At 43.6% G+C, this 139,398-nt stretch overlaps 2 protein-coding genes across 6 annotated transcripts in view; both read left to right on the top strand.

Moving 5' to 3' along the window:
* rab40b (RAB40B, member RAS oncogene family) overlaps positions 1–16,962 on the top strand; it is a 60,047-nt gene extending 43,085 nt beyond the window's left edge. Inside the window, exons 2-6 of the mRNA XM_055931311.1 lie at positions 354–414; positions 1,807–1,867; positions 12,571–12,648; positions 13,197–13,419; positions 13,584–16,962. Of these exons, the coding sequence (XP_055787286.1) occupies positions 354–414; positions 1,807–1,867; positions 12,571–12,648; positions 13,197–13,419; positions 13,584–13,891 (731 nt within the window). The 3' untranslated portion in view covers positions 13,892–16,962. The remainder of the gene's footprint in view (positions 1–353; positions 415–1,806; positions 1,868–12,570; positions 12,649–13,196; positions 13,420–13,583) is intronic.
* Positions 16,963–47,684: 30,722 nt separating this feature from the next.
* LOC129860638 (caskin-2-like) lies at positions 47,685–131,191 on the top strand. Of its 5 annotated transcripts, none has more exons than XM_055931238.1 (21): positions 47,685–48,041; positions 50,114–50,683; positions 99,644–99,695; positions 102,425–102,522; positions 102,902–103,047; positions 104,049–104,144; positions 108,134–108,267; positions 110,090–110,198; positions 113,009–113,117; positions 113,389–113,483; positions 114,695–114,812; positions 117,229–117,360; positions 118,769–118,858; positions 119,232–119,389; positions 119,539–119,620; positions 124,926–125,011; positions 125,575–125,685; positions 125,854–125,955; positions 126,305–126,443; positions 126,689–129,263; positions 129,342–131,191. In XM_055931238.1, exons 2-21 carry the CDS (start codon positions 50,590–50,592, stop codon positions 129,436–129,438), a joined length of 4,623 nt encoding a protein of 1,540 aa, XP_055787213.1. In that variant the 5' UTR covers positions 47,685–48,041; positions 50,114–50,589; the 3' UTR covers positions 129,439–131,191. The 5 variants fall into 5 exon arrangements, with proteins under 5 accessions (XP_055787213.1, XP_055787239.1, XP_055787229.1 ...); XM_055931274.1 differs by lacking the exons at positions 47,685–48,041; positions 50,114–50,683 and adding exons at positions 95,522–95,993; positions 99,252–99,314; XM_055931264.1 differs by lacking the exon at positions 118,769–118,858 and having other exon boundaries at positions 119,235–119,389.
* Positions 131,192–139,398: the final 8,207 nt, after the last annotated feature.

Below are 139,398 nucleotides of genomic sequence, written 5' to 3'. Positions count from 1 at the left end.
TGTATGTGCTGGATAGAGATTACAGCATTGCCCCAGTGCTTACTTTACACATCCACCCACCTCGTCTACTTCCCAAATGGCACCCTATTCCCTATTTAGTGCAGTATTTTTGACCAGGTCCCATATGGCTGCAGACATGTTAATTTACTCAGTTTAATCTCCATCCTGCTTCTTCCACATGTTACCTCCTGAAGCCTTATTAATACCCTGTTATTAATCTCTCTCCCCCCTCTCTGTCTGTCATGTAGAATAATCATGACAGCTCAGACATACTGTCAGGGCCTAGATACATCCAGAGTAGGCTAACAGAGATGGTATTAACATCTGTTTCTTTTGTTTTATGTTGTTGGCAGGAATCGACTACAAGACGACTACGATACTCCTAGACGGAAGAAGAGTCAAGCTGCAGCTCTGGTGAGTGAAGTCACAACACAGACTCGCACGCATGCACAAACACACCCACCCGGCCGTTACCATGCTAAACTCATCCAAATTACACTATTAGCACCCTGTTTCCTATGTAGTGCACTACTTTATTTTATTTTTTTACCCCCTTTTTCTCCCCAATTTCGTGGTATCCAATTGTTAGTAGTTACTGTCTTGTCTCATCGCTACAACTCCCATACGGGCTCGGGAGAGACGAAGGTCGAGAGCCATGCGTCCTCCGAAACACAACCCAACAAAGCCGCACTGCTTCTTAACACAGCGTGCATCCAACCAGGAAGCCAATGTGTCGGAGGAAACACCTGGTCAGTGCACGATGAGACAAGGATATCCCTACCGGCCAAACCCTCCCTAACACGGAACGACGCTAGGCCAATTGTGCGTCGCCCCATGGACCACCCAGTCGCGGCCGGCTGCGACAGAGCCTGGGCTCGAACCCAGAGTCTCTGCACCACTGCACCACCCGGGAGGCCCCGTAGTGCACTACTTTTAACCAGGTCCCATATGGCTCTATATAGGTGATAGAGTGCGATTTGACTGTATCATGTTGATCAGATTAGGAGAAGAATAGAGTATTGTCAGCGAGAGAGAGAGAGACATTCCTGAGAGTTGTTGTAAGGAGAAGAGCAACGGGGGAGAGAGCTCTGTATATAGGCTCAATAAGAAACATGTGAGTCTGATTACACTAAGAGGAATTGTAGCCAGATTTGTCAAAGCAGCAGAATAGGGATGAGGGAAAGACAGACAGACACACACACACACACAGTACATACAGATTATGAAATCATATCAAGAAACAACTGTTCAATGTTTTATATGTGCATGACTCTCATCGAATTAAAAACACAGCTCAAAGCCACAGCTGTGTCAGGGCCAGAGTGTGTGGGCGTGTGTGTGTGTGTGCGTGTGTGGGGGGGCGTGTGTGTGTGTGTGTGTGTGTGCGAACCCAAACACTGCTGTGCCATGCAGGTCTGGAGAATGCAATCTGGATACATGTTATTGTTCTAGCTCTGTACTCTCACTAATTTACCCAATTGCATTCTCTTAAATGCAGGCTTAATCTTAGTGTTTTGGTGTTTATTACACTACAGTAGGTTTTGAATATATGTAGTTAATCCTCTCTTTGTAAGGGATGTATGAATTGTCTGAATTTCACAGCCAAATATACTATACATTTGATAAGTTATTAGTGTAGCTAAACATAGATAATTGGTGATTGTCTGACAAATGATAGCAATAGATGCCTTGCCTTTATAAGGTCATTAGAATAGGGGTGGAATGTTGTTGGAATACTGTGCGTTTTGATTGACATATGGTTGACATTCTGACCCCTTAACCCCTGACCTCTGTGTGTTGTTTCAGGGACACCTCTGGCCAGGGGCGCTTCTGCACCATCTTCCGCTCTTACTCCAGAGGAGCGCAGGTATGTGTGTTCCTGTGTGGGATTGAGTTACATTCTTTTTTCAGTACACTGTTTGATAATGGGTCACACATTATTGTTTCACAATTCCAAAACAAATAACATGTTTACAGCAGGAGAATGTTTCTCTTGGCTGCTGCTGCACACTGCATAGTAAACCCTAATGTATAAAACCTTACATGGTTCTGTGGAAACCTCACTCAAAAAACAGATTTCATCTCTGAGGAAAGGAATAGCCTTGAGAATTTCAACATAAAGAACACAGTAGCCCATTTGAGAAAGTTTTAGAATCAGCACATACAACCTGTAAATAGTATTCTGTAGACCTACACATGCACAAGTATTACTGGCTGTGCTAATATTATAGAGTGGGTGCATGCAAGTTATTTGTACATGTTTTCACATCCATCTATATATCAGCACCATCACTACTGACCCCAGCACCCTTTCCTGTGGAAACAGTACAGTATGGGTGGATGGGGGTGCACCTATCTAAACAGAGACAGTGGATGGGCTTGTGCACTGTTCAAAGCAAAACTTTAATGGTTGATCAATGTTAGTGGATCCAGTATGTAGAAAATCTATTTAGTTCAACCACAATGGCGCCGGAAGAAACGGCAGGAGTTTAACGGGCACCCAACCAATTGTGCTATTAGCGTTTTTTTCGCGACATTTGTAAATTATTTTGTACATAATGTTTCTGCAATCATATCTAATGGCAGAAAAGAGCTTCTGGATATCAGGACAGCGATCACTCACCTCGGATTAGACAAAGATTTCTTAGACAACAAGCAAGACTCACATGATATTCTCCAAACACCCGGCAGGGCCGACATCCCAGTTATTCGCAAGAGGAAGCGACGCAGGTACAGAGGACGAAGAGCCGGATGCCTAGTAAGGACCCGCAGAAGGCGAGTAGGAAAGCTGCCGTTACCGTCAATATTACTCGCCAACGTGCAATCATTGGACAATAAATTAGACGAGGTACGATCACGAATATTCTACCAACGGGACATCAAAAACTGTAATATCCTATGCTTCACGGAATCGTGGCTGAATGACGACATGGATATTCAGCTAGAGAGATATACGCTGCACCGGCAGGATAGAACAGCACACTCCGGTAAGACGAGGGGGGACGGTCTGTGCATATTTGTAAACAACAGCTGGTGCACGAAATCTAAGGAAGTCTCTAGATTTTGCTCGCCTGAAGTAGAGTATATTGTGATAAATTGCAGGCCACACTACTTGCCTAGAGAGTTCTCAGCTATACTTTTCGTGGCTGTTTATTTACCACCACAAACAGATGCTGGCACTAAGACCACACTCAGTCAGCTGTATAAGGAAATAAGCAAACAGGAAACCACTCACCCAGAGACGGCGCTCCTAGTGGCCGGAGACTTTAATGCAGGGAAACTTAAATCAGTTCTACCAAATCTCTATCAACATGTTAAAGGTGCAACCAGAGGGATTTTTTTTTTTAGATCACCTGTACTCCACACACAGAGACGCGTACATAGCTCACCCTCGCCCTCCATTTGGTAAATCCGACCACAACTCTATCTTCCTGATTCCTGCTTACAAGCAAAAATGAAAGCAGGAAGCACCAGTGACTCGGTCCATAAAAAAAGTGGTCAGATGAAGCAGATGCTAAACTACAGGACTGTTTTGCTATCACAGACTGGAACATGTTCCGGGATTCTTCTGATGGCATTGAGTACACCACATCAATCACTGGCTTTATCAATAAGTGCATCGAGGACGTCGTCCACACAGTGACTATACGTACATACCCCAAACAGAAGCCATGGATTACAGGCAACATTCGCACTGAGCTAAAGGGTAGAGCTGCCGCTTTCAAGGTGCGGGACTCAAACCCGGAAGCTTACAAGAAATTCCACTATGCCCTGCCATGAACCATCAAACAGGCAAAACGTCAATGCAGGGCTAAGATTGAATCATACTACACCGGCTCTGACGCTCATCGGATGTGGCAGGGCTTGCAAACTATTACAGACTACAAAGGGAAGCACAGCCGCGAGCAGCCCAGTGACACGAGCCTAGCAGACGAGCTAAATCACTTCTATGCTCGCTTCGAGGCAAGCAATACTGAGGCATGCATGAGAGCATCAGCTGTTCCGGACGACTGTGTGATCACGCTCTCTGTAGCCGACGTGAGTAAGACCTTTAAACAGGTCCACGTACACAAGGCTACGGGGCCAGACGGATTACCAGGACGTGTGCTCCGGGCATGTGCTGACCAACTGGCAGGTGTCTTCACTGACATTTTCAACATGTCCCTGATTGAGTCTGTAATACCAACATGTTTCAAGCAGACCACCATAGTACCTGTACCCAAGAACACGAAGGCAAACCTGCCTAAATGACTACCAACCCGTAGCACTCACATCCGTAGCCATGAAGTGCTTTAAAAGGCTGGTAATGGCTCACATCAACACCATTATCCCAGAAACTCTAGACCCACTCCAATTCGCATACCGCCCAAACAGATCCACAGATGATGCAATCACTATTGCATTCCACACTGCCCTTTCCCATCTAGACAAAAGGAACACCTATGTGAGAATGCTATTCATTGACTACAGCTCAGCGTTCAACACCATAGTACCTTCAAAGCTCATCACTAAGCTAAGGAACCTGGGACTAAACACCTCACTCTGCAACTGGATCCTGGACTTCTTGACGGGCCGCCCCCAGGTGGTGAGGGTAGGCAGCAACACATCTGCCACGCTGATCCTCAACACTGGAGCCCCCCAGGGGTGCGTGCTCAGTCCCCTCCTGTACTCCCTGTTCACCCACGACTGCATGGCCAGGCACGACTCCAACACCATCATTAAGTTTGCAGACGACACAACAGTGGTAGGCCTGATCACCGACAACGATGAGACAGCCTATAGGGAGGAGGTCAGAGACCTGGTCGGGTGTTGCCAGAATAACAACCTATCCCTCAACGTAACCAAGACTAAGGAGATGATTGTGGACAACAGGAAAAGGAGCACCGAGCACGCCCTCATTCTCATCGACGGGGCTGTAGTGGAGCAAGTTGAGAGCGTCAAGTTCCTTGGTGTCCGCATCAACAACAGACTAGAATGGTCCAAACACACCAAGACAGTCGTGAAGAGGGCACTACAAAGCCTATTCCCCCTCAGGAAAGTACAAAAATTTGGCATGGGAGCTCAGATCCTCAAAAGGTTCTACAGCTGCAACATTGATAGCATCCTGACCGGTTGCATCACTGCCTGGTACGGCAATTGCTCGGCCTCCGACCGCAAGGCACTTCAGAGGGTAGTGCATACGGCCCAGTACATCACTGGGGCAAAGCTGCCTGCCATCCAGGACCTCTACACCAGGCAGTGTCAGAGGAAGGCCCTAAAAATTGTCAAAGACCCCAGCCACCCCAGTCATAGACTGTTCTCTCTACTACCGCATGGCAAGCGGTACCGGAGTGCCAAGTCTAGGACAAAAAGGCTTCTCAACAGTTTTTACCCCCAAGCCATTAGACTCCTGAACAGATAACCAAATGGTTACCCGGACTATTTTCATTGTGTGAACTGTGTGTGTGTGTGTGTGCACCGTGTGTATGTATGTGTGGTCAGGTCAGGATAAAACATCTCCTCATTGGTTTTTAGCAGCATATACCCACGTGGTTGATTGAAAGATGAACTGAGGAGCACACTCCACTCCAGTTGGTTGTGGTAATGCACCTTAAAGTTGGTTGCCAACCGCCATATAAAGTCCAAAGAAGAAGAAAAAGCCTGAAAGAGGAGAGATTACTAGAAACAAAAACTATGTTGACCGTTTTATCTGTGGATTAATTGTCGGAGTAGATGACCTTGTGCATTTCAGGTAAAATAACAACCCAATGTTTATATCCCAGGACAAATTAGCTAGCAACAACAAGCTAGCTAAATTGCCATAAATGTTTAATGCTTTTCGACCTGTCCCCAAATTAAAACTTCTTATGGCTGCAATCCCGGTAATGGGATCGATATGACAACAGCCAGTTGTGCAGGGCGCCATTTTCAAAACATCAAAAATCTCATAATTAAAATTCCTCAAACATACATGTATCTCATACCATTTTAAAGCTATTCTTGTTGTTAATCCCACCACAGTGTCCGATTTCAAATATGCTTTACAGCAAAAGCACCACAAACGATTATGTTAGGTCACCACATATAGCCATAGAAAAACACAGCCATTTTCTTTTTCCAGTGAAAGAGAGGAGTTTCCAAAAGCACAAATAGAGATAAAATGAATCACTAACCTTTGATGATCTTCATCAGATGACACTAATAAGACTTCATGTTACACAATACATGTATGTTTTGTTTGATAAAGTTCATATTTATCAAAATATGAGTTTACATTGGCGCGTTACATTCACTAGTTCCAAAAACATCCAGTGATTTTGCATAGCCACATCATTCAACAGAAATACTCATCATAAATGTAGATGATAATACAAGTTATACACATGGAATTATAGATATACCTCTCCTTAATGCAACCGCTGTGTCTGATTTCAAAAAAACTTTACAGAATAAGCCAGCCATGCAATAATCTGAGACGGCGCTCAGAAAAATTTGTCACAATTAGCCGCCATGTTGACGTCAACATAAACAAGAAATTACATGATAAATATTCCCTTACCTTTGATGATCTACATCAGAAAGCACTCCAGGAATCCCAGGTCCACAATAAATGTTTGTTTTGTTCGATAATGTCCGTTATTTATGTCCAAATACCTTCTTTTGTTAGCGCGTTTGGTATACATATCCAAACGCTCATTCTGGTCAGCGTTACATCGGACAAAAACTTCAAAAGGTTATATTACAGGTCGAAGAAACATTTCAAACTAAGTACAGAATCAATCATTAGGATGTTTTTAACATAGCTTCAATAAAGTTCCAACCAGAGTATTCCTTCTTGTCTTCATGAGCAATGGAACGCAAGTGGGTACCATGAGGAATAAGCGTGAGCAGAAAATGGCTGACTGCCAGACACCTGAAAGATTCTGCTATCATTCACTCCCACAACACCATAGAAGTCTCATTATAATTTCTATTGGTGGTTGACATCTAGTGGACCCCTAGGCAGTGCAACATCATTAATATCTCAAGGGGATTTCATTGGGGACTCTGGTGAATACATACAAAGCTCAGATTTCTCACTTCCTGTTTTGATTTCTCCTCAGGATTTTGCTTGCCATATGAGTTCTGTTATACTCACAGACATCATTCAAACAGTTTTAGAAACGTTAGAGTGTTTTCTATCCAATACTAATAATAATATGCATATATTAGCAACTGAGACTGAGGAGCAGGCCGTTTACTTTGGGCAATTTATTAATCCAAGCTACTCAATACTGCCCCCCAGCCATAAGAAGTTAATATAATTGGTTCAGAGATTGTTTTGATATTTCAACTTGGGTGTGCTGATCGTGTCTGGTCTGGGTGGACAAAATCAACTTGCGGGCAATGGCGTACGCGAACGCATGCACGGTCTGGTCAACATGTAACAGTTCTATGGAATGCAAACTGATGGAGAGTTAGCTTGAATCCTCAGTGTTAGCAACTGGCGCCACCAGTGACAGTAAAACTTAATAGTAGTTGGCAGTTGGACAGACTACTCCAGCTAATTGCATTTATACAGGAATGTGCTATTCCCATGAGACTTTCTATAGTTTACACTGTACCCAATTAACTGAACAGTCTGCTTCATTGTCTCTGTTCTCAATTCATTTTGAGTAGACTACTGTACACAATATCACATATTTTACTGTGCATCTCCACTTAGAGAGTGTGTGTGTTTGTGTTTAAAGGCCCACTTTTTTTCAACTGAAAGATGATGCCCAGAGCTTACCCATGATGTTGCACAATTCAAGTCAATAAGTCATACTTTTAGGCAAAGTATGATATATTTGTGGGAAATCCAAAATGGGGACTTTTTTTCTGTGGCAATGCCGTGTGTTTCCCATATGATATGACATGCTAATACTTTTCAGTCTACGTTCATTTTCAGGGCTGGGTTTTATTTAATTGTTACCACCCACCAGCATGGCATTGTTAATAATCAGAAACACCTGCAAAGTAATTTATGTCTGTAATAAAGCCCTTTTGTGGGGAAAAACTCAATCTGATTTTCTGGGTCAGGCTCCCCAGTGGGTGGGCCTTGCACCCAAGTGGGTGGGCTATGCCACCCCTGGCTGCGCCCCTGCCCAGTCATGTGAAATCCATAGATTAGAGCCTAATGTATTTATCTCAGTTGACTGATTTCCTCCTATGAACTGTAATTCAGTAAAATCGTAAATTGCTGCATGTTGCTTTTATATTTTTGTTCAGTATGAATAGTATACTTGTGTGATATGATTGCATTTTGTAACCCTGCTACCCCCGTCGTCCCAAGAAGAATGGTTTTGACCACTAAAGTCTTGTTTCACTGCTTTGGTTGGTGCTAAACCACAAGTATCTATCCTATAATGAAGAAAATGTAAGGAACTTGTTTATCTATTTTGTTGTTCTGTTGTTACATTTGTATTGTTGTTTCGTGTCCGTAGCGCTCAGGGTGTTGTTACATGTAATTTGCGACATGAGTCATTGTAGCTTATCATTTCACTTCCCTTGTGAGAACCATGAGCACGGGTTGACTTGGCTTTGCTGTACTGCAGCCAAAGCCTGCCACCAGCCTACCTACCAAAGGTTGCATCATGTCCATTACACAATGTAGAAAAACACATCTCTTATGGAAGATGCCAAAACATTGGAGATAACAAAAATGGAGAAGTCAAAAATACTGGTTTCCATCTGTGGTAAAGTTTTCCCTATTATGCTTATGACAAATCCAGCTCCAGAACCAGTTTAGCCAGCTGGCTAATCTTTGGAATACGGTGTAGTAAAAAAAAACGTACATATCCCAACTGGAAGCCATGCAACATCCGCACTGAGCTTAAAGACTAGAGCTGCCGCTTTCAAGGAGCGGAACACCGACCCGGACACTTATAAGAAATCCTGCTATGCCCTCCAACAAACCAACAAAACAAGCAAAGCGTCAATACAGGACTAAGATTGAATCCTACTACAAGGCAAGGCAAGCAACACTGAACCATGCGTAAGAACACTAGCTGTTCCGAACGGCTGTGTAATCACATTCTTTGTAGCCGATGTGAGTAAGACCTTTAAACAGGTTAACATTCACAAGGCCGCAGGGCCAGACGGATTGCCAGGACGCGTACTCAGAGAATGCACTGACCAGCTGGCAATCGTCTTCACTGACATTTTCAACCTCTACCTGACCCAATTTGTAATACCTACAAGCAGACCACCATAGTCTCTGTGCCCAAGAACGCCAAGGTAACCTGTCTAAATGACTATCACCCCGTAGTACTCACATCTGTAGCCATGAAATGCTTTGAAAGGCTGGTCATGGCTCACATCAACACCGTCATCCCAGACAACCTGGACCCACTCCAATTCGCATACTGTCCCAACAGATACACAGATTACACAATCTTTATTGCACTCCACACTGCCTTTTCCCACTTCGAAAAAGGAACACCTATGTGAAAATGCTGTTCATTGACTACAGCTCAGCGTTCAACACCATAATGTCCTCCAAGCTCAACACCAAGCTAAGGACCCTGGGACAAAATACCTCCCTCTGCAACTGGATCTTGGACTTCCTGATGGGACGCCTCCAGGTGGTGAGGGTAGGCAACAACACAATCACAATGGTGACCCTCAACACAGGGGCCCCCCAGGGGTGCCTGCTTAGTCCCCTCCTGTACTCCCTGTTCACCCACGACTCTGTGGCTGCACAAGACGCCAACACCATCATTAAGTTTACCAACGACATGACAATGGTAGGCCTGATCACCGACAACGATGAGACAGCCTATAGGGAGGAGGTCAGAGACGCCAGGACAACAACCTCTCCCTCAACGTCAGCAAGACAAAGGAGCTGATCATGGACTACAGGAAATGGAGGGCCGAGCATGCCCACATTCACATCGACGGAGTTGTAGTAGAGCAGACCGAGAGCTTCAAGTTCCTCAGTTTTCCCACCCCTCGACTTTTTCCACATTTTGTTCTGTTACAAAGTGGGATTCAAATGGATTTAATTGTCTTTTTTAACAATCTACACAAAATACTGTCAAAAATGATTGAAAATAAAACACGAATATCTTGATTAGATAAGTATTATTCAACCCCCTGAGTCAATACATGTTAGAATCACCTTTGGCAGCGATTACAGCTGTGAGTCTTTCTGAGTTAGTCTCTAAGAGCTTTGCACACCTGAATTGTACAATATTTGCCCATTATTATTTTTAATTCTTCCAGCTCAGCCATTATCACGTTTTGCCACAGATTTTCAAGCTGATTTAAGCCAAAACTGTAACTAGGCCACTCAGGAATATTCAATGTTGTCTTGGTAAGCAACTCCAGTTTATATTTGACCTTGTGTTTTAGGTTATCGTCCTGCTGAAAGGTGAATTTGTCTCCCAGTGTCTGTTGGAAAGCAGACTGAACCAGTTATCCTCTAGGATTTTGCTTGTGCTTAGCTCTATTCCGTTTCTTTTTATCCTAACAAACTCCCTAGTCGATAGTTGAAAATATGAAGAGTGTGTTGTGTTGTATTTTCCCCCAAACATTGTATTCAGGACATAAAGTTAATTTCTTAGCAATTTTTTTGTAGTTTTACTTTAGTGCCTTATTGCAAACAGGATGTGTCTTTTGGAATATGTTCATTCTGTACAGGCTTTCTTATTTTCACTCTGTCATTTAGGTTAGTATTGTGGGTTAACTACAATGTTATTGATCCATCCTCAGCTTCCTCCTATCACAGCCATTAAACTCAGTGACTGTTTTAAAGTCACCATTGGCTTCATGGTGAAATCCCTGAGCAGTTTCCTTCCTCTACGCCAACTGAGTTAGGAAGGACACCTGTATATTTGTAGTGACTGGGTGTATTGATACACCATCCAAAGTGCAATTAGTAACTTCACAATGCTCAATGGGATAGTCAATGTCTGTTTTTTTTGTTTTTTTTTACACATCTACCAATAGGTGCCCTTCTTTACAAGGCATTGGAAAACCTCCCTGGTCTTTGTGGTTGAATCTGTGTTTGATATTTACTGCTCGACCGAGGGGCCTTACAGATAATTGAATGTGTGGGGTACAGAGATGATGTAGACATTCAAAAATCATGTTAAACACTATTATTGCAACGTATTATTTGACTTGTTAAGCACATTTTTAGTTGTGCACTTATTTAGGTTTGCCATAACAAAGGGGTTGAATACTTTTTAATTTTTAATTAATTTGCCGGCATTTCTAAAAAATATAATTCCACCTTTTACATTATGGGGTATTGTGTATAGGCCAGTGACGCACAATCTCAATGTAATCCATTATAATTTCAGGCTGTAAAACAACAAAATGTGGAAAAAGTCAAGAGGTATGAATACTTTCTGAAGGCACTGTATCATGGTCCAAACACACCAACACTGTTGTGAAAAGGGCACAATAACACCTCTTCCCCTCAGGAGCCTGAAATTGGCATGTGCCCTCACATCCTCAAAAGGTTCTACAGCTGCATCATTGAGAGTATCTTTTTTTTTTTTTATTTTTTTATCCCATTTTCTCCCCAATTTTTTCGTGGTATCCAATCGCTAGTAATTACTGCCTTGTCTCATCGCTACAACTCCCGTACGGGCTCGGGAGAGACGAAGGTCGAAAGCCATGCGTCCTCCGAAGCACAACCCAACCAGCCGTACTGCTTCTTAACACAGCGCGCCTCCAACCCGGAAGCCAGCCGCACCAATGTGTCGGAGGAAACACCGTTTACCTGGCCCCCTTGGCTGGCGCGCACTGCGCCCGGCCCGCCACAGGAGTCGCTGGAGCGCGATGAGACAAGGATATCCCTACCGGCCAAACCCTCCCTACCCCGGACGACGCTATGCCAATTGTGCGTCGCCCCACGGACCTCCCGGTCGCGGCCGGCTGCGACAGAGCCTGGGCGCGAACCCAGAGACTCTGGTGACGCAGTTAGCACTGCGATGCAGTGCCCTAGACCACTGCGCCACCCGGGAGGCCCCCGAGAGTATCTTGACTGGCTGCATCACTGCTTGGTATGGCAACTGCCTGACATCCGACCGCAAGGCACTACAGAGGGTAATGCGCTCCAGCCACCCAATTCATTGACGTTCTCTCTGCTACCGCACGGCAAGTGGTACCGAGGTACCAAGTCTGGAACCAACAGGATCCTGAACAGCTTCTACCCCCAAGCCATAAGAATGATAAATAGTTAGTAAAATAATTAACCAAATAGCTACCCAGACTATCTGCATTGACCATTTTGCACTAACTTTGACTCATCACATACACTGCTGCTACTGTTCACTATCTGTCACTTTATTCCTAGTTATATGTACATATCTTCCTCAAATACCTTGTACCCCTGCACATCGACTCGGTATTGGTACCCCTTGTATATAGCCAAGTTATCGTTACTCATTGTGTATCTATTGTTATTTTTATTATTAGGTGTTTTACTTTTCTATTATTTCTCAATTTTCTTTATCTCTGCATTTTTGGGGAGGACCAATAAGTAAGTATTTCACTCTTAGTCTACACCTGTTGTTTATGAAGCATGTGATGAATACCATTTTTGATTTGATCTCTCAGGGTGTGATCTTGGTCTATGACATCACCAACCGATGGTCGTTTGATGGTATTGACAGATGGATTAAGGAGATAGATGAGGTAAGAGACATCGATCAATCGCTCTCTCTCAGAAACAGTGAACCTCTGTTGTGTCCCAAATGGCACCCTATTCCCCAAAGGGCTCTGGTCAAAAGTAGTGCACTATAAAGAGAATAGGGTGCCATTTGGGATGGCGCCACATGGTAAATTGCAGTCTACATCACTGAATCGCTCCTATTGCTCTATGATGTAAGACACGTTGCTCAATTTCTGCTTGTGATAATGACTAAACCTTCTCCAACCCACATCTCTGGCCTTTGCTCCAAATCAACTCACACACTCATTAACTAGCCACACACAGTTAGACTTTCAAGATAGCCCATGTTATGTGAATAATATTATTCACCTTCAATTGAAAAAAAAATATGCTCAACAATTGATTCTTGACATCCTTTTTGCCACCTTGGGACCTTCTATTACCACTCCATTATTTGACTTGGGAAGAACAGGGAAGAACACTATGTAACACATATGCATACACACACCCTTATTATGTACTAACAGAATCTGTACCTCACTACTTTCTGTTCCCCTTCCTGTCAACCCAGCATGCACCGGGAGTGCCTAAGATCCTGGTGGGGAACCGGTTACACCTGGCCTACAAACGCCAGGTGACCACAGAGCAGGCCCAGGTGTATGCCGAGAGGTTAGGGGTCACCTTCTTTGAGGTCAGCCCGCTGTGCAACTTTAATATCACAGAGTCCTTCACAGAGCTGGCCAGGATAGTCTTGATGAGGCATGGCATGGAGAGACTCTGGAGGCCTAACAAAGGTGAGGCAGCGTAAACTGAGCCTTGAGCAGCTTGTTCTTACTCTCTTTCTCTCACTGTTTTACACAATGGTGCCCTCTCGTGGTGTAATATTTCTATTTGTGAAATATTAAATATTCTGTCTCTCTCACACTCCCCCCCCCCCCACCTTCTCTCTCTCTCTTAGTTTTGAGTCTTCAGGACCTGTGCTGTCGTTCCATCGTGTCCTGCACCCCTGTCCACCTTGTTGACAAGCTTCCTCTCCCCCTGGCTCTCAAGTCCCACCTCAAATCTTTCTCCATGGCCAACGGCCTCAATGCCCGCATGATGCACGGACGGTCCTACTCCGTCACCGCCACTGCTGCCAACACCACCCACATCCCCACCAAGAGGACCGGATGCCAGCTGCTGAAAAAGAAAAAACTCTTCCGTCCTCCGCCGCTCAGCCCGGCGGCCGAACAGAGCTGCACTGGCAACAGCTGCAAGATCTCCTAGCAACCAGTTGAAACAGGAAGAGGAAGTCCTTTGGGAAGGATGTTGTCATCACATGAACAGGAAGTTGGTGTTGATCACTAGTGCAGCCAAAGATGGTGGATAAATTAAGATCTCCCACTGAGGCTGTTTACCATTGAAAAGAATGGTCACAGTTCCGGTCTGCTTAATTCACAATGTGAATTGGAAATATGTTTTTTTTTGCATATCCCAATGCTCCCGAGACACCCCCAGAGAGTAGGGTCATGGCCAGGGTCTGCCATTATCAACAAGAACCCTGGAGCTTAGGGTTAAGTGCTTTACTCAAGGGCACATTGACAGATTTTTCACCTTGTCGTTCTATGGATTAGAACTAGCAACCTTTCAGTTACTGGCCCAATGCACTAACCGCTAAGCCACCTGCCCATTATAGTATCTGTGAGAGCACGGGCAGTGCCATTTAGGCCATCTCCATTATAAAGTAGTCCATTTTCTTCTTCTACTACTTCTATGAGTTTGCAAACAACTGAAAGGGTGCATACTGCCACTCGAAGTGTGTGGTTTAAACAGGTATAAAGCCAAGGTTAGTGATTTACTGCCACCTGCAGTTATGAAATGTTTGCTCACGAGTATAATTCATTGGCTGATACCTCCTGGATGAAATGTGATCCTTCCTTAACCTATAGGAAGTCCCACCCAGTTGAATACTTCCAAGTACTGAAAGTCCTCAATAGCGCTGCCCATGCTAAAACAAGCTTTTGGGCACGAGAGTCTTCTATCTATTTCTATGGGTGCAGCTCGTCTAGGGTCACCAAGAGCCAGCCAGATGAGCTTCAAGGGAGTGTTCAACGAGAGGTGACCCCTCACAGCCCCCCCCCAAACCAGGAAGTTTTCACAGGGACTGGATGTTCTAGGCCTCCAGACGCACAACAGTCCCCCACAGGTACTCACAGGAGGTCCATGGTGTGACAAAGATGGGGAAGGAACATGTCATGCTCAGAGATTTTGGATTAGCGCTATGGGTCACTGCCCTTGGACCCAGAAGGAAGTTTTGATGCTAGATCATATGTGAGCCATATGACTATATTGTGCACAGACTATATTTCAATTACTTTTTAAATTCATTTGGTAATTTGTATTTCACCGGCCTGAACTACAATATAATGTATTTTGTAACGAGACACTTTCGAGACCTGTAATTTGTATTTTCAAAATACAAAATACATTTCTATACCATTTTGTTTTTATAGTGGTTCACAATTTCGTGGCCTCCTTTCACCCTGCATTGGTATCAGAAGTCTGATGCCAGTATGGTGTTAAGAATGACGACGAAATGTAAATGTTAAAATTTGTATTATTGGGTATTATTCTAATAAGCTCCGTCCCGAAACAAGGCCAATAATAACAATAATAATAATACTCGGTGTGCTTTGCAATTGTTTATATTTACATTTTGGTCATTTAGCAATCAGTGCATTCAACTAAGGTAGATAAATAACCACATTGCACATCAATGGTAAAAGTAAATTTTTTGTTACAGTTACTGAGAATGTTGTTGTAGTGAAGGCGTATACTTGCAAATGTATTTTGTATTTTAGTTTGATACATTGGTCTTTATAGTATCTTGTATTTAGAACAAGAAACATTTTGATGTATCTTTTTCCCATATCTGATTGTGCATAATATGTTTCCAGAAAAACGATGAACATATGCACTGTGTAAAAATATAGTACTAAATAGTACTATTGTGTACAATATTTGTGGATGATCTGTGGTCCTTTTTGCACTGTTTTCTCACCCACTGCAATCAATGACACAAAGCATTCAAATTAGTTTTAATCCTATGGTCTAATTTCACAATGAAAGAAACATTACTGGACTGGTCTTATAAATGGTATACTACACACCTCTGCCTTTAAAAAAAATACTAGACAAAGCCTTTTTAAGATCTAGCTACTTGTTTTACACATACTTTTTACAGCAAAATACTATTTCTGCCAAAGTCATCTGGAACTTCAAGTCTGGAATTCTTTGGAGAAACCATTTGTGTAATGAATTTGTATGATATGTACAGTTATGACAATGTTGTTTGATACAATGTATTTTTTCTGTTATTTGGGTTTGTATTCATTTCCAAGTGTACAGTGACAGAGATTATACTATTTCAGATAGTGACACCAACACCAAAGACTTAGTAGACTGAGGACGTTACTGAACGAACAAGCGGTTTTGTACAGTAAATATCACCACACGGATTTACAATAAACTTCACAAACAGGAACTGTCTTCTCTGCTCAGATAATAATAATAAAAATACAAGTAATTGATAGCATTTATATTACACTTTTCCACATGCTGAACGCTCTGTAAGGAGGGAAACTCACCTCATCTCACTTGATCATGTTTTTACCCACATGTCCCTCGTGAGAACCTGAAAACAATGGGTGCATTCCATGTCACCCACTAGCTTTACTAGAGAGCACTTTACAAAGGAGGAGGTATGAGTATTTTTACATACTGTATCTAATGAAGACCTTTATGGTCTCATGGCTGTTTGCAAATGAGGTGTGACAGGCTCAGCCATATAGCAAGAACAGGTTCTGTAAATACATTGCTTTTAAAATCTATCAGAAATGCTGAGAAATTGACCCATGGAAAGCTTTCCTGATTATTTTGGTCTGGTCTGTACTCTGGTCTCTTTGGTTATGTGTTGTTCTTCAATGAGAGTGTCAACAAGAGGATCAGCATTCGGTAAGTCCTCATCATAGCAAAGACTCCATAGATCCAGAGTTTCAGAAGACCTTTATTACCGACATACAGCTCTACCTGGACAGAGACCAGCTCAGTAGTGTTAGTGAATGGAACCGATTGGCCCATTTCAACAACCCCTTTAGTTTCATGGGTTACAACTACATAGGTAATCTCGCTCGCTCTCTCTTGGATTGAGTGTGGGTACACATAATAAATGTTATGAGAATTTGCTTCGGAAAAAAATACGATTTCTAAGTAGCCAATGTCAGCAATTAGACTTTTTCTTTACGCACCTCAAACTTGGCAATAGTGGTTACCTTGAATAAATGCATGTTTATCCATAATGTTGACTAGCAATCTTTTGTATCTTGTTTGATGTTTATTTCGTTTTCTTGCATTTGTTTGCAATAGTTTGATTGCGGTTGTCACGATCGTGTGGAGGATTGACGGACCAAAACGCAGCATTTGGAAAATAAGCCATCTTCCTTTTATTGATGACGAAGGCAAAACGAAACAAACACACACTAAACAAAACAATAAAACGACCGTGAAGCTATGAACGTAGTGCACACACAGGCTACAAACGTATAACATAGACAATTACCCACAAACAAACTAAAGCCTATGGCTACCTTAAATATGGCTACCAATCAGAGACAACAGAAATCAGCTGTCTCTAATTGGGAACCCATTCAGGCAACCATAGACTTTCCTAGACAACTACACCCAACATAGACACAGCTAGACACATACACTCAACACAAACCCATACACTACACCCAACACCCCCTTTACCATATAACCACCCAAAACCGACAAAACACAAACATTCCCCATGTCACACCCTGACCTAACTAAAATAATAAAGAAAACAAATAATACTAAGGCCAGGGCGTGACATAACCCCCCCCTTAAGGTGCGAACTCCGGGCGCACCAGCGCACAGTCTAGGGGAGGGTCTGGGTGGGCTTCCTTCCACGGTGGCGGCTCCGGCACTGGTCGTGGTCCCCACCCCACCACAGTCACTAACCGCCTCCGTAGCTTCCTCCAAATGACCCCCCTCCACATTAACCCCACTGAATTAAGGGGCAGCTCCGGACTAAGGGGCAGCTCCGGACTAAGGGGCAGCTCCGGACTAAGGGGCAGCTCCGGGATAAGGGGCAGTACCAGGATAAGGGAGAGCACCAGGATAAGGGAGAGCACCAGGATAAGGGGCAGCTCCGGACTGAGGAACGACAGCTCCGGACTGAGGAACGGCAGCTCCGGACTGAGGGACTGCAGCTCCGGACTGAGGGACGGCAGCTCCGGACTGAGGGACGGCAGCTCCGGACTGAGGGACGGCAGCTCCGGACTGAGGGACGGCAGCTCCGGACTGAGGGACGGCCCATGGCTGGCTGACGGATCTGGCTGCTCATGGCTAGCTGACGGATCTGGCTGCTCATGGCTGGCTGACGGATCTGGCTGCTCATGGCTGGCTGACGGATCTGGCTGCTCATGGCTGGCTGACGGATCTGGCTGCTCATGGCTGGCTGACGAATCTGGCTGCTCATGGCTGGCTGACGGATCTGGCTGCTCATGGCTGGCTGACGGATCTGGCTGCTCATGGCTAGCTGACGGATCTGGCTGCTCATGGCTGGCTGACGGATCTGGCTGCTCATGGCTGGCTGACGGATCTGGCTGCTCATGGCTGGCTGACGGATCTGGCTGCTCATGGCTGGCTGACGGATCTGGCTGCTCATGGCTGGCTGGCGGATCTGGCTGCACATGGCTGGCTGGCGGATCTGGCAGATCCTGTCTGGTTTGCGGCTCTGGCAGATCCTGTCTGGTTGGCGGCTCTGGCAGATCCTGTCTGGTTGGCGGCTCTGGCAGATCCTGTCTGACGAATGGCTCTAGCGGCTCCTGACTGACGAACGGCTCTGACGGCTCGGGACAGACGGGCGGCTCTAATGGCTCGGGGCAGACGGATGGCTCAGATGGCGCTGGGTAGACGGATGGCTCAGATGGCGCTGGGTAGACGGATGGCTCAGATGGCGCTGGGTAGACGGATGGCTCAGATGGCGCTGGGTAGACGGATGGCTCAGATGGCGCTTGGCAGACGGGCATTTCAGGCATCGCTGTGCAGACGGCAGACTCTGGCCGGCTGAGGCGCACTGTAGGCCTGGTGCGTGGTGCCGGAACTGGTGGTACCGGGCTGGGGACACGCATCTCAGGGCTAGTGCGGGGAGAAGGAACAGGGCATACTGGACCCTGGGAGCGCACATTAGGCCTAGTGCGTGGTGCCGGAACTGGTGGTACCGGGCTGGGGACACGCATCTCAGGTCTAGTGCGGGGAGAAGGAACAGGGCATACTGGACCCTGGGAGCGCACATTAGGCCTAGTGCGTGGTGCCGGAACTGGTGGTACCGGACTGGGGACACGCATCTCAGGGCTAGTGCGGGGAGCAGCAACAGGACGCACAGGACTCTGGGGACACACAGGAGGCTTGGTGCGTGGTTTAGGCACTGGTGGTAAAAGGCTGGAGACACGCACCATAGGGCTAGTGCGTGGAGGAGGCACTGGTGGTACTGGGCTGGGGACTGTCACAGGAGAGTTAGTACTTGGGGCTAATACAGGAGGTGCAGGACTAGGGAGGCGTACAGGAGGCCTGGTTCGTGGGACTGTCATTCCCAGACGGTTAGCACGCACATCAGGACGAGCATGGAGAGCTGACTCAGGTAACATCACATCCCGCACACGCTCTGTCGGGTGGATCTTGTGCCTCACGCACCAACACAGCAGCTCCCTCATTTCACTCTCTTCCAACCTCCCCAATAAATCCTTAACAGTCTCTGTATAATTCCCATTGCTCACCTCCAATATCAGCCCGACTGGCTCAGGTTCCCTCTTAGAGTCCTCACGGGTAGCACGGGAAGTTGACGCAGATCTCCCATCTGGACTCGCCACACTCCCCATGAGCCCCTCCCCAAGAAATTTTTGGGTATTACTCACGGGTCTCCAGCCTTGCTTCCGTGCTGCCTCCTCATATCGCCTCCTCTCGGCTTTCGCTGCCTCCAGCTCTTCACGAGGGAGGCGATATTCTCCCGGTTGTGCCCAAGGTCCCTTACCATCCAGTATCTCCTCCCATGTCCAAGAATCCTGTGTAGGTGGGTCCTGTTGCCGCTTTACATGCCGCTTGGTCCTGTATTGGTGGGTAATTCTGTCACGATCGTGTGGAGGATTGACGGACCAAAACGCAGCATTTGGAAAATAAGCCATCTTCCTTTTATTGATGACGAAGGCAAAACGAAACAAAACACTTACACACTAAACAAAACAATAAAACGACCGTGAAGCTATGAACGTAGTGCACACACAGGCTACAAACGTATAACATAGACAATTACCCACAAACAAACTAAAGCCTATGGCTACCTTAAATATGGCTCCCAATCAGAGACAACAGAAATCACTTGTCTCTAATTGGGAACCCATTCAGGCAACCATAGACTTTCCTAGACAACTACACCCAACATAGACACAGCTAGACACATACACTCAACACAAACCCATACACTACACCCATCACCCCCTTTACCATATAACCACCCAAAACCGACAAAACACAAACATTCCCCATGTCACACCCTGACCTAACTAAAATAATAAAGAAAACAAATAATACTAAGGCCAGGGCGTGACAGCGGTAAGAACCAAGAGCTCTCCCACCATCCACACCCACACCATACGTTCAAACATCTGCATGTTTATAGATCACATGATGTGTATTTACCACCATTTGTCTGCCCCTAGTGGTCTGGAGTGTAATGCTCGAATATTACCATAATATAACATCAACCCAAATTGGCTCCAACACTATATGGGTTTCTGTGAATATATCCAGTACTGTGTGTTATACTGTGTTTATAATGTATACCTCTCTGTATTTATGTGTCGTTTTAAAGGCAGCAGTGGATTTGATCCCTATGCCAGCGAGTCGCCTGACCCTGTACCCATGGCAGCAGGAGGTGGACAGGGTGTGCATACAGTTCCTTCAGAAAGTATTCACATCCCTTGACGTTTTCCATATTTTGTTGTGTTACAGCCTGAATTTAACATGTATTTTATTTAGATTTTGTGTCACTGGCCTACACACAATACTCCATAATTATGTTTTTAGAAACTTTTACAAATGAATTAAAAATGAAAAGATTAAATGTCTTGAGTTAATAAGTATTCAACCCTTTTGTTATGGCAAGCCTAAATAAGTTCAGGAGTAAATAAATAAGTAACTGCCATACAGCAGTTCTACAACATACTGCCAAAATAAAGGAAACACTTGAGTAAATGAGGGATACAAAGAATATTGAAAGTAGATGCTTCTACACAGGTGTGTTTCCTGAGTTAATTAAGCAATTAACATACCATCATGCTTAGGGTCATGTATAAAAATGCTGGGCAGGTCATTATTTTGTCTACCATGGCTATGCCCCAATAGAATGACAATGCTCCCATCCACAGGAGAAGCGAGTGGTCACTGAATGGTTTGATGAGCAGGAAAACGATGTAAACCATATGCCATGGCCGTCTCAGTCACCAGATCTCAACCCAATTGAAATCTTATGGAAGATTCTGGAGCGGCGCCTGAGACAGTGTTTTCAACCACCATCAACAAAACAACAAATTATGGAATTTCTCGTGGAAGAATGGTGTCACATCCCTCTAATAAAGTTCCAGACACTTGTAGAATCTATGCCAAGCTGCATTAACACACTTTATGTCGGTGTTTCCTTTATTTTGGCAGTTATCTGTATCATATTTAGTGGTGGACAAAGTATAAAATTGTCATACTTGAGTAAAAGTATAAAGTAAAAGTAAATGCTATACATCAAATTCCTTTTATTAAGCAAACTAGACGGCACATTATTTTTGGGGGGACAGAGACAGGGGCACAGAGAGACAGGGGCACACTCCTACACTCAGGCATTATTTATAAATGACGTTTTTGTGAGTCTGACAGATCCAGCAGAGATGCCAAAGCGTTATATTGACAGGTTTATGAATAATTCTGTCTTGCCTGAGCATTAGAAATGTAACAAGTACTTTTTGGTGTCATGGAAAATGTACGGGAGTAAAAAGTACATATTTTATTTAGGAATGTAGTAGAGTAAAAGTAAAAGTTGTCAAAAATATAAATAGTAAAGTACAGATACCACCCCAAAATAATTAAGTGGTACTTAAAAGTATTTCTTACTTAAGTACTTTACATCACTGATCATACTATTCTCTGTATATGAGAATATATTATTACCTGAGAATACATTATCATATTTTGTTGTTCTCTCGAGCTAAGATTGGATCCTATAATACTAAAGGATATTCCTGTCTTTTCGCTCAACCAGGTGCAGCACCTTGGACTACAAGAAGTACCCAAACTTCTACAACTACAACAAACACCACTCACCAATGGTATTCTTCACCATCCACGATTATGTACAGGAGATGAAAATATGGACGAATTTTCATGACAACAAATTAATCAAACTGTACCCGGGGATCCTTATTGGAAAAATGACATGAATTTCACATCTGAAGACGTGATCTCATTTGATCACGTGATTTAATGTGAAGTTAATGTGATAACATTTGACAACATGTGAAGCAACATGTGACATGTGATTACAACATATGACACGTGACATGTGAGCACATATGATAACATGATCTCATGTGAAATAAATGTAATTTAGAATATTTTACTTTGAAAAGCACAATTGAAATTAATTCAATTCAAACAGTCGTGGTTCCCTGCAGGTTTTATTTAGTTCCCGGTTTGTTCCATCGATTTCCCCCAGTACGTTTTAGGACATTCTTAGAACATTGTGTCAAGGTCCCCTGGAGTTTTTTTTCTTGATGTGAAAATACAGTAAATGTACAACTAGTTATCATACAGCTAAATTCAGGTGGTAATGTTGAAGGAGAATATGCTGATTATTGGGACAGAACTTCACTTGGGGTTTGAACTCACAACATTTTGGTTGCTAGCTACCTTACGTTCCTGTTGCAGCACCAGGTCTGTGGACATAATGGAGATTGACAAGAATACATTTCTGCAGTTTGCCTAAAGGTGCAGTACAAATAAAGTAAATCACTTTAAGGTGTTATTTCTATAAAATATGAGTATGCTGCTGTATTCTTATTTCAATTACTGTAAAATCTTGTACTGTGACCACAGTTGGGACTTCTGGATTTCGGCAATGAGGCCCTTTACTTACTTCGCCAGAGTCAGGTGAACTTGTGGATACAATTTTTATATCTCTGTGTCCAGTATAAAGGAAGTTTGAGGTAGTTTCTTGAGCCAATGCTAACTAGCATTAGTACAATGAATTGAAGTCTATGGGTATCTGCTAGGATGCTAGCAGATTCCCATAGACTTCCAGTCATTGCACTTACACTAGTTAGCAATTGCGCTAATGCTAGTTAGAAGCTTCCTTCAAACTGCACACAGAGACATAACAATGGTTTCCACTAGTTCATCTGACTCTGGGGAAGCAGATAAAGGGCATCATTGCCAAAATACCAAAGTATCCCTTTAAATGATATTTGAACTCATAACCTCTTGGTTGCTAGCAAACTGAAATGTCCTGCTACAGTGCAGCTACACCACCATAGTGAGTGTGAAATAAATATGGCCACAGACTTATTGGCAATAATGAATTCCTGCACTTTGCTAAAAGCTGCCTAGAATCAAGTAAATAATTGTCAAATTATCACCACTAACATAACATCAACATAAAACTAGCAGTATTCAAGGACACAGAGTATTCCAACCAAGAGGTAGCTAGTTGAAATCTAGCTACCTCTTGGTTGAAAGTGTATTGATGTTTCTGCAGTGCCACCAGGTTAATACTACTTGCTTGGAACATATATTAACACACTCTTAAAAAAAGAAGGTTATGGTTAGGGTACACTACAGTGTTATTACCTGGGGTACACAAAGGTCAAAGGTACACTTCACAGCTACACATATGAACTCACATGATACAGTTCGGTACCTTATAGGTATAATAGGACATTGCTCTACCCAATATTTTGAATATAAGGTACGGTCATCACTGTGCTTTGATAGGTGGGGGCAAGGTAATAGTGGGTTGTTATGGGAATATAGGGGGTGTGGTCAAATATGTGTATTTGTGCCAGTCATCAGTGGAAGTGTTGTAGCAGTTTAAGTGGTCAATGGTTATGCCGATGTAAATCGAGCATCTCATTTGACACCGTCTGCTCTGCAAGTGAATGTGTCAGTAATTTTTTATTTTTTTATTTCACCTTTATTTAACCAGGTAGGCTAGTTGAGAACAAGTTCTCATTTGCAATTTGCAACTAATGAGCTGCACTGTGAAGCAGTTGTGCATTTTCCATTAACTTTTTGCTGTGAATTTGTCATTGCTTAACTGAAAACTACTTGTAAGTTATTGTAAAAGTCACAATAGCTTACTGGTAAAATGTTGTCAGTAACCTACAGGGAACTTGATGCCACTATCAATCTTGCCAGTAACCCACTATACCTTCACTGACTCTTCTGTTGACAACATGCACATCACTTGTTGATAGGCTGCCGCTGCTACAGTATGCTGCCTATCAGAAGATTGCAGTAGTGGCATATTCGAGGCGTGGCTTTCAGCTACCTCTTTTTGGTCTCCCATGAGAGCGAATGTCATCATAGTTTAATGCCATCTGTTCAAAGACATCAAGATTGTACACTGTCATCCAGATTGTACACTGTCAGTTCTACAGCCTTGTTAAAGGCTGACATAAGTCCATGTGATACTAAATAACCATATGGTATGAAATCTATAGCTAGTCTTCATGTAATTGTAGCACTCACTTTCCTATCACGTCAGTGAGTGTGATGGATTAACTGCAGTAAATTACTGTGAATTTTACAATAACCGACTTGTAACTAATTGACAGCAAGTTATTGAAAATTACACGTGAACTTTCTGTGAACCGGCTGCCAGTAAGCTACTGGAAATTGCACAGTAACCGCTTAACAGTACAGCTCTTGATTGTCACAAGTTCTTACAAAGATTACAAAACTGATCATGTCGAAATAACGATAAAACCACTTAAACTGGTACAACATTTCCACTGACAGTTGGCATAAATACAACATATTTTACACCGTGCCCCCAAATATGCTAATGAGCCCCCGAACAGCACATCGACACCCTTACTGTAACGGCTGTTATAATCCTCCTCCTCCTCGGTCGAGGAGAAGGAGTAGGGATCGGACCAAAATGCAGCGGTAGATGAATACATTAATGAATTTATTTAAAGACAAGACGAACACGAAAAAACACTTAGAAAAATTACAAAACAACGTAGACAGACCTGAACTTGAGAACTTACAATATAACACGAAGAACAGGAACAGACTAACCAAACGAACGAACACGAAACAGTCCCGTGTGGTGCCACAGACACAGACACAGGAACAATCACCCACAAACAAACAGTGAGAACAGCCTACCTTATTAATATGGTTCTCAATCAGAGGAAACGTCAAACACCTGCCTCTAATTGAGAACCATATCAGGCAACACATTTAACCCAACATAGAAACACATAACATAGAATGCCCACCCCAACTCACGCCCTGACCAACTAAACACATACAAAAACAAGGAAAACAGGTCAGGAACGTGACACTTACATTTCTAAGTGTAGTAATGATTGTACCTAATGCTGCGTCTGTAACCTAGTGGGAAGTGGGAATGTACGGCACTCCATTTGGTAATTACTAGTGAGAAACATGTCTATCATTCCTGAGCTCTGACATCTCCCACATGCTGACCTCTGACATCACCTACTAAGGAAATTACTTAGATAACAGTATTTTCGGCAGTTAAATGTAACAACAAAACATTATTTATAAAAAGCAATCTATTAATGTGTTTTTGAACTGTATAAATTGTTTACAAGCATGATAGCTGTACTTTTACTTTATCGTTGACTCAGCTTATTGGCCATTAGCCAAGTGGTGTCTCCAAACGATTTCAAAGCATGCGAATGCACCCAGCTGGTACAGACCAGTACCATGTGAGTTCCTATGTGTACCTCTAAAGGTACCTTATGTGTGCATTTCACCTTTTTGTACACCAGGGAACAACACTGTACTGTAACCGTACCCTTATTTGTGAGAGTGTGTGGATGTGTGGAGCAGGAAGAGGAGCAGGCACAAGTCTCTGCCCACCTGGTCTGGAGGAGGGAAGAGCAACACGTTTACCTTACTTTGCTTCCTGCCAACTACACGGTTTTAATTTTTTAATTACCATTTTGTATTTTTATTTTTCCTTTGCTCAACTTTTTTCATTCAACTCTTTCACCCCGGAGGCTTTATCTGGACGTGGTTCGTCAGCACCTCCACCAGCCAAAGCTAAGTAACGTTAGTAACATTAACATTATGCCTTCTAATTGCAGTCGCTGTACTCATAATATACAGGAGAACGATTGCCTTATGGCGAGGATAGCTTCCGAGGTAAAGATATTTTCAAGTTGGATATTCAACAGATATTTTGAGGTGCTGACCTGTTGCACCCTCGACAACTACTGTGATTATTATTATTTGACCATGCTGGTCATCTATGAACATTTTAACATCTTGGCCATGTTCTGTTATAATCTCCAACCGGCACAGCCAGAAGAGGACCACCCCTCATAGCCTGGTTCCTCTCTAGGTTTCTTCCTCGGTTTTGGCCTTTCTAGGGAGTTTTTCCTAGCCACCATGCTTCTACACCTGCATTGCTTGCTGTTTGGGGTTTTAGGCTGGGTTTCTGTACAGCACTTTGATATATCAGCTGATGTAAGAAGGGCTATATAAATACATTTGATTTGATTTGATATTCGCCTGTATTTTTCCTTCCGTCCACCAACAGCAGTTAGGGACTGTCAACATAGTGACAAATCAACATTTTCTAATTTCAATAGCTCTTTAACCATTACTCCTAAAATTTTCAAAACTGGTTGTAGCGAACCCGATGGCATAGACACACATTGCACACACTTTCTTTTGTCGATTTACATCTCGCACTAATTTAAATTATTTACATTTTTGAATCTCAATAGCTCTTTTGTCATGTGACCTACTGACTTCGAACAAGGTTCAGAATGTCCACTGACTACCCTTCTATATTGCACACCCTTTAGTTTGTCCATTTTCATCTCCCATGTTTTTACATGAATTTTTCAAACTTTCACATTTCAATAGCTCCTTGGTCATGTGACCTACTGGACTCAAACAAACTTTAGAATGTCCACAGACTAGCCTTATATATTGCACACTCTTATTTGTGTACTGTAAAATCAAGCGGTTTAACGTACATTTTTCATAGTTTTACATTTCAATAGCTCCTTGGTGATGTGACCTACTGACTTCAAACAAGGTGCAGAATGTCCACTCAGTGGGCCTACATATTGCACACCCTTTAGTTTGTCCATTTTAATCTCACAAGATTTTACATGAATTCTTCAAACTTTCAAATTTTAATAGCTCCTTGCTCAGAAATTCATACAGTATGAAGGATGAACATAGAAGTACATTAGATGTGCACCTAACCAAGTCTAAGGACATGTAATATCATTATGTAGTTAACTGGAATTGTAGTTGAATGTTTCTGATGACGTACACTTGAATATTTATGGTCCTTCTGTCACTTTAAAGTAAATAGTGAAGATGTGTCATCATGTAAACACAGTATTGTCAGCAGTAACACACTTTTGACTACTTAACACCTTATGTATGATACTTAATCTCCCTAACAAGGCATATATATGTGACAATGATCCATTAAATTGCATGTAGCCAGAATATATTAGACAAATAAAAACAAAGGCAAATGTAATTACATTTGTTTTAAATCTCCATAAACAATCATTCTAACTAACCAATATTCTCTGAAATGTCTATGTATTTTAGTTTATGCTTAATTATTTGTATAATGTTCTTCACATTCAAGGCATTTGTGGTTTTACTTTCTCTCCTTATACTGACAATCGAATGGTACTTTCAAGCAACCTGTCACGGCTGTCGTAAGAAGAGGACCAAGGTGCAGCGTGGTGGGCGTACATTTTCTCTTTATTTGGAAAAATACGCCCGAACAAAACAACAAACACTACAAAAATAAACCGTGAAGCTAAAGGCTATGTGCCCTAAACAAAAGTCAACTTCCCACAAAGACAGGTGGAAAAAAGGGCTACCTAAGTATGGTTCTCAATCAGAGACAACGATAGACAGCTGCCTCTGATTGAGAACCACACCCGGCCAAACACAAAGAAATAGAAAACATAGAAATAAAAAAACTAGAATGCCCACCCTAGTCACACCCTGGCCTAACCAAAATAGAGAATAAAAGCCTCTCTATGGCCAGGGCGTGACAGTACGCCCGCAAAACCTGACTCTAAAGGGGAGGGTTCGGGTGGGCTTCCTTTACGGCGGCGGCTCTGGTGCGGGACGTAGACCCCCCTTCGCCTCTGGCTCCCCCCACTTTGGTGGCACCTCTGGTGCGGGGATCCTCGCCGCCGACCCCGGACTGGGCACCCTTGTTGCGGGCCCCGGACTGGGCACCCTCGTTGCGGGCTCCGGACTGGGAACCCTCGCTGGAGGCTCCGGACTGGGGGCCGTCGCTGGAGGCTCCGGACTGGGGGCCGTCGCTGGAGGCTCCGGACTGGGGGCCGTCGCTGGAGGCTCCGGACTGGGGACCGTCGCTGGAGACTCCGGACTGGCCCGTGGAGCAGGCACCGGACTCACCAGGCTGGGGAGACCTACTGGAGGCCTGGGCATTGGAGGAGGCACAGGATGAACCAGGCTGTGGAGACCTACTGGAGGCCTGGTCCTTGGAGGAGGCACAGGATGAACCGGGCTGGGGAGACCTACTGGAGGCCTGGGCATTGGAGGAGGCACAGGATGAACCAGGCTGGGGAGACCTACTGGAGGCCTGGTCCTTGGAGGAGGCACAGGATGAACCGGGCTGTGGGGGAGCACTGGAGATCTGGTGCGTAGCCTTGGCACCACTCTTCCAGGCTGAATGCCCACTCTAGCCCGGCACCTCCAGAGCGCAGGCACAGGTCGAACCGGGCTGTAGGGGAGCACTGGAGCTCTGGTGCTTAGCACTTGCACCGCTCCTCTTGGCTGCATGCCCACTTTAGCCGGGCACGTGCGGGGAGCTGGAACAGGCCGCACTGGGTTCTCCTGGCGAACTGGGGAAGCCGTGCGTAGAGCCGGCGCAGGACTCACCGGGCTGTGGAGGCGCACTGGAGGTCTGGAGCGCCAAGCTGGCACAAGACGTGCAGGGCTGGGGAGGCGCACAGGAGGTTTAGTGTGTGGGGCTGGCACAGTCTTCACCAGACGGCTAGCACGCACCTCAGGATGAGTATGGAGAGCTGACTCAGGTGACATCAAACTGAGGACACGCTCCGTAGGGCGAATGTCGTGCCTCATGCACCAACACAGCAGCTCTCTCATAGCTCTCTCCTCCAATCTCTCCATCAACTCCTTCACTGTCTCTGCTTCACTACCTTCGCTCCCCTCCAAGTTCACCCCGACTGGCTCTGGGTCCATCCTCGGCTCCGCCGACTGTCCCGTGTTCCCCCCCAATTTTTTGGGAGGGGCTGCCTCTCCTGGCCACGCTGCTTGGTCCTTTGTTGGTGGGAAGTTCTGTCACGGCTGTCGTAAGAAGAGGACCAAGGTGCAGCGTGGTGGGCGTACATTTTCTCTTTATTTGGAAAAATACGCCCGAACAAAACAACAAACACTACAAAAATAAACCGTGAAGCTAAAGGCTATGTGCCCTAAACAAAAGTCAACTTCCCACAAAGACAGGTGGAAAAAAGGGCTACCTAAGTATGGTTCTCAATCAGAGACAACGATAGACAGCTGCCTCTGATTGAGAACCACACCCGGCCAAACACAAAGAAATAGAAAACATAGAAATAAAAAAACTAGAATGCCCACCCTAGTCACACCCTGGCCTAACCAAAATAGAGAATAAAAGCCTCTCTATGGCCAGGGCGTGACAGTACGCCCGCAAAACCTGACTCTAAAGGGGAGGGTTCGGGTGGGCTTCCTTTACGGCGGCGGCTCTGGTGCGGGACGTAGACCCCCCTTCGCCTCTGGCTCCCCCCACTTTGGTGGCACCTCTGGTGCGGGGATCCTCGCCGCCGACCCCGGACTGGGCACCCTTGTTGCGGGCCCCGGACTGGGCACCCTCGTTGCGGGCTCCGGACTGGGAACCCTCGCTGGAGGCTCCGGACTGGGGGCCGTCGCTGGAGGCTCCGGACTGGGGGCCGTCGCTGGAGGCTCCGGACTGGGGGCCGTCGCTGGAGGCTCCGGACTGGGGACCGTCGCTGGAGACTCCGGACTGGCCCGTGGAGCAGGCACCGGACTCACCAGGCTGGGGAGACCTACTGGAGGCCTGGGCATTGGAGGAGGCACAGGATGAACCAGGCTGTGGAGACCTACTGGAGGCCTGGTCCTTGGAGGAGGCACAGGATGAACCGGGCTGGGGAGACCTACTGGAGGCCTGGGCATTGGAGGAGGCACAGGATGAACCAGGCTGGGGAGACCTACTGGAGGCCTGGTCCTTGGAGGAGGCACAGGATGAACCGGGCTGTGGGGGAGCACTGGAGATCTGGTGCGTAGCCTTGGCACCACTCTTCCAGGCTGAATGCCCACTCTAGCCCGGCACCTCCAGAGCGCAGGCACAGGTCGAACCGGGCTGTAGGGGAGCACTGGAGCTCTGGTGCTTAGCACTTGCACCGCTCCTCTTGGCTGCATGCCCACTTTAGCCGGGCACGTGCGGGGAGCTGGAACAGGCCGCACTGGGTTCTCCTGGCGAACTGGGGAAGCCGTGCGTAGAGCCGGCGCAGGACTCACCGGGCTGTGGAGGCGCACTGGAGGTCTGGAGCGCCAAGCTGGCACAAGACGTGCAGGGCTGGGGAGGCGCACAGGAGGTTTAGTGTGTGGGGCTGGCACAGTCTTCACCAGACGGCTAGCACGCACCTCAGGATGAGTATGGAGAGCTGACTCAGGTGACATCAAACTGAGGACACGCTCCGTAGGGCGAATGTCGTGCCTCATGCACCAACACAGCAGCTCTCTCATAGCTCTCTCCTCCAATCTCTCCATCAACTCCTTCACTGTCTCTGCTTCACTACCTTCGCTCCCCTCCAAGTTCACCCCGACTGGCTCTGGGTCCATCCTCGGCTCCGCCGACTGTCCCGTGTTCCCCCCCAATTTTTTGGGAGGGGCTGCCTCTCCTGGCCACGCTGCTTGGTCCTTTGTTGGTGGGAAGTTCTGTCACGGCTGTCGTAAGAAGAGGACCAAGGTGCGGCGTGGTGAGCGTACATTTTCTCTTTATTTGGAAAAAGACGCCGAACAAAACAATAAACACTACAAAACAAACCGTGAAGCTAAAGGCTATGTGCCCTAAACAAAAGTCAACTTCCCACAAAGACAGGTGGAAAAAAGGGCTACCTAAGTATGGTTCTCAATCAGAGACAACGATAGACAGCTGCCTCTGATTGAGAACCACACCCGGCCAAACACAAAGAAATAGAAAACATAGAAATAAAAAAACTAGAATGCCCACCCTAGTCACACCCTGGCCTAACCAAAATAGAGAATAAAAGCCTCTCTATGGCCAGGGCGTGACAGTACGCCCGCAAAACCTGACTCTAAAGGGGAGGGTTCGGGTGGGCTTCCTTTACGGCGGCGGCTCTGGTGCGGGACGTAGACCCCCCTTCGCCTCTGGCTCCCCCCACTTTGGTGGCACCTCTGGTGCGGGGATCCTCGCCGCCGACCCCGGACTGGGCACCCTTGTTGCGGGCCCCGGACTGGGCACCCTCGTTGCGGGCTCCGGACTGGGAACCCTCGCTGGAGGCTCCGGACTGGGGGCCATCGCTGGAGGCTCCGGACTGGGGGCCGTCGCTGGAGGCTCCGGACTGGGGGCCGTCGCTGGAGGCTCCGGACTGGGGACCGTCGCTGGAGACTCCGGACTGGCCCGTGGAGCAGGCACCGGACTCACCAGGCTGGGGAGACCTACTGGAGGCCTGGGCATTGGAGGAGGCACAGGATGAACCAGGCTGTGGAGACCTACTGGAGGCCTGGTCCTTGGAGGAGGCACAGGATGAACCGGGCTGGGGAGACCTACTGGAGGCCTGGGCATTGGAGGAGGCACAGGATGAACCAGGCTGGGGAGACCTACTGGAGGCCTGGTCCTTGGAGGAGGCACAGGATGAACCGGGCTGTGGGGGAGCACTGGAGATCTGGTGCGTAGCCATGGCACCACTCTTCCAGGCTGAATGCCCACTCTAGCCCGGCACCTCCAGAGCGCAGGCACAGGTCGAACCGGGCTGTAGGGGAGCACTGGAGCTCTGGTGCTTAGCACTTGCACCGCTCCTCTTGGCTGCATGCCCACTTTAGCCGGGCACGTGCGGGGAGCTGGAACAGGCCGCACTGGGTTCTCCTGGCGAACTGGGGAAGCCGTGCGTAGAGCCGGCGCAGGACTCACCGGGCTGTGGAGGCGCACTGGAGGTCTGGAGCGCCAAGCTGGCACAAGACGTGCAGGGCTGGGGAGGCGCACAGGAGGTTTAGTGTGTGGGGCTGGCACAGTCTTCACCAGACGGCTAGCACGCACCTCAGGATGAGTATGGAGAGCTGACTCAGGTGACATCAAACTGAGGACACGCTCCGTAGGGCGAATGTCGTGCCTCATGCACCAACACAGCAGCTCTCTCATAGCTCTCTCCTCCAATCTCTCCATCAACTCCTTCACTGTCTCTGCTTCACTACCTTCGCTCCCCTCCAAGTTCACCCCGACTGGCTCTGGGTCCATCCTCGGCTCCGCCGACTGTCCCGTGTTCCCCCCCAATTTTTTGGGAGGGGCTGCCTCTCCTGGCCACGCTGCTTGGTCCTTTGTTGGTGGGAAGTTCTGTCACGGCTGTCGTAAGAAGAGGACCAAGGTGCGGCGTGGTGAGCGTACATTTTCTCTTTATTTGGAAAAAGACGCCGAACAAAACAATAAACACTACAAAACAAACCGTGAAGCTAAAGGCTATGTGCCCTAAACAAAAGTCAACTTCCCACAAAGACAGGTGGAAAAAAAGGGCTACCTAAGTATGGTTCTCAATCAGAGACAACGATAGACAGCTGCCTCTGAGAACCACACCCGGCCAAACACAAAGAAATAGAAAACAAAGAAATAAAGAAACTAGAATGCCCAGCCTAGACACAACCACAAAAAGCTGCAGTCACGGGACAAAGATTTACATCCTAAATCATTACTCAGCCCAAGTCATTCTAAAAATGGAGAAAGAAGTTTAGTGCGCAAGCAAAGTGGGTTCTACAGCAGAGTGAGTTCTACAGCAGTCTCACAACTCAATTGCTGGTTGAAAACTGTTTTCTGCTCCTCCCAAAAGATAGAATTTGTAGAAAATTGGCCCTCTTTCTGGGACTCACCCACAAATAGGACCAAGCCTGGCCTGCTGTGGAGTGACGGACTCCATCCTAGCTGGAGGGGTGCTCTCATCTTATCTACGAACATAAACAGGGCTCTAACTCCCCTAGCTCCACAATGAGATAGGGTGCAGGCAATGCAGCAGGCTGTTAGCCAGCCTGCCAGCTTAGTGAAGTCTGCCACGAGCACAGTGTAGTCAGCTCAGTTATCCCCATTGAGACCGCGTCAGTGCCTCGATCTAGGTTGGGCAAAACTAAACATAGCGGTGTTCGCTTTAGCAATCTCAATGGAATAAAGACCTCCTCCATTCCTGTCATTATTGAAAGAGATTGTGATATCTCAAAATAGGGCTACTTAATGTGAGATCCCTCAACTCCAAGGCAGTTATAGTCAATTAACTCATCACTGATCATAATCTTGATGTGATTGGCTTGACTGAAACATGGCTTAAGCCAGATGAATTTACTGTGTTACTAAATGAGGCCTCACCTCCTGGTTACACTAGCGACCATATCCCCCGCGCATCCCGCAAAGGCGGAGGAGTTGCTAACATTTACGATAGAACATTTCAATTCACAAAAAAAACGACTGTGTTTTCGTCTTTTGAGCTTCTAGTCATGAAATCTATGCAGCCTACTCAATCAAGTTTTATAGCTACTGTTTACAGGCCTCCTGGGCCATATATAGTGTTCCTCACTGAGTTCCCTGAATTCCTATCGGACCTTGTTGTTATGGCGGATAATATTCAAATTTTTGGTGACTTTAATATTCACCCGGAAAAGTCCACAGACCCACTCCAAAAGGCTTTCGGAGCCATCATCGACTCAGTGGGTTTGGTCCAACATGTCTCCGGACCTACTCACTGCCACAGTCATGCTCTGGACCTAGATTTGTCCCATGGAATAAATGTTGTGGATCTTAATGTTTTTCCTCATAATCTTAGACTATTGGACCACCATTTTATTTTGTTTGCAATTGCAACAAATAATCTGCTCAGACCCCAACCAAGGATCCAAAAGCTGTGCTATCTTTCGGACAACCCAAAGATTCCTAGATGCCCTTCCAGACTCCCTCCACCTACCCAAGAACGTCAGAGTACAAAAATCAGTTAACCACCTAACTGAGGAACTCAGTTTAACCTTGCGTAATACCCTAGATGCAGTCGCACCCCTAAAAACCAAAAACATTTGTCATAAGAAACTAGCTGCCTGGTATACTGAAAATACCCGAGCTCTGAAGCAAGCTTCCAGACAATTGTAACGGAAATGGCGTTACACCAAACTGGAAGTCTTCCGACTAGCTTGGAAAGACAGTACCGTGCAGTATCGAAGAACCCTTACTGCTGCTCTATCATCCTATGTTTCCAACTTAATTGAGGAAAATAAGAACAATCCAAAATGTATTTTTAATACTGTCGCAAAGCTAACTAAAAAGCAGCATTCCCCAAGAGAGGATGGGTTTCACTTCAGCAGTAATAAATTCATGAACTTCTTTGATGAAAAGATCATGATCATTAGAAAGCAAATTACGGACTCCTCTTAAAATCTGCGTATTCCTCCAAAGCTCAGTTGTCCTGAGTCAGCACAACTCTGACAGGAACTAGGATCAAGGGAGACACTCAAGTTTTTTAATACTATATCTCTTGACACATTGATGAAAATAATCATGGCCTCTAAACCTTCAAGCTGCATACTGGACCCTATTCTAACTAAACTACTGAAAGAGTTGCTTCCTGTGCTTGACCCTCCTATGTTGAACATAATAAACGTCTCTCTATCCACCGGATAAGTACCAAACTCACTAAAAGTGGCAGTAATAAAGCCTCTCTTGAAAAAGCCAAACCTTGACCCAGAAAATATAAAAAACTATCAACCTATATCGAATCTCCCATTCCTCTCAAAAATGTTAGAAAAAGCTTCAGGCAGGCAGCAACTCACTGCCTGCCTGAAGACAAACAATGTATATGAAACACTTAACAAGTCTGGTATTAGACCCCATCATAGCACTGAGACTGCACTTGTAAAAGTGGTAAAATACCTTTTCATGGCGTCAGACCGAGGCTCCGCATCTGTCTTCGTGCTCCTAGACCTTAGTGCTGCTTTTGATACCACCGATCATCACATTCTTTTGGAGAGATTGGAAACCCAAATTGGTCTACACGGACAAGTTCTGGCCTGGTTTAGATCTTATCTGTCGGAAAGATATCAGTTTGTCTCTGTAGATGGTTTCTCCTCTGACAAATCAACAGTAAGTTTCGGTGTTCCTCAAGGCTCCGTTTTAGGACCACTATTGTTTTCATTATATATTATACCTCTTGGTGATGTCATTCGGAAACATAATGTTAACTTTCACTGCTATACGGATGACACACAGCTGTACATTTCGATGAAACATGGTGAAGCCCCCAAATTGCCCTCCCTGGAAGCCTGTGTTTCAGACATAAGGAAGTGGATGGCGGCAAATGTTTTACTTTTACACTCGGACAAAACAGAGATGCTAGTTCTAGGTCCCAAGAAACAAAGAGATATTCTGTTGAATCTGACAATTCATCTTGATGATTGTACAGTCGTCTCAAATAAAACTGTGAAGGACCTAGGCGTTACTCTGGACCCTGATCTCTCTTTTGACGAACATATCAAGACTGTTTCAAGGACAGCTTTTTTCCATCTACGTAACATTGCAAAAATCAGACACTTTCTGTCCAAAAATGATGTAGAAAATTCATCCATGCTTTTGTCACTTCTAGGTTAGACTACCGCAATGCTCTACTTTCCGACTACCCGGATAAAGCACTAAATAAACTTCAGTTAGTGCTAAACACGGCTGCTCGAATCTTGACTAGAACCCCAAAATTTGATCATATTACTCCAGTGCTAGCCTCTCTACACTAGCTTCCTGTTAAGGCAAGGGCTGATTTCAAGGTTTTGCTAACCTACAAAGCATTACATGGGCTTGCTCCTACTTATCTTTCCGATTTGTTCCTGCCGTACATACCTACACTTACGCTATGGTCACAAGACGCAGGCCTCCTTACTGTCCCTAGAATTTCTAAGCAAACAGCTGGAGGCAGGGCTTCCTCCTATAAAGCAACATTTTTATGGAATGGTCTGCCTATCCATGTGAGAGATGCAGACTCGGTCTCGACCTCTAAGTCTTTATTGAAGACTAATCTCTTCAGTAGGTCCTATGATTGAGTGTAGTCTGGCCCAGGAGTGTGAAGGTGAACGGAAAGGCACTGGAGCAACGAACCCCCCTTGCTGTCTGCCTGGCCGGTTCCCCTCTCTCCACTGGGATTCTATGCCTCAAACCCTATTACAGGGGCTGAGTCACTGGCTTACTGGTACTCTTCCATTTTTATTTTTTAATTTTTTTAATTTCACCTTTATTTAACCAGGTGGGCTAGTTGAGAACAAGTTCTCATTTGCAACTGCGACCTGGCCAAGATAAAGCATAGCAGTGTGAACAGACAACAACACAGAGTTACACATGGAGTAAACAATAAACAAATCAATAACATGGTAGAAAAAAAGAGAATCTATATACAATGTGTGCAAAAGGCATGAGGAGGTAGGCAATAAATCGAATAATTACAATTTAGCAGATTAACACTGGAGTGATAAATCATCAGATGATCATGTGCAAGTAGAGATACTGGTGTGCAAAAGAGCAGAAAAGTAATAAATAAAAGCAGTATGGGGGATGAGGTAGGTAAATTGGGTGGGCTATATACCGATGGACTATGTACAGCTGCAGCGATCGGTTAGCTGCTCGGATAGCAGATGTTTAAAGTTGTTGAGGGAGATAAAAGTCTCCAACTCAGAGATTTTTGCAATTCGTTCCAGTCGCAGGCAGCAGAGACCCGGAAGGAAAGGCGTCCAAATGAGGTTTTGGCTTTAGGGATGATCAGTGAGATACACCTGCTGGAGCGCGTGCTACGGGTGGGTGTAGCCATCGTGACCAGTGAACTGAGATAAGGCGGCACTTTACCTAGCATAGCCTTGTAGATGACCTGGAGCCAGTGGGTCTGACGACGAACATGTAGCGAGGGACCGCCGACTAGGGCATACAGGTCGCAGTGCTGGGTCGTATAAGGTGCTTTAGTAACAAAACGGATGACACTGTGATAAACTGCATCCAGTTTGCTGAGTAGAGTATTGGAAGCTATTTTGTAGATGACATCGCCGAAGTCGAGGATCGGTAGGATAGTCAGTTTTACTAGGGTAAGTTTGGCGGCGTGAGTGAAGGAGGCTTTGTTGCGAAATAGAAAGCCGACTCTAGATTTGATTTTGGATTGGAGATGTTTGATATGAGCCTGGAAGGAGAGTTTGCAGTCTAGCCAGACACCTAGGTACTTATAGATGTCCACATATTCTAGGTTGGAACCGTCCAGGGTGGTGATGCTAGTCGGGCGTGCGGGTGCAGGCAGCGAACGGTTGAAAAGCATGCATTTGGTTTTACTAGAGTTTAAGAGCAGTTGGAGGCCACGGAAGGAGTGTTGTATGGCATTGAAGCTTGTTTGGAGGTTAGATAGCACAGTGTCCAAGGAAGGGCCAGAAGTATACAGAATGGTGTCGTCTGCGCAGAGGTGGATCAGGGAATCGCCCGCAGCAAGAGCAACATCATTGATATATACAGAGAAAAGAGTCGGCCCGAGAATTGAACCCTGTGGTACCCCCATAGAGACTGCCAGAGGACCGGACAACATGCCCTCCGATTTGACACACTGAACTCTGTCTGCAAAGTAGTTGGTGAACCAGGCAAGGCAGTCATTAGAAAAACCGAGGCTACTGAGTCTGCCGATAAGAATTTGGTGATTGACAGAGTCGAAAGCCTTGGCCAGGTCGATGAAGACGGCTGCACAGTACTGTCTTTTATCGATGGCGGTTATGATATCGTTTAGTACCTTGAGCGTGGCTGAGGTGCACCTGTGACCGGCTCGGAAACCGGATTGCACAGCGGAGAAGGTACGGTGGGATTCGAGATGGTCAGTGATCTGTTTGTTGACTTGGCTTTCGAAGACCTTAGATAGGCAGGGCAGGATGGATATAGGTCTGTAACAGTTTGGGTCCAGGGTGCCGTCGGTCCATGCCGTCCCTAGGAGGGGTGCGTCACTTGAGTGGGTTGAGTCACTGATGTGATCTTCCTGTCCGGGTTGGAGCCCCCCTTGGGTTTGAGCCGTGGGGGATATTTTCGTGGGCTATACTCTGCCTTTTCTCAGGATGGTAAATTGGTGGTTGAAGATATCCCTCTAGTGGTGTGGGGGCTGTGATTTGTCAAAGTGGGTGGGGTTATATCCTGCCTGTACTGCCTTGTCCGGGGGTATCGTCGGAAGGGTGTCTCCCGACCCCTCCTGTCTCAGCCTCCAGTATTTATGCTTCAATCGTTTGTGTCTGGGGTCTAGGGTCAGTCTGTTATTCTGGAGTATTTCTCCTGTCTTATCCGGTGTCCTGTGTGAATTTAAGTAGACTCTCTAATTTTCTCCCTCTTTCTTTCGCTCTCTCTCTTTCTTTCTTTCTTTCTTTCTTTCTCTCGGAGGACCTGAGCCCTAGGACCATGCCTCAGGACTACCTGGCCTGATGACTCCTTGCTGTCCCCAGTCCACCTGGTCGTGTTGCTGCTCTAGTTTCAACTGTTCTGCGGCTATGGAACCCTGACCTCTTCACCGGACGTGCTACCTGTCCCCGACCTGCTGTTTTCAACTCTCTAGAGACAGCAGGAGCAATAGAGATACTCTGAATGATGAAAAGCCAACTGACATTTACTCCTGAGGTGCTGATCTGTTGCACCCTCTACATCCACTGATGTAAGAAGGGCTTTATAAATACATTTGATTGATTGGATATACACTGAATATACAAACATTAAGAACACATGCTTTTTCAATGACATAGACTGACTATCTGGTAGCACTTCTGAGACATTAATGCACTCTGGCCCTAAAGGTTGCCAGTTCAAATCCTGAGAGCATTTACGCACATTTAGGGATAGATTCTATCAGATAAGTGCTATCGGACACACACAGTGGCTGTTTTGGCAGTGACAGAGGTGGAACTGCATTTGACCAATCAAATCCACAAGCGTCTCCCAGCATTAATACTGAAGCGGAAATTGTCATTGGCTGCACGGAGTTGCATTAAGAGAAATCCCATCCAGCCTTGTTTATAAATTGGAACACTGGAATGGGATATGTAATTGAATAAGATTTTCAATTTGAGTGTCATTATTTCTATATAGCCTACATTTCCTCGTTCTGAACTGCTAATGCGAGTGGGACGGGTGTGGCTTTGTGACACTGACCACTTGAGCAGCCGCTCACTGATTTGACAGGTCTAATGCAGTTACAGTGCATTCGGAAAGCATTCAGACCCCTTGACTTTTTCCACATTTTGTTACGTTACAGCCATATTCTAAAATTAATTTATTTTTAAATTTCCCTCATCAATCTACACACAATACCCCATAATGACAAAGCAAAAACAGGGTTTTAGAATTTTTTCAAACGTATTAGAAATAAAAAACAGAAATATCTTATTTACATAAGTATTCAGACCCTTTGCCATGAGACTCGAAATTGAGCTCAGGTGCATCCTGCTTCCATTGATCATCCTTGAGATGTTTCTACAACTTGATTGGAGTCCACCTGTGGTAATTTAAATTGATTGGACATGATTTGGAAACACACACCTGTCTATGTAAGGTCCCACAGTTGACAGTGCATGTCAGAGAAAAAAACAAGCCATGAGGTCGAAGGAATTGTCCATAGAGCTCCGAGACAGGATTGTGTCGAGGCACAGATCTGGGGAAGGGTACCAAAACATTCCTGCAGCATTGAAGGTCCCCAAGAACACTGGCCTCCATCATTCTTAAATGGAAGAAGTTTGGAACCATCTAGACTCTTCCTAGAGTTGGACGCCCGTCCAAACTGAGCAATCCAGGGAGAAGGGCCTTGGTCAGGGAGGTGACCAAGAACTAGATGGTCACGCTGACAGAGCTTTAGAGTTCTTCTGTGGAGATGGGAGAAACTTCCAGAAGGACAACCATCTCTGCAGCACTCCACCAATCAGGCCTTTATGGTAGAGTGGCCAGACAGAAGCCACTCATCAGTAAAAGGCACATAACAGCTCACTTGGAGTTTGCCAAAAGGCACCTAAAGGACTCTCAGACCATAAGAAACAAGATTGAACTCTTTGGTCTGAATGCCAAGCGTCATGTCTGGAGGAAACCTGGCACCGTCCCTGCGGTAAAGCATGGTGGTGGCAGCATCATGCTGTGGGTGTCACGTTCTGACCTTAGTTCCTTGGTTATGTCTTTATTTTAGTTTGGTCAGGGCGTAAGTTGGGGTGGGCATTCTATGTTGTTTTTCTATGTTTTGCTCTGTTGGTAGATTTCTATGTGTTTGGCCTAATCAGAGGCAGGTGTCAGTCGTTGTCTCTGATTGGGAGCCATATTTAGGTTGCCTGTTTTTCATTGTGTTTTGTGGGTGATTATTTTCTGTTCTGTGTTTTGTTTTCACCGTACAGGAGTGTTCGTTTGTCGTTTTATTGTTTTTGTTCTGTGTTCATTATTCGTGTTAAAACAATATGGACACTTACCACGCTGCGCATTGGTCCTCCTCTTCTTCCAACCACGACAAGCGTTACAGAATCACCCACCAACCAAGGACCAAGCAGCGTGGTAAATTGGAGCAGTGCAATCTGGACTATGAAACAACCTGGGAGGAAATAGAGAGGTGGTCGATCGATCCAGAGAGAGAGCCGGAGCCCGCCTGGGATTCTCTGGAACAGTGCGAGGAGGGATACAGGAGAATGGAGTTGGTGACAAGAACACGGCAGCGCAACAGGCACGAGAGGCAGGTTGGAGACCTGAGCCCACCCCTCGTGCTTATTGTAAGCAGCGCGTTACTGTTCAGGCAGCGTGTTATGCGGTTAAGCGCACGGTGTCGCCAGTACGCGTCCATAGCCCAGTGCGCTATAGGACAGCCCCCCGAAAGTGTCATGCGAGTGTGGGCATCCAGCCAGGGCGTATTGTGCCGCTCAGCGTGTCTGGTCTCCGGTACGCCGTTTTGGTCCAGGGTATCCTGCGCCGGCTCTGCGTGCTGTGTCTCCGGGGCGCTGGGAGGGTGCAGTGCGTCATATGCCTGCGCTCTGCTCGTGCCAGGCGAATGTGGGAGTTGAGCTTAAGTGAGAGGTGCGCGTAGTATGCACTAGATCTCCAGTGCTCACCCACAGCCCGGTTCAACCTGTGCCTGCACTCTGGAGGGCCCGGGCTAGAGTAGTCATCCAGCCTGGGGGAGTGGTGCCAAGGCTGCACACCAGAGCTCCAGTGCTCCCCCACAGCCCGGTCCTTCCGGTGCCTCCTTCAAGCACCAGGCCTTCTGTAGGTCTCCCCAGCCTGGTGGGTCCTGAGGCAGCCCCACGCACCAGGCTGTCTCTCCGTCTCCTCCCTACAGGTGCTCCCGGCTATCCTGAGCCGCCTGAGCCGCCAGTCTGTCCTGAGCCGACCGTCTGTCCTGAGCCGCCTGAGCCGCCCTTCAGTCAGGAGCCGCCTGAGCCGCCCTTCAGTCAGGAGCCGCCTGAGCCGCCCTTCAGTCAGGAGCCGCCATTCAGTCAGGAGCCACCTGAGCCGCCCTTCAGTCTGGAGCCGCCTGAGCCGCCCTTCAGTCAGGAGCCGCCCGTCAGTCCAGAGGCGCCCGTCAGTCCAGAGGCGCCCCTCAGTCCAGTGGTGCCCTTTACTAGGGTCTCCAATCCAGGGTCGGTGACGAGGGTCGCCGCTCCTAAGGTGTCACAGAAGTGGGCCGAGACTATGGTGGAGTGGGGTCCACCGTGGTAAATGCCCACCCAGACCCTCCCCTATAGGTTCAGGTTTTGCGGCCAGAGTCCGCACCTTTGGGGGGGGTACTGTCACTTTCTGACCTTAGTTCCTTTGTTATGTCTTTATTTTAGTTTGGTCAGGGCGTGAGTTGGGGTGGGCATTCTATGTTGTTTTTCTATGTTTTGTTCTGTTGGTAGATTTCTATGTGTTTGGCCTAGTATGGTTCTCAATCAGAGGCAGGTGTCAGTCGTTGTCTCTGATTGGGAGCCATATTTAAGTATGGCACAAAGTAACCCATATTTAGGTTACTTTGTGCTTCAACAAAGTACTGAGTAAAGGGTCTGAATACTTATGTCCATTTTATATTTCTTTAAAATATATATATATATATATATATATATATATATATATATATATTTGCAAACATTTCTAAAAACCTGTTTTTGCTTTGTCATTATGGGGTATTGTCTGTAGATTGATGAGAGGGAAAACATTATTTAATCAATTTTAGAATATGACTGTAACGTAACTGTCAGAGTTGTGTGTATAGTTGGCAGGGAAGTCAGGCGCAGGAGAGTCAAACGGAGTGTAAAATGGAGTCTTTTAATGAAAGTCCAAATATATGCTCCATAACACTAAATAAGAAACGAACAAAACAAATATGGGTACGAAGACCCGACGCGCACCTATACACATAAAAACAATACTAACAATAAACAATCTCTGACAAAGACATGAGGGGAAACAGAGGGTTAAATACACAAGAGGATAATGGATGGGATTGAAAACAGGTGTGTGGGAAGACAAGACAAAACCAATGGAAAATGAAAAATGGATCAATGATGGCTAGAAGACCGGTGACGTCGACCGCCGAACACCGCCCGAACAAGGAGAGGCAACGACTTCGGCAGAAGTCATGACAGTAACAAAATGTGGAAAAAGTCAAAGGGTCTGAATACTTTCCGAATGCACTGTACATCTCCGACACTGCCAAGACACCAGCTATGCAAGTGTCAGCTATCACGTGTTTATGCTTGATCTGATTGAATCTAGGCCTTAATGTCAAGTGTCCCTGAGCACTGTTACTTTTTAGTTGGTGTTATCAGATAATCACAGAATTAATGACTTGATTCCGGGCTACTTTTAACAAAGTGCAGAAATGTATTCTTGCCAATACATCTGTGGGCTATTTCTGTCATGGCCAAAAACCTGATGGCGAAGCAGGAAATTCAGATTTGCTGTCATCCAAGAGGTTGTGAGTTCAAATCCCAGATGGGGTTGCATCCCAAGTGTGCTAACCGATGTTGAGATTATTTCCATTTATGTTCCTATTCCTAATTTTACAGTATTTAGAATTTAATTTTTTTTCCTAATTTTACAGTATTTAGAATTTAATTAGAATTTGAATTGATGTGTACTTCCTGAATACAGTTTGTTGTTGTATATCTACTGACAAAATACAGTTCAGCTGTAGAAATACCTTAACAGTTGTTTCCACTATTTTCACCGCAACGCAGTAGCTGGAAAATTACTATAAAATTACAGGATTAAAAAAAAATGTTGTGCATCTACCTTTAAATACAATTGCAAGTCAGGCATACCAAGTTAATTTGCAGGAAGGGACAAAAAGTACCCAAGTGCATTGCAATTGACAGTAAATAAACTCAGCAAAAAAAGAAACGTCCTCTCACTGTCAACTGCGTTTATTTTCAGCAAACTGAACATGTGTAAATATTTGTATGAAAATAACAAGATTCAACAACTGAGACATAAACTGAACAAGTTCCACAGACATGTGACTAACAGAAATGGAATAATGTATCCCTGAACAAAGGGGGGGGTCAAAATCAAAAGTAACAGTCAGTATCTGGTGTGGCCACCAGCTGTACTGCAGTGCATCTCCTCCTCATGGACTGCACCAGATTTGCCAGTTCTTGCTGTGAGATGTTACCCCACTCTTCCACCAAGGCATCTGCAAGTTTCTGGGGGGAATGGACATAGCCCTCACCCTCCAATCCAACAAGTCCCAGACATGCTCAATGGGATTGCTGGCCATGACAGAACACTGACATTCCTGTCTTGCAGGAAATCAGGCACAGAACAAGCAGTATGGCTGGTGGCATTGTCATGCTGGAGGGTCATGTCAGGATGAGCCTGCAGGAAGGGTACCACATGAGGGAGGAGGATGTCTTCCCTGTAAAGCACAGCGTTGAGATTGCCTGCAATGACAACAAGCTCAGTCCGATGATGCTGTGACACACCGCCTCAGACCATGACGGACCCGCCACCTCCAAATCGATCCCGCTCTAGAGTACAGGCCTTGGTGTAATGCTCATTCCTTTGACGATAAACGCAAATTGCGCAAATTTATTGCCCTGGCCACATCTGCAGTCCTCATTCCTCCTTGCAGCATGCCTAAGGCACGTTCACGCAGATGAGCAGGGACCCTGGGCATCTTTCTTTTGGTGTTTTTCAGAGTCAGTAGGACGGCCTCTTTAGTGTCCTAAGTTTTCATAACTGTGACCTTAATTGCCTACCGTCTGTAAGCTGTTAGTGTCTTAACGACCGTTCCACAGGTGCATGTTCATTAATTGTTTATGGTTCATTGAACAAGCATGGGAAAAAGTGTTTAAACCCTTTACAATGAAGATCTGTGAAGTTATTTGGATTTTTACAAATTATCTTTGAACGACAGGGTCCTGAAAAAAGGATGTTTCTTTTTTTGCTGAATTTATATAGAAAAACTCTAATACATTATCCTATTACTGTAAAAATGTAACTTATAATGACCACAACATTTACCCCAAAGTTAATAGCAATGGCTAACAGTGTAGTTTCATGTTATCACATGTTGAACCACATGATTTCATATGTGGAAAATTGCATGATTTCACACGTGAAACATTAAATTTCACAAGGGAAATCATGTAAAAACTTGTTTTTGGAACACTTCACATGGAACATATCGAATCTAAAATCATGTGAAAACACGTTTTTGGAACACTTCACATGATATTTCACATGTGAAAAAGTGTTTTTGGAACACTTTACATGTGGTAAACGCGTGTGCTTTTGAAGCACTTTACATATTTTTAAATGTGCAATTCCATGTTATCGCTGTTTAGCTAAAATATTACCCCACCTGTGATTTGAACTCACTCACAACCGCTGGATTTGACGTATGCTGATCTTTCTGCAGCACCACAAAGCCTTTAGCAGTCCTTTAAACATCCATTATCTATAATACATCTCTGCACTTATCAGAAGCGTGCCATCTGCACTGCTATTTTAGTTATCAGTTATTCTGACTATTCTATCATCATTGATTTCATTGACTTATTTCAGAAATGTTAGGGTTTTCTGTATAGTTGTCTAATGTTGGTGTGGCATATTATTCTGTTTTAATGATACTTCTGAATCACTGTGATAAATATAATAGTTTTTCTTGAGTGTATTTTTAACAAAGCTGAGATTTACTTTGAAGTCTAAAGTGTAGGAATATAGGTGAAATCAGTAACTGACAGATATGGTGGCATAGCAAGAATATTGGCATGAGGTGAACCAAGAGGTTGGGAGTTCAAACCCAAAGTAAAGACATGTTGAATAATAATTACTGTATAAACATACACAATGTAAGTTGAAAGCAATGTGTATATAGCCTTGTTATGTATTGTGTTACATTGATTACATTTTTTTAAAACTTTAAGTTATTTAGTAAATATTTTATCAACTCTATTTCTCTAACTGCATTGTTGGTTAAGGGCTTGTAAGAAAGCATTTCACGGTAAGGTCTACATCTGCTGTATTTGGAGCATGTGACAAATAAAATCTGATTTGATCACAACTATTTTTTATTTGCAGTTCATCACATGTGAAATGTCATGTGAAAATGTTAATCCACATGTGAAAGGTTTTTGATCACATGTGAAAGTCCATCATATGTGAAGTGTTCCAAAAACACATGGTTTGACATGATTTCACACGTTAGAATCCACATCATCACATGTGAGGTTTTGTGTAAAACATGTGGAAATGTCACATGTGAAATGGTTTTCCATAAGGGGAGGGAACATGTGGAGAACTGATGATGACAGGGAGAATGAAGAGGAAATACCATTCTTCTGTGTGTCCGAAATGGCACCCTATTCCCTTTTGGTGCACTATTTTCAACCAGGGGCTAAAGGAAAAGAGCTGAACATACTGTAGTTCCGGACAGTTCTGGACATTTAAAGTTTCTCCTGTTTCTGTGTTGAATACACTGTGAATGGCACTGAAAGAGAAAACAATGAGTCAAGAATATAAGAGCCATTGTAACACTCATGTTTGAGTTCGGGACACAGAACATTATTTGAGTGATACAAGAACTATTGTTGTTTTAAATGTTAAAATGTTAAAATGGTTTAATGAATCTGCTTCTGACCGTTTATTCTCTCTGTAAGAGAAGCTATAAATTATTAATTGTTCAAACAAGATTATAATACATGTATTTTATTTTGTTACTTTTGTTTAAAAGCACACACTGCAGTATTGTCTGCAACATGTGCATTACTCATGATACCCCGTCATACCAGCAAGTGTCGCTAAAACCAAACACAACTTCAAACTGTGGCCTGGTCGATTCATGTTTTTTGGGTTACATACACATAAATTCCTTTCCAAATCCGTTCAGACTATTTTAATACCATTTGGAATATATTTTAATACCATTTGGAATATATGCTTTTGAAGATGTATATACACCGAGTATACAAAACATTAAGAACACCTGCTCTTTTCATTACATAAAATGACTAGGTAAATCCAGGTGAAAGCTATGATCCTTTATTGATGATACTTGTTAAATCGACATGGATTGTGTATGTGTGCCTTTCAGAGGGTGATTGGGCAAGACAAAATATTTAAGTGCCTTTGAACCGGGTATGGTAGTGGGTTCCAGGTGCATCGGTTTGTGTCGAGAACTGAAACGCTGAGTTTTTCACGCTCAACAGTTTCCCGCGTGTATCAAGAATGGTCCACCACCCAAAGGCCATCCAGCCACCTTGACACAACTGTGGAAAGCATTGGAGTCAACATAGGCCAGCATCCATGTGGAAGGTTTTTGACACCTTGTAGCGTCTATGCCCCGACGATTTGAGGCTGTTTTGAGGGTGTACGTATACTCCGTGTATATTGTAGCAAACGGAGGGAGTGGGAAGCGAACCCGCATCAGCGTGAAAGGCAAAAATCCTACACTTCGCACCAATAGGGTTAACACATTTGGTGGGAAACGTGGCTCATATAGCGAGGATCAGTACCCTGCCCCCTCCGAACCGGAAAGCATGTCCCAGTGTTTTGACTAATCTCAGATCCCTCACACATACCGGGCTGTGCGCTTCGAAGACCCCACGGCCACCATTCCACTTCTGACACCATTTTAGCGAACTGACGGAGCGGGAAGCGAACCCGTGTCTCAGGCATGAAAGGCAAACACCATAAGGTTAACAAACTTGGTATGAATTGTAAAGTGGCTCATAGCAAGGGTCGGTACAATATGGTAAACCGACCATGTCTTGTCTACTGGACAACTTCATTCTGTCTCCAATAAATTATCCATATAGCCTAACTACTGATACGGAGTCAGATACCTTTTCACTCCCCTGGTGATTAAGGATAGTATGGGAGTAAAGTAATCCTAACCTAGATCTGTGGTACAGTAGCATACGAGTCGTCTCCCTCCGAAATTCTTCCCCGGAGTTTTGATGCGTGCGGAGGCGGAGCCAAAATGTTGAGGAGTCTCTCGTTCCGCTCGAGGTCGCAGAGGGATTAGTCTAAATTGAAAAGGTGTCAGATCAGGTCTCCTAGCGCGCACGATTGTCGAACTGCCTGGCGAGGATCACATTATTTTCTTGACCTTCAGTAAAACAAGGATTATGAAAAGAGTCAGAGTTTGACTTTCAACCACTTATCAGAAAGTCGTCTGGATATTGTTTCGCTAGCAGCATAACTTCTTCATACACACATCTTCTGTGCGGTCTGCTCCTTGAGCCTCGGCTCCAAGCACCTGACAAACGCTAGCTGAGCACTACTCTACACTCTGCCAATCCTTCAACAGGGACCGGAAAACCTGTGAACACATTTACAATACTGGTAAGATGTTCTGTTTTTGACCTATTCGTTTGTTTATTATTGAGCGGTCTTGGAAGACCACAAATCAAAATCGGACTAACCAATTTGCAAATTTGATACAACTTGTCGAAAAAACTAGCCCAAATCTAGCTAGCAGCAACGTCCGACATTCTATTAATTTGTTATTTTCTATCTAGTTAGATCTGCCGTTATTATAATATAATAATAATTTATATCATGTTCTGTTCTATTCTATTGGGGTTCTAGTCTATTCCTTCGAAGTGTAGCAGGGTTTTGAAACCTCTCCTCGGGGACCCCCAGCCGTTCCATTTATTTGATCTAACTTTACTGTACCAGTTTGTTTTCCTAACTACAGGGAAGCTCTCTAGCTATAGCCGCTCTGTGTTTGTTTACAAATGGTCATGTGCCTCCCTCAATGGACAGCTGCTCAGTTTGTTATGATGTATGATGTTGTTATGACACCCTCTGAACTCTGTGTACTGGGCTTGATGGCAATCAAGAGGAGGGTCATATACTAGCTGGCAGGCAAGGTGACTGAGTCTGTGTCAGATTGACATGCGTGCTATTACTAGCCACTAGCTATCCAGAACAGCAATCGTATGGGGTAACTTCTGATTGGAATAAAAATGGATTCATGATTTCTGCCTTACATGATGCCTCCTCCCTTCACATACATGTAGCGCCTATCATTCCATATTGTCATAGCTAACATGATGCGATCTGTTATTGTACTTGACCGCGTCTACTGCCTATTATTGTGTAGCCTCTACAATGACAGCATATGTAATAACTTAGCCCCACAACCTGATGGTAAACAGAAGCCCTGCTGTAGACAGAGAGACACACCAATAACAGTCCCTCCCAGCACAACCTTTCAGAAGAATGGGAGGAATTTGAATAGAATTGAATAGAATGGGATAGAGTAGAATAGAAAACATTGCCCTTCAGAAGGACATTTCTTTGCAAAGTCTTGCACAGGTGACACAAAAAACCACATTCAGTTGGAGGTACAATGGCGGTACAATATTTTTGTGTTTTAGCCCAACACTTTGCCTCTCAGCTCCATTGGGTGTCTTAATTGCTGTTTTGCCCAGAAAAACTCCTATTTTAATTGGATCTGGGTGGCTGCAGCTCTGTGTGTGATCTCAGATATGCCTCATTCACTTGCAGCTGTACACAATCCAGAAACCAGACTAATGTATTTTTCTCCTAAAACATTTATCCTGGATATGTTTTGTCCCGTAAGTGCTGCTGGCTGTGTCCCCTGTGATGTAGAATTCGGGGGATGGTATTAAGATGCGGTCACTTCTGCCTTCTAGTGTGCGTCTCAAATGTCACCATATTCCCTATATAGTGTACTACTTTTGACCAGGGCCCATAGGGCTTTGGTCAAAAGTAGTAGGCTTACACATTTTTAGTAATTTAGCAGACGCTCTTATCCAGAGCGACTTACAAATTGGAGTTTTTTTTATCTAACATCTGATATTATCTTTATTTAACTAGGCAAGTCAGTTAAGAACAAATCCTTATTTTTCAATGACGGCCTAGGAACAGTGGGTTAACTGCCTTGTTCAGGGGCAGGACGACAGATCACCTTGTCAGCTCAGGGATTCAAACTTACAACCTTTCGGTTACAAGTCCAACGCTCTAACCACTAGGCTACCTGCCGCGCCAACACTATGTAGGGAATAGGGTGACATTTGGGACAGAGCCCCCAGTTTACTTCTGGCGGGAAAAGTTTGCAGCTTTTCCCCTGACAATTGGCAGAGTTCCAGACAGCTCCTAGTGAAAAAGACACTTCCTAGAAGTTGAAGGAGAGTGGAAGGAGTTAAGGAGTAGTATTCTGACATGGAATGATCCTAAGATAACATTCCATGGTGAATAGGCTTCCTGAGTGAAAGAAAAACAAACACATTAGATTGGTTTTTAGAGAGCCACCCATCCTTAATTATGTTGTAGTTACAACTTGTAATAACACTCAGTGCTTTGCTAATGCTTTTATTAAATAGTAGTGAATGCCCAGCTCATGATGACATGTCTGTGTGTTCTAATGGTAGGTTTTACTGTTTCAGGTTGGCGGAAACAGCTGAGAACCCGACACACACCTTGCCCTAAGGACAATTCCAGGCAGACTCCATTTGATTTACATCAGGACAGACAACCAGGCCCCATACACAAACACACACTCTGGAAACCAAGCAACCAACAGAAGGCAGAGGAACACAGCCTCTAACAACCAACTACCCCACCTATCTCACCATCTCACCCAGTTGATGCCTAGCCTAACCTAGGCCCGTAGATAAAAATGTTCTCTGCTGGCTGTTCTGGTTGATTCCTATCTGACTGACACAGGCAGACAGACTGGCTGGTTTGGGCGCTTTGTGACGCTCTTCTGTATGTTCATCATCATTGTGTATCCGAAGGAATCAACATGCACCTGACTGGGTAAGGTTGAGGCCTCGACTGCCAAGGACCACTTAGCGCGGTTGAGACAACTGACCTCGTAAGAACCGTGTGTGGTTACTGGTCACTGGTGTGGCGGTCAGTCATGGGTAAGGAACAGGACTTCCTGGTGGCAGTGAAGAGTGGAGACATCCTCCTGGCAAACAAACTTCTGGCCAAGGTTAAATGCAACAAAACCAGTGAGTACCTAGACACACACACACACACACATCTGCTTTCTCTTTCAATTCCTGATGCAGCCCGTCTGCCTGTGTTTGTGTTCAGAGCATGGGTATCTGTTGGCTTGATGCAATGTACAGCAGAGGCATTGATAGCCTGTCCCTTATCTGAGTGATATTGTTCTCTGTATCTATATCAAAAGAAAAACGTTGTATTTAAAATAGCAGTATCAGGTTCAACCATCCACCACAACCAATGATCCATCTAGGGGTCGGACAATTTGAATTTAAATGTAGTCAAACCCCCAACAATATGACCTAATCTCCAAAACACAGATGCTGGTACTGTACAATATGTCTCAGGGTGTGTCTGGTCAAAAGTAGTGTACTATATAGGGAATAGGGTGCCATTTGGGATGCACCCTCACAGTGTGGAGCTTCAGTGTTGCTTATCTCTATAGATTCCTGTCAAACTGCTCGCGAGGTTAGCCTACCATAGCATTGTTGCTAATCACAGTATTCTCCTTATCCAGGCCAGGAGAAAGTCAAACCTCTCTCTCTCGCTCTCGCTCTCTCTATGAAACCTCTTTCTTGCTGTTATGTGCCTGTGCTGTGCTTTCATCGTGTCTGCTGTTCTGCTCTGTTCGGTGGCAGGCTCAGAGGAACTGTCCGTAGCACATGGGGTTAGCGTTATCCCTACACATCATGACATGCTGCTAATGCCTTTCAACAGTCAAACACTCATGGGCTAAATGTTTCAATGCTCGGGAAAGGAAATTAGTGGCCTAGTTGTTGCATTCATTTCTTAATTTGTAGGGCTGGGAATTGCCAGGGACCTCACAATATTATATTTTCATGATACTTAGGTGCCGATACGATATGTATGGCAATTCTTACGATTGTTACAATTCTATACGATTCAATACTGGGATTTTATTGCAATTCGATGTTCCAAATATATTGTTTTTTTGACCTGACAAAGATCCGTTTCAGACCGAAACGTTGTCAATAAAGCAGTGAATTGGGAGCTTTAACAGTGTGCGGGCCTTCTTTTTCTATACTAGTATTCTTTATTAGCCCAGCACCTATGTTTTTAAGGATGTGTGTATGACCACAAACTTTTCCAAATATATTGCTCACCATATGTCTGCTGCACAGGGACAAGAGGGAGCCATGACATTTTTGTTGTTGTTGATCAGTCATGTTAATAAAATTGCTGAAAACAAATTGGCTACCTTTTTAAAAAGTAGATGATGAACAAGCCATGAAGAAAAAATACTGGCCTTTTGGTGCAGGCACAGCAAACTAACGCAAAAATAATATTGAGATATTGTCAAAACGATACGGTATATCATCCAAAATAATATCCCAATATGTAACTGTTTCGATTTTTTTTTCACTTTTAGTTTGCAGTGTGGTTTATTTTACTTTACCAAGTTTCCGGATGTAATGCATTCATCAAAGTGAAATTAGCTAGTTTCACTCTTGGAAGATGCTTGTGTAAGTACTCTACCCTGACTGAAAAAAATAGGCTACTTTCTGATGCTTTGCAATGGTCCGTCTGTAATATTTTCCATTTGTAAACGAGTAGTTTAGTATCTCAGGGTGATAAGACTTAACATTTGAAGGGCTCTATTTTAACAAACCTAATGCAATGGTAAATCTAAGCGCAGGCGTTAGCGCTATAGATTCAGGGGTGTGTCAGAAATATTTTTGCTATTTTCACAACTACAATTATCAGCGTGAAAGGGCTGGGTTTTCATGAACAAACACGTTGTGGGTGTGTTAAGGCTTGGCCCCTGACTGGCCAATCAGAACGTGCTCCATGGCTAAATATGTGGTTGCTTCAAGTTGTGTATTTCCAGTCTTTTATCTATTCCCTTGGAATCAACTCCAATTCCAATGTTAGTCCGTTTATAGTTTGTTAAATGGCTTACCGAAATGAAATAACCAAATGTAGTGCTATCGTATCTTTGCTAAATACATTAACTTGAACCCATTTTGCAGTCCACATTGTTCTAAGTAATTGCATGGCTTCAATAGCGTTCACACTGATATAGGGGCTCCTACTGTAAATTACATTATGGCTGATTATGGACATGCCAAACATTGTCAATAAGCAAGATTCTATTCATTATTGATAAGGCCTAAAAAGAGAACGAATAATTCTAATCAAATTCTAAACAAAAATAAACAACAACTTGTTTTAAATAGGCTATGTCTAAATACACTTACAGGCACCATAGTTTCTCCCTGTGTCACGTTCTGACCCTAGTTCTTTTGTATTTTCTTTGTTTTAGTTGGTCAGGGCGTGAGTTGGGTGGGTTCTATGTGTTGTGTTTCTATGTGGGGTTTTCGTTTGGCCTGTTATGGTTCTCAATCAGAGGCAGGTGTTTGTCATTGTCTCTGATTGGGAACCATATTTAGGTAGCCTGTTTTCTGTTGGGCTTTGTGGGTGTTTGTTTCCGTGTAAGTGTTTGTTGCCACACGGTACTGTTTCGGGTTTCGTTCATGTTCACATTTATTGTTTTTTATTTCATAGTGTTCAGTTTATGTTTTAAAATAAACGTTATGGACACTTACCACGCTGCGCATTGGTCCTCCGATCCTTCAAACTTCTCCTCAGATGAGGAGGAGGACAGCCGTTACACCCTGTGGGTATGTAACATTAAAACAGAGCAGACTATGGAGGGTTTTATGTACAGGACATCCAAACTTTTCACAGTAGCTGGATCCAATATAGATCCAATATAAAGAGAAAGTCTGTATACTGCTCCCAAATATATTTTATGAACATAATCGGATCTTACAGATCAGATCGTATTCACACATCTCCAGGAGTTGCATTGCATGTGCACCACAGAGTTGGCACCATAAAACCAGGAAGGTGAACCATTCTAATAAGTTTGGTTGTAATAAAATGTTTCTAAATACGAAGTATACAGGCATAAAAAGCTAATTAGAATGCTCTTGTTCCATGCACATATGGGCAGTGTGCGTCACAGCTGGATAGGCTGTGTTTCAGCTGTCAAAATTCATGCCATAACCAACTGCTGACGCTAAAACCAGCTTTTGGTTGGTCTTAAATATCCCTATCAGCGTATATAGCTCCACAGTGATCTGGTGCTGGTACTTCCTGTATATAGCGCCGCAGTGATCTCGTACTGGTACTTCCTGTATATAGCTCCACAGTGATCTGGTACTTCCTGTGTATAGCGCCGCAGTGATCTGGTACTGGTACTCCCTGTATATAGCTCCACAGTGATCTGGTACTGGTGCTTCCTGTATATAGCTCCACAGTGATCTGGTACTCCCTGTATATAGCTCCACAGTGATCTGGTACTGTTACTCCCTGTAAATAGCTCCACAGTGATCTGGTACTGGTACTCCCTGTATATAGCTCCACAGTGATCTGGTACTGGTACTCCCTGTATATAGCTCCACAGTGATCTGGTACGGTTACTCCCTGTAAGTAGCTCCACAGTGATCTGGTACTGGTACTCCCTGTATATAGCTCCACAGTGATCTGGTACTGTTACTCCCTGTAAATAGCTCCACAGTGATCTGGTAGGGTTACGCCCTGTAAGTAGCTCCACAGTGATCTGGTACTGGTACTCCCTGTAAGTAGCTCCACAGTGATCTGGTACTGGTACTCCCTGTATATAGCTCCACAGTGATCTGGTACTGTTACTCCCTGTAAATAGCTCCACAGTGATCTGGTACGGTTACTCCCTGTAAGTAGCTCCACAATGATCTGGTACTGGTACTCCCTGTATATAGCTCCACAGTGATCTGGTACGGTTACTCCCTGTAAGTAGCTCCACAGTGATCTGGTACTGGTACTCCCTGTATATAGCTCCACAGTGATCTGGTACTGTTACTCCCTGTATATAGCTCCACAGTGATCTGGTACTGTTACTCCCTGTATATAGCTCCACAGTGATCTGGTACTGTTACTCTCTGTAAATAGCTCCACAGTGATCTGATACTGGTACGCCTTGTATATAACTCCATTCTTGTGTATATTATTCCTCTTGTGTTACTAGTTATTTTATATATTTTTTAACTCTGCATTGTTGGGAAGGGCTCATAAGCAAGCATTTCACAGAAAAGTCTACACCCATTGTGTTTGGTGCATGTGACAAATAATATTTGATTTGATTTGATGCACACACACATACACCATGTCATCACCATTGACCCTAGTGGAGGGGTTAAGGATGTGGTCAATGCTACAGTCGTTCAAGAATGTAAGAATGTAAGAATGACAGAATCCCAGATGCTCTGGTCTACACTTGCTGGTATAGCCCTGGCTAGCTGTCAATGAAGTTGAATAGCATGCCTATTGATTATGTGGAGCTGTAAAAGCTCTCTCTCTCTGTGTGTGTGTGTGTGTGTGTGTGTGTGTGTGTGTGTGTGTGTGTGTGTGTGTGTGTGTGTGTGTGTGTGTCTGTCTCTGTCTGTCTCTGTCTGTCTCTGTCTGTCTCTGTCTGTCTCTGTCTGATGGATTGGGGTTCAAACTCATTTTTAACTGTTAGTCAAGGTGTGAGGGCCAATCAGACAGGTATGGAAAGAAAGGGAACAGGTAGTAGGTCACCATAGGGCCACAGAGCAGGACTGCGTCCCAAATTTCACCTTATTTCCTATATAGTGCACTACTTTTGATCCGTGTCCTATTGAGAGCGGCTCTAGTAAAAAGTTGTGCACTAAATAGGGAATAGGTTGCCATTTTGGATGCAGCCCAGTGGTCAGAGAGCTGATAGATGGGGAGCTGAGGTCTGGCTTTATCCTGAGTCTGACTGACCATCTGCTGACAGGTCCTGTCTCTCTGTCCTCTCCTAGACTAGCCCAGGCTACATCCCAAATGACACCCTATTCCCTACATAGGGCACAACTTTTGACCAGGGCCCATAGGATAGTGTACTATGTAGGGGATAGGGTGTCATTTGGTACGCTACTCTAGTCTGGCCGTCCACTAAGACCCGCTATTATTGACCTAAAGAAGGTCCAATAAATGCAGGCACAACATTTTTGTGGAGGTGGCCGATTCATCATGGCGATAGACATAATCACGGTGAACTATTTTATTCAGTAAGCTGATAGTGGACTATAGGAGAAAGAGTAGAGAGCACCCCCCCAACCACATTGACAGAGCTGTTGTGGAGCAGGACGAGCGCTTCAAGTTCCTTGGCGTCCACATCACTAAGTACTTAACATAAAATCAAATTGTATTTGTCACATGCGCTGAATAGGTGTAGACCTTACCGTGAAATTCTTACTTACAAGCCCTTAAGCCCTTAACCAACAATGCAGTTTTAAGAAAATAGCTATGAAAATATTCACTAAATACATGTTTTTTTTAATTAAAAATTATGAACACAATGAAATAACAATGAGGCTATATACAGGGGGTACTGGTACCGAGTCAATGTGCGGGGGTACAGGTTAGTCTAGGTCATTTGTACATGTAGGTAGGGGTAAAGTGTGCATAGATAATAAACAGTGAGTAGCAGCAGTGTAAAAACAAAGATGGTCCACACACGCCTACACAGTCGTGAAGAGGGCATGGCAGCGCCTATTCCCCATCAGGAGGCTGAAAAGATTTAGCATGGGCCCTCGGATTCTCAAAAAGTTATACAGCTGCACCACCGAGAGCTTCTTGACTTGCTGCATCACTACTTGGTATGGTAAATGCACCGCCCTTGACCGCAAAGCGCTACAGAGGGTGGCGCGGACAGCCCAGTACATCACTAGGGCCGAGCTCCCTGCCATCCAGGACCTCTATATCAGGCGGTGTTAGAGGAAGAACCGAAAAAAGCCACCCAAGCCATAAAATGTTTACTCTACTAGGGTCCGGCAAACTGTACTGGAGCATCGGCTCTCGGACCAACAGGCTCCAAGACAGCTTCTACCCCCAAGCCATAAGACTGCTAAATAGTCCATTTATGGAACCCAAACTATCTGCACTGACCCTACGCACACTCACTAGACTATACAGTATATACACACTCACTAGACTATACAGTATATACATACTCACTAGACTATACAGTATATACACACTCACTAGACTATACAGTATATACACACTCACTAGACTATACAGTATATACACACTCACTAGACTATACAGTATATACACACTCACTAGACTATACAGTATATACACACTCACTAGACTATACAGTATATACATACTCACTAGACTATACAGTATATACACACTCACTAGACTATACAGTATATACACACTCACTAGACTATACAGTATATACACACACACTCACTAGACTATACAGTATATACACACTCACTAGACTATACAGTATATACACACTCACTCGTATACACTACATTGACACTCCCACACAAAACCTACACAGATTCACACACATACCCACACACAAGCAGACTGACACAGCACAAACAGACATACATACACATTACACACACTATTACACGCATCATTTGCTGCTGCTACTGTTTTTAATTCTACTCTTATTATTATCTATCCTGTTGTCTATCTACCTCAAATACCTTGAACCTCTGCACATTGATCTGGTACTCCCTGTATATACACTACATGACCAAAAGTATGTGGACATCTGCTCGTCGAACGTCTCATTCCAAAATCATGGGCATTAATATGGTGTTGGACCCCCCTTTGCTACTATAACAGCCTCCACTTTTCTGGGAAGGCTTTCCACTAGAAGTTGGAACATTGCTGTGGGGACTTGCCTCCATTCAGCCATGAGTGTTATTGGCCTGACTCACTGTCGGTATTCCAATTCATCCCAAAGGTGTTCGATAGGGTTGAGGTCAGCACTCCTCGGCGGTCCCGTTCTGTGAGCTGGTGTGGCCTACCACTTCGCGGCTGAGCCGTTTTTTCTCCTAGACCAGGGTTCCCGAACTATTGGCCCATGGGTGGTTTTATTTGGCCCCCCAAGATTTCTGAGCAAATCTTTTTATAATAATATGTTTTAATACATTTTAACTGTTGCACATAAAAGATTGTAAAAACACCAGGAAATCAGCTCCAAGTAATTTTAATTTAAGAAATCTATTCCCAAGTGTTTCCACGCATAATAGAGAGACAAGTGGTCATAAACAAATGTAATCAAGGTTTGAAATGATAATGTTTTTGTCAAACATTATATCTGTTTGGGCTTCTTGCGGTCAATTTGCAGTCTACAAATTATTTGTAATTATCTTCCGGCCCCCCGAACATCTGCTCAACAAAAAATTGTCCCACGGATAAATCTAGTTGATCATCCCTGTCCTAGACGTTTTCACTTCACAATAACAGCACTTACAGTTGACCGGGGCAGCTCTAGCAGGGCAGACATTTTACAAACTGACTTGTTGGAAAGGTCTTATGATGATGCCACGTTGAAAGTCACTGAGCTCTTCAGTAAGGCCATTCTGCTGTTAATGTTTGTCTATGGAGATTGCATAGCTGTGTGCTCGATTTTATGTACCTTTCAACAATGTGTGACTGAAATAGCCGAAACCACTAATTTGAAGGGATGTCCACATACTTTTGTGTATATAGTGTAGCTCCATTCTTGTGCATTTTATTTTATCCTCTTGTGTTACTCTTTCATATGTTTTAACTCTGCATCGTTGGGAAAGGCTCGTAAGCAAGCATTTCACAGTAAAGTCTACACCAGTTGTATTCAGTGCATGGACAAATACAATTTAATTTGATTTGAATTTACATGACCCCAGTGACAGCTTGAATTATATGGCTGTGGGAGGTTCTTGCCCCTCATGGGTGCTGTTCGCCCATTGCCCTAAAACGCCTCCTTAAAGGAAGACTATTGTTATTATAGCTCCTCATTATTACCATTTCTATTGTCTTCTAGACACATGCTGGTGTCCGTGCTATATAACCCTAGTAGTCTGTCACTACATCTATACAAATGACTGAGGTTTCATGCAGAACAGAGGTGAATTTTAAATCTGAAAACAAAACTTCACAACACAGTCCTTCACCTGCACATTCTTATGCAACATAACCCCACATGTTAAAGCTCACACTCCTTTACAAACCATCCTGTTCTTTTTAACATCTGCTAGTTCTCTAGCTCCCTCTCTTCATCTTTACCTCCTCCCTCCTTCGCTCCCTCATTCCTCTGCTCAAATCAGGGATATCCCAGATGGCCCAGGGTGAGATTACTGGACAGAGGGGTGTGTGTGGTGTGTGTGTGTTCCACTAATACCACTGTTCCATTGATCCTACAGTATGAAGCTATGGGTCGCCAACTAGAGTACCCTATTAGCTAACAGTAGTTATCTTATTATTAGCGAACAGTAGTCAGGTTGTTATTAGCTGACAGAAGTTATCTTATTATTAGCGAACAGTAGTCAGCTTGTTATTAGCTGACAGTAGTTATCTTATTATTAGCTAACAGTAGTTATCTTATTATTAGCTAACAGTAGTTATCTTATTATTAGCGAACAGTAGTCAGGTTGTTATTAGCTAACAGTAGTTATCTTATTATTAGCGAACAGTAGTCAGCTTGTTATTAGCTGACAGTAGTTATCTTATTATTAGCTAACAGTAGTTATCTTATTATTAGCTAACAGTAGTTATCTTATTATTAGCTAACAGTAGTCAGGTTGTTATTAGCTAACAGTAGTTATCTTATTATTAGCTAACAGTAGTCAGCTTGTTATTAGCTGACAGTAGTTATCTTATTATTAGCTAACAGTAGTTATCTTATTATTAGCTAACAGTAGTTATCTTATTATTAGCTAACAGTAGTTATCTTATTATTAGCTAACAGTAGTCAGGTTGTTATTAGCTGACAGTAGTTATCTTATTATTAGCTAACAGTAGTCAGGTTGTTATTAGCTGACAGTAGTTATCTTATTATTAGCAAACAGTAGTTATCTTATTATTAGCTAACAGTAGTTATCTTATTATTAGCTAACAGTAGTTATCTTATTATTAGCTAACAGTAGTCAGCTTGTTATTAGCTGACAGTAGTTATCTTATTATTAGCTAACAGTAGTTATCTTATTATTAGCTAACAGTAGTCAGCTTGTTAGATAACTGGGATAAAGATATAATTGAGGTTGTCGACTCATTGTCTACATGTCAGCCAAACATGCTAGTACAGCAAATACACACACACACACACACACACACACACACACACACACACACACACACACACACACACACACACACACACACACACACACACACACACACATACACACACACACACTTTAATCCTGACCCCTTTCTTCCCGGGACAGATGGAGGAGCTTGTCTGGGATTGCCGAGGAATTTAACAGAAGGGGTTAAAATGAAGAGAGAGAGAGAAAAGAGAGACTAACCTAATGAAGAGAGAGAGAGAAAAGAGAGACTAACCTAATGAAGAGAGAGAGAGAGAGAGACTAACCTAATGAAGAGAGAGAGAGAGAAAAGAGAGACTAACCTAATGGAGAGAGAGAAAAGAGAGACTAACCTAATGAAGAGAGAAAATAGACTAGAAGGGTGAATACGCTGCCTGGAGGCAAGGTGCCCTGAGTTTCCCGACATATACTTTCTGAATGATACATCTCTACTGTCTGATTAATGGTAAGACTCTTAAAAATGAGAGAGAGAGAGAGAGAGAGAGAGACTAAAGAAGGTTAAGAGAAAATAGGGAAGACTGACTGGATGTATCCACTGCTTGCATGCTAGCTACTGTAGGTAATAAAATAACAGTTATGCTGGATTAAGTGACGTTATCACACACACATTCACACACACTTAGTCTCTCTTTTCATTAGGTTAGTCTCTCTCTTCTCTCTCTCTTCATTAGGTTAGTCTCTCGTTTCTCTCTCTCTCTCTTCATTAGGTTAGTCTCTCTTTTCTCTCTCTCTCTTCATTAGGTTAGTCTCTCTTTTCTCTCTCTCTCTTCATTAGGTTAGTCTCTCTTTTCTCTCTCTCTCTTCATTAGGTTAGTCTCTCTTTTCTCTCTCTCTCTTCATTAGGTTAGTCTCTCTTTTCTTTCTCTCTCTCTTCATTAGGTTAGTCTCTCTTTTCTCTCTCTCTCTTCATTAGGTTAGTCTCTCTTTTCTCTCTCGCTCTCTCTTCATTAGGTTAGTCTCTCTTTTCTCTCTCTCTTTATTAGGTTAGTCTCTCTTTTCTCTCTCTTCATTAGGTTAGTCTCTCTTTTCTCTCTCTTCATTAGGTTAGTCTCTCTTTTCTCTCTCTTCATTAGGTTAGTCTCTCTTTTCTTTCTCTCTCTCTCTCTTCATTAGGTTAGTCTATCTTTTTTCTCTCTCTCTCTTCATTAGGTTAGACTCTTTTTTCTCTCTCTCTCTTCATTAGGTTAGTCTCTCTTTTCTTTCTCACTCTCTTTTCATTAGGTTAGTCTCTCTTTTCTCTCTTTCTCTCTCTTCATTAGGTTAGTCTCTCTTTTCTCTCTCTCTCTTCATTAGGTTAGTCTCTCTTTTCTCTCTCTCTCTCTTCATTAGGTTAGTCTCTCTTTTCTTTCTCACTCTCTTTTCATTAGGTTAGTCTCTCTTTTCTTTCTCACTCTCTCTCTTCATTAGGTTAGTCCCTCTTTTCTCTCTCTCTCTTCATTAGGTTAGTCTCTCTTTTCTCTCTCTCTCTTCATTAGGTTAGTCTCTTTTCTCTCTCTCTCTTCATTAGGTTAGTCTCTCTTTTCTCTCTTTCTCTCTCTTCATTAGGTTAGTCTCTCTTTTCTCTCTCTCTCTTCATTAGGTTAGTCTCTCTTTTCTCTCTCTCTCTCTTCATTAGGTTAGTCTCTCTTTTCTCTCTCTCTTTCTTCATTAGGTTAGTCTCTCTTTTCTCTCTCTCTTCATTAGGTTAGTCTCTCTTTTCTCTCTCTCTCTCTTCATTAGGTTAGTCTCTCTTTTCTCTCTCTCTCTCTTCATTAGGTTCGTCTCTCTTTTCTCTCTCTCTCTCTCTCTTCATTAGATTAGTCTCTCTTTTCTCTCTCTCTCTCTCTTCATTAGGTTAGTCTCTCTTTTCTCTCTCTCTTCTTTAGGTTAGTCTCTCTTTTTTTTCTCTCTCTCTGCATTAGGTTAGTCTCTCTTTTCTCTCTCTCTCTTCATTAGGTTAGTCTCTCCTTTCTCTCTCTCTCTCTTCATTAGGTTAGTCTCTCTTTTCTCTCTCTCTCTCTTCATTAGGTTAGTCCCTCTTTTCTCTCTCTCTCTTCATTAGGTTAGTCTCTCTTTTCTCTCTCTCTCTGCATTAGGTTAGTCTCTCTTTTCTCTCTCTCTCTCTTCATTAGGTTAGTCTCTCTTTTCTCTCTCTCTCTCTTCATTAGGTTAGTCTCTCTTTTCTCTCTCTCTCTCTTCATTAGGTTAGTCCCTTTTTTCTCTCTCTCTCTTCATTAGGTTAGTCTCTCTTTTCTTTCTCACTCTCTCTTTTCATTAGGTTAGTCTCTCTTTTCTCTCTCTCTCTTCATTAGGTTAGTCTCTTTTCTCTCTCTCTCTTCATTAGGTTAGTCTCTCTTTTCTCTCTTTCTCTCTCTTCATTAGGTTAGTCTCTCTTTTCTCTCTCTCTCTTCATTAGGTTAGTCTCTCTTTTCTCTCTCTCTCTCTTCATTAGGTTAGTCTCTCTTTTCTCTCTCTCTTTCTTCATTAGGTTAGTCTCTCTTTTCTCTCTCTCTTCATTAGGTTAGTCTCTCTTTTCTCTCTCTCTCTCTTCATTAGGTTAGTCTCTCTTTTCTCTCTCTCTCTCTTCATTAGGTTCGTCTCTCTTTTCTCTCTCTCTCTCTCTTCATTAGATTAGTCTCTCTTTTCTCTCTCTCTCTCTCTTCATTAGGTTAGTCTCTCTTTTCTCTCTCTCTTCTTTAGGTTAGTCTCTCTTTTTTTTCTCTCTCTCTGCATTAGGTTAGTCTCTCTTTTCTCTCTCTCTCTTCATTAGGTTAGTCTCTCCTTTCTCTCTCTCTCTCTTCATTAGGTTAGTCTCTCTTTTCTCTCTCTCTCTCTTCATTAGGTTAGTCCCTCTTTTCTCTCTCTCTCTTCATTAGGTTAGTCTCTCTTTTCTCTCTCTCTGCATTAGGTTAGTCTCTCTTTTCTCTCTCTCTCTCTTCATTAGGTTAGTCTCTCTTTTCTCTCTCTCTCTCTTCATTAGGTTAGTCTCTCTTTTCTCTCTCTCTCTCTTCATTAGGTTAGTCCCTTTTTTCTCTCTCTCTCTTCATTAGGTTAGTCTCTCTTTTCTTTCTCTCTCTTCATTAGGTTAGTCTCTCTTTTCTCTCTCTCTCTTCATTAGGTTAGTCCCTCTTTCTCTCTCTCTCTTCATTAGGTTAGTCTCTCTTTTCTCTCTCTTCATTAGGTTAGTCTCTCTTTTCTCTCTCTCTCTTCATTAGGTTAGTCTCTCTTTTCTTTCTCTCTCTTCATTAGGTTAGTCTCTTTTCTCTCTCTCTCTTCATTAGGTTAGTCCCTCTTTTCTCTCTCTCTCTTCATTAGGTTAGTCTCTCTTTTCTCTCTCTCTCTCTTCATTAGGTTAGTCTCTCTTTTCTCTCTCTCTTTTCATTAGGTTAGTCTCTCTTTTCTCTCTCTCTCTCTTCATTAGGTTAGTCTCTCTTTTCTTTCTCTCTCTTCATTAGGTCAGCCTCTCTCTCTCTTTTTCTCTTTTTTCTCTCTCCAGTATCTGACTAGCACTCAGTCACATTGTATGCCAAAAACTAAGTCACCAATTTCTGTAGCCCCTATCTGTACTTGCCCTAGAACTGTTTACATGATTTGTCTGCCCGATACGGCTGGGGAAAGACAAAGCCAAAACCCTGTCTGTAAGCGTGGTATACCGTGATTTTGGTATTGTTTATACATGTATGGATGGACTAGGTTTATGTTATTGTCTGACAAAATAGCTTTGATAAGACTGATACGTGTGTGTGCGTACATCTGTGTGTGCATGTGTGCTCCTTAGGGAATAGGACTGTATCAGTCATTTTAATGAGAATCAGCAGGATGCTGCTTTTGTTGTTGTAGAAGAGCTGCTGCTTTGATCTGCTATGCCCTCTGATTCTTCTGTTACTCAGACTTGATGTTAGATATAGAGACGGAGGTTATTAAAGCGCCGTCATCTGTTCCCAGTTTTAGATGTTTTAAAAGGCTAAACCTCTAAAAGGCTAAACGTTTAAAAGGCAAAATCTCTTGTCTTGTTCTGATAAAGGATGAGAAACATTGAGAGTCTGAAACTAAATTTATACCCTTCACAAGTACGTAACTTGAGAGTGCAATTAGCTACACAAAATGGCGTTCTGCATAGTTGTGTTGAGTAACATATTGCGGGGGCGACACACTTTTGCTTATTCCCTCAGTCATTTCCAAAGGGGGTGATGGATGTTTTTATCTCTGTGGTAGGCCTAGTACAGTACACACATCATGTGTAAGGGGAGGGTACAGTGAAGTCAGGCATTGATGGGAATCCACTCAGGGCTCTTCTCAGCTTAGACATACTGTATAATTAGGCCACTTTACCTTAGTAAAGGAGGGGGGGGCTAAGATTCCGTTTCCTTCCCAAGTTCCGTTTTCTCCAGGGTTTTTTTCTCCAGGTTTCTGTTTTCCCCGTCTTCTTATTTTAAAAGTTTTCGTTCACATTTTTTAAAATAGAAAAACCAAGAAATTGGATGTCCTAAGTCCACAACAATGCTTAAACCACATCAAAATAAAATAAAATGGTCACATGTTAATGGTCACATGCGCCGAATACAACAGGTGTAGGAGACCTTACAGAGAAAAGCTTACTTACAAGCCCTTAACCAACAATGCAGTTTTAAGAAAAATAAGAGTTAAGAACATATTTACGACATAAACTAAAGTTGAAAAAAAAGTAACACAATAAAATAACAATAACGAGGTAATATACAGGGGGTACCGGTACCGAGTCAATGTGCGGTGGTACAGGTTAGTCAAAGTAATTTTAGGTAATATGTACATGTAGGTAGAGTTAAAGTGACTAAAAATAATAAATACAGTTGAAGTCGGAAGTTTACATACTGTCAGGTTTTGGCCAAGACTGTTCGGGTTTTGGTCACTAGATGTCCCCATTGCACCTTTTTTGTACCTTTTGTTTTTCTTGCTCTAATTATTGTTTGCACCTGTAGGTCATTCCCTTGTTAGTATTTAAACCCTGTGTGTTCCTCAGTTCCTTGCTCAGTGTTTGTAAGTTAGCACCCAGCCCCAGCCCAAGCCTTGTTTTATACAGATATTTCTCTTGTTGGATTTTCCAGAGGTTCTCTGGTTTAGTTCTTGTGTATTATTTGAGTAGTCTTTTGAGGTTTGTTTTTCCCTGCTGTTTTTTACCACTTTGTGGAGTTTCTTTTGTATTTTGGAGGATTTCCATTTTGTGCCTCTTGGCTTTATTTTTGGACATTGTGGATTTAGTTTCTTTGCCTGAAGATTTTGTTATTTTATTAAACCACCATCTCTAGTACTGCTGTGTCTGCCTCATCTTCTGGGTTCTGACGATTATTAGTGACTGTTTCTCGCACCGGGTCCTGACAGAAACACTGAGCCATTATAATGAACCCAGAGGCAGCCAGTACCCAGGATTTTTTTCCCATGCTGTCCCACCACGAGGGGACTGTCCAACGCCACGAAGCTGCTCTGGTTCAGCAAGAGGCCTTAATGGCTAGACATTCTCAACTTCTGTCAGAGATGCTGACTTCATAAAGCAGATTTCGGATCGACTTTCCCCGGCAACCGCTTCTGCTCCAGTTCATCCGATTCAAGTGCCCCTGGCAGTTAACCCCCTGGCTGAACCTCGTCTACCGCCTCCCCAACGGTTCTCAGGGGATCCGAGTGTTTGTAAGGGGTTTTTCACCCAATGTTCTCTCTCCTTTGAGCTGCAACCATCGTCGTTTCCCACCGACCGGTCCAAGATAGCATATATCATCGCCCTGCTGTCGGAAAAAGCCCTAGCCTGGGCTACTGCTGTGTGGGATGCCCAAAGTCCCTGCTGTGCCAGCTACTCTACCTTTGCTGAAGAATTCAAGCGAGTGTTTCAAGGTCCTACCAACGGCCCTGACTCAGCCAAACAGCTCCTGAATCTCCGCCAAGGTCGGCGCAGCGTGACGGACTATGCCATCCAGTTCCGCACTGTGGCAGCAGCAAGTGGCTGGAACGACGAGGCGCTCACAGTGTGTTTTTTGAAGGGTCTTTCTGACACCATCCAAGATGAACTGGCCACTCGGGAACCACCGGACAACCTCGAGTCCCTTATCAAGTTGGCTTCACGCATAGACCAGCGTCTGAGAGAGAGAGAACTAAACCATAGACCGCTCACCCTAGCTCCTATCGGTTCCAGCTCCGAGTTTCCACCTTTATCCTCGCTGGCTCCACCAGAACCCATGCAGGTTGGACGCATCTCCCAGGCTGAGAGAGACCGCCGGATGAGGGAGCGATGCTGTCTATATTGCGGCAAACCGGGCCATTTCCGCTCCACGTGTCCCGGGCTCCAGGGAAACGCACTCTCCCGTGCTGGCCTGGGAGGACTGTAACGGGAAACATAACCTCCTCCCATCCATCCAACTCCCGCCTGCTCATTCCAGTTACCCTTTCCTGGGATGACCACGAGTTTTCTCTTCAAGCTTTGGTAGACTCTGGAGCCGCAGGTAACTTCATGGATGGGGTCTGGGCGAAGGAGAATGGCGTTCCTTCTGAACCTCTAAGTGACCCCATAAGGGTTACTACATTGGATAGAAGCCCTTTGGGATCTGGACTTGTCACTCGTGCCACTACCCCCTTGCGACTTTCAGTTTCCCAACACCAGGAAGTGATGAACTTTCATCTGATCTACTGTTCCGAGTTCCCTCTCGTCCTTGGTTATCCCTGGCTTCACAGCCATAACCCTCACATCGACTGGTCTGTGGGCACTATCAAGCAGTGGGGTCCTACGTGCCAAGCCACTTGTATCTTCCCGAGTTCCCAGAGTTCCCCTTCCGAGTCTCTAGAATCCATCGACCTGTCCCGAGTTCCCGAGTGTTACCATGACCTCAAACTGGTATTTAGCAAACAGAGGGCCACCAAACTACCACCCCATAGACCCTACGATTGCACCATCGACCTGTTTCCGGGGACCTGCCCTCCCAGGGGTCGGATCTTTTCCCTTTCTCCTCCCGAACGAGCTGCTATGGATACCTACATCAAGGACGCTCTGGCAGCAGGCCTCATGCGTCTAGCTACCTCGCCGGCGGGAGCAGGGTTTTTCTTTGTGGCCAAGAAAGACGGTGGATTACGACCTTGCATTGACTACCGGGGACTCAATGCCATAACCATCCGTAACCGCTACCCGCTACCCCTTATGGCCACAGCCTTTGAGCTGCTCCAGGAAGCAGTTGTCTTCACTAAGCTTGACCTGCGGAACGCATACCATCTTGTGCGTATCAAACCCGGGGACGAGTGGAAGACCGCTTTCAACACGCCTACTGGTCACTACGAATACTCGGTGATGCCCTTCGGCCTGACCAACGCCCCGGCTGTGTTCCAAGCGCTCATAAACGATGTGCTTAGGGATATGCTTAACATCTTTGTGTTTGTTTACTTGGATGACATCCTCATCTTTTCGAGCTCCCTTCAAGAACACACTAAGCATGTCAGACAAGTGCTCAAACGCCTCCTAGACAGCCATTTGTACGTTAAGCCGGAAAAGTGTGAATTCCATTCCTCTCGAGTACAATTCCTGGGATTTATAGTGGAACCCGGTCGAGTCCAGATGGACCCCAAGAAGGTAGGGGCGGTAGCGGATTGGCCCACCCCCAAGTCCGTTAAGGAAGTTCAGCGTTTCCTGGGCTTCACCAACTTTTACCGCAAGTTCATCAAGAACTTCAGCTCGGTGGCAGCCCCTCTCTCAGCTGTAACCAAGGGTGGCAACACAAGGTTTCTGTGGGGTAGAGAAGCTGAGACGGCCTTCCAAGGACTCAAGCAGCGCATCCTCTCTGCTCCCATCCTGACACTACCAACGGCGGATGAACCTTTTGTGGTGGAGGTAGACGCATCAGAGGTTGGGGTTGGAACTGTCCTGTCTCAGAGGGGTGAAGACAAGAACCTTCATCCTTGCGCCTTCTTCTCTCACCGGCTTACCCCGGCCGAGAGGAATTACGATGTGGGGGATCGTGAACTCCTAGCGGTTAAGATGGCATTGAAGGAATGGAGACACTGGCTCAAAAGGGGGCTTCTCAACCGTTTCAAGTGCTTACGGACCACAAAAATCTGGAGTATATCCAGCAGGCGAAGCGGTTGAACTCCAGACAAGCTCGATGGTCTCTTTTCTTCAGCCGATTTCAGTTTATCCTCACCTATAGACCCGGGTCGAAGAATCTCAAACCGGACGCCTTGTCACGAATCTACTCTCCTGCCATTCGAGAAGATACTGACATGACTGTCCTTCCGGCCGCTAAGATCGTGGCTCCGATCTCGTGGCAAGTGGAGGATTCCGTGAAACAAGCTCAAGCCATCGAACCGGGCCCTGGAGGAGGTCCTGCTAATCGGTTGTTTGTTCCCAAGGCAGCAAGGTCCCAAGTCCTTCTGTGGGGGCACTCCTCTCGCCTCACCTGTCACCCGGGCGTAGGTCGCACCTTGGAGTTCATCCAGCGTAAGTTCTGGTGGCCCACCATAAAAGAAGACGTTGCCACTTTCGTCAAGGCCTGTTCCGTGTGCTGCCAGGGCAAATCTTCTCACCTCCGCCCTCAAGGACTCCTTCACCCTCTATCTATTCCCCACCGACCCTGGTCCCATATCTCGTTGGACTTTATTACTGGCCTTCCTCCGTCCCATGGTAATACTACGATCCTAGTCATCATCGACAGGTTTTCTAAGGCGGCCAGGTTTGTTCCCTTGACCAAATTACCTTCTGCCAAGGAAACAGCTGAGTTGGTGATTAACCATGTGTTCCGAGTCTTTGGGATTCCGCAAGATATGGTTTCCGACAGAGGTCCCCAGTTCGCCTCGAGGTTTTGGAAGGCCTTCTGCCAACTCATAGGGGCCACGGCCAGTTTATCTTCAGGGTACCATCCGGAGTCCAATGGCCAAACTGAGAGGATGAATCAGGAGCTGGAAACCACCCTCAGATGCATGGTTTCCAACAACCCGTCCACATGGTCATCCTTCATTGTTTGGGCCGAGTACGCGCACAACACCTTGTGCTCCTCCTCCACTGGTATATCCCCGCATGAGTGTCAGTTTGGCTATGTGCCTCTATTGTTCCCGGACCAGGAGGCAGAAGTCAGAGTGCCTTCAGCCTCGAGGTTCATCAGACGCTGTCGGCTTACGTGGAAGAAGGCACGTCTTAATTTTCTGCGTTCCTCTCAGCAGTACCAACGACAAGCCAACAGACGTCGCCGTCCCGGTCCTACCCTGTACCCCGGCCAGAGAGTATGGCTCTCAACTAAGAACTTACCACTACGGGTGGAGTCTCGCAAGCTGTCCCAGAGGTTCATCGGTCCCTTTAAGATTGCCAGGAGAGTCAATCCCGTTACTTTTCGCCTGCACTTACCCAGATCCCTTAAGATCAATCCAACATTTCACATTTCTTTATTAAAACCTGTTGTTTTTTCTCCCCTTATCCCAGCAGGCAGACCTCCCCTCCGCCCCGTGTCATCGGTGGCCAGTCGGCTTATACCGTCCACCGGATACTGGATTCCCGCCGGGTGCAGCAGTCCTGGCAGTATCTGGTGGACTGGGAAGGCTACGGTCCCGAGGAGCGCTCCTGGGTTCCTGCCAAGGACATACTGGACCCTGACCTCATTCGTCAGTTCAGGACCCTCCACCCTGAGAAGGCTGGTGGGAACGTCAGGAGCCGTTCCTAGGAGGGGGATTCTGTCAGGTTTTGGCCAAGACTGTTCGGGTTTTGGTCACTAGATGTCCCCATTGCACCTTTTTTGTACCTTTTTGTTTTTCTTGCTCTAATTATTGTTTGCACCTGTAGGTCATTCCCTTGTTAGTATTTAAACCCTGTGTGTTCCTCAGTTCCTTGCTCAGTGTTTGTAAGTTAGCACCCAGCCCCAGCCCAAGCCTTGTTTTATACAGATATTTCTCTTGTTGGATTTTCCAGAGGTTCTCTGGTTTAGTTCTTGTGTATTATTTGAGTAGTCTTTTGAGGTTTGTTTTTCCCTGCTGTTTTTTACCTCTTTGTGGAGTTCCTTTTGTATTTTGGAGGATTTCCATTTTGTGCCTCTTGGCTTTATTTTTGGACATTGTGGATTTAGTTTCTTTGCCTGAAGATTTTGTTATTTTATTAAACCACCATCTCTAGTACTGCTGTGTCTGCCTCATCTTCTGGGTTCTGACGATTATTAGTGACTGTTTCTCGCACCGGGTCCTGACACATACACCTTAGCCAAATACATTTAAACTCAGTTTTTCACAAATCCTGACATTTAATCCTTGTAAAAATCCCCTGTCTTAAGTCAGTTAGGATCACCACTTTATTTTAAGAATGTGAAATGTTAGAATAATAGTAGAGAAAATGATTTATTTCAGCTTTTATTTCTTTCATCACATTCCCAGTGGGTCAGAAGTTTACATACACTCAGTTAGTATTTGGTAGCATTGCCTTTACATTGTTTAGCTAGGGTCAAACGTTTCGGGTAGCCTTCCACAAGCTTCCCACAATAAGTTGGGTGAATTTTGGCCCATTCCTCCTGACAGAGATGGTGTAACTGAGTCAGGCTTGTAGGCCTCCTTGCTTGCACACTCTTTTTCAGTTCTGTCCACAAATCTTCTATGGGATTGAGGTCAGGGCTTTGTGATGGCCACTCCAAAACCTTTACTTTGTTGTCCTTAAGCCATTTTGCCACAACTTTGGAAGTATGCTTGGGGTCATTGTCCATTTGGAAGACCCATTTGCGACTAAGCTTTGACTTCCTGACAGATGTCTTGAGATGTTGCTTCAACATATCCACATAATTTTCCATCCTCATGATGCCATCTATTTTGTGAAGTGCACCAGTCCCTCCTGCAGCAAAGCACCCCCACAACATGATGCTGCCACCCCTGTGCTTCATTGTTGGGATGGTGTTCTTCGGCTTGCAAGTCTCCCCCCTTTTCCTCCAAACATAACGATAGTCATTATGAAACGGTTCTATTTTCTATTTTTTTTTCTATTTTCTAAGTTCTATGTTTCATCAGACTAGAGGACATTTCTCCAAAAGGTACGATCTTTGTCCCCATGTGGAGTTGCATACCGTAGCCTGGCTTTTTTATGGCGGTTTTGAAACAGTGGCTTCTTCCTTGCTGAGCGGCCTTTCAGGTTATGTCGATATAATACTCGTTGTACTGTGGATATAGATACTTTTGTACCTGTTTCCTCCAGCATCTTCACAAGGTCCTTTGCTGTTGTTCTGGGACTGATTTGCACGTTTCGCACCAAAGCACATTCATCTCTAGGAGACAGAGCCGTCTCCAAGCCGTCTCCTTCCTGAGCGGTATGACGGCTGCGTGGTCCCATGGTGTTTATACTTGCGTACTATTGTTTGTACAGATGAACGTGGTACCTTCAGGCGTTTGGAAATTGCTCCCAAGGATGAACCAGACTTGTGGAGGTCTACAATTTTTGCAAAGAGGCACTGAGTTTGAAGGTAGGCCTTGAAATACATCCACAGGTACACCTCCAATTGACTCAAATTATGTCAATTAGCCTATCAGAAGCCATGACATCATTTTCTGGAATTCTCCAAGCTGTTTAACTTCTACTGCCTCAGAAACCCGGATCCGGGAGCACCCCCCACCCCCCACACACTGTTTAGCATAGCTAGCATAGCTTCACAAGTAGATAGTAGCATCTAAATATCATTAAATCACAAGTCCAAGACACCAGATGAAAGATACAGATCTTGTGAATAAAGCCACCATTTCCGATTTTTAAAATGTTTTACAGGGAAGACACAATATGTAAAGATGTACATCTATTACCTAAAAACACATTAGCATAATCCACCATCTTTTATTTGTCCACCAACACCAGTAGCCATCACCAATTCGGCTAAACTAAGATATTTATAGCCCCTAACCAACAAAAAAACTCATTAGATGACAGTCTGATAACATATTTATGGTATGGGATAGGTTTTGTTAGAAAAAAGTGCATATTTCAGGTAGCTGCCATAGGTTACAATTGCACCCACCGTCACAAATGGACTAGAATAATTACAATGAGCAACGTGTTTACCTAACTACTAATCATCAAACATTTCGTAAAAATACACAGCATACACGAATCGAAAGACACAGATCCTGTGAATACAGACAATATTTCAGATTTTCTAAGTGTCTTACAGCGAAAACACAATAAATCGTTATATTAGCGTAGCACATAGCACATAGCAGCCCAGCATTGATTCTAGCCAAAGTGAGCGATAAAAGTCAACATCGCCAAAAGATATTAATTTTTTCACTAACCTTCTCAGAATTCTTCCGATGACACTCCTGTAACATCATTTTACAATATACATATACAGTTTGTTCGAAAAGGTGCATATTTAGCCATACAAAACCGTGGTTACACAATGAAAATAGTAGCAAAACAAGCCTGAAAATGTCGGTCGCCATCTTTCAGAGTGATCTGGTTTAATTAATAGCTAATCATATACTTGACTAAAAAATACAGGGTTTACAGGAATCGAAAGACAAATTAGTTCTTAATGCAACCGCTGATTTACATTTTTAAAATTATCCTTACTTTTCAATACAGGGTTCGCCAAGTGAAGCTATACCAAACAAAATGGCGAAATGTGCGTTTAAAATATTTCGACAGAAACACGATTTATCATATTAAATATTGCTTACTTTGAGCTGTTCTTCCATCAGATTCTTGGGCAATGTATCCTTTCTATGTTATAAACGTCTTTTGGTCGATAGATGTCCTCTGTCCTTCGAAATGTCCACCACCAACGACCGACACCCCAAAACGTGTCCAAAGTTTCAGAGTGCACAACAAATAAATTCCTCTAAAATCGCACTAAACGGATATAAATTGCTATAAAACGGTTCAAATTAACTACATTTTGATGTTTTTAACACCTAAAACGAGTGAAAACATGACCGGAGAAATATTGCTGGTTAGAAAACGATTTGGAACGAGGCAGGTCCGATGCCCTTCACGCTTCAGGCGCACGACGAGAAAGGGCGGTCTCTATACATTTTGGTCTTTTATACTGGCTGTGAATATCCCATCGATTCCATTGAAAGCGTGATGACGTACAGACACCCAGAGGAAGACGTAGGCAGTGTCGGTTTCTTCATAGCATTCACTGTCGCCTTAAAAACAGACCCCAGATCAGAGGTAAAAAAAATTGAAATCTGAACCCTGTCATGAAAAGTGCTGTAGAAATTGTTCTGTACAACTCAGAGACAAAATTTCAACTTCTATAGAAACTAGAAGGTGTTTTCTATCCAATAATAACAATAATATGCATATTGTACGATCAAGAATTTAGCACGAGGCAGTTTAATTTGGAGACACAAATATGCTAATGCGGAACAGCACCCCCTATAGTTCCAAGAGGTTAATTAAAGGCACAGTCAACTTAGTGTATAACTTCTGTATAACTTCTGACCCACTGGAATTGTGACACAGTGAATTACAAGTGAAATAATCTGTCTGTACACAATTGTTTGAAAAATTACTTGTGTCATGCACAAAGTAGATGTCCTAACCGACTTGCCAAAACTGTAGTTTGTTAACAAGAAATGTATGGAGTGGTTGAAAAACGAGTTTTAATGACTCCAACCTAAGTGTATGTAAACTTCCAACTTCAACTGTAAATAAAAATAGGGAGGGGTTGTCAGTGCAAATTTTCCAGGTAGCCATTCTATTAACTCTTCAGCAGTCTTATGGCTTGGGAGTGGGTGCTTTAAGGAGACCACTTTTGAAGTCTTTTCATCTCTACCAGAAGGTTATTATTAGCATATTCGAAAATAAACGTGGAAAATATGCATACTTTCTTTATGAAACACCATTTTCCAACACCATGCTAGAGTTGCTAATTCTAGTCAGGTTGCAGCAGTCTATTTTTTTCACCCCTGGTCTGCAACCTGATTAGCTGAACACGATATGCAACAACCCGGACTAGCATTAGCTGCTCTAGCATGGTGGTGGAAAATGATGTTTAAATTTGCCTTCTAGCCATTAAATTGAGTTGAGGGAAATGACTGAATGGAGAATGTTTTATGTACGAACTGGTCCACAGGGGATACAAGTGTATAGCCGGCTGCATGCATTCCCTTTGGACGGTAAAATGAAACAACTCGAAGTCTGGACATCCTCTCGCTCGCTCTCTGCTCTTCTTTTCTCTCTTCTCTTTCTCCCATTAATGTCACCTCTCCCGGCTCTTACTGACACCTACCCATAAGCCCCCTCTCTTTCAATATACTGTAACCAGCATCTTCACCCACTGAGCACCGACAGACACTGGACATCCATGGATATTGAAAAGTAGTTGAAATTGGTTCAGTCCACCCTGGCCTTGATTTCAACGTCCAAAGATGTTGTTTTTTGGTCCGGTCCGGAAGATGCCTTGATTTTAACGTCCACAGACGTCTGGACTGGCCTTAATTTGGCCCAAACAGACATCCATTATTGTTTTTTGGGTTATTGAGATATGCAGCCGGCCGCGACCGGGAGACCCATGAGGTCTGCGCACAATTGGCCCAGAATCGTCCGGGTTAGGGGAGTGTTTGGCTGGCTGGGATGTCCTTGTCCCATGGCGCTCTAGCAACTCCTTGTGGCGGCCGGGCACATGCACTTCGGTTGCCAGCTGTACGGTGTTTCCTCCGACACATTGGTGTGGCTGGCCTCCGAATTAAGCGAGTAGTGTGTCAAGAAGCTGTGCGGCTTGGCTAGTAGTGTTTCGGAGGACGCATGGCTCTCAACCTACGCCTCTACCGAGTCCGTACGGGAGTTGCAGCGATGAGACAAGACTGTAACTATCAATTAGATATCACGAAAAAGGGGTAAAAAAAAGAACAATAATATGCAAAAGAGGATCTTGCATATTTATAACTTTCTGTACTTATTTAGGATACATCACCATGAAGAGAATGACAATCCTATCAATAATTATGCATTCACTTACTGTATTTCAATAACGAAAACAAAAAAATCATATCATAGCTGACAATTTTTTCGGCAGACATATTTGAATCTTAGGAGTAGAGTTTTGGGAAAACGTGGTCACATAAAAAACAGCGGGAGATTCACCAAAATTATGTTACCAAACTTTGCATCTGCACAGTTCTTCCAGTAAATGTGTTTTTGTAAAATTGTCACTGTACATTCTTAAAAGTAGTGCTTGTGGCATAGAGTTGTATGGTTTGTTGAACTTTGAAATCAATGATTTTTGTTTGGCATACATTTTAAGGGAAAAATCTGAGTCTACTGTGGAATTGCCCCAAATAGATATTCTAGATACGTCTTATGATAGGATACAGCAGCGTTTCCCAAACTCTGTCCTCGAGACACAAGGGGTGCACGTTTTGGCTTTTGCCCTAGCACTACACAGCCGATTCAAATAATCAACTAATCATCAGGTTCAGATCATTTGAATCAGCTGTGAAGTGTTAGGGCAAAAACCAAAACGTGCACCGCTTGGGGTCTCGAAGACAGAGTTTCGTTAAATCCTGGGATACAGGGACAATCAATATTCAGAATTGACATCAATGTATAACCTAAAGTCAGATTAGTTCTTATCTGAAGTCCCCATGCAGATGTTATAGCAAACTCTTGGTTTTAACCCAGTTTTGTCTGGGTGGTAGTGGCCCTAGTACTATGACATGAGATCTTTCTGTGAGATAAAAACCAGACAGCGCTGTTTCACCAGACTTGTTTACAGATACACTTAGGAAAAGCAACCGTATTACAACAGACAGACAAACTATAATAACCAGGACAAGTCCAAACAAGAGTTTGGTAGACAGGTGAACTCTCCTTGAACTCTCTCTCTCTCTTTGTTCTCTTTGTTCTCTTTCTTTCTTTCTTTCACTATTTCTCTTTCTATCTTTTCTGGTACTGATGGAGTTATTGTGCTGGAACAAAGCCTGTGCTGCTTGCCTGCAACCATACACAGAGACATGCAGAGGACAATGAGAGGACAATGGCTCTGTCCCAAATGGCACCCTATTCCCTATATACCGTGCATTGGGAAAGTATTCAGACCCCTTCACCTTTTCCACATTTTGTTACGTTACCGCCTTATTCTAAAATTGCTTAAAATAGTTCCCCCCCCTCATCAATCTACACACAATACCGCATAATGACAAAGCAAAAACAGGTTTTTATAAATTTTTGCAAATGTATAACCCCGCCCCCAGGAAATGTCACATTTGCATAAGTATTCAGACCCTTTACTCAGTACTTTGTTGAATGTAAATGTAATGTAATATGTAATGAAGCACCTTTGGCAGCGATTACAGCCTTGAGTCTTCTTGGGTATGACGCTATAAGCTTGGCACACCTGTATTTGGGGAGTTTCTCCCATTCTCCTCTGCTGATCCTCTCAAGCTCTGTCAGGTTGGATGGGGAGCGTTGCTGCACAGGTCTCTCCAGAGATGTTCGATCGGGTTCAAGTCCGGGCTCTGCCTGGGCCACTCAAGGACATTCAGAGACTTATCCCAAAGCCTGGAGCAGGTTTTCATCAAGAATCTCTCTCCACTTTGTGCCGTTCATCTTTCCCTTGATCCTGTCTAGTCTCATAATCCCTGCCGCTGAAAAACATCCCCACAGCATGACGCTGCCACCACCATGCTTCACTGTAGGGATGGTATTGGCCAGGTGATGAGCAGTGCCTGGTTTCCTCCAGATGTGATGCTTGGCATTCAGACCAAAGAGTTCAATCTTGGTTTCATCAGTCCATAGAATGTTGTTTCTCATGATCTGAGAGTCCTTTAGGTGCCTTTTGGCAAACTCCAAGCAGGCTGTATGTGCCTTTTACTGAGGAGTGGCTTCTGTCTGGCCACTCTACCATAAAGGCCTGATTGGTGGAGTGCTGCGGAACTCTGGAGCTCTGTCAGAGTGACCATCGTGTTCTTGGTCACCTCCTTGACCAAGGCCCTTCTCGCTCGATTGCTCAGTTTGTTTGGGGGGCCAGCTCAATGAAGAGTCTTGGGGGTTCCAAACTTCTTCCATTTAAAGATAATGGAGGCCGCTGTGTTCTTGGGGACCTTCGATGCTGCAGAATTGTTTTGGTAACCTTCCCCTGATCAGTGCCTTCACACAATCCTGTCTCGGAGCTCTACGGACAAGTCCTTCGACCTCATGGCTTGGTTTTTGCTCTGACATGCACTGGAAATTGTGGGACCTTATTTAGACAGGTGTGTGCCTTTCCAAACCATGGCAAATCAATTGAATTTACCACAAGTGGACTCTAATCAAGTTGTAGAAACATCTCAAGGATGATCAATGGAAACAGAATGCACCTGAGCTCAATTTTGAATCTCATAGCAAAGTTTCTGAATACTTATATACAGTTAAAGTCGGAAGTTTACATACACCTTAGCCAAATACATTTAAACTCAGTTTTTCACAATTCCTGACATTTAATCGAAGTAAAAATTCCCTGTCTTAGGTCAGTTAGGAACACCACTTTATTTTAAGAATGTGACATGTCAGAATAATAGTAGAGTGATTTATTTCAGCTTTTATTTCTTTCATCACATTCCCAGTGAGTCAGAAGTTTACATACACTCAATCAGTATTTGGTAGCATTGCCTTTAAATTGTTTAACTTGGGTCAAACATTTTGGGTAGCCTTCCACAAGCTTCCCACAATAAGTTGGGTGAATTTTGGCCAATTCCTCCTGACAGAGCTGGTGTAACTGAATCAGGTTTGTAGGCCTCCTTGCTCGCACACACTTTTTCAGTTCTGCCCACAAATTTTCTATAGGATTGAGGTCAAGGCTTTGTGATGGCCACTCCAAAACCTCGACTTTGTTGTCCTTAAGCCATTTTGCCACAACTTTGGAAGTATGCTTGGAGTCCTTGTCCATTTGGAAGACCCATTCGTGACCAAGCTTTAACTTCCTGACTGATGTCTTGAGATGTTGTTTGGAAGACCCATTCGTGACCAAGCTTTAACTTCCTGACTGATGTCTTGAGATGTTGCTTCAATATATCCACATAATTTTCCTTCCTCGTGATGCCATCTATTTTGTGAAGTGCACCAGTCCCTCCTGCAGCACTTTACCCCCACAACATGATGCTGCCACCCCTGTGCTTCACGGTTGAGATGGTGTTCTTCGGCTTGCAAGTCTCCTCCTTTTTCATCCAAACATAACGATGGTCATTATGTGCAGTGCGGCTTGGTTGGGTTGTGCAGTTTTATTTTTGTTTCATCAGACCAGGGGACATTTCTCCAAAAAGTACGATCTTTGTCCCCATGTGCAGTTGCAAATCGTAGTCTGGCTTTTTTTATGGCGGTTTTGGAGCAGTGGCTTCTTCCTTGCTGAGCGGCCTTTCAGGTTATGTCGATATAGGACTCGTTGTACTGTGGATATAGATACTTTTTTTTATTATTATTTTTTTAAATAAATGTTAACCCCTTTTCTCCCCAATTTTCGTGGTATCCATTCGCTAGTAATTACTATCTTGTCTCATCGCTACAACTCCCGTACGAGCTCGGGAGAGACAAAGGTCGAAAGCCACGCGTCCTCCGAAGCACAACCCAACTGCTTCTTAACACAGCGAGCCTCCAACCCGGAAGTCAGCCGCACCAATGTGTCGTAGGAAACACCGTGCACCGGGCCCCCTTGGTTAGCGCGCACTGCACCCGGCCCGCCACAGGAGTCGCTGGAGTGCGATGAGACAAGAATATCCCTACCGGCCAAACCCTCCCTAACCCGGACGACGCTAGCCCAATTGTGCGTCGCCCCACGGACCTCCCGGTCGCGGCCGGCTGCGACAGAGCCTGGGCGCGAACCCAGAGACTCTGGTCTGGTCTAGACCACTGCTCCACCCGGGAGGCCCGGATATAGATACTTTTGTACCTGTTTCTTCCAGCATCTTCACAAGGTCCTTTGAAGAAAAAAAAGTAAAAGTCCTAACTGACTTACCATAAACTATAGTTTGTTAACAAGAAGTTTGTGGAGTGGTTGAAAAACGAGTTTTAAGGACTCCAACGTAGTGTATGTTAACTTCCGACTTCAACTGTAAAATTGTATTTCTGTTTAAAATGTTAAATAAATTAGCAAACATTTTTAAAAATCGTGCTTTGTGATTATTGGGTATTATGTGTAGGTCAATGAGGGGATTTTAAAAAATAAAACATTTTAGATGTAACGTAAAAAATTAGGAGTCTGCATACTCCTAATGCGCTGTTGTGCATGACTTTTGACCAGAGCCCAGGGTACACTACAAGTAGTACACTATATAGGGAATAAGGTGCTATTTGGGACGAATCCAATGAAAAGGAAAGAATAATATAATCATTATAAGATGCAGCTTGTGTACAAGAGTGTATCCTGTATCCTTGTCAACACGATAATCTGCATTTGTCCTAGCATGTTCTAACATGATGATCACTGGAAAAAAACACAATGTACTCTCCTTGAACTATTCTTATTTTTGGGATACTGGAGGTCTATGTTTCCATTAGTCCCCCTTGACCTGATTGTGACACGCAGGCTGCCAATCATGGCGATCGGTCAGACTCAGAACAACCAGTCCCAGACAGACGGATGACTCTATCCTAATAATGACTCTAGCTAATCAATGGAGGATAATGAGGCAGAATGGCAATTAGGCCATGCAAGTTTGACAATTTACTATCTGTCTCCTCCTTGTTTATCTTCCCCTTCTCAGTTTCTCTCTATCTCTCTCTTTTATTTCCCTCTATCTCTTTCTCCCTCTCTCTCTCCCGCTATAATAAATATAGGCTAGTAGTTAACTTCACCTATAAATCATATATTGTATTATTCATTGCAGCCTTAAATCATTGCCGATCACCTGTTTAATCTCTACAGGCCTAAGTACAGCCAGTAAAAACATCACTACTCCCTCTGGACCAATACATATTACTCTTAAAGCTGCAATATGTAACTTTTTGGGCACCCGACCAAATTAACATAGAAATAAATGTAAGTTATAGATCTGTCATTCCCTTTGAAAGGGCCTAATTAATTTATTTCCATTGACTGATTTCCTTATATGAACTGTAACTCAGTAAAACCATTGAAATTGTTGCATGTTGCGTTTGTATTTTTGTTCAGTATAGTTCTGTTCGATGGCGAGTGGTGCGGTCGACTGGAGGATCCTCCATTATTGTTTAAATCTCTAGATTGGAAACATTTTGGCTTCTCAGTCGATTACAACGACGATGGGCAGAGAGTCGTGGATAAAACGTTAACATTAAGTCTCCACGCTCCACGCTCAACGAGAATAGCCTATGCAGCTTCCAACACCTCAAATATGTTGATACATTTACGCCAACATCATCCCGGTATAACCGGAGCAAGACTGAAACACAAATAAACAACAACACAACACCGTCTCTCCTTGGCAGCTGATTCTGACCGCGCCAAATTACAAGAGCGATTTGTAGGCTATGTTTGTGTTTTTTACTGTCTTTGGTTTATAGCTGCGGATATTCACCCATTCTCACTTTCTCTGGGGTTGAGAATAGGGCATTTCAACACCTCGTGAAGGTGCTCGAGCCACGTTATGATTTCGGCAAAAGGGTAGTACAGCAAACCAAAGCCAAAGTTTTCAATGTATTGTGTGCCCGTGTGTGTGTGTGTGTGTGTGTGTACATGGGTTATTGTGCCGTCTTAGGCTACTGAATGATCAAGACTTTGATAAACAATTGATAAAGGACATGTTCTCAATGAGCTCATTGTCTCTGGGAGCAGATACTAGACGTGTGTCTCTCTGATTAAAGGCTCCTGCATTTTGAAATATCTCTTCTGCCTTCCAAGTGTTCTTCCCGTGGCAGGCCTCTGTTGCTTTCTGGTGTGTGTTTGCGCTTACAAGTCTGAACGTTGCAAAGTGTTCCTCTCTGTCTCTGTGGTGTTAATAGGTCTCTGTCAGTAAAGTCCAGCTGCATCAACAGATCCTCTTCCCCCTACTAAGACTCTCTCTGTTTATACTGACACCATAACAATAACAAGCACACTCACTGGCCTGCCCCTTTTTCCATACACACACATTTTTATATCTACATTTTAGTCATTTACCAGATGCTCTTATCCAGAGCAACTTTCAGGAGTGAGTGCATGCATCGTCATACTGGTCCCCGTGGGAATCAAACTCACAACCCTGGCATTGCAAGCACCATGATCTACCAACCGAGCTACACCATGTACAGGTAAAAGACACAAGGGCTCCGCCTCAAATGGCACCCTTTCCCTAGTGCACTGCCTTTGAGCACAGCCGAGTCCCTCGCAAAAGTAGTGCACTTTAAAGGGAATAGGGTGCAATTTGGGACGCTGACGAGGTAGACGAAGAACTAGCTCCAGAATCTGCACCAGTTTATCGGACATGTCTTTCCTCAGTGGCACTGACACGCCTTACTACGGCGTTTAAGAGCCACTGCCAGAACAGTCAACAGTTGTGTGTTTTTATGGGAAATATCTACGTCCCAAATGGCACCCTATCCCTATGGATCACGGTCAGAAGTAGTGCACTAGGCAATAGGGTGCCATTTGTGATGCTACCTGAGCTCATGTAGCGCTGAAACAGGAGCAGTTAAATGATGATCTAGACTTGGCAAAACCTTAAATGTTCATTAAATGGCGCTCCTGTTATAGTGTGTTACATCAATCTGTTCTGGACTAGAATGAGACAGATTGAGATAATCTTGTTATATAAAAGAGACAAGTAAGGAAATCACAGTAGCTATGTCTGAAATCTGGCTTGCCTACTACTTAAACTGCTTACTGTACTGTTTAGAATGTACTAGTCCTGTGTAGCCTGGTTGGTAGAGCATGGTGCTTGCAATGCCCAGGTTGTGGGTTTGATTCCCATGGGGGACCAGTATGAAAATGTATGCACTCACTATTGAAAATGGCTTTGGATAAGAGCATCTGCTCAAATGTAAATAAAATGTGCTGTTTTGTAAAAATGAACGTAGTAAGAAACAAATAACAGCATGTTTGTCACGCCCTGGCCTTAGTATTCTTTGTTTTCGTAATTATTTTAGTTAGGTCAGGGTGTGACATGGGGAATGTATGTGTTTTTTGTAGTGTCTAGGGTGGTTGTAAGGTTTAGGGGGTTTATTAGAGTAGTTGGGTTTATGTTTAGTATAGTAGTCTAGCTGTGTCTATGGTTGAGTGTAGGTATCTAGGAAAGTCTATGGTTGCCTGAATTGGGTCTCAATTAGAGACAGCTGGTTATTGTTGTCTCTGATTGGGAGCCATATTTAAGGCAACCATAGGCTTTAGCTGTTTGTGGGGAATTGTCTATGTCGAAGTGTTTTGTGTCAGCACTGATGTTTGTATAGCTTCATGGTCGTCTGTTCTGTTTGTTGTTTTGTTTTTTCCTTCTTTAAAATAAAAGATGTACTTTCCACGCGCTGCGCCTTGGTCCTCTCTCAGTCCCGTTGACGATCGTGACAATGTTAGGCTCATCCTACTCAGAATGTGTCACGCAATTATGTTGATTCCCACAGTTTGTTCATTTTGGTACAGCTGTTATCAGACACATGTACCTCTCGAAATATGATTCTCTTCCTTAATAGTGTGCAGCAAATTTACTAAATGAAAAGCCAAAATGAGTATGACATCCAGGCATTTAAAGCATACTCAATTGTTTTTAATTTCACAAACTGTAACGAAATTCGTCTTCGGATGAAGAGTAGTCATCGGACCAAAGCACAGTTATTTTTAAAACGAAACAGTCGAAAACGAAACAGTCCTGTAAGGTGCAGCAACACAAAACAGAAAACAACTACCCACAAAACACAGGTGGGAAAAGGCTACCTAAGTATGGTTCTCAATCAGAGACAACGATAGACAGCTGCCTCTGATTGAGAACCACACCAGGCCAAACACACAGAAATAGAAAACATAGAATACAAAACATAGAATGCCCACCCAAACTCACGCCATGACCAAACCAAAAATGAGACATAAAAAAGGAACACTAAGGTCAGGGCGTGACACAAACTATATTAAAAAAAAAAAAATGCATACCCAAAAGGCCTACTATTTTTTAGAATGCAAGTACGGGTATTCAGACACGGCCAGTAATAGAATCAATGATTCTATTTCTACAGAGGAAATGCATATGTGAGTCAACTGTTCTAATCGTTTCATTCAGTTCCATTCAGTAGGAGTTCTGTTTGGCTCACAGATATATCCTACTTCTGGAATAATCTAGTTTCCAGATTCCCAGTTAACAGAGTTGATTCATGACGTAACTATTTTATCCTGGTTTGTCTGGTTCTCAGTTTTGGAGCGCCTGTGTAGCACTGAAAGGGTTTTTGGGATACTAGAGGTCTATGTTTTCATTGGTCCCCCTTGACCATGGTGACACTCAGGCTGCCAATCATGGCGATCGATCAGACTCAGAACAACCAGTCCCAGACAGACGGAGGACTCTATCCTAATAATGACTCTAGCTAACCATTGGAGGATAATGAGGCAGAATGGCAATTAGGCCATGCAAGTTTGACAATTTACTATCTGTCTCCTTCTCATTCTCCTTGTTTATCTTTTCCTTCTCTGTGTCTGTCTGTCTGTCTCTCTCTCTCTCTCTCTCTCTCTCTCTCTCTCTCTCTCTCTCTCTCTCTCTCTCTCTCTCTCTCTCTCTCTCTCTCTCTCTCTTTCTTTCGCTCTCCGCATCTCTCTCTGCGTCTCTCTCTCTCTCTCTCTCTCTGCATCTCCTCCCCCCACTTTCTCTGCTCCTGTCCTTCAATATCCTTATGGAAAGGACAACGTATTGTCCCAATAGAATGTCTGCCTGTATATTGTGTTAGGCTAACTCCTATCCCTTGGTTGAAACATAGCTAGTGCTTTGGTAGCTACACTATATATACACCCCTTCAAATGAGTGGATTTGGCTATTTCAGCCACACCCGTTGCTGACGGGTGTATAAAATCGAGCACACAGCCATGCAATCTCCATAGGAAACATTGGGAGTAGAATGTCCTTACTGAAGAGCTAAGTGACTTTCAACACATCACACACACACACTCAGTGACTTTCAATGAAGTGGTAGTCCACACAAGCTCACAGAATGGGACCGCCGAGTGCTGAAGCACGTAGCGTGTAAAAATCTTCTGTCATCGGTTGCAACACTCACTTCCGAGTTCCAAACTGCATCTAGAAGCAACGTTAGCACAATAACTGTTTATGAGCTTCGTGAAATGTTGCCACAAAGGGTTTCCATGGCCGAACAGCCGCACACAAGCCTAAGATCACCATGCGCAATGTCAAGCGTTGGCTGGAGTTGTGTAAAGTTTACCGCCATTGGACTCTGGAGCAGTGGAAACGTGTTCTCTGAAGTGTTGAATCATGCTTCACCATCTGGCAGTCCAACAGACAAATCTGGGTTTGGCAGATGCCAGGAGAATGCTACATGACCAAATGCATAGTGTCAACTGTAACGTTCGGTGGAATAATGGTCTGGGGATGTTTTTCATAGTTCGGGCTAGGCCCCTTGTAGTTCCAGTGAAGGGAAATCCTAACGCCACAGCATACAATAACATTCTAGACAATTCTGTGCTTACAACTTTGTGGCAACAGTTTGGGGAAGTCCCTTTTCCTGTTTCAGCATGACATTGCCCCCGTGGACAAAGCGAGGTCCATATAGAAATGGTTTGTCAAGATCGGTGTGGAGAACTTGACTGGCCTGCACAGAGCCCTGACATCAACTCCAACACCTTTGGGATGAATTGGAACGCCGACTGCGAGTCAGGCGTAATCGCCCAACATCAGTGCCCGACCTCACTAACGCTCTTGTGGCTGAATGGAAGCAAGTCCTCGCAGCAATGTTCCAAAATCTAGTGGAAAGCCTTCCCAGAAGAGTAGAGGCTGTTATAGGAGCAAAGGGGGGACCAACTCTATATTAATGCCCATGATTTTGGAATGAGATGTTCGACGAGCAAGGTGTCCACATACTTTTGTACAAGGCTTAGGCTACAGTATAATCACATTGCCAGAGAGCCACAGGGATTTTGTGACTTCTCCAGGCTTCCAACCAGGTCTGAGACTCAGTCTGCCTACAGTCATGCCAGCCAGCCCAGCACCACTTAGTGCTATCACCTGCCTTGGCATTTGGCTGGCACTGCCTGGCTGTGTCCTTATATAGGCTGTATGCTACTGTATATAGGCTAGCTACGTGCAACATTTTAGGTTAGCTACAGTGCATGCAAGTGCATAGCATATTCTCATAAGTAAGGACAACGTCGTCCTAGCTGCTTTGCCTGGCTGAATTCTGAATTTTCTGATCTTCTTGTCAGTGTCTGACCTTCAGTTTCGTTTAGGCTGAAAGTGCTTCATTAATTCACTCAAAGGAGAAGGTATCCTCTTGCTACCTCATAATCCAATCAAGGATGAAGAAATTTAATCTGCAAGAGATATGCAGCTAGCCTGAAGGACGGGCCACGTTGTTAGAGTGGCTCAGAACACTTCTTAGACCCTGAGACCTTACAGGTGCTACATCATCTTTTACATGGACTCTTTAGTCATATCTGGATCTGCGTATGGCCTAGAGTCTGTATTAGGCTGATATTCAGCTACAGCTGCTCTTAGAGAAGGTTCTTATTGAACAGGGGTTCCTGACCTTTTTCCGCATCGCAGACTGGAGCAAATCCAGAAACAGTTTTGCGGACCGGAGAACACTCATCAAGCTAGCTTTAGGAAGCTGCACCCAGACAGATTCCTGAGGGCTGGTTGGAGAGTGTTTCATCTTTTAGTAGGCTAATTAGTGAAGTTCGATTGATCTGTTAGTCATGAAAATATTAGGAAGGTGTTCCTAATGTTTGGTATTCTCTGTGTAGAAAGGCCTCTGTCGTTTCTGCTTTTGTGGTGTTTCTCTTCCTTAAAACAGCAGAAACCGGAATGGATGTCTGTGTGGTTTACTATGTGGCCAAAGAAAGCCATCCAGTCTATTTTCTCAAACCGTGTGTGTGCGTGTGTGTGTGTGTGTGTGTGTGTGTGTGTGTGTGTGTGTGTGTGTGTGTGTGTGTGTGTGTGTGTGTGTGTGTGTGTGTGTGTGTGTGTGTGTGTGTGTGTGTGTGTGTGTGTGTGTGTGTGTGTGTGTGTGTGTGTGTGTGTTGGAGCATATGTTTCTTTAGCAAAACCGCCATAATAGAGTCTCAGATGCTTAGTGTGAATGGAGACGACGTTAGACATCAAAACAAGGAATTGGAGAGAACCTACAGAAACCATACCGAGGCCATACATCCAGGTAGCCCTTCTGTTGTGTACTGTTATTGACCCTAACAGGGCAGCTCAGACATACCCTTAAGGCAAAGAAAAGGGCAAAGGTCAACTGTCTGAGGGCTGCCTGTCTACTTCAGCTGCAGAGCAACAGTTGGGTGCTTCAGTGCTAAAACACATTTCTGTAGCTAGTCTATACAGTTTGTTCATAATGCGAGAGATCGTTTCCCATCTTTCAGCCTTTCTGTGCCCAAATGGCACCCTATTCCCAATAGTGCACTAGTTTTGGTCAAAAGTTGTGCACTATATAGGGAATAGGGTGCCATTTGGGATGCAACCTTGGTTATTTTTTGTCTACCCACCTGACAGAGAATGCCATAGGTCTGAATAGAGAGATGAATGGATAAGAGAGGGATACTTCCGTTTCTTTCCAATGGATTTTTCCACTCTCTTTCTGCTCTCTTTCAATGTGACACTGTGTTTTAAAGAGTTCTGTTTAAAGATCAAAGTACAGACATATATTTTGTCCAGCTCTGAACACATTTACACCTGTCGTTGTGTATTAAAAACCACAAGGAAGATGATGACAATGATGTATTATAGGCTAGCCTACTAGAATAGTGTAGGGACATAATATGCTTGTTAACATTTTCTGCAACATGTGTTTTGACTAGGGCCAATCGTTTTTGCTGATCACGTATCCTAGCAAAGGAAAAACTCCCTAGTTGAGAAACACCCAGTCACTGTAGCCCTATGTGAAATGCAAATTATTTTCTATGATTTCTTTCAATGTGTGGTTGTAGATATGAATAGCATCTCTATGGCTAGTCTCTAGGCTACAGTACTCCTTGCAGGGGCCCCAGTGGTCTGACTGTTTGTGGTGCCCAGTGCTTTTGTGTGTGTGTGGGTGTTAGTAATGTGCTATGCCGTGTTTACAGCCAGGCATTTGCATGGAGAGACACTGGAAACCAGTGATCGTTCTGCTGCGCCAACATAAAGACTGTGGGTTATACACACACATACGCACGCACGCACGCACCAACACACACATACACACACACTAGGCTTGGGCGGTATCCAGAGTATCATACCTTAAACCGACATTGTGCCATGCCGGGATATTCTGTAATGCTGGCACTGAACACAAGGGGGTGCTATTTTCGAACCCCACTGAGCCTCTGTAATCCCATAGCAAATGCTAGTTAAATGCTAACGAGCGCATTGCAAACATTTTATACAGTCTCTGATATAAACTATTTGCAGGACAGACATCTCAGCTCAAAGTTATACAAGAAACTCAAAAAGCTACTCACAGTTTGCACAACCCACATATTAGATCCAGGAGGGGATTCTCTTCTGTTACCAAGAGAAGCTTTATTTTTGCAAGAAGCTAACTACTTAGCTAGATAACTAGCTACTAAATTAGCAAACAAAATGCACGATTGCGGAGCATTTAGCAAATTTTTGACAGTTAACTTAATAGTTATAAGATATCTAGCTGGCAAACATTGAGTTATGACTAACATACTGTAACTAGATCACCTGGCGTGTGCTGCACAACAGTGAGTGAGTCACAAGGCTCCGGGTCTCTCGTCTTTGTGTGCTTGTAATCAAACACCATGTGACTGGGGACTACCGGTAAGCTTCATAATGAAAAATAATATGACAGGTGTAATGAACAACTCAATCTGCTTTATCTCCTAACGTATTGCACAAGTTGACTGCAGGAATTTAAAAAGTAGCTAAAAAAAAAAACTTTCAACGGTATTGAAAAAAATAATCCTGTGGCTATTTCCAAATCTCTAGGTATACGGTATATGCGTTATACCGCCCAAACCTGACATGCACTCAGCCTTTTAGGGGAGGTGATTGAAGGCCAATGACGCTTGACTGGGTTACATTTCACTGTCTCGTTATGCTCTACTGTTTTGGGTGCCATTTCTGTTGCCCTGTTGTAGCCAGTAAGTTATGTATTCAACAGACCTTTTTGATGCTGGATTTCTATAGATAGTATGTGGGGGCATCTCGTGTGTGTGTGTGTGTGTGTGTGTGTGTGTGTGTGTGTGTGTGTGTGTGTGTGTGTGTGTGTGTGTGTGTGTGTGTGTGTGTGTGTGTGTGTGTGTGTCTGCCTGTCTGTCTGTCTGTCTGTCTGTCTGTCTGTCTGTCTGTCTGTCTGTCTGTCTGTCTGTCTGAACCCCCTAGTGTTAAACACACCTGCAGGCCATGGTAAAAGAGTGGTTTTGTTGGCAGGGTTTTGCGTTACCACACACCCAATATCATAATCTGTATGTGGGGCACTATAGGGGGAGAGACGGACAGACACACACAGTCTGTCCACATGCAGTAATTTACTGTACTGTGATGTCAACCACAGCCCACCAACGTTTATTGAGAGGGAAGCAATTGTTTTCAGAGAATGAAGAGAGGGAGTGGATAGAGGGATGAAGAGAAAGAGAGGGGTTGACAGAACACAAGATAGATAGTCATTGATAAAGGGAGGGAATGTGTGAGAGAGAGAGAGACGAATAGAGGGAGAGAGAAGGAGATTGTGGTGGAGAGAGAGAGATCAGGAGAGAGAGAGAGAGTAGGAGGTGGTGGTGGGTGTACTATGTCTGGAATGTTAGTTCATGTTTGAGCTGGAACTCTAAAGGCTCTGTTTGTCCTCTCACTGTCATTAGGGCAGTTTAGGCCCCACTTGGCAAGCTGCCCAGTGTGTGTGTCTGTGTCTGTCAGGGTTGAGGTTCTTTCGGAATTTAATTCAATTCAAACCATACATTTGAATTGAATTTCAATTGACTATACACCCCACAGGAAGCAGAATTTGAATCGAAGTAAATAAAATTTATTCAAAGCGATCCAAATCAATTCAACTTAAACATGAAACTTTTATCAAAAAGATCTGCCACTTATTAATGAATAGAATACCCATACCATTTCAAATATTAGTTTGATTATAACTCAGATGTCAAACAGTTTTTTTTATTGTCATGAGATGTTAGATTGTTCCCTTTCATACTGTAGTGTTTGATCTAATGCATACTGGGGAGAAAGAAATCTGATATTAAAACATTAAAGGAGTAGTTCACTATTAAATATCTTGATGTTAGATGCTTCCTCGCCCTAAAAGTAGTCTGTGTGTCACGACTTCTGCCGAAGTCGATGCCTCTCCTTGTTCGGGCGGTGCTCGGCGATCGACGTCACCGGTCTTCTATCCATCATTGATCTATGTTTCATTTTCCATTGGTTTTGTCTGGTCTTCTTACACACCTGGTTCCAATCCCATTCATTAATTGTTGTGTATTTAACCTTTTGTTTCCCCTCATGTCCTTGTCAGAGATAGTTTATTGTTATGTTCATGTTTTATGGATTGGTGTGTGACGGGTTCTTGTACCCACATTTATTTTATTTTGGTCTCTGGTTTTGGAGTTTATGTTTTAAGTTATTAAAATACTCAATTTATACCAAGTTTAGTTCTCCTGCGCTTGACTTCCCTGCCATCTACATACACGACGTGACAATGTTCCGGATAAAACTGTATCCGATGGTTCAGTTTTCTTTAAACAGCCATTACAAACTCCAGCTAACTTCAACTGCCCCTAGCTAAAAATCTATTGTAGTGGGGTGTGGTGAGCATGATTTTTTTTAAGTATGTCTAAATCACCAGAAATCCACTCCATTTATGGTTTTATGTTACTTAAAGGTGATTTGGCCATTTTAAAACAAAACATGCTCACATACCCCATCAGTTCCATAGAGTATTAGCTAGCGGTGACTAAAGTTAGCTGACGTTTGTGATGGCTGTTTTACAAAAATTAACCATGGATTACAGTTTCTCCTGGCCCATAGACTACTTTAAGGGTGAGCCACCATCTAACATAATTTTGCAAAATAGTGAACTATTTGTTTATGAATTATGAATTATTATACACAACCCACAACATGTTTTTAGAATATTTCCAGACCACTTTGTAATTATTTAAAATAGTTTTAGGAGAATGAGTTTTAAACCATATGCTACATGTGTACAGTGGTGGAAAAAGTACCCAATTGTCATACTTGAGTAAAAGTAAAGATACCTTAATAGAAAATGACTCAAGTGAAAGTCAGGCAGTAAATTACTACTTGAGTAAAAGTCTAAAAGTATTTGGTTTTAAATATACTTAAACTTCTTGAGAATACAGGGGGTGCTATTTCGCATTAGCATAATTGCCTCTACAGACTAAACTGCCTCTTATTCAATTATTGCTGTTACTATATGCATATAACCATATAGCATTGGATAGAAAACAAGATATGGTTTCTAAAACCGTTCCAATTGAGTCTCTGAGTCAAACACAGGTCATTTCACAGCACTTTCCCTGAGCCTGAAAAAGATTGCAAGATGTGTATGCTCGCTTCAAAGCTCTGCCTATATATGGTCACGCCACCTATGACCCGAATGACACTTCCTACTTCTTCCTATGGGTGTTTGGAAGACGTCAGAGGAGAAATTTTTTGTTTATCTTGTACTGACGTGAAATAAGACTTATTTCTTTAGCGTGACCGACAACTTCCGGTTTCTGAGATGCGCGTTTTCAGAGGTGGCATTGTCTTTTGTTATGCTGACGTTATGGATGAAAACTATCTCCGTGTCGAAGTTTGTTTGCTACATGTGACCATATCACCGTAATGTATGTTTTTTCAATATAGTTTAATCAGATTATTAGAATTTTTTCGGGAGTTTTGCCGTGTTCCGTTCTTTGAGTTTTTTAACTTTGGGAATTGACCGTGCCAGTCGACCAGTACCCAGGCTGAATGAAGAGGGGAGGTTGCCATTGTGAATGGATTGAACGACTCATCAGGACTAAGGACACCTTGATCAACATTCTGATGAAAGACCAGCAATAGTAAGACCCAATTTACGATGTTATTTCATATATCTGTCGTGCATGTGAACTGGTCGCGCGCGTCCAGCTGGTTTTGGCTGGCCTGGTTATGCTAATTAGCGATACATTTTGTTTTCGCTATAAAACATTTAAAAAATCTGAAATATTGTTTGGATTCACCAGATGTTGGGCTTTCAATGTCTGTACGCTGTGTATTTTTTCTGAAATGTTTTAAGACAAGTAATTAGTTATATAACGTTGGTCTCTGTAATTGTTCTAGCTGCATCAGCACTATATCAGATTGCAGCTGCAATGTAGAACTGTGATTTATACCTGAAAAATGCACATTTAAAAAAAAAAAACTATGCTATACCATAAATATGTTATCAGACTGTCATCTTATAAATTTGTTTGTTGGTTTGTGGCTATCAATATCTTAGTTTAGCCGAATTGGTGATAGCACCTGATGGAGTAAGAAACTGTTGGAGTAAGAAAATGGTGTCTTTTGCTAACGTGTTTAGCTAATAGATTTACATATTTTGTCTTCCCTGTAAAACATTTAAAAAATCTGAAATGGTGGTTTTATTCACAAGATCTGTGTCTTTCATTGGGTGTCTTGGACTTGTGATTTAATGATATTTAGATGCTACTATTTAATTGTGACGCTATGCTAGCGATGCTAATCAGTGTGTGGGGGGGGGGGGGTGCTCCCGGATCCGGGTTAGGTACTCTGTAGAGTTAAGTATCAAAAGTAAAATTATGAATAATTAAAAATTCCTTATTAAGTAAACCAGACTAGAGGTCGACCGATTAATCGGCATGGCCGATTAATTAGGGCCGATTTCAAGTTTTCATAACAATGGGTAATCATCATTTTTGGACGCCTATTATGGCCAATTACATTGCACTGCGCGGCAGGCTGACCACCTGTTACGTGAGTGCAGCAAGGAGCCAAGGTAAGTTGCTAGCTAGCATTAAACTTATCTTATAAAAAACAATCAATCTTCACATAATCACTAGTTAACTACACATGGCTGATGATATTACTAGGTTAACTAGCTTGTCCTGCGTTGCATATAATCAATGCGGTGTCTGTTAATTTATCATCTAATCACACCCTCCTTCGCCAAACGGGGGATGATTTAACAAAAGCGCATTTGCGAAAAAAGCACAATCGTTGCACGAATGTACCTAACCATAAACATCAATGCCTTTTTTAAAATCAATACACAGAAGTATATATTTTTTAAACCTGCATATTTAGTTAAAAGAGATTCATGTTAGCAGGCAAGATTAACTAGGGGAATTGCGTCACTTCTCTTGCTTTCATTGCACGCAGAGTCAGGGTATATGCAACGGTTTGGGCCGCCTGGCTCGTTGTGAACTAATTTGCCAGAATTTTACATAATTAGGACATAACATTGAATGTTGTGCAATGTAACAGCAATATTTAGACTTAGGGTTGCCGCCCGTTTGATAAAATATGGAACGGTTCCGTATTTCACTGAAAGAATAAACGTTTTCTTTCCGTAATGATCGTTTCCGGATTTGACCATATTAATGACCAACGGCTCGTCTTTCTGTGTTTATTATATTATAATTAAGTCTATGATTTGATAGAGCAGTCTGACTGAGCGGTGGTAGGCGGCAGCAGGCTCGTAAGCATTCATTCAAACAGCACTTTACTGAGTTTGCCAGCAGCTCTTAGCAATGATTGATCACAGTGCTGTTTATGACTTCAAGCCTATCAACTCCTGAGATTAGGCTGGCAATACTAAAGTGCCTATTAGAACATCCAATAGTCAAAGGTGTACGAAATACAAATGGTATAGAGAGAAATAGACAACGCGTCATAATTCCTATAATAACTACAACCTAAAACTTATTAACTGGGAATATTGAAGAACTGAGAATATTGAACCACCAGCTTTCATATGTTCTCATGTTCTGAGCAAGGAATTTAAACGTTAGCTTTTTTACATGGCACATATTGCACTTTTACTTTTTCTCTAACACTGTGTTTTTGCATTATTGAAACCAAATTGAACATATTTCATTATTTATTTGAGACTAAATAGATTTTATTTATGCATTATATTAAGTTAAAATAAAAGTGTTCATTGTTCATTCAGTATTGTTGTAATTGTCATTATTACAAATATATACAGTTGAAGTCGGATGTTTACATACACTTAAGTTCGAGTCATTAAAACTCGTTTTTCAACCACTCCACAAACTTCTTGTTAACAAACTATAGTTTATGGTCAGTCGGTTAGGACATCTACTTTGTTTATGACACAAGTCATTTTTCCCAACAATTCTTTACAGACAGATTATTTCACTTATACTTCACTGTATCACAATTCCAGTGTGTCAGAAGTTTACATACACTAAGTTGACTGTGCCTTTAAACAGCTTGGAAAATTCCAGAAAATGATGTCATGGCTTTAGAAGCTTCTGATTGGCTAATTGACATAATTTGAGTCAATTGGAGGTGTACCTGTGGATGTATTTCAAGGCCTACCTTCAAACTCAGTGCCTCTGCTTGACATCATGGGAAATCAAAAGAAAAAAAAAAATAATAATTAAATGTAGACCTCTGGTCTAGTTCATCCTTGGGAGCAATTTCAAAATGCCTAAAGAAACCACGTTCATCTGTACAAACAATAGTACGCAAGTATAAACACCATGGGACCACGTAGCTGTCATACCGCTCAGGAAGGAGACGCGTTCTGTCTCCTAGAGATGAACGTACTTTGGTGTGAAAAGTGCAAATCAATCCCAGAACAACAGCAAAGGACCTTGTGAAGATGCTGGAGGAAACAGGTACAAAAGTATCTATATCCACAGTAAAACAAGTGCTATATCGACATAACCTGAAAGGCCACTCAGCAAGGAAGAAGCCACTGCTCCAAAACCGCCATTAAAAAAGCCAGACTACGGTATGCAACTGCACATGGGGACAAAGATCGTACTTTTTGGAGAAATGTCCTCTGGTCTGATGTAACCAAAATAGAACTGTTTGGCCATAATGACCATTGTTATGTTTGGAGGAAAAAGGGGGAGGCTTGCAAGCCAAAGAACACCACCCCAACCGTGAAGCATGGGGGTGGCAGCATCATGTTGTGGGGGTGTTTTGCTGCAGGAGGGACTGGTGCACTTCACAAAAGAGATGGCATCATAAAGGAGGAAAATTATGTGGATATATTGAAGCAACATCTCAAGACATCAGTCAGGAAGTTAAAGCTTGGTCGCAAATGGGTCTTCCAAATGGACAATGACTCCAAGCATACTTCCCTGACCTCAATCCTATAGAAAATTTGTGGGCAGAACTTAAAAAGCGTGTGCGAGCAAGGAGGCCTACAAGCCTGACTCAGTTACACCAGCTCTGTCAGGAGGAATGGGCCAGAGTTCGGCCAACTTATTGTGGGAAGCTTGTGGAAAGCTACCCGAAACGTTTGACCCAAGTTTAACAATTTCAAGGCAATGCTACCAAATACTAATTGAGTGTATTTAAACTTCTGACCCACTGGGAATGTGAAAGAAATAAAAGCTGAAATAAGTCATTCTCTACTATTATTCTGACATTTCACATTATTAAAATAAAGTGGTGATCCTAACTGACCTAAGACAGGGAATTTTTACTTGGATTAAATGTCAGGAATTGTGAAAAAATTAGTTTAAATGTATTTGGCTAAGGTGTATGTAAACTTCTGACTTCAACTGTGTATATATCTTTTTTTATATATATTTATATTTTTGTAGATATATATATATATCAACGCTGATACCGGCTTTTTCTGGCACTCCAATAATCGGTATCGGTATCGGCGTTGAAAAATCATAATTTGTCGACCTCTAAACCAATTATTATTATTTTTTTTAATTTACGGATAGTCAGGGACACACTCCAACAGTCAGACATCATTTACAAACGATGCATTTATGTTGAGTGAGTCAGCCAGATCAGAGGCAGTAGGGATGACTGTTGGGAGGTTCTGTTGATAAGTGTGTGAATTGGACCATTTTCTGTCCAGCTAAGCATTCAAAATGTAAGGACTTTTCGTTGTCAGGGAAATGTAAGGAGTAAAAAGTACATTATTTTCTTTGGGAATGTAGTGAAGTAAAAGTTGTCAAAAATATAATTAGTAAACTACAGATACCCCCAAAAAACGACTTAAGTCAAATATACTTTAAAGTACTACTTATGTACTTTACACCACTGCATGTGTCAAATAAATTAGCCTTTTTAATTTCATTTAAATAAATTCAACATCCTTTAATTCAAATTAAATTCAAATTCTGCTTCCTGTGGGATGTGGCCAATTCAAATTAAATTGTGTGTGTGTGTGTGTACATGCATGTGCTAACGCATTGTCTTGTCTGGCCTTTAGATTTGGTCCAGATAAAGTGTGAGTGGAACACTGCCCTACATTTGAACTATCCTGTCGCTGTAGAAGCATGAAATCATCATACATGAATGGCTGGCTTATATGACACACCTCATTCATACTGCCGTTAAGAAAATATGATAACCTTTGGTTGGGTTTAATATTATGGGTCGTCCTATAGCAGTTGGTGAGACAGTAGCCACATTGACAGAGTGAGTCATATGGAGGAGGAATTTGGTTAGTATTCAGATGGAATAGAATAGAAGTTCTCTGTTTCAATGATTGAAACCAATGCCAGCAGAGTTTTTCTGACAATCAATCTATTCTACTGTTCACTACTTCTCCCACTCTACTGGGGGACAGACTCACACTGTGATGTGTGTGTGTGCACATTCTTGTGCATGGTCCAGTGAGGGAGAGAGAGAGGCCAGTGGGCCAGGCAGAATGGTCCCTGCCGAACATAAGGCTGGGTTTGGACTCAGTGAGGCTGGAGCTGGGGTCTGAGAGCAGGGCTAGCAGAGAAGTGTATGCCCAGAGAGAGAGAGGCTTTAGACGAGGTTGGAGAGCCTGCAAACGACCCTGGAACTGGAGCTGGGGGGTAGAAAGTAGGACTGGGTGTAGGACAGTGAAGGTGGGACTGGAATGGAGGCATACGGATAACGTGACTAAAATGATTGGCTAAAGGAAGACTGAGAGGAGAAGGCATGGGGCAAGTACTGTCGTTCACCAGACACTTGCACCCAATACCTGTAGACAAGGTTATGGGGCAAGTGGCAATGTGTCTGTGGGGTAAGTCAACTATTAGGACACTCAGCCTAGTCAAAGATCTGTATGGGCTTTAGCCAATCAGTTCCTCTGACTATTCCTATGTACAGTCATATCCCAAATTATTGGCACCCTTGATGAAGATGAGGGAAAAAGACTGTATAAAATATATATATATATTGTATGCTCCAATTTTTTTTTTTACATTATATTATTTTATACTAATACAATTGCTCAGCTAAAGAGATTTTGTTTAACAAGTAATAACAAAACTTCTCAACAAGATAGGTGTCAAAATGATTGGAAACCCTGTTTTCAATACTAGGGCACTCTCCTCCTGCACTGAGCCTTTTTCTAAAATGTTTTATGAGATTGGAGAACACATTGGGAGGGATATTAAACCATTCCTCCAAACAGAATCTTTCCAGAAAAAAACAGCCCCATAATGTCAAAGACCACTAGGCTATACACCAATGGTCACCAACCGGTCAATCTCGATTTCTAGTCGATCACCAAACATTTTTGTAAAAAAAACAGCGGTAAAGCCTCGCTTTCCTATTTTATTCGCTTCGTGCTGTTGGTGGTAAATGCACTTGATTCAGCAGCCGTAGCACCTATAGGCCTAACGCTGGCCAATAAGATAGCTCAGATCACCCTGTCTGCACAGTTTCCTCGAGCCATAGACTGTAAAAAGAAGCCTTGAACGCACAGCAAAGGTGATACTGTGAGATTTCAAGACCTTTAAAGCCATGACTAGAGAGACTCAATGAATACAGCAAAGAGCTGCTGTTTTTATGGGTAAGTTCATGTTTAATTTGTTATTCAGCACTGTCAACACTTGAACACTTTTATAAGCCATATAATGCACTTTCTTCCTACTTCCACTCATGCTACAACCAGCACTGCAGCTGCAATGAATGAGTACAGTGTTCCGATAAGCTAGCGTTGTTATTAGTAGCAGCTGTATTTTTTTATATCGAGAAATATTTCACTTTCTCTGGTCATAGAAGTAACAACTTGAATTGGTGCATGAGGCAGAAATAATGCTGTGCGACATTGGAGTTCGCTATCAGCTGAAAGACTGTGTCCCCTTTTCTCAGCGGAGGGAGGGAGAGAGGAGGGACGGTGAGTCTGGTGAGAGGCAGCCTCAACTGCTCCCTCCCTGCCCTCAGACTGACCATCAGTTGCAGGCCATTAGTCCAGGAAAAATGTAATAAAAAATATTATGCTCACTCAGCTGTGCCTCACAAGTAATAAACTCAGCAAAAAAAGAAACAGCCCTTTTTCAGGACCCTGTCTTTCAAAGATAATTCGTACAAATTCAAAGATCTTCATAGGGTTTATACACTGGGTTTATACACTGTTTCCCATGCTTGTTCAATGAACTGTAAACAATTAATGAACATGTATATAATATAATTTCTAAATGGTCTGAGAATAACAACATTGGCAGTGCAATTCATGCATAGCCAAGTTACAATGTTTTAGGCCCATAGCCTACTGCACAAACCTCATTGATACAGAACTGTTTTTAATCGGTTAATGTTGCACATGCTTACTTTTTTAAAGTCATGTTTAAAAAAAATCTGAGCTGTAGATCTCAGCTTGCATTTTGACTCAGAAAGTGATCTTGACTCAGAAAAGGTTGGTGACCACTGCTATACACTGAGTGTACAAAATATTAAAAACACCTGCACTTTCCATGACATAGACTCACCAGTTGAAAGCTATGATCCCTTATTGATGTTACTTGTAAAATCCACTTTAATCAATGTAGATGAAGGTGAGGAGACAGGTTAATCCTTAAGAGTCTATTGACGCACCCGTGAGTCAGTCTAACTAACATAATAAACAAATATCCATATAAATCCTTCAGTTTAAGCTAGAGAAATCATTTTTTTGCATGGGCTCAATCCACATCTGCCTATGTGGAGCTACAGCGGTGTTTGTCAGATCATCTCGAAAATCGGTCATCTCACAAAACGTCTGAAGTGTCTGAACGGTTTGGCCTACAAACTATTATGAAGGGGAGACACGTTGTTCTCTGTTATGCTCTTACGACCCTCCACAAGTGTCACAGAACTCGTCTGAAAAAATATATTATTTTATCTCCTAAATATAGGACAGACACTTCAAAACCTTATTCCTTATGATAAAATGTTTTACTGTATTTTTTGCCATTTATGAATGTGTTATTCAATACATTTCTATGGCCTATAGTAGTAAATATATTTTTTGATACCTAAAGGGGTCGTACAATTCAAAATCAAATAGCTAAATGTTCCATGGTCTGACTATCTTAAAACAATTCGATATGTTAGCTTCGTAGCCGCCCCACCCCCACGCTCAACAGTTTCCCATGTGTATCAAGAATGGTCCACCACCCAAATGACATCCAGCCAATTGGACACAACTGTGGGAAGCATTGGAGTCAACATGGGCCAACATCCCTGTGGAACGTTTTCAACACCTTGTCGAGTCCATGCCACAACGAATTGAGGCTGTTCAGAGTGCAAAAGGGGGGTGTGATTCAATGTTAGGAAGGTGTTCTTAATGTTTTGTACACTCAGCATATGCATCCTTCTTGAATGAGAAAGTTACAGACGCACAAATAGTATACCCCCAAGACATGCTAACCTCTCACCATTACATTAAAATGGCATCTTTAACTTTCTCTTATTTAAGAGTCATTCAGGACTATCCGTAGTCATGGTAACATCCACATTCATGTAGGAGTGTTTAGAAACATGCTCTATTCTTATTTACAATAAAAGTGACTCCAAAATGGCACTACATGATTTACCATTCATTTCTATTGAGCACTAAATAATCTGAAACAAAACCAAAACAAACAGCAAATGCATCAATTTGCAAATGCATCCAAATGCATTCAAGCTTGCGTGCTAGGAATATGGGACCAAGTACTCAACTTTTGACTACTTTAATACACATACTGTATGTAAATTTGTCCCAATAATTCTGGTCCCCTAAAATGGGGGGACTATGTATAAAAGGTGCTGTAATTCCTAAACAGTTCATGGATGAAAATACCCTCAAATTAAAGCTGACAGTCTGCACTTTAACCTCATAGTCATTGTATAATTTCAAATACAAATGTGTCACTGTCCCTCTACTTTTGGAGGTCACTGTATAATCCACATTTTATGTGCATACAATATAGCTCAGTATTTGTATTATTTATTTCATACAGTCTTTTTTGCTCATCTTTATCAAGGGCACCAATAATTCTGGATTTTACTTTATATTTGTTTGCAATTGTAGCGGATAAAAACACCAGAGAGGAGTTTGCTTCAGCAACAGACCTGGAGCCAGACTAAAAGCCAAGTAAGAAGGTTGAATTGGTGTGTTTCATTTTCATAGGGAATTACTGACATTTCATTTGTCAGCTGGCAATTTTTTGTCATAATACCATACGAAATCGAAGAGTGAGAGAGAGAATGAGTTTGGGGAGCATCCTCCAATGATTCTGACTTGTTATTTCAGGAACGAGTGATGAAGAAAAAGCGAAAAAAAGAGAAACGTGAGCAGAGACCTTTCCATGATGGAAGCTCACTAAGGCATTCTGTTGAAAAGACAAAAATGTCCTTATGTTGTTTTTCCCTCCCTCCCTCCTTCCTTCCTTCCCTCCCTCCCTCCATCCTTTTGTTTTTCAGAGTTGCTGAGTTCCACAAAGAGGCTGAACATCAACTATCAGGACTCAGATGGGTAAGACATCAGTGTGTGCATACCAGGGTATTCAGTATTACCGACAGTGTGTAAGACATCAGTGTGTGCATGCGTTAGGGTTGGGTGGTATCCAGATTTTCATAACTTTATACCGTTCCTGTACCATACCAGGGTATTCAGTATTACCGACAGTGTGTAAGACATCAGTGTGTGCATGCGTTAGGGTTGGGTGGTATCCAGATTTTCATAACTTTATACCGTTCCTGTACCATACCAGGGTATTCAGTATTACCGACAGTGTGTAAGACATCAGTGTGTGCATGCGTTAGGGTTGGGTGGTATCCAGATTTTCATAACTTTATACCGTTCCTGTACCATACCAGGGTATTCAGTATTACCGACAGTGTGTAAGACATCAGTGTGTGCATGCGTTAGGGTTGGGTGGTATCCAGATTTTCATAACTTTATACCGTTCCTGTACCATACCAGGGTATTCAGTATTACCGACAGTGCACACAGGGCGCTATTTTCTCTTTTTTTTTTGCCATTTGATTTTTTTTTTGTTAGCCACTTAGCTAGCAAGTTAACAAACCAAATGTATAGCTGGAACCCTGAGCTGGGGATAAAATGACCTGGCGTATATTTCAAAATACCACAGTATACGTTATACCACTCAAGCCTAGCAAGCATTAGTCTTTGTTTACTGAGGTGCGTGAGTCAGTTAGATGGACTTGTGGTTTTTCCTCTGTGAACACTTTGTTTGCTCAGAGGAATGCAATCAATGTTTGTAGAGCAAGACTCACTCAATAACATTTAGTTTGATTGACATGGTCATTATCGCTAATGTGACTATTGAAAGTACATACCTGATGTGGTCTGTGGTCAGTTATTTAATCTGTATCTTGTGTCAATGTAGATTTACTCACCACCCAGTCACACCTGTACACAGACAGACCAGACTGTGTGTGGGTGTGTATTTGTTTAAGAGAGAGGGGGATGTGATATATGATAGTGGTGCTGAGGGACTGAAAGGAAGAAATGAGAGGTGAGCTAACAGTGACCAGTCACCATGAGTCAACACTCAGTCAGCAGAGGGGGAGAGAGAGGGAGGTAGAGAGAGGGAGAGAGAGAGAGAAGTGTAAAGGAGGCAAAGAGAGAGATGGAAGGATGGAGAAAGAGAGACATAAAACAGAGACAGAGATAAGCTTAGTATCAGTGAAAGTCAAAATTGATACATTTAATTTGTGTATTCCAGTGGTAGAAAAGTACCCAATTGTCATACTTGAGTTAAAGTAAAGATACTTTAATAGAAAAGGACTCAAGTAAAAGTGAAAGTTGGAGTGAGAGATACACAAGGTTGTAAAGAAATAAATAAAGGAGTGAAAACAGACAGATGAGACATAGCTGGATAGATGGATGGATGTGTATCTGACTAAGTACCAGGCAGGTCAAAACATTGAGCCTTCAAGTCTGGAAATCAGCAGTCAGATACTGATACACACACTCAGGCTTCATCCTAAATGGTACCCTATTCCCTATGTAGGGTCCTATTTTTCACCATGCAGCCTTACACACTCAGACCTTACATGACTGGATCCCATTCCCAACCATTGTCACAGTCTCACAGAATATAGTTTTTTAAGTGGATATGAAATAATCAAAACTTCTGTGTGTGGTCTTCTGTAGCTCAGTTGGCAGAGCATGGCGCTTGCAACACCAGGATAGTGGGTTCGATTCCCAGGACCACCTGTATGTAAAATGTATGACTGTAAATCGCTTTGCATAAAAGCGTCTTCTAATGGCTTGTATTTTAGAAGGACAGTTCTGAGTGAATGCTGTATTACTGTCCTTGATACTTCAAGTATTCTGTGAACCAGCACTGAACCCAGTCCCCTGACACACACACACACACATAACTATGCACAAGCACATTTCATAGTACTCTCCCATACTTGAGTTGAAATACTATTATCCCAAATACATTTTCCCCCCAGCTTATTGATACTAAATTGATAGGGATGTTGTGGTTCTTGGGTTGCATCTTAAATGGCACCCTATTACCTGAATAGAGCACTACTTTTGACCAGGGCCCACATAGGGAATAGGTTGCCATTTGGGACGCACCTTGGTCAGAGTTTGTACCCTGTATAGATGGCTATGTTTGGACCTAGGTCCTTGGTTTAAGGTTGGAGCTGGAACAGTGGAGGTGTCTGTGTTCCATGGCTGGCAGTAATTCAGCAGTCGACTGTTGTCTTGAATACCCTGCTCTCCAGGAATGAAGGGCCCAAATTTATGCATTTAATTTGTCCCTCGTGGGATATACTGCCCCCTGACACACACACACAAACAAACACACACGCACACACACCGTCCCGCCATCGTCTGCTAGTGTGTTCTGATGAAGGCTCACCTCCTGTAAAGTCATCAGGTAGATTTATAGCCTCTCTGTCCAGACTATGGCAGACTCATTTCACCCTGGAAAACCTCCACAACTACCTAAGAGGGGAAGGACTCCTTACACCAGGCACTGTTGGACAGTACTGGAAATATAGAGTCTGTATGGTGTATGGAGGCTGCACACGCTTCCAGAATATTCCTAGACAATTACTGTAGTAGTAACAACAGAGTGGATGGAATAATATTAATGCTCCATCTCTCTCTCTCTATCTGTGTCCCTCTCCCCATCTCTCTCTCTCTCTCTATCTGTGTCCCTCTCCCTGTCTCTCTCTCTCTCTACCCCCCACCTCTCTTCCCTCTCTCTTCGCCAGGTTTTCAGCGTTACACCATGCAGCTCTAACGGGCACCACTGAACTGCTGTCTCTACTACTGGAGGCTCAAGCCACTGTGGACATCAAAGACACCAATGGTGAGAAGTTATAAGCTCTTATAAGTGGGTATAAACACTTATGAACAGTTATAAACAGGTAATACAACAGCACAAGTCATTAAAGGGGCAATCTGGGATTCGAAAAGACTCTAAAGCGGTCACTCTGCCACTTGTTTTGGCAAACAGAACAAAAGCCAGTCCTGGATTACACCTTACATTGTTTGGCTCCTTCATGAGCTTTCATGGGATTCTTGTTGGACTCCCCTCTGTCTATCTCTTTTCAACTCTATCTTTTCCTAACTAACCTTCTCTTGTACTATTTTTACTCTTTTTATCTCTCTCTCTTCTTCCATCTCCTCTCTCCCTCCCTCCCTACTTCTCTCTCTGTCTCTCTGTCTCTCTCTCTCTCTCTCTCTAGGTATGCGTCCGCTCCACTATGCAGCGTGGCAGGGTAAAGCTGACTCTGTGTTGCTGCTACTAAGAGCTGGAGCATCAGTTAACACACCGTCACAGGACGGACAGATACCTCTACACCTGTCTGCACAGTATGGACACTACCAGGTGGTGAGTACACACACATGAACACACAAACACAGACAGACACATGCACGCACACACACACACACACACACACACACACACACACACACACACACACACACACACACACACACACACACACACACACACACACACACACACACACACACACACACACACACACACACACACACACACACACACAATTGACCCTTATCAACTCAGAGACATGGTTCGATATTTGGAAGGATTACACACTGGTAAGAGGCCTCACCACACACACCTTCACTCAGTATCAGTGTGTATATAGTGTTTCCAGGTGTGACAGCGTGACACAGATTGTGTACCTTAGGTGTCAGGGTGAGTGAAAGGAGAGGGCTCTATAGTAACTACATGACCTGATCAGGTCAGCAGTGGGTTCCCTGGGTGACATATTGAGACTAATGGGAGGAAGGAGGAAGTCTACCTGAGAGGTGTGTTCACACACACACCAACACGCACCCACACACATGCACACACACACGAAACGCACAAACATACACGCAGCAGCATAACTGGTCATGGAGACTACTGAGGTATTGTATTGTATTGTGTGTGGACAAAGCAGGAACATTAACAAAGCCAGAGGTATTTCTCTGTAATGGATAGGGTCGCAAAATTACAGGAATTTTCTATAATAGTCCTGGTTGGAGGAATCTGGATTTCCTGCTTATTCCCTCCTGATTCCGGGAATCATCCAACCGGGATTTCGTGAAAACCAGGGAATTTACTGACCCTAGTAATGGAAGCCCTGTAAGGACTACTGCTTTAGCCCTGAGCTAAGATCCTGATGCCTCTCTCTGCTTGCTGTGGTGATGAAATGTCAGAATGTTATGTTTATTTATCTCCTTTCTCTCTCTTTCTCTCTCTTTTTTTATCTCTCTCTGTCCCCCCCTCTCTCCTCTCTTTCCCCCCTTTCTCCTCTCTCTCCCTCCCCCTCTCCTCCTCTTTCTTCCTCCCCCTCTCCTCCCCACTCTCTCCATCAGTCTGAGATGTTACTCCAGCACCAGGCTAATCCATGTCTGTTGAACAAAGCCAACAAAACCCCTCTGGACCTGGCTTGCGAGTTTGGCAGACTCAAGGTGAGTCAGTGAGTGTGAGTGTGTTTGTGTATTTTATGGTAAGCATATGTGTGTGTGGCAGAGGAGGCTGGTGGGTAGAGATGTAGGAGGACGGGCTCATTGCAATGGATGGAATGAATAGTATGAAAAGGTTACAAACACATCTAACTCATGGATTCCATGTGTTTGATACCGGTCAATTCATTTCATTCCAGCTATTACATCTCCACCCATCTATCTCCAACCACCAGCCTCCTCTAAAGGGCATATTTTCATATATGCTAGTTTCAGTTTTTCTCAATCGCGTACAAGCACTTTTTGGATCTGTTGAAACGTATCTATAGCAGAACAGCAATGATCAAATGTTCAAATACATTTACAGAACTTCAGATCCTTTTCGTGCCCTTGTATCTGACTTGCATATCTTAGACCACATTTTGCAAAACATTAAATTTGGCGACGAAAATGAAGTGAGGACCAGCCAACGAGAGCGTACAGGTAGAGGTGGTAAGTAGTGCATGGGGCTTTGGGGACAAAACGGATGGCATTGTGATAGACTGCATCCAATTTGCTGAGTAGAGTGTTGGAGGCTATTTTGTAGATGACATCGCCGAAGTCGAGGATAGGTAGGATAGTCAGTTTTACGAGGCTATGTTTGGCAGCATGAGTAAAGGATGCTTTGTTGCGAAATAGGAAGCCGATTCTAGATTTAATTTTGGATTGGAGATGCTTAATGTGAGTCTGGAAGGAGAGTTTACAGTCTAACCAGACATCTAGGTATTTGTAGTTGTCCACATATTCTATGTCAATACCGTCCAGAGTAGTGATGCTAGACGGGCGGGCGGGTGCGGGCAGTGATCAGTTGAAGAGCATGCGTTTAGTTTTACTTGCCTTTAAGAGCAGTTGGAGGCCACAGAGGGAGTGTTGTATGGCGTTGAAGCTCGTTTGGAGGTTTGTTAACACAGTGTCCAAAGAAGGGCCAGATGTATACAGAATGGTGTCGTTTGCGTAGAGGTGGAGCAGAGAATCACCAACACCAATATAGTTTTAATGAATGTATTTATTTGCGAAGGCAACTACATTTTGAAAATGCATTTTGTTTTGCAAAAAGCCAGTCTTGTGAACTCAGTTTTGAAAATTGAAAATATTGTTCCAAAAAATGTGTGTACGCAATTGAGAAAAACTGTAATAAACTGTAGATATACATGCCACAATACCTCCCTGTTTAACCCACACTTAACACGCACATCCCATAGACATTGCAATGATCAAAGGCCAGTGTAAGTGGTGATAGTGTGTGTGTATATTTGTCCATGTCTCACAGAGGGTGTGTGATGGATAGAGGGGGTAGGCCTATGTCAAACATCTCACAAAATGAAATGAACTAGCAGCTAAAATGAACTAGCAGCTAAAATGAACTAGCAGCTAAAATGAACTAGCAGCTAAAATGAACTAGCAGCTAAAATGAACTAGCAGCTAAAATAAGCCTGTTTCAGCTAAAGGGAAATGGGTTTCAGTTCTGCTCCCCGGACAGGCACACACAAACGCGCACACAGGCACGCACGCACATACACACTCTCTCGCACAAACACACACACACCGATGCATGCACACAGGCATACACACACACACAAGTGAGAGAGATTTTGCAGTGCAGTATGTTTCTCTGTCACAGTTGTCATGAAATGTATAGCTGTCCCTGTTTTGTAGATTTAGCCAAAGTTGAATTCACACACACAGGCACGCACGCAAGACAGACAGACACGTCAGTAATCTTCTGGCCCTGTGAATAGCATAACAACAGGCTTTAGGCTGTAACGCTGAGTCAGTTAAGGTCTTTATTACTGTAGTCTCTATCTCCCCTTTCCCTCTCCCCCCCAGTAAGCGTCTTTGTTACGGTACTAGGGGTATCTTTAGACACCCAGTGCATGGACAGTTGCTAGGCAGGTTTTATGTGCACTTAGGTGGCCCCATAAAATGTACGTGTATGGAATATATATGGAATACACAAGTGGTGTAAAGTATTTAAGTAAAAATACTTTAAAGTACTACTTAAGTAGTTTTTTGGGGGTATCTGTACTTTACTTTACTAATTATATTTTTGACAACTTTTACTTCACAACATTCCTTAAGAAAACAATGTACTTTTTACTCCATACATTTTCCCTGACACCCAAAGTACTCGTTACATTTCGAATGCTTAGCAGGACAGGAAAATGGTCCAATTCACGCACTTATCAAGAGAACATCCCTGGTCATCCCTACTGCCTCTGATATGTTGGAATGTGCCCCTCGCTATCCGTAAATGTAAATAACAAGGAATTTGTGCAGTTTGGTTTTCTTAATATAAAGAATGAGAAATGATTTATACTTTTACTTTTGATACTTAAGTATATAAACTCAGCAAAAAAAGGAACGTCCTCTCACTGTCAACTGTGTTTCTTTTTAGCAAACTTAACATGTGTAAATATTTGTATGAACATAACAAGATTCAACAACTGAGACATAAACTGAACAAGTTCCACAGACATGTGACTAACAGAAATTGAATAATTTGTCCCTGATCAAAGGGGGGGTCAAAATCAAAAGTAACAGTCAGTATCTGGTGTGGCCACCAGCTGTACTGCAGTGCATCTCCTCCTCATGGACTGCAACAGATTTGCCAGTTCTTGCTGTGAGATGCTACCCCACTCTTCCACCAAGGCACCTGCAAGTTCCCGGACATTTATGGGGGGAATGGCCCTAGCCCTCACCCTCAGATCCAACAGGTCCCGTGACGTGCTCAATGGGATTGAGATCCGGGCTCTGCATTGTCATGCTGGAGGGTCATGTCAGGATGAGCCTGCGGGAAGAGTACCACATGAGGGAAGAGGATGTCTTCCTTGTAACGCACAGCGTTGAGATTGCCTGCAATGACAACAAGCTCAGTCCGATGATGCTGTGACAAACGCCCCAGACCATGACGGACCCTCCACCTCCAAATCGATCCCTTCTCCAGAGTACAGGCCTCGGTGTAACGCTCATTCCATCGACGATAAACGCAAATCTAACCATCACCCCTGGTGAGACAAACCCGCGACTCGTCAGTGAAGAGCACTTTTTGCCAGTCCTGTCTGGTCCAGCGACGGTGGGTTTGTGCCCATAGGCAACGCTGTTGCCGGTGATGTCTGGTGAGGACCTGCCTTACAACAGGCCTACAAGCCCTCAGTCCAGCCTCTCTCAGCCTATTGCGGACAGTCTGAGTACTAATGGAGGAATTGTGCGTTCCTGGTGTAACTCGGGCAGTTGTTGTTGCCATCCTGTACCTGTCCCGCAGGTGTGATGTTCAGATGTAGTGCTGTCTGAGGTGTCTCACGGTACGGACATTGCAATTTATTGCCCTGACCACATCTGCAGTCTTCATGGCTCCCTGCAGCATGCCTAAGGCACGTTCACGCCGATGAGCAGGGACCCTGGGCATCTTTCTTTGGTGTTTTTCAGAGTCAGTAGAAAGGCAAGGGAAATGGTTTATGGTTCATTATCAAAGCATGGGAAACAGTGTTTAAACCCTTTATAATGAAGATCTGTGAAGTTATTTGGATTTTTACGAATTATCTTTGAAAGACAGGGTCTTGAAAAAGGGACATTTCTTTTTTTTGCTGAGTTTATTAGCAGTTATATGTACTCTTATATTACTGGGTGACTTTCACTTTTACTTGAGTTATTGTATGGCAATTGGGTACTTTTTACACCACTGGAATACACAAATGAAAGGTATCCATTTTGACTTTCACTGATACTTATCTCTCTTATCTCTCTCTCTTTCTCCATCCTTCCATCTCTCTCTTTGGCTCCTTTACGCTTCACCTCTTCTATATCTCTACACCCTTCTCTCTCTCCCTTTCTCTCTCTCTGTGTCTTTCTGTCTTGCTCTGTCTGTCTTTGTCTCACTGTCTGTCTCTCTCTCTCCCTCTCTTTGTCTCACTGTCTGTCTGTCTGTCTCATTCTCTCTCTCTCTCTCTCTCTCTCAGGTGGCTCAGTTGTTATTGAGCAGTAACATGGTGGTAGCTCTGTTGGAGGGGGAGGAGCTAGACGGTCTAGACTCTGCCTCCTCCAACACACCCCTTCATCTGGCCGCTCGCAATGGACACAAAGACATCATCAGGTGAGAGGAGTAGCTGTCCTTGACCGTGTGCGCGTGTGTGTTGACATTGCGTAAGTGGGATCTCCACCCTCAAACCCCATAACCTCCAGGGTCTCTTACATGCTGTTAATGATTCCCTTCCTACTTAATTCACCACATTCCCAGGAGGTTATGGGGTTCCCTCCATCCGTGTTACACATTCTGTTGCTGTGGAATTTTACTCCCATATTAGAGAGAGAGAGAGAGAAGAGAGAAAGAGAGAGAGAGAGAGAAGAAGAGAGAGAGAGAGAGAGACTTTATTTTCCCCAAGATGGCATATTCAGTCTTTTTCGTTTTTTTGTATACATTTCATTATACACTGCTCAAAAAAATAAAGGGAACACTTAAACAACACAATGTAACTCCAAGTCAATCACACTTCTGTGAAATCAAACTGTCCACTTAGGAAGCAACACTGATTGACAATAAATTTCACATGCTGTTGTGCAAATGGAATAGACAAAAGGTGGAAATTATAGGCAATTAGCAAGACACCCCCCAAAACAGGAGTGATTCTGCAGGTGGTGACCACAGACCACTTCTCAGTTCCTATGCTTCCTGGCTGATGTTTTGGTCACTTTTGAATGCTGGCGGTGCTCTCACTCTAGTGGTAGCATGAGACGGAGTCTACAACCCACACAAGTGGCTCAGGTAGTGCAGTTCATCCAGGATGGCACATCAATGCGAACTGTGGCAAAAAGGTTTGCTGTGTCTGTCAGCGTAGTGTCCAGAGCATGCAGGCGCTACCAGGAGACAGGCCAGTATATCAGGAGACGTGGAGGAGGCCGTAGGAGGGCAACAACCCAGCAGCAGGACCGGTACCTCCGCCTTAGTGCAAGGAGGTGCACTGCCAGAGCCCTGCAAAATGACCTCCAGCAGGCCACAAATGTGCTCCTCCTCCTCCTCTCTCCTCCTCTCCTACTCCTTTCTTCATTCCTCCTCTTCTTCCATCTCCTCACTCCTCTTCTCCTCCACTCTTTTCCCCACTGCTTCCTACTTCTCACCTCCGCTCTTCCCTCTCCACCTCTTTCTCTCTCCTCTTCTTCTATCCTTCCTCTCTTATTTTTCCCTCCTCTCCTCTATCCTCCTCTCCTCTGCTCCTCTCCTCTACCCTCATCTCCTCTACCCTCCTCTCCTCCTCTACCCTCCTCTATTCCCCTCCTCTCCTCCTGTACCCTCCTCTTCTCCTCTACCCTCCTCTCCTCCTGTACCCTCCTCTCCTCCTTTACCCTCCTCTACCCTCCTCTCCTCATCTACCCTAATCTCCTCTATCCTCCTCTCCTCTACCCTCCTCTCCTCATCTACCCTAATCTCCTCTACCCTCCTCTTTCCTCCTCCTCTACCGTCTCCTCCTCTACCCTCCTCTCCTCCTCTCCTCTCCTCCTCTCCCCTCATCCTCTACCCTCTCCTCCTATACCCTCCTCTTATCCTCTTTTCTCCTCTACCCTCTCCTCCCCTCCCTTATTTTCCCAATGGTGTGGGAGTCTGTGGATCATCTCTTTGACATTCCCTCCCCATGCCAGGCATTCCCAGAGGAACGCCCAGATTCCCAGTCTGTGTCCCAAATTCTCCACATAGTGCAGAACAATGGGCCCTGGTCAAAAGTAGTGCATTATGTAGAGAATAGATTGCCATTTAGGACGTAACCCCAGATTTCCTCCACCACATCCACAACTGTCTGGATCTGATACCTTAAGCATTCCTACAGCTGGGCTTGTGTGTGTGTGTGTGTGTGTGTGTCTGTGTGTTGTTAGTAATGTATGTTGTGTGTAAAACCTCCTGTCTGTGTGTATTTCGTTTTCAGGTTGCTACTGAAGGCTGGTATAGACATCAACAGAGCCACTAAGGCTGGGACCTCTCTGCACGAGGCTGCCCTCTATGGCAAGACAGAAGTAGTGCACCTGCTGCTGGACGTAAGACTTAACAGAACCATCTGAATCCCCTTACTGGTTGCATCCCAAATGGCACCCTATTCCTTATTTAGTGCACTACTTTCAACAGGCTCTGGACAAAAAATAAGTGCACTACTGTATATGGGGCGGCAGGTAGCCTAGTGGTTACAGCGTTGGATTAGTAAACGGAAGGTTGCAAGATTGAATCCCCGAGCTAACAAGGTAAAAATCTGTCTTTCTGCCCCTGAACAAGGCAGTTAACCCACTGTTCCTAGGCTGTCATTGAAAATAAGAATTTGTTCTTAACTGACTTGCCTAGTAAAATAAAGGTAAAATATATATACAGTGGGCAGAAGAAGTATTTGATACACTGCCGATTTTGCAGGTTTTCCTACTTACAAAGCATGTAGACGTCTGTAATTTTTATCATAGGTACACTTCAACTGTGAGAGACGGAATCCAAAAATCCAGAAAATCACATTGTATGATTTTTAAGTAATTAATTTGCATTTTATTGCATGACATAAGTATTTGATACATCAGAAAAGCAGAACTTAATATTTGGTACAGAAACCTTTGTTTGCAATTACAGAGATCATACGTTTCCTGTAGTTCTTGACCAGGTTTGCACACACTGCAGCAGGGATTTTGGCCCACTCCTCCATACAGACCTTCTCCAGATCCTTCAGGTTTCGGGGCTGTCGCTGGGCAATACGGACTTTCAGCTCCCTCCAAAGATTTTCTATTGGGTTCAGGTCTGGAGACTGGCTAGGCCACTCCAGGACCTTGAGATGCTTCTCACTCCTTAGTTGCCCTGGCTGTGTGTGTTTCGGGTCGTTGTCATGCTGGAAGACCCAGCCACGACCCATCTTCAAAGCTCTTACTGAGGGAAGGAGGTTGTTGGCCAAGATCTCGCGATACATGGCCCCATCCATCCCCCCCTCAATACGGTGCAGTCGTCCTGTCCCCTTTGCAGAAAAACATCCCCAAAGAATGATGTTTCCACCTCCATGCTTCATGGTTGGAATGGTGTTCTTGGGTTGTACTCATCCTTCTTCATCCTCCAAATACGGCGAGTGGAGTTTAGACCAAAAAGCTCTATTTTTGTCTCATCAGACCACATGACCTTCTCCCATTCCTCCTCTGGATCATCCAGATGGTCATAGGCAAACTTCAGACGGGCCTGGACATGCGCTGGCTTGAGCAGGGGGACCTTGCGTGCGCTGCAGGATTTTAATCCATGACGGCGTAGTGTGTTACTAATGGTTTTCTTTGAGACTGTGGTCCCAGCTCTCTTCAGGTCATTGACCAGGTCCTGCCGTGTAGTTCTGGGCTGATCCCTCACCTTCCTCATGATCATTGATGCCCCACGAGGTGAGATCTTGCATGGAGCCCCAGACCGAGGGTGATTGACCGTCATCTTAAACTTCTTCCATTTTCTAATAATTGCGCCAACAGTTGTTGCCTTCTCACCAAGCTGCTTGCCTATTGTCCTGTAGCCCATCCCAGCCTTGTGCAGATCTACAATTTTATCCCTGATGTCCTTACACAGCTCTCTGGTCTTGGCCATTGTGGAGAGGTTGGAGTCTGTTTGATTGAGTGTGTGGACTGTGTCTTTTATACAGGTACGAGTTCAAACAGGTGCAGTTAATACAGGTAATGAGTGGAGAACAGGAGGGCTTCTTAAAGAAAAACTAACAGGTCTGTGAGAGCCGGAATTCTTACTGGTTGGTAGGTGATCAAATACTTATTTCATGCAATAAAATGCAAATTATTTACTTAAAAATCATACAATGTGATTTTCTGGATTTTTGTTTTAGATTCCGTCTCTCACAGTTGAAGTGTACCTATGCTAAAAAATTACAGACCTCTACATGCTTTATAAGAAGGAAAACCTGCAAAATCGGCAGTGTATCAAATACTTGTTCTCCCCACTGTATATAGGGAATAGGGTGCCATCCACTGAGGTATCTGCTGAAAAAGCATAAGACTGGATGCGGTTTCTGTCTTATCCAAACATGACACGGACTAAGGAGTTAAGAAATAATGTGAGCTATTTTCAGTCATAAAACTGACGATTGTTTCTTTTTTATTTAAGTATTGATGATGGGTGTACTGTTGCTTCATGCGTTGTATGTGTGTGCTTACCGTTGCCAGACAGTAGTGCTTGTCAAGCGGGAGCAAAGGGCACTGTGTCCCGGTGTTGTTGCTGTGTAGTTGCTGTCCATGCCCTCCCCATTGACTAATAGACTGTATGTATGTATCTATCAAGGTGGCATCTAGATGGTTATCAATATTAGTTATTTCTTGTGTAGACTGCTTTCCTATTTGAAATAAAATCATATGAGAGAAAAAAATTGGCATGTTAGCTACCTCTGGCGACATGACCGTGATACCCAGTAGGAAGGCAGGCACAACACCGGTGCATTGGTCGCCTCTATCCACTCATAGTGCAGCCCAATCAGCCACGCAACATGGTCTTGAATGGCAACAAATCTGCCCAATTAGCTGATTCGCTTTCCATACACCCACTCCTTTCGACACACCCACTCACCCATACTCCAGTCGCCATATTGTGCTGCAGCTACCCATCATTTTTAGGGAGTGTGTGTATGCTGTGTCTTGGAGACTAACGATGTGTGTGTGTGTGTGTGTGTGTGTGTGTGTGTGTGTGTGTGTGTGTGTGTGTGTGTGTGTGTGTGTGTGTGTGTGTGTGTGTGTGTGTGTGTGTGTGTGTGTGTGTGTGTGTGTGTGTGTGTGTGTGTGTGTGTGTGTGTGTGTGTGTGTGTGTGTGTGTGTGTGTGTGTGTGTGTGTGTGTCCGCCCATGCAGGCTGGTATTGATGTAAACCTATGTAACACGTACAACCAGACAGCTCTGGACAACGTTAACCAGTTCACCACCTCATCAGCCAGCAAGGACATCAAGATGCTATTACGAGGTGAGATAGATAGGCCTCCTCTCCTACATATTACTCTCTTGGATTTCTGGACCTACCACTCCACTGTATATTTCCCAGGGTGGTGGATTGTTTCCTATGCATTCTCCAGTTCATGCTTTTAGACGTTTTCCCCCTGGGAGTATTGCTTTGTTCTGATTTGGTCTATAATATGTAATTCCTCTCTCTCTCTCTGTCTTTCTTTCTGTCTCTCGCTGTCTCCGTCTCTCTCTCTCTAACATCTATCTCTCTTTCTCTCTCTCTCTCTCTCTAGAAGCGTTAGGGTCTCTCCAGGTGAGAGCGGTGAAGGACTACTGGAACCTTCATGACCCTACAGCCCTCAACCTCCGAGCAGGAGACCTCATTATGGTACACTAGCGTGCATCTGTGTTCGTACCTAAAAGTAAACAATCACATTTGTTCCTGCCCTGGAAGCTGAGCTGCTTTCAGAACCAGATTGAATGAGGAGAACTACTGTCTTGAGGTAGCTGCATTGTGAGGGGGAAATCTGTGCACTTGTGAGTTTGTTTCTAGAGGTTTGTGGTTATGGTGTGAGATATTTGAAAGTGTCTGACGGTAATTTGGTGTGCCCTACTGTTAAGCGTGTAAGTCTGTACATTGTGGACGTTTTGTTTGTGGAGTGAGGTGTGGAGTTTTGTGGTAATTTGGTGTACTCTTAAGTTGTCAACGGGTTGTTTGTAATTATGGTGTTAGGTATGCTGCTCTGTTGGCAGTATGTCTAGGGTTAATTGACTACACTGTGTAAGAAGTTAGAGTAGAGTTGGAGGTTGTTCTGAGGTACCTAGCAGGCAAAGACACGCTCCTGTCAGTCTGTCATTAGTTAGTGCATTCCATAGCTTGAGATATTCCCATTTGCAAGCTATGTGTTTGTGTCATTCCTTCAGTGTGCTAGCTACACTGTCTGATATTTGTTTTTGGCCCCTCTGGGCATTTGTTAAGACACGCTCAGAAATTGTTTGTGTATGTGTTCGCTCAGAAAGTGTGTGTGTTTGTGTGTGTTAGCTCTTCCATTGTAGTGTTCCCTGGGGCATGTCTTCCATAGATCCACTCAGCTGGCCTGGCACACATACACAGTGAGGATGCTGTGTACTGTACCCTGTCCTGTGCCAACCCTGTCTACCCTAGCCCTCTCTAACCCTGTACACACACACAAAAGCTTGCACACATGCACACTCACCCTGCCCTCATTGGAATGTTAATAAGTCCATTTCCGTTACTCATAGAGATAGATTTGGCTTAGAATACTAGATATTATGCATATATGTTGGGTTTCATGTGTACAGCACAAGCAGGGTTGTATTCACTCAACAAACAGAAGAAAACAGACTGAAACGGGGAGGGACTACCTGAACTTGTCAATAAGAAACTCTTGTTATCGTTCTAAAACTGTTTGCTACTGTGTGCACTAATGACTACGACCTAGACTTCAATGTAACAGCTCTCACATCCGGTGGTGCAACCATTCTGTGGGTAGAAGTTGACCAATAACCACTTATAATCAACACACATTCACACAAATAGCACAGCTATAATGCTGAATGATGAATGGTTGATTTCAGGTGTTGGAGCAGCACATGGACGGGAGGTGGAAAGGTTATATCCATGACAACCAGAGAGGAACGGACCGGGTTGGATACTTCCCTCCGTCTGTAGTGGAGGTCATTAGCAGGAGAGCAGGTATACACACACACACACACACACACACACACACATAAATCACACATGCCGAAGCGTACACACCAGACACTCACGTGCATGCATGCAGCCACAAACACATACCTTCACATTTACAGTGGCAAGAAAAGTATGTGAACCCTTTGGAAGTATCTGGATTTCTGAATATATTGGTCATCAAATTTGATCTGATCTTTGTCTAAGTCACAACAATAGACAAACAAAGTGTGCTTAAACTAAATTATTGTATTTTTCTTGACTATATTGAATACATCATTTAAACATTCATAGGTTGGAAAAAGTATTTGAACCCCTAGGCCTGACTCCAAAAGCTAATTGGAGTCAGGAGTCAGCTAACCTGGTGTCCAATCAATGACACAAGATTAGAGATGTTGGTTAGAGCTGAAGTTTGCAAAAGTGCACCTGGATGTTCCACAGCGCTACTGGCAAAATATTCGGTGGACAGATGAAACTACAGTTGAGTTGTTTGGAAGGAACACACAATACTATGTGTGGAGAAAAAAAATGCACAGCACACCACATCAGAACCTCATCCCAACTGTAAATTAGGTGGAGGGAGCATCATGGTTTGGGGCTGCTTTGCTGCCTCAGGGCCTGGACAGCTTGCTGTCATCGACGGAAAAATGAATTCCCAAGTTTATCAAGACATTTTGCAGGAGAATGTTAGGCTATCTGTCCACCAATTGAAGCTCAACAGAAGTTGGGTGATGCAACAGGACAACAACCCAAAATACAGAAGTAAATCAACAACAGAATGGATTCAACAGAAGAAAATACACCTTCTGGAGTGGCCCAGTCAGAGTCCTGACCTCAACCCGATTGACATGATGTGGCATGACCTCAAGAAAGCAGTTCACACAAGACATCCCAAGAATGTTGCTGAACTGAAAGTTTTGTAAAGAGGAATGGTCCAAAATTCCTCCTGACCGTTGTGCAGGTCTGATCCACAACTACAGAAAACATTTGGTTGATGTTATTGCTGCCAATGGAGGGTCAATCAGTTATTACATCCAAGTGTTCACATACTTTTTCCACCCTGCGCTGTGAATGTTTACCTGGTGTGTTCAACAAAGACCTGAAAATGTATAATTATTGTGTGTTATTAGTTTAAGCAGACTGTGTTTGTCTATTGTTGTGACCTAGATGAAGATCAGATAAAATTTATGACCAATTTATGCAAAAATCCAGGTATTTCCAAAGGGTTCACATACTTTTTCTTGCCACTGTAGCTTGGTTCAACAATAGAATACCACACCAACTATACAGCTGTAAATACCCATCGGTATACCAAACAGCAGCCCTAACTGAGCTAGAGGTCCTGAAATAAACTCTCAAATAACATACACACACACACACACACACACACAGTACATACACACACACTCACGGAGGCAGACACACAAACTCACACACACCGTTTAATCAGATTAGCAGGGCCAGATTGGGAAGTGTCAGCTCAGTTCTAAACCCCCGAGACTGCGTTAGAAGTGTGAGTGCACAAGTTTGTGTGTGTGAAGGGAAATCCCAGTTGAAAGCTCAGTTGAGTCGTTGACAGGTCCTTGCTATGAGAGCAAACTTATCAGAGGCGAAGTCAGAAATTTGAGTGTGTGTGTGTGTGTGTGTGTGTGTGTGTGTGTGTGTGTGTGTGTGTGTGTGTGTGTGTGTGTGTGTGTGTGTGTGTGTGTGTGTGTGTGTGTGTGTGTGTGTGTGTGTGTGTGATATGTCAGCATCCCACTGCTTTCGTGGACACACACACACTGAGAGCCTAGTAAGCCTCCCTCAGCATTAGTGCTGATATGAAAGCCCTCTCTATGGCTCTATGGGAATGAAAGGTCCTGCTGAACCACTTTGCTACCACCATTTTGTCACATTCATTCACTAGCTATTACATAAGGAGCTTGGAGATTCATACATATATTTAGCTGCCTTGGCGGTTTTATGAATCTGTAAGGATAGAATGCAGGATACATATCCTCGGTGTGTACTAGTTGCAAACACACACACCTCCTCCATCCTTTAATTTAGCCAGTGTTATTCAAAGTTGGGGTACCCCTAGTGGTATCCAAACTAGTGGTATCCTTAGTGAGGTCGCGGGGGAATTGCTGTGCATTTGACAAAATTATTGTACGAGACAATATACAAACTTTTTTTTTAAAGATAATTTGAAAAATACTATTTTATTGAGTAAATGTACTTACTGTTTTATTTTCATGTTGATAAGAGAGATGAAAATGTAATGACTTGTAAAAATGTAAACATGCAGATTTTAAGGTTGTCATTAGATTTGGGGTGTGTTGGGGTCACCAGAAATTCTGGTGGATAAAATGGCATCCCCACAGAAACAATTTGAATACCACCGCTTTAAGCTCTGTGGTTGTGTTTTGCTTCTGGTCTGCAGGGGGTACTCTCTCACGTCAGGTCTCGTTGCCAAGCCAACGGCAGCAGCACTTCCTATCCAGAGCTCCTCCCACCAGTATTGGCTCCACCCCCCAGACTGATGACTCCTACACCTTGTACTACGACCACGCAGGTACACACAAGCATGCACACACCCACACGCCAGTGTTAATTCCATCAACAATAACTATGACAAAAAATGCTATTCAACGACCAATTTTTCCTGAGTAAATCTATGATGATCATGAGAAGAGATGCCCTGGGAAAACCACTAACTATTACAAATTTCTTTTCATTTTAGTCACCGAAAATGTGACAAGACAATAATTCCAAGTGAGACTAATGGGCATTTCATTTGACATGAAGCTCCTTTTCATCTATTTTGCCCAATCATTGAATGCAATCCTCTCATTGGCAGAATTGACATCTAATTTGATTGAGCTGATAGGCGCGGCTCTCCCACACAGCTCCCAGGCGTTCTCTTCAGTCACCCCTAAATCTTTTGAACTGATGCAAAGCCAGGACACTTGACTTGTAACTAACCTCAACTATAAACAATCATGTTTACTCTATCTTACTTTCATGTAGGACATTTTTGCTTTGATCACTTCAGAAGCTCTACTTTCCTACGAGCACTGTTATTCATTCAGATGCGGTTTCTCGCAGTCCACAAACGCAAGTTGCGGTTGCTTTTTTCCTATGGGAAAAACAAATGCTATTTGTTGGATATTAGGAGTACAGTAATACTTCTGGCATTTCTTGAAAGATCAAATTATCCCCTTTCAAGGAAACCACTGTTATTTACCCCCATGACAGTTATGATGGGGGATCAAATCTGAGCTGTAAATTGTTTAACCTGTAGCCAAGGCTTTATAGTATATGGTTAATTATGGCTGGCATTGGTTACAATCTGCCACAATACCAATGTTGCCAGCTAAGGTATACAAGGGGATAGGAGGCCTAGTTGGACAAGGCTATTTGAATGTGCACATCATGGAAGTTAGACAGCCTAAATGTTAATTATTTAATCGAAAAAAATCACTGACCATGAATTTACTAAATTGGCTGTGACTAAGGGAGTGGAAGCTATTATGTGCATGTTGGAAGTTAAGTTAGAGGTTTGTGTAAAATCTACAATGCTTAAAATAGGACAGAAATTACTGACTAAAACTAGACTAAAATTGTCCAGAGTTTTAGTCAACTGATAATAACTAAAACTAAGAAATGTGAAATGGGACTAAGACTAAAATGTATTTTAATCATAAAGACTAAAACTAAATCTAAAATAGGTGACAGTTATTTACAGATGTTCTCGACCTCTACTACTTCTCTCCATCCACTAAGTCAATTTTGTGGAAACAAAGTGGCCTATTGTTTCCATTGGGGCCCTGACAACCTCCCAATACCCCCACCCCCTACTCCATACCCGCCTTAGCCCCGCTGAGAGTCACCCTGGAGTCCTCTGACCCTGCTCTCCCCCATGGCCCCCACTCTCCAGCACACCTCCACCAGCCCTGGCTTACAGTATGTGTTTTTGTTAGGTACCTGTACACCTGGCAGTCTCCTTTCAGCCCCAGCTAGTCCAGCTAGCCCCAGTGAGGACATATGGGTCCTCAGGAACTCTCACACTGGTAAGAGTGTGTGTACCCAGCTACCCAATTACCCAGACTACCCCGTGCCCCTCTGTTTACCCACTCTGCTAGATGTACCACCCTCTCCCCCTCATAAAGTCCAAATTAATGCCTCCATTCCCACCTAAAGACCCATGCTGCTGACCTGTTTCCCTCCAAGTGTCCTGTCCAAGTGTCCAGTCCAAGTGTCCATTCCCAGCTGATTCCCTGATCTTGACCCAATCTTGTACTGTACACTTCTCCACTGATCCTCTCTTTCTGTCTTCCTTTCTCTCCCTCCCTGACGAGGGGTGACAGTGCCCATGGAAGCAAACTTTGCCACAATGTTATACTCCCTCCCTCTCTCATCCCCCCCTCCTCATTCTCCCTCTAGCAGGAGACAGGAACAGTGTTGGCAGTGCAGGCAGCAGTGCAGGTAGTGTGGGCAGCAGTCGTAGTGCTGGCAGCGGGCAGAGCTCCGAGAACAGCTTTGGACAGAACGGGTCACACACTCGCCAAACCGCAGCCACATTGGGTTCCTACATGGCCAAGGTGAGCACAGTGACCTGGCAATTATTTTTTAAATGTTATAGATATCACTAGCTGAAGTAAAGGTTACACTTGGTTGCAGGAAAAACATATTATTAACAGTCATATGGACCACAAAGAGCTGAACAAGTTCTTCCTCTTTCTGTGTGTAGCTGGCTCCCTCTGCTGGTGAATCAGAACAGCAGTTTCGCTCAGTAGGACCAGTCCACAACAAACAACCTGATGGATCTACAGGTTAGTTACAATACTGTGCACCAGGGTTAGGGTCAATTCCATTTCAATTCCGGAAGTACACTGAAATTCCAAATCTCTTGAATACTTTTCAATTAGCAACATTTGGAATTAGAATTGGCATTTGATTTACTTTCTGAATTGAAATGGAATTGACCACAACCCTACTTTACACTACTTACCCTTCTGCTCTACCCTCCTCTCATCTCTTCCCTTTCCCTTCAACTCTTTCTCTATTTATACTCAGCATTTGCCCATGCCAACCCCACAGACATTTTGTCTGTAATTTTCAGTAGATACAGTATATTCTGTATGCCTTTTTGTCTGTTAAACTACCTGTATTCAGTATACGAGGTCAGACGATCCACCTTCTAGCCCAGGCCAGGCCTATAGTAGCTAGCTATAGCCACAGGGCAGTGGGGAAATGAGAAAGAAATACAGTGCTTACCCCTCTACATCAACAATTCATAAACCAGCTTTCTACACAGCCGATAAACACAGAAACTTACCTCTCCACAAACCAATATAGACAACGGATCTCCTCATCATAAACCAATAAAATACATGAGGAGATTTCAGCTCCAGCTCACCTCACTGCAAAACATAAAAGACAGAGGTTGAGTCCCAAATGGCATTGACCATAGGTCTCTGGTCAAAAGTAGTGCACTATATAGGAAATAGGTTACCATTTGGGACACAGACAGAAGCTCAGCTCTCTACAGAAGCAATAAAAAGAGACACAGTGAGTCTTTGGTCTCGCATCTGTGGGTTCGCGATAGGACAAGAGGAAAGAGAGAGACAGGTATTCTGTCAGCTTATGGTGTTCTGCTGAGTAAGGCCTGAACAAACCGCTATCAGCTGCTCCTGACATGGAAGGGAGGAGGAAGGGATGGGGAGAGAGACCACAACAGAAAGACTTCAACAGGACAGAGAGAGGGAGTGGTTAAGAGAGAAAGGGGAGGAGACAGACAGAGAAAGACAATAACAAAACATAGTCTGTGTGTGAGAGAGAGTCAGAGTAGAGGGAGACATTGGAGATGGGTTGAAAGAGAATAACAGAAGCCAGATGAGAGAGAGATGTTTATGACTCAGTTTCACAGAGGCAGAGAGATGCGGTGCAAAAAGACAGGAGCTCCACCACTTTCCTTGTTCCACAGGGGTAAGACTTACTACTCCTGGCTATTCCTTGTTATTATCTGCAATCTCTTCAGCTATTCATTACTCTTATTTTAGTGTGATTATAATTTTACTGGAGACGTTTACCATTGTGTGTTGTTTGACCTAAACAACCTGGAGAAACAGGAAAAAACAACCTCAAATGTAGTCTGTCAGAGAGCCAGGGTGAAAAGGTTTCGTCTCTATTTTCAGGCTAAATGTAGCAAGTTAGAAGATAAGGTTATTTTGGCAGGTTGACGTTTATTGGGATGAGTCTTGTCCTGGAGGCAGAACCGAGCGATATCCGCTAGATGGGACAGCTTTTAAGTCAAACTTGGCTATATTGTATGAAAACAAAAATCAATTTTTGGTCTTAATTTAAGGTTAGGGTTAAGCATTAGGGTTAGCAGTGTGGTTAGGGTTAGTTTTCAAATTAGATTTTGTGGCTGTGCCAGCTCGTGACAACTCTGCAGAGCTGCCTCCAAAAGATGAAATGACGAAAAATGCTAACTTTCATTATTGTAGCTAAATACATGGGGTCCATACTTGCAAACATTATTCAAAGTTTGAGATGCACGTGATACAACGCTACATGTTAGCCTGTCTGGCTCATTTAGCCCTATGCTGTAACAAATTCCTCATCAGCCTATCAACGATCTTTGACTTTATATCCACCAACCAATGGCATTTCTTAAAATAGGTCAATTTGGTCACCAGAGGGATATTTTAAACCTCCACATTCAAGGTTTACTTGGTCTAAAAAGTTTAGTCCCAATATTGCCAGATGCATTCTTGACTAGGCTACTAGCGTTAGACACAATTCGAAAGGCATGTTCTCGCATATATGCCAAAAGTCGCACCTTTTTGCTTAACACACATCCATGTGCTTTTACTGGAAAAACATAAAGGAGGTCTACACAACATTTAAGTTACTCAAGTAACTGTCATGTACCACTAATACCATCGCTACTGGATGGCGTATGCCGCTAAGGTGATTGACTGTATCTTCGGGGTACAGTAACATGCTAGACCGGGAACGCGCCATCGAAGGCATATTGATTTTGTCCATCCACACCAGATGTGGGTTCGAGGCCCCTTCGCGTCAAGCTTGTTTATTAAGGAAAAAACTGTTCACTGCTGGTCCTTGATGCTCGATTCAAATAACGCATATGTGACGAACTGGATTAATTTAATATGCATATAAAACGTTTTACATGTAAGTGTAGCCTACATAAGAAATGAGGTGGTGTTTTTAGTCTAACAATAACGTTACACTATGTTATTGTATGTTCGGCCTTGGTAGAATACAAATTAATCATTAAGTTATTGCGAGACATTTATTCAGCTTTGATCTAAACTTTATTAAAGACCAGCATTCTGAGAAGGGACAGAGTATCGCTCTGGTGCTCTCCGGCAGTTCTAACGTTACACCTCTGTAGGTATCGGTCTACAAGAGGGACTCCAAGAAGCTCCTCATTAAATATAATTATATACAAGGTTTGGGCTGCACTTCCCTTCTCAACAAACTATGAAAATAAATGTAATTCTACATTTCAAAGGATAAAGCTATATCTCACCGGGGATTCAAACTTACGGCAACAAATACCATGCGCCAGGCTCGCTACACTGTGAGTTATTGGTCCATTAGAAATGTGTGTGTTGGTGCCATTTGACAAGTCTTCTATCGTGTCCATCTACGTCAACATTTGTAATTGGCTGATGCAGAATTTGTTACCGGACATAATCACTGCCACCTGGCCAGGTTAGCATTGTGCTAAATGTGACAGGTTATGTAATGGGAACAGCTATATAGGGTTTTATCACGTGCAACTACGTCGACGATTTGATTTGTTAGATGCATATTAAACTGAGAAAAAGTTTGATCTGAAACTTTTTTCTAATGTTCTTAAGTATGGACCCATAGAGTTTTGTTTACTAAAGTGTGTTTTGTTTGTTTACTTCTTCACCTGAGCATTTTTTTCTGCTGTTCTGTGGTGAATATGTATTTATTCCGTGTTTTTGTAGTGAGACTGCTGGATAATTAGGATACACATTTCTGATCAGCAGTGTTGTTGTGCCATTGAGCCCCATAATGCATTTCTCTTTCCATACTGTAATATATAATTCCAGTAGCTAACTGTGTAACATTGATGTAAGTTTACAGCAACATTTGTAGTGTGGGTATGGTCATGACTATGTGTAAGACTGGCACAGACAGGGTCCTATTCAGTCAGCTCTGCACTGTAGTCCTTTCATTCAAGCGTCATATTCTGTTTTCAGAACCGGTAGATGTGATACATGAGGGGTGTGTGCTGTTCAGGCAGCATTCTTATAAACCGATAAAGGTGTGATACACTGTACTCTGTGTGATCGCTGTGTTCCACTTCACTGCTACACTACTCAGCTTAGGCCTAGCTTCCAGATACAGTGTATACCTATGGTATTTATATGTCCATACAAGCTGTGTGTGCTGAATGTATGCCCTGTATTCTAGCTCTCCCTGTTTCCAGCTTTTTCAGTCTCTCTCGCTCTCTCACTGTTGCGCTCTCTCTATGTCTCTGTTTTTGTCAGCCTTGTGAGTAGAAGCATAAGTGTGTTTTGGATGTAGGTGTTGATGGTTGATGAGGTGTGTACAGACACAAACACATGGGCCTCTCTCTCCCTCTATACCCTCTGGGCCAAATACCTCTCACTCAGGTGCTTTCTTCACCTCTGGAGGGGGGATGGGGCCCTGACATGTTTGGAATGAAGGAGAGAGAGAAGGGAGGAGAGAGGTTGGGATCAAAACCATTACCCCAGGTGAAAGAGAGAGAGACAGAGAGAGACAGAGAGGAATGGTGAAGATGCATTCTTCAGTGAGCTGCAGTAATCTGTTGACTGACCCTACAGATCTACAAGATAATACAGCTTTACCTCAGTCCTTCATTCAGCTTGCTGTTACAGTAGACTGTTAGTGATACACCGCTGAGTATACAAAACATTAAGAACATCTGCTTTTTCCTTGACATAGACTGACCAGGTGAATCCAGGTGAAAGCTATGATCCCTTATTGATGTCACTTGTTAAATCCACTTCAATCAGTGCAGATGAAGGGGAGGAAACAGGTTAAAGAAGGATTTTTATCCTTGAGACAATTGAGACATGGATTGTGTATGTGTGCCATTCAGACGACTTGAGGCTGTTCTGTAACTCAATATTAGGAAAGTGTTCCTAATGTTTGGTGTACTCAATGTATATGCCATTTTAGCAGACACTTTTATCCAAAGGGACAAAGTAATGCGTGCATACATCTTTTACATATGGGTGGTCCCAGGTATCAAACCCACTATCCAGGTGTTGCCATGCTCTACCAACTTATCTGTGACCTCTGTGCATTGATTTAAAATCAAATCAAATGTTATTTGTCACATACACATGGTTAGCAGATGTTAATGCGAGTGTAGCGAAATGCTTGTGCTTCTAGTTCCGACAATGCAGTAATAACCAACGAGTAATTTAACCTATCAATTTCGCAACAACTACCTTATACACACAAGTGTAAAGGAATTAAGAATATGTACATAAAGATATATGAATGAGTGATGGTACAGAACGGCATAGGCAAGATGCAGTAGATGGTATCGAGTACAGTATATACATATGAGATGAGTAATGTAGGGTATGTAAAACATATAAAAGTGGCATTGTTTAAAGTGGCTAGTGATACATGTATTACCTCAAGATGGCAAGATGCAGTAGATGGTATAGAGTACAGTATATACATATGATATGAGTAATGTAGGGTATGTAAACATTATATGAAGTGCCATTGTTTAAAGTGGCTAGTGATACATTTTTGCATAAATTTTCCATTGTTAAAGTGGCTGGAGTTGAGTCAGTATGTTGGCAGCAGCCACTCAATATTAGTGGTGGCTGTTTAACAGTCTGATGGCCTTGAGATAGAAGCTGTTTTTCAGTCTCTCGGTCCCTGCTTTGATGCACCTGTACTGACCTCGCCTTCTGGATGATAGCGGGGTGAACAGGCAGTGGCTCGGGTGGTTGTTGTCCTTGATGATCTTTATGGCCTTCCTGTGACATCGGGTGGTGTAGGTGTCCTGATTTTGGGGATTTTTGAATCTTTCCCTATCTCTCTGTCTATCTCTCTCTTTCCCAGGTGGTCCGCGTCATCAGGTCAGCGGTGGTACTCGGTTAGGGGAGCAGGGTGGCTTCATGCGTCCAGATCAGCTCCTGGAGGGCAGGGTGAGTTGAATATGGTGTGTGTTTGTGTGTGTGTGTGTGTGTGTGTGTGTGTGTGTGTGTGTGTGTGTGTGTGTGTGTGTGTGTGTGTGTGTGTGTGTGTGTGTGTGTGTGTGTGTGTGTGTGTGTGTGTGTGTGTGTGTGTGTGTGTGTGTGTGTGTGTGTGTGTGTGTGTGTGTGTGTGTGTGTGTGTGTGTGTGTGTGTGTGTGTGTGTGTGTGTGTGTGTGTGTGTGTGTGTGTGTGTGTGTGTGTGTGTGTGTGTGTGTGTGTGTGTGTGTGTGTGTGTGTGTGTGTGTGTGTGTGTGTGTGTGTGTGTGTGTGTGTGTGTGTGTGTGTGTGTGTGTGTGCGTGCGTGTGTGTGCGTTTGTCACAGGAGGCTGCTGAGGGGAGTGGTATGGAATGGTATCAAACACATGGAAACCATTTGATTTGATTTGAGTGCAATTACCATTCCATTTATTCCGTTCCAGCCAATACTAAGAGCCCGTCCTCCCCAATTAAGGTACCACCAACCTCATGTGGTTTGGTTGTGCATGTGTGATAACCTTCTGTTCTCTATCTATAGGACTCTGAGGCCATCTACCAATGGCTGTGTGAGTTCCAGCTGGAGAGCTACACTGCTAACTTCCTTACAACAGGATACGATGTGCCTACTATCAGTAGGATGACCCCAGAGGTCAGACACTGGATTGTATTACCCCATTCACACATTTATTGATTAATAACACATTTACCTCTTTTTAGGTCAACAAAATTAACGAGCATGGATTAATGTGTTCTGTAGTCAGTTTTATCATTGACAGCCTAGTCGTGGGGCTTTCTAACCTGGTGTGTGTCTCTCCAGGACCTGACAGCTATCGGTGTGACCAAGCCAGGCCACCGTAAGAAAATCTCCATGGAGATAGGTAACCTAAACATCCCAGAATGGCTACCTGACTACATCCCTGTAAGAGACTTTCACATTACCTTTGCACTCTGCACACAGTTATGGCTGATAACAACAGGCCTTTGATAGACTGCACATTTCTCTCTCTCTTTATGTAATTAATAATAATTAGTTATTTGTGTTTCATGTACAGCTTTACAATCAGCAGTAACTGTGTTTTGTCGTACAACCATTGGACAAGAAGCACACCCTCTGTCCCTCTGTCTTTCTCTCTCTCTGTCCCTCTGTCTTTCTCTCTCTGTCTCACTCTCTCTCTGCCTCACTCTTTCTCTCTGTCTCACTCTCACTCTATTGAATAAATGCTGTTTCTTTGTTTCCCTCTCCATCTCTCTCTCATTCCCTCTGTCAGTCTGAGCTGTCAGAGTGGTTGAGTGCAATTGGTCTCCCTCACTACCAGAAAAGACTGTGTGAGAACGGTTATGACACCATCAGCATCGTCAAGGATATCACATGGGAAGACTTATCAGAGATAGGAATCACTAAACTGGGTAAGGGATTTTCACACGCACGGGGACACACACTGCAGATGCACAGATGCACTGACACTAAGCAAGGTCATCTGTCTGTCAGAAGGGTGTGTGAGAGCTCTTGGACACATTCCCCCTCACCAATATAACAGCCTTGGTGTCGACAACCAATGATTTACCCTTTTAACCACTTTTTATCATCATTATTTTTCATTGTTCTTTTTCTACAATTTCTGTTGAATTTATTTTGTCTCTCTCTCTCCCAGGTCATCAGAAGAAGCTGATGTTAGCCGTGAAGCGTTTATGCGACCTGCATCGTTCTCGTCACCATGCCATTGGCTCCGGCACGCTACGGTGTAGTAAACCCCTCGCGGCTCTGGAGCTGGTGGCTATTGAGCCCCCCGAGCCCCCTGCCGACTGCTGCCCCCCATCCCCCCACACTCCCAGGACACCCCTCCTTTCCTTTCAGGACAGCGAGCTGAGCACAGAGCTTCAAAACGCCATGATGGGGAGGGCAGGAGGAGGAGGGGTGGGGATAGGGGGGTTTGGGATGGGTGTGAGAGGTGTGGTGAGGGGTGTGGTGTCGCCGATGTCACTCAGCCAGGAGAGCATTGGAACGCGCTCCCGCGGATCTGGGAATTCTGGGAATTTTCCGGGATATTCCCAAGAGCATCACCAACAGACTCTGGCATCGGCTGGAGCGTATAGTCGCTCGGACGAGAGCCTGGGGGGAGTGGGAGGAAGATGGGCGAGACAGGAGGGAGGAGCGAGTCCAGAGAGAGACAGGCAGAGACCCACAGAGTTGTGGTCAGACCAAATGCGCCAGCCCCCCATCACCCCTCCTCTCACCCCCAGCAAGATGCCCCGCTTCGCCTACCCAGCCGGGCCCAGTAAACCCAAACCCTGCCAGTCCCCTGCCCACGCCCACCGCCCCTCCTTCTCTCCCCAGGCCTCCCCCACACAGAGGACCTTCAGTTACCTCCACACCCAGGGAGGAGGTACCGATCTGGGCCAGCGTGGTCTACCCAAGCCCCATGCTGGAGCTGTCCCCCTGCCAGGACTAGAGGCCCTTAAGGGCCCTAAGAAACGCACCCAGAGTCTGACCCACTATTCCCTGTCAGATGGAGAACCGGAAGACGACGAGTTATTGGCGCAGGAATCCGTTCCCCCGGTGACCATGCCCTCGTATGCCACACTAGGGCGAAAACCAGGCCGCGGTCAATCCTCCGCAGTCCAACGCCACATCAGCCGGAGCCACACATTCGCTGTGCGCTCTCGCCGCAAAGGCCCGCCCCCACCGCCACCTAGGAGGTTGAGCTCAGTGAGTGGCAGCCAGGCCAACGAATCAGGAGGAGCGGCAGTAGTGTCAGTGGAGGTGGAGGTGCCAGGGGTGGAGACTGAGAGTGCAGGCAGTGTGAGGAGCATCGCAGCCAGGCTACAGGGGTCCGGGCCCAGGGGCAGTCCCCCTAAGGGGGTAGAGTTATCCTCCCCACGCACCCCCACCCTCGCCTCCCACAAACCTGTACCCGCTCTGGGGCTGGAAGGCCTGAGGAGGATGGGGAGCGAGCGGAGGGATAGAGATGGAGGAATAGAGAGAATCCAAGAAGAGGAGGGGGAGAGAGGGAGGAAGAGTGGTTCAGTATTGGAAAGCTCTACGTCGCTTCAGAGGAGCTCCAGTGAGAATCTCCCCTTCGCAGAGGAGGGCAACCTCACCATCAAACAGCGGCCCAGGTTGGGAGCAGGTTGCCAGGCAGAGCCTGAAATCCAACCCCAGGCTTCTCTAGAAGACCCAAAGATGCAGCCCCCAAAGTCCCTGGAGGTCCCAGAGTTCAACCTCAAAGAGTCGGACACGGTCAAACGGCGGCGTCAGCCCAAAGACCGGGACACACACACACTGGACAAGATCTTCACCCCCAGCGAAGATGACGCACACACACAGCCCCACACACACAGCTGGTCCAACGGCTTCCACACACACACAAACAGAGACATAAAGAGTGAGGAGGAAGCAGGTGTGGGGTCAGAGCGCAGTTTACAGAGAGTAGGATCGACAGGGACAGGCCAGAAACCACCTCTGTCCTCCAAACCAACCAGCCCTCCACTCAAACCAGCTGGTCAACAGATACACACAACTACATCTAAACCAGGCAGTCAACAGATACACACAACTACATCTAAACCAGGCAGTCAACAGATACACACAACTACATCTAAACCAGGCAGTCAACAGATACACACAACTACATCTAAACCAGGCAGTCAACAGATACACACAACTACATCTAAACCAGGCAGTCAACAGAAGACAGCAACAACGTCCAAATTAACCACTCCTATACCAGCCAATCAACAAATACACACAACTTCATCAAGACCAGCCAGTCAACAGACACGAGCAACTATCCATATACCAGCCAGCCCACAAAATACACACACAACCAACTCTATACCAATCAATCCACAGAAACTAGTAACAGCAACCAAACCAGCCAGTCCACAGAAAACAATAACATCCAAGCCAGTAAATCACCAGACGCCTGCTACTGTCTCTAGACTTCCCCAGCGCAGCACATCCATAACGTCAGCCCCTACAGCCCGTTCCCCTGGTGTGACTCTCAATGTGGTCCAGAGTGTGGTTTTCACTTCCCCAGCCCAGGCAGCCCCCGTTTCATCCTACCGCACCTCAGGGCCTCCAGGCCAGGCAGGGCGAGCAGTAAAGGCCCAGGCTGGTAAGGCCTGCTCGGAGGTACTGGTTCAGAGGAGGCTGGATGAGACCAGCACGTCACTCGAGGAAGCGTTGAAAGATGTAGAGAGGAAACTGGCTCAGGACGACACTAATGGGTAAGACACACACACATGCGGCAGACACATATACACACACACACTCACTGTGTTAACACTCTCCTCTCTCTATTCCAGTGGCAGCGGCACAGTGAAAGCAGCAGGGAATATTCTGGATGAAATCGGCAACATGTTTGGTGACCTCGCTGACCAGCTGGATGCCATGTTGGATTAAATCCTCTTCATTTCACTCAAGGCAAACTGAATAGGATCAGCTGGGTTCAATGGATTGGGTTGGGTTGCCTAGATACCTAGGCTTTGACCCAAATGGCACCCTATTCACTATATAGTGCACTACTTTGGACCAGAGCCCTGTGTGCCCTGGTCAAAAGTATTGCACTATATAGGGAATTAGCGAGCCATACAGAACGGTGCCCTAAACTTGCTTAGACTGATCTGCATGTTTCCAACATCCACTCTCATAGGGTGGATGACAGAAAGTACGAGGGAGGCGAAGAGAGAGGGGAAAGGAAGGGTGAGGGAATGTGAAAAGATGAGAGAAGGGAGAGGGGAGCCGTAGGGTTGAGGAGAGCAGGGAGGCACAATGTGGAGAGCAGATATCTTACACAAACACTTTGTCATCAGAATCTTTTACACAAGCGCTTACTGAGGGATACATCTTACTGAGGGATACACCTTACTGAGGGAAACACCTTACTGAGGGATACACCTTACTGAGGGATATATCTTACTGAGGGATACACCTTACTGAGGGAAACACCTTACTGAGGGATACATCTTACTGAGGGATACACCTTACTGAGGGATACACCTTACTGAGTGATATATCTTACTGAGGGATACATCTTACTGAGGGAAACACCTTACTGAGGGATACACCTTACTGAGGGATACACCTTACTGAGGGATACATCTTACTGAGGGATACATCTTACTGAGGGATACATCTTACTGAGGGATACACCTTACTGAGGGATACATCTTACTGAGGGATACATCTTACTGAGGGATACACCTTACTGAGGGATACATCTTACTGAGGGATACATCTTACTGAGGGATACACCTTACTGAGGGAAACACCTTACTGAGGGATACATCTTACTGAGGGATACACCTTACTGAGGGATACATCTTACTGAGGGATACATCTTACTGAGGGATACATCTTACTGAGGGATACATCTTACTGAGGGATACATCTTACTGAGGGATACATCTTACTGAGGGATACACCTTACTGAGGGATACATCTTACTGAGGGATACACCTTACTGAGGGAAACACCTTACTGAGGGATACACCTTACTGAGGGAAACACCTTACTGAGGGATACACCTTACTGAGGGATACACCTTACTGAGGGAAACACCTTACTGAGGGATATACCTTACTGAGGGATACACCTGTGGGTTGTGTTGTTGGAATAGCATCAGTGAGAGGCACAAACACCAGGACTTATCTAAACTGAAGCACATAACCCTGGATCAATGGTTTTGCTAGGCAGAGAGCACAATAACACAGAAAAGTGTACTGTGATTTATGACATCGAGCACTGGTTTATGACAGAGCATGCGTTGCTTTGCTACAGCTTTGCGCTGAGCCAACTAGATTTTACCAACGGAATAAGGGTCCATTTTTAACATGTATATATTGTAAGTTGTATTATATTCTCATCTTAAACTTTACCCAATGTTACGTTAAAAAGTGTGTCAATATTTTTAGCATGAGATAAATCTTTAACGTTCCTGAAAACTGAGAATTTAGTTTACTTTGCATTTGTTTTAACAAAGGGAGCACCTATTTACTTCAATATTAAGTGTAACTATGGCATTTCAAAAGTACTTTAATTTGTTTCATCTTATGTTATTTAACATGTAATATACTATAGTTTGGTTGATTATTGTTTGAGTTGGGTAAGTATCTATAAGATGACATATTATCTGAATTAAATTCCATGCACATTTTTTTTAATGGTTTACCAAAGTGGAAATCCAGTGTTAGCTCTCCAAAGGCTTCAAAACAACATTTGGGGTGGGGGTGGCGGGGGGGGGGTGTTGCAGTATGTTATCTAAGTTTTGGTCGCATACACAGTGTAGCGGGTGCAGCGAAATACTTATGTTTCTAGCACCTAACAATGCAGACAAATGTTAGACAATTAAAATGTAAGGAGGGGAAAAAGAAAATCAAGAATGGTGGGATGAATCTGATTAACAACCCAAATAGCAGTAATCAACTGTACAGGTGTTTATACTACTGACAAGTACAGTGGCAAGAAAAGGTATGTGAACCCTTTAGAAATACCTGGATTTCTGCATAAATTGGTCATCAAATTTGATCTGAACTTCATCTAGGTCACAACAATAGACAAACAGTCTGCTTAAACTAATAACACAATACTTTTTCACGTCTTTATTGAACACACCGTGTAAACATTCACAGCGCAGGGTGGAAAAAGTATGTGAACACTTGGATTTAATAACTGGTTGACCCTCCTTTGGCAGCAATAACATCAACCAAATGTTTTCTGTAGTTGTGGATCAGACCTGCACAACGGTCAGGAGGAATTTTGGACCATTCCTCTTTACAAAACTTTCAGTTCAGCAACATTCTTGGGATGTCTGGTGTGAACTGATCTCTTGAGGTCATGCCACATCATCTCAATCGGGTTGAGGTCAGGACTCTGACTGGGCCACCCCAGAAGGTGTATTTTCTTCTGTTGAATCCATTCTGTTGTTGATTTACTTCTGTATTTTGGGTTGTTGTCCTGTTGCATCACCCAACTTCTGTTGAGCTTCAATTGGTGGACAGATAGCCTAACATTCTCCTGCAAAATGTCTTGATAAACTTGGGAATTAATTTTTCCGCCGATGATAGCAAGCTGTCCAGGCCCTGAGGCATCAAAGCAGCCACAAACCATGACGCTCCCTCCACCACACTTTACAGAAGGGATGAGGTTTTGATGTTGGTGTGCTGTCTTTTTTCTCTCGACACATAGTGTTGTGTGTTCCTTCCAAACAACTCAACTGTAGTTTCATCTGTCCACAGAATATTTAGCCAGTATCGCTGTAGAACATCCAAGTGCATTTTTGCAAACTTCAGACGTGCAGCAATGTTTTTTTGGACAGCAGTGGCTTCTTCCGTGATGTCATCCCATGAACACGATTCGTGTTTAGCATTTTACGTATCGTAGACTCGTCAACAGAGATGTTAGCATGTCCCAGAGATTTCTGTAAGTCTTTAGCTGACACTCTACAATTCTTCTTAACCTCATTGACCATTCTGCACGGTGCTCTTGCAATCATCTTTGCAGGACGGCCACTCCTAGGGGGAGTAGCAGCAGTGCTGAACTTACTCCATTTATAGACAATTTGTCTTTCCGTGGACTGATGAACAGCAAGGCTTTTAGAGATAATTTTGTAACCCTTTCCAGCTTTATGCAAGTCAACAGTTCTTAATCTTAGGTCTTCTGAGATCTCTTTTGTTCGAGGCATGGTTCACATCAGGCAATGCTTCTTGTGAATAGCAAACTCAAAATTTGTGAGTGTTTTTTTATAGGGCAAGGCAGCACTAACCAACATCTCCAATCTCGTCTCATTGATTGGACTCCAGGTTAGCTGACTCCTGACTCCAATTAGCTTTTGGAGAAGTCATTAGCCTAAGGGTTCACATACTTTTTCCAACCTACACAGTGAATGTTTAAATTATGTATTCAATATAGAAAAGAAAATACAATCATTTGTGTGTTATTAGCACACTATATTTTCTATTGTTGTTTTTTAGATGAAGATCAGATCAAATTTGATGACCAATTTATGCAGAAATCCCAGTAATTCCAAAGGGTTCACATACTTTTTCTTGCCACTGTAAGGTGGGTAGTATACACACCACATGAGGTTGGTGGCACCTTAATTGGGGAGGATCGTGGTAATAGTTGAAGCAGAATCAGTGGAATGGTATCAAATACAGCAAAAGCTCCATTCCAGCCATTATTAGTAGCTGTCCTCCCCTCAGCAGCCTCCACTGATACACACCTTAACATTATAACAGGCTTGGATGGCTCTCGCAGGGGTGGGAAATTCCAGTCCTCAAGGGCCGGATTGGTGTCATAGTTTTGCCCCAGCTCCAGCTAACACACCTGACTCCAATAATCACCTGATCATGATCTTCAGTTTAGAATGCAATTTGATTAATCAGCTGTGGTTGCTAGGGATGGAGAAAAAGTGTGACACCAATCAGGCCCTCGAGGACTGGAATTGCCCACCCTTGCACGGAAGTCTACTGCATAGCCTCAGAGTACTGTACATTGAACTGGACTGTAGTAATGTAACCTACAGTAAACCCTGACCTAGTTGAAACGATAACAAAGCGCCCCTGTTTTGGTAAAAAGATGAGGGATGGGGCTTAATAAATCTAACCACTCAAATGTATAGACGGAGCTATGGATGGCAAGCACTGACCATCCATGATATCAACATTATACACTGAGTATACAAAACATTAAGAACACCTGCTCTTTCCATGACATAGACTAATCAGGTGAAAGCTATGATCTCTTTATCAATGTCACTTGTTAAATCCACTTCAAGCAGTGTAGATGAATGGGAGGAGACACGTTAAAGAAGGAAAATTGAGACATGGCTTGTGTATGTGTGCCGTTGATTGAAGTGTCTTTCAACAGGGTATGGTAGTAGGTGCCATGTGCACCGGTTTCAGTGTGTCAACAACTGCAACGCTGCTGGGTTTTTCACGCTCAACAGTTTCCCATGTGTATCAAGAATGGTCCACCACCCAAATGACATCCAGCCAACTTGACACAACTGTAGGAAGCATTGGTGTCGACATGGGCCAGCATCTCTGTGGAACGCTTGACACCTTGTAGAGTCCATGCCCCAACGAATTGAGGCTGTTCTGAGGACAGGGGAGGGGGTTCCTGTTTGGTGTACTCAGTGTTGTTTTAACCATGTTTTGAGGCTATATAGTGTTTGTTTACATATTTTGTTTACAAACATTTGAGTAAAACAAGCTTATATTTTGGATTCTGAAGATAGTTGTTCAAAGCTCATGAGGCATTTATAAGTTATATTCTACAATCAATGGGTACATACTGTATCATGAATTTATAAGGCCAAAATTGTATGTAGCCACTGGAGAAAACAAATCTAACTTTGTTTCTCCAATGCTGTTCCAGCAATTGTTATCAGAAACTGGGGTGGGTCTTGGCAAATGTAACTGCCACTTGAATTCTGTGGCAACCAGTGCCACCCCAAAACCAAAGACAAAGGGGCGGATTTGGGCCCATTTCAGTGATGTTTCTTCAAGAGAGAAAGCCGCTTTCGAATGTATTTAACTTTCATGAATGTTTCTGAAAAAGTGTTCTTGTTACAATGACTACATCGACTGACTTTTTTTATTTTGTAAAAAAAACATTTACTTATTTATTTATATGCACCTTCTCTGTCATATGTCATGTCAACAACATTGTATTATTTATATTAGCATTCATATAACAAAAGTTAATGATTATAAAATTCCATAATAGTTTTGTAGTCATATAGCTGTGATATTGTACTGCGCTTAATATTATGTGTATACAGTTGAAGTCGGAAGTTTACATACACGTTAGCCAAATACATTTAAACTCAGTTTTTCACAATTCCTGACATTTAATCCTAGTAAAAATTCCCTGTTTTAGGTCAGTTAGGATCACCACTTTATTTTAAGAATGTGAAATGTCAGAATAATAGTAGAGAGAATGATTTATTTCAGCTTTTATTTCTTTCATCATATTCCCAGTGGGTCAGAAGTTTACATACACTCAATTAGTATTTGGTAGCATTGCCTTTAAATTATTAACGTTTCGGGTAGCCTTCCACAAGCTTCCCACAATAAGTTGGCTGAATTTTGGCCCATTCATCCTGACAGAGCTGGTGTAACTGAGTCAGGTTTGTAGGCCTCCTTGCTCACACACACTTTTTCAGTTCTGCAACAAATGTTCTATGTGATTGAGGTCAGGGCTTTGTGATGGCCACTCCAATACCTTGACTTTGTTGTCCTTAAACCATTTTGCCACCGCTTTGGAAGTGTGCTTGGGGTCATTGTCCATTTGGAAGACCCATTTGCGACCAAGCTTTAACTTCCTGACTGATGTCTTGAAATGTTGCTTCAATATATCCACATAATTTTCCATCCTCCATCTATTTTGTGAAGTGCACCAGTCCCTCCTGCAGAAAAGCACCCCCACAACATGATGCTGCCACCCCCGTGCTTCACGGTTGGGATCGTGGTCTTCGGCTTGCAAGCCTCCCCCTTTTTCCTCCAAACAAAACGATGGTCATTATGGCCAAACAGTTCTATTTTTGTTTCATCAGACCAGAGGACATTTCTCCAAAAAGTACGATCTTTGTCCCCATGTGCAGTTGCAAACCGGTCTGGCTTTTTTATGGCGGTTTTGGAGCAGTGGCTTCTTCCTTGCTGAGTGGCCTTTCAGGTTATGTCGATATAGGACTCGTTGTACTGTGGATATAGATACCTTTGTACCTGTTTCCTCCAGCATCTTCACAAGGTTATTTGCTGTTGTTCTGGGATTCATTTGCACTTTTCGCACCAAAGTACATTCATCTCTAGGAGACAGAACGCGTATCCTTCCTGAGCAGTATGACGGCTGCGTGGTGTTTATACTTGCGTACTATTGTTTGTACAGATGAAGGAGGTACCTTCAGGCATTTGGAAATTGCTTCCAAGGATGAACCAGACTTGTGGAAGTCTACAATGTTTTTCTTTTAATTTCTTTTAATTTTCCCATGATGTAAAGCAAAGATGCACTGAGTTTGAAGGTAGGCCTTGAAATACATCCACAGGTACACCTCCAATTGACTCAAATTATGTCAATTAGCCTATCAGAAGCTTCTAAAGCCATGACATCATTTTCTGGAATTTTCCAAGCTGTTTAAAGGCACAGTCAACTTAGTGTATGTAAACTTCTGACCCACTGGAATTGTGATACAGTGAATTATAAGTGAAATAATGTCTGTAAACAATTGTTTGAAAAAGGACTTGTGTCATGCACAAAGTAGATGTCCTAACCGACTTGCCAAAATTAAAGTTTGTTAACAAGAAATTTGTGGAGTGGTTGAAAAACGAGTTTTAATGACTCCAACCTAAGTGTATGTAAACTTCCGACTTCAACTCTAGATGGGGGCAAAGTGACCATGCATAAATAATAAACCGCAAGTAACAGCAGTGTAAAGCTGGGGTGTTCAATGCAAATAGTCCGGGTAGCCATTTGATTAGAACTGTACTTCTATATGTATGCACAGTAGGATAGTATTGTATCTAGGAGGAGTTCCGACTTCAACTGTAGCTGCTTCTGCTTCATGCAGTGTTTACTACTTTCATCAGATATGGGGCCTCCCAAATGCCACCATATTTCGTATTTAGTGCACTACTTTTGACCATGACCCTGGTCAAAAGTAGTGCACTTCATTGGAAATAGGGTGGCATTTTGGAATTGGGATGCAGACATAGTTACTTTTACTCAAGCATTAAATAGCCAGTATACTCAGGTTCTACAGTACAGTCCCCATCAATACTGCAATTATACACTTCACAAAAATATAAAACGCAACATGTAAAGTATTGGTCCTATGTTTCATCAGCTGAATTAAAAGATACCAGAAATGTTCCATACGCACTAAATTTGGTGCACACATTTGTATACATTCCTGTTAGTGAGCATTTCTCCTTTGCCAAGATAATCCATCCACCTGACAGGTGTGGCATATCAATAAGCTGATTAAGCCACATGATCATTACACAGGTGCACATTGTGCTGGGCACAATAAAAGGCCACTCAAAAATGTGCAGTTTTGTCACACAACGCCACAGATGTCTCAAGTTGAGGGAGCGTGCAATTGGCACGCTGACTGCAGGAATGTCCACCAGCGCTGTTGCCAGATAATTGAATGTTAATTTCTCTACCATAAGCCCCCTCCGTCATTTTCAAGAATTCGGTAGTACGACCAATCGGCCTCACAACCGCAGACCACGTGTATGGCGTCGTGTGGGTGAGCAGTTTGCTGATATCAACATTGTAAACAGAGTGCCCCATGGTGGCGGTGGGGTTATAGTATTGACAGGCATAAGCTACAGACAATAGATTAGGGCATTATTTATTTATTTCAATTGACTGATTTCCTCATTAACTGTAACTCAGTAAATCTTTGAAATCGTATGTTGCGTTTATATTTTTGTTCAGTTATATATGAGCTCTGGAAAAAATTAGGAGACCACTGCAAAATTATCTGTTTCTCTGATTTGACTATTTATAGGTATGTGTTTGGGTAAAATAAATTTTTGTTTTATTCTATAAACTTGACGTTTTCCCAAATAAAAATATTGTCATTTAGAGCATTTATTGGCAGAAGATGACAACTGGTCAAAATAACAAAAAAGATGCAGTGTTGTCAGACCTCGAATAATGCAAAGAAAATATGTTCATATTCATTTTTAAACACAATACTAATGTTTTAACTTGGGAAGAGTTCAGAAATCAAGATTTGGTGGCATAACCCTGATTTTCAACCGCAGCTTTCATGCGTCTTGACATGCTCTCCACCAGTCTTTCACATTGATGTTGGGTGACTTTATGCCACTAGGCGCAAAAATTCAAGCAGCTCGGCTTTTTTTGATGGCTTGTGACCATCCATCTTCCTCTTGATCACATTCCATAGGTTTTCAATGGGATTCAGGTCTGGAGATTGGGCTGGACATGACAGGGTCTTGATCTGGTGGTCCTCCATCCACACCTTGATTGACCTGGCTGTGTGGCACAGAGCATTGTCCTGCTGGAAAAACCAATCCTTTTGCAGTGGTCTCTTAATTTTTTCCAGAGCTGTGTGTAGGTGTGCACACACACACAAATGACATATTGGTTTCCTTATACTGTAAAACAGTCTATGGACAAGGTAAGACAACAATCCATGATTAAAGTTGTCTTCACCTGGCCACTGTCTATAAATGCTAATTTATGTAATTTGGGTGAATGATTACTCATTCTTAGGGCCAAAGCGATAAAAATGTTAAAAGTTACTTTCTGATTGAGCTGATCTATGCTGTGTTTACCATGAATGCAGTCTGCACTAACTTGGAAATGTAACGGCAATATTTCCATCACGCTGTACTGCTGAACTTCCGCGATACGGATTGAATAGAGCCCTAAAACCTCTTACTGTAAATAACCTTATTAACATTAACCTTAACTACGGTGTTAAAGAACAACAAAAAATGACACTTCACTAACAGGAATTGTAAGAACTGTAAAGTGTGACGTTTTTTATTTTAGGCTTCATTCTAATGTCAGAACATTGTTCTAGAGCACTAGCTATTGACTTGCTGATTGGTCTGTGTTGTTTGTGATGCACGCCCACCTGCTTACTCATCAGTTTACTGTTTAAACCATTAAAAAAGGGAGAATCTAAAACAGTTGTTTTCCTTTCTGAGATCCCACAGAGAACACATGGTGAGACACACAAAAAGGGTTAAAGAAGATAGACAAAAAGACAACATGTTTGATCCCAAATTTATAACTGTCATCCTCATCAATACAACTCAGCCCTTCTACCAGTGTACAAAAGCCTTCACACCCAGTAGCTCTCCAGGACCAGAGTTGGAGTTGATCCCTGGTCTATACTATAGCGCCTAGTGGCGCCCTGGACCAGAGCTAACTGACACAAAGTAGGAAATGACTGATACACTGTACAGTTGGCTAACATTCCATTCAACCAAGAGAGTCTATTCAGAAACAAACAAACTGAGGATTTCTTTCTTTAAGACACAATTCACTATGTACAAATCTAATGAAAGAAACATAAAATTATATTTTCATGTCATTCGTTGAGACAATGGCAGGGGGGGGAAAATGATACAAATATAAACTATTTAAGATTTTACAATAGGTGTGATTGAACACCGGTTTGGACAGGTTGTTAACCCAGGAGTGTTTCAACTTTACACTAAGATAGAATGGTTAACTTTGGATTCAAAAATCTAGAACCACATATATGACCATGTCACATTTAGAACATAATTGAATGTATTTTAAATTCCCCATCTAAGAATTGACATGACAAAATCTTCAAATAGACAGGGTAGTAAACATTACACCAAAGTAAAC

This window comes from Salvelinus fontinalis, chromosome 1 (assembly GCF_029448725.1).
Source record: "Salvelinus fontinalis isolate EN_2023a chromosome 1, ASM2944872v1, whole genome shotgun sequence".
NCBI lineage: Eukaryota > Metazoa > Chordata > Actinopteri > Salmoniformes > Salmonidae > Salvelinus > Salvelinus fontinalis.
This window is presented reverse-complemented; position numbering and strand designations above follow the sequence as displayed.

Excerpts from the sequence above, each read along its gene's own strand:
- LOC129860638 (XM_055931238.1), top strand. The coding sequence starts at position 50,590 with ATGGGTAAGGAACAGGACTTCCTGGTGGCAGTGAAGAGTGGAGACATC. Across the intron at positions 108,268-110,089 it reads GGACACAAAGACATCATCAG|GTTGCTACTGAAGGCTGGTA; the intron begins GTGAGAGGAGTA and ends TTTCGTTTTCAG. Across the intron at positions 110,199-113,008 it reads TAGTGCACCTGCTGCTGGAC|GCTGGTATTGATGTAAACCT; the intron begins GTAAGACTTAAC and ends CCGCCCATGCAG.